The sequence below is a fragment of the Urocitellus parryii genome, chromosome 1 (assembly GCF_045843805.1).
Source record: "Urocitellus parryii isolate mUroPar1 chromosome 1, mUroPar1.hap1, whole genome shotgun sequence".
Classification (NCBI taxonomy): Eukaryota; Metazoa; Chordata; class Mammalia; order Rodentia; family Sciuridae; genus Urocitellus; species Urocitellus parryii.
In genome coordinates, this window is record NC_135531.1 from 215,914,464 (window position 1) to 216,058,642 (window position 144,179).

At 35.2% G+C, this 144,179-nt stretch overlaps 2 protein-coding genes and 1 non-coding gene across 3 annotated transcripts; all 3 read right to left on the reverse strand.

Annotated features, from left to right (window-relative positions):
- Window positions 1-19,499: 19,499 nt before the first annotated feature.
- Window positions 19,500-24,526, reverse strand: Gcg (glucagon). Its single transcript, XM_026393130.2, has 4 exons — window positions 24,435-24,526; window positions 22,761-22,922; window positions 20,946-21,083; window positions 19,500-19,647 (listed from the first exon to the last, which is right to left on the reverse strand). Exons 1-4 carry the CDS (start codon window positions 24,524-24,526, stop codon window positions 19,500-19,502), a joined length of 540 nt encoding a protein of 179 aa, XP_026248915.2.
- Window positions 24,527-35,069: 10,543 nt separating this feature from the next.
- Window positions 35,070-35,176, reverse strand: LOC113185872 (small nucleolar RNA U13). Its single transcript, XR_003301176.1, has one exon. It is a non-coding gene; the product is annotated as a small nucleolar RNA U13 (small nucleolar RNA).
- A 10,936-nt stretch (window positions 35,177-46,112) lies between these two features.
- Window positions 46,113-117,606, reverse strand: Fap (fibroblast activation protein alpha). The gene is made up of 26 exons (XM_026393088.2): window positions 117,520-117,606; window positions 117,112-117,196; window positions 102,011-102,109; window positions 100,986-101,080; window positions 100,001-100,075; window positions 97,561-97,613; window positions 94,160-94,232; window positions 93,363-93,483; window positions 92,197-92,351; window positions 90,059-90,162; window positions 87,850-87,985; window positions 84,324-84,368; window positions 78,131-78,235; window positions 77,962-78,032; window positions 75,442-75,495; window positions 73,664-73,788; window positions 69,686-69,733; window positions 64,277-64,375; window positions 63,740-63,809; window positions 62,808-63,002; window positions 57,896-57,950; window positions 50,109-50,208; window positions 48,976-49,040; window positions 48,397-48,469; window positions 48,051-48,124; window positions 46,113-46,509 (listed from the first exon to the last, which is right to left on the reverse strand). Exons 1-26 carry the CDS (start codon window positions 117,523-117,525, stop codon window positions 46,408-46,410), a joined length of 2,283 nt encoding a protein of 760 aa, XP_026248873.1. The 5' UTR covers window positions 117,526-117,606; the 3' UTR covers window positions 46,113-46,407.
- Between the last annotated feature and the right edge of the window lie 26,573 nt (window positions 117,607-144,179).

The window sequence follows — 144,179 nt, forward strand, 5'->3', positions numbered from 1 at the left end:
ATGTATAAAGGAAGAAAATTCCCTGGAAATAAAATCTAGCATAAATTAAAATTCAGCATATGATGCAAAGAAGTATCACAAGTAAGTAGTGATTCTAATGGATATTCAATAAATGGTGCAAAAATGCCATAGTTTCTTTGGAAAACAACAAACAAAAACAAAAATATAAATCTCATTTCTGAAAAGCTAGTTTAGCTAGATAAAATTAGAAGAAAAGATGTATGGTGCCATCTAGTGGATAAATGGATAACTGCATAATACGGTTCAACCTAGTGTCTATTGGCAGAAATTAAAATCTGCTGAAGACTCGAGGGAGGTAAATTATTATTCATTAATAAAAAGGTCTATACATCATGTCCCAACACTAATTTAAGGAAAAATTTAACACCTATAAGATTATTTTCCTTTTTCACAGAACATTATATATGGTAGCTTATAAAGTGATCCAAAGTTAGAGAAATTTCAGTTCCAGACATTCACATAAACAAGCATGCCAACCTGTCATACTTTTTTTAGTAACACAAAGAAACAAAAGAACCATTTGAATAAGAGCCTGCTGATTGAAAATTCATATATGAGCGTAGAACCTGCCAGCAGTTATAGTTTTGAATAAAGAACACAATTGCAGAAACCTGCTCTCTGGATTGTGGAGCCTGATGGAGGTGCAGAACTTGCCCTGGGCTGTGGCTAGTGAGGCTGTGCAACTCTTGGGCTCAGTGGAGACCCTCCTCATTGACCCAGGTACAAGCTGCACACCCACATCCATCCCCATGCTGGTTCCCTGCCTACAGTCTCCCGCATCAAGCAAACCTATGTTGCTGCAAGGATATGCAGCTAATCTGCAAGACAGTCCTTAGATCTCTGAAAAGGAGCCCCTTTCTCCATCCAGGTGGCTGCAGGTGTAGCTTCTCTGTTGCTGTATACCTCTGCTCTCCGGCTTTTGCTCCTTGGTCCAAAAAGGAGCACCCAAATTGAAGCTGCATCTATTAATTCCTTTCATTGGGAAATGAAATTTTGAATTTTGGAACAAGAGAATCAGGCCAGTCTAATTCCGGGTAGTCAAGACTGAAAGCTTAAAATTCAAGAATTTTGGATGTTCCCATGAATATAAACTGGAAAAACAGGAAGGATGAAGTCCAAAGGAGCAGCAATGGGAGATGGACCAAGAAGGACCCCGACATTCCTCTCCCAGGATGTTGCTTTACTCTGTTCGGGTGTTCAGTTGCTACTTGGATTTCCATTATCTTTCTGATAAGCCCTTCATTTTACAGAAGCAGATGGAAATGTTTTTCTTTTGAGTTCAAAAGAGTCATAATAAGCCTTTTGAAAGGGCGAATTTTATCTGTTATGTTCAAAGGCTGCTTATTACTTTCATATCAAGTCGGAATGCTTTAGCATAGTCTCCGAGGATTCTCATGACCTCTGAAGCTCCCTTCCTGACTTCTCTTTGCTCTCTTTTCTCCCACCTGCCTTTTATGCTCCCTTTCCACTCTCCATGCTCCAGCTATATCCAATGACTACACTTCCCATGCCCTGGCATTCTAGCCTCTGGGCCAGGCTGTACCCTCTCTGTGAAATACTTTTACACTTTTCATTTCTCCTGGAAGTTGCTTCACAGGATCCTTTGGATCTCAACTTGGGCATCAGTTCTTCCAGAAAATCCCCTCAGGTCCACTGAAACTGCGTTGGTGGCTGCTCCTGTGTTATCCTATAGCACCGTGTGCCTAATACCATTACAGCTTTTATCACTGCATCAAAATGGCTTGTCCATTTGGAAGAGACTCTAAGCTCTGTGAGGGAAGGACAGTATTTGCCCCATGGTTGCACTCCCCAGTGCTTTGTACTAAACCTAGAACACAGTCAGTGCTCGAATATCCGTTCGATGAACTAATGAACATATACAGAGAGCTGCATCTGTTATCTAAGTGAGAAGCACTAAGGCACAGTGAGCCGTAAATCTTTTCACAGTAAGTGTCCAATCAGCCTCATTTCTGCTTAGATTAGGGTTTGTAAATCTCTGATAACATTTTTTTTTTGAGAGCTGCCATCTCAGGTTTCAAAACCAGATAAATACTTTCAATGCATGCAACTTTCATTTTACGCTATGTCAAAGCTAAATGCACATAAATCAAAATAAGGATTACCTATATTTTGCAGACATGGGTGGTCCAGACACCCACGAGGAGATAAATAAATGTTTGAGGTGGGTCCTTCAATGATTTTTACAATGGATGCCAATTTGGCAAGCTTGACTGGGCCCTACCAGTGTGAGGAACCATGATTTTGGTATGATGTTGGGGAATTTGTGGCTTCCATCTGCTGGTTATCTCACAAAATGTAGAGCTGAGAAAAATCACATACTGATTAAATCATAGAATCCCACACTTGGAAGGGACTTCATGAGATGATCGGGCCCGCCTCCTGAAGGTCAATGCATAAATCATCTTGTGCAGATGGCTGTTTATACTATTTTTAAAGCTCTTTAAGGATGGAGATTACACAGCTTCCCTTGGTAGTCTGATCTTCATGGTCAAGAACTTCCTTTTTTAAAAGCCCAGCCTCTCACTGCAGTTTGGCTCATTTCCTCTTTTTTTTAGCTCTCTGTGAACATGGAGAGTACATGATCAACCTTCCCTGCTAATTATCTCTGGCCCACACCTCACACCCTTGCAACTAATTATTAAGATCTATGCTATTTCCCCCCTCCGAGGCGACACAGTTGTAATTCTTTTATTTTTCAGACTTATTTTCCCTCTCTATTATTTTTGTAATTTAAATATTTGCTCCACAGAATCCATCCCCTACTTCACTTTGTAAAACTGGTAATTGCATTTCTGCTCCAGTCCTGATCAGTTGTAAATAAACAGCAAAACTTGGTTCTTATCTTATTCCAGTTTCATGCTTGCAGTTTAAATCACGGCATTTCCTTTTTGTTTCTCGTGTAGATGACATTCTACGATATATCTCACGCTGTTTACCGTCAAACTTCTACTTTCTCTGTGTCCTGTCTGTGTACTCTGTTTTGGGTGGGCTGGATCCCAGCCCCTCCCAAACCAGTCCAGATTTTCCTGGATTATCCAGGTGAACTCAATGTCAACATCAAGTTTTTATAAAATGGACGTGGGAGGTTCTGGGGCCAGAAAGAAAAGATGGGAACAGAGACTGCAGTCACAGGCTTTGAGGACAGCTGACATGGGCCAGATAATGCTGCTGCCTCTAGAATCTGGAAAAGGTGTGGACATGGATTCTCCTTCACAACTCCCACAGAGAGCCTGGCCCCGCCAGCACCTTGATTTGGGTCCACAAAAACCCATTTGGATTTCTGACTTGCAGAACTGTAGGTTGATATATTTGTACTGTTGAAAACAACTCAGTTTGTGGTGATTTGTACAGCAACAGTTAAAAAAAAAGTGGAGACCATTTATTAATGAAAATTACTGTGTTCATCTTGAATGTACTGGTTTTATGTAATAGGCTATTTTTTTTTTTTATTTATAAAGGTTTCCTAGCACTAGGTTCCTATTATCCAAAGCCTCAGCAAATCTGCAATGGAAGCGTAACTTCTTATTAGTTGTCTTAACATAATTTATGTCATGGAGGATTTCATTTATCAAAAGGGTTCTCTGTGCCAGGTATTGCACTATGAGGTTGGACGGTGCTTTCTCACTGCTGGTCAGAAGAAACCCAGAAGCAGGGATTACTGTGCCACTTTCCTGAGGCTTGGAGTAGTGCAAGGACACAGCTAGTTGCCGGTAGAGCTGACACTCAAGCCCCAGTTTGCCGGGTTTTAAAGTTCATCTCTATCTTGCCATTCTGACCTGCTGTGGTACCATGCTCAATTTCTCTAGATGGAAGAAACTGAAGTGTCATGCATTTTTCAAGGAAGATGTGTTACTATAAATGTAAGTTTCTTGGAAAAAAAAAAAAGGCTGGTTTCCTAGAAATGCCGTGTATTTGTTCCAGATGTCAGAGGAACATGCTTTCAAACAGCAAGAACAAAAATTATAATTGTTAGAAAAGTGAGAGGGATCACTCAAAAAAACCTTGTGGGAGGGTGGGAAGAGATACAAGCTCTCTCTGTCTTGGCAGTAACCTGTAATTTCCCTGGGGGAAATCATGTGTAAAGAGAAAACTCCTAAATGAGTGTTCAGCATGGTGTGATTGAAACTCCTATTATGCCCTATGAAAGTCTCTGACATTGTATTGTTTTTAAAGTAGATTTTTGTCACCCACGTAATTTGACATATGTGGCCAGGAGGGATGCTATTTGATTATGACTTCCGTGCTTCTCTTCCCTGTTTTGGTACTCTCTGCAAGAAGAGAAAGTACAATTTTGTTTTTAATGTTCATTTTTTTTCCAATTAATTTTTCATGTGGTCTGCCAAGACTGAGAGAACATACGAATTTGTTCTCTTCATCTCATCTTAAATCAACCAACAAATATTCAGTTAACAAACAACTGCCCCTTGCTTCTGTTTATCAGCTTCTCCCTACTACTTATTTTGATCTGAGCAATTCCTAAGCTGTCTCATCTTCTGGTATGGCTTCTCTACCCACCTCTCTACTGCACACCACTGCCCTGTGTTCCTCTTACGCGTAAACCTCACTGTTGCCCTCATTCCCTCTCTTCCTGGCACACTGTGAAGGACCACAGTGGTACTCTTGTTACCTGCACCCTCACTTTCTTGTCTCTTCTTAGTCCACTAAAATCCTATCTGTTCCGCCATTCTTTCATAAGAGACAACAAAACTTCTCACCAAAAAAAAAAAAAAAAATCACTCTCATGGGATGGAAGTGATAGTAGTTGCAACTATATAACTTTTTTTTTTTTTTAATATGTGCCAAACTAAACTTACTGTTTTTCTTCCAGCCTGTAAACACTGCTCCTGATTTGGTATTCATTCTTTGGTACATGACACCATTTAGATGCTGAACCAGGAATCTAAGATGTAGCTGTTGTATTCCCTTCTTGTGTCCATCCATCTTTTTAACGTTTTGCCTGCCTCGTCCTTCCCGATTCTATTTGTTTCTGAATTCAAGTTTTCATCTTTTTACAAAGGAATTATTGGAAAACACCCCAAACCGCTATTTTTTTTTCAATCTTCAAAGTTGTTTTCTGAAATTAACTGTTCCTCCCAGGTAACAGAATAAGGGAGAGATGAGTACAGGAAAAAAGGTGGTAAGAGAAGTTGAAATGAGATTGAAGATGTGAACTAAAACGCAAGGATCACGGTAGCAGCTCTAAAGTACGTGTGGACCCATGTGCTGTTAAACACTCCAACCTGCAGATTATTAAAGTCGAATCAAACATAAATATATGAAATACAGCCTGTGTAGGCATATATCATGCCAGGAGAGTGTTCATGCTGATGAGAGGAACTAAGTTGTTATGAGTGTCCCTGGAATCACCAGTACAACTACAAATCATAGACGATTATTGTTACCATTGTTCTGCCTTCCTGGGTATTTCATGACCAGCTTGGAACTTGGTAGCCCTTGCTTCTCTCTGTTTGTTCCTTATTTCTTGTGTAATTTATTAAGATACATTCAAGACATTAAAGCAGACATGGAGATCATTACATTCTCATTAGTTGTGTATGATGTTCTGTTTTCCAACAAAACCCACCAGCCTCGATGCCATTAGATTTTCCTCTTTTTGCCAATATCTTGCTATAAATGATATCATTGTTAAAATCCACATTTGTCTGATTGTCACTAATATAATAATTGATGTTTCATTTTATTTTTCTACATTTTTTTTAACTTTCTTTGGCAACCTTCTCTTAGATATCTGTCCTTTTGCTATTTGTGTGCAGTTTCATATATTCGGTATCTCAATGTGAATATAAAACCTTGACATTTATTGAACCTAGGAAATTGAAGATTAGCAATCCTGATACATCAGCAATTTCCTGGCTGATGTATAGTCTACAGAAACTTGTGAATGTGTAACTTTTTATTGTTTGTATTTTCACTGTTTGTAATGGCAGAGATGTTGAGAATAAACTGATTTATTTCCATGAATGGAAAGTACATATTTATGAATCATAATGAATAAAGATTTGAGGATTTAAAATCAAAGGAAGTATTAACATATTAAAGATTTTGAAATTGTAGATAAAATAGGACACTGGGGTACAGGTATATGTTGGTGGTAAAACACTTGCCTAGACCCTGGGCATGATTCCAGCAACATAAAATATATAAATCAGTTAAAATTGGATACAATTCATGTAAAATCTTAAAGACACAAAATATTATGGTATGCAGGTTTATATTACATATATGTAACCTAAAGATTAATGGTTCATGGGAACTATCAACACTATTTTGGGGGTAGTTTTAACTCCTGGGAAGGATTGAAAGAGTAGATATGGAGATTGAATATACGTTGTATTTGCTGAAACTCTTAACACTTTGCTTGCTATTTTAAGTTAAAAATTCAGAGAAAATATAACAAAACATTGTATCTTCTCATTAGGTAATAATTTGTGTTATATTTTTATTTTGTACTTTAGCTTATCAACATTTTTATTATTGCTTTAACAATGAAAAAACAAGTAATTTTCCATCATAAATTACATTTAAACTTACTTTGAGTGAACATTAAATGTGATTTAAATTACAAAACAGTTTACATATCAACACAAATTTGAAGATGCTCTTCATTGGATTAATAATTTTAAGCTACCAGATAATGGGTTTCTTTGATCTTGGAAGCAACAAAACTTATTGATTAAGCTTAAAAAGAAGGAAAAAGAGGAAAAGGAGAAGGAGGAAGGGAAGGGGAAAGAGAAGAAGAAGAAGGAGAAGGAGAAAAGATGATAAAGGCATAATTAAACAAACACCCATCTATTGACCACCAACCTTAAAATATAAAGTTAATCAGCATACGACAGTGACACAGCCACATCAGTGTTTATAGCAGCTCAATTCACAATAGTCACACTATGGAACCAACCTAGATGCCCTTCAACAGATTAAAGGATAAAGAAAATGTGGTACATATACACAATGGAATATTACTCAGCCTAAAAGAAGAATGAATTTATGGCATTTGCAGGTAAATGGATGAAGCTGGAGAATTTCATGCTAAGCAAAATAAGCCAATCCCCCCAAACCAAAGGCTGAATGTTCTCTCTGATATGCAGATGCTAATTCACAATAAGAGGATGTGGTGTTAGGGAAAAATAGAGGTACTTTGTATTAGGCAGAGGGGAGTGAAGGGAGTGGGTAGGAAGGATAGTAGAATTAATCAGATATTATTACCCTATGTTCATATATGATTACACTACCGGTGTAATTCTACATGATGTACAACCAGAAGAACGAGAAGTTATACTCCATTTATGTATGTTGTGTGAAAATGCATTCTACTAACATATATAACCGATTACAACAATTTAAAAAAATAAATAAATACCATAAGAATTAAAACCCTATACTTAGTCTCCCTTCCTTCTCCTTTTGACTCCCAACCTGAGGTTAACTGCTATTCTGAAATTTGTGTTTTTGCATTCTCATGAACCTTTACTTTTAATGTTGAAACTGTAAAGACTCTCACTTACCTAATGTAGCACCTCGACTATTCTACCTAACTGTTGAAGACTCATGAGTTGTCCTTGATCCATCACTGTTTCTCATCCTGTTGTGCTCTGGTTCCGGCTCCCACACAGGGGAAAGGCAACCGTACACCTCTCTTCCCAAATCCATGTTCCCAGTGAGATCACTCACCACCCAAACCAACTTCAATAAGTATCAACGTTTTGCCAACTTTGTCTTATCTATTCTGCCTCTATGTTTGTTTCAGAGGGAGTGATTGGTTGGAGTAACTGACAGCAAATCTATATAATTTCTTAATTCCTAATATGCATCTATCTCCATATATCCCACATATATGTATGTTTTTATACCTATATCAGGTCATTTTACACCCTAAACAATTAACAATTATTCTTTAATATCATTTAACACCCAAATTATTTTCAAATGTCTCCAGTTTGATCAAAATGAGTTTATAAAGTTTGAAACAGGTTCCTAATAAGGTCCACAATTTCTTTGATTGATGTCTTTACTGTGTCTCTTATTCTATAACAAATCTGTTCTTTTTTTTTTTTTTTTTTTTTGCTTAAACAATTGTCTGATAGGGAAACTGTTTGTAGAATATAGCACATTTTGCATTTGGTTCCTAGCTCCCCATGTTCATTATTACCTCATATATAGTTTGAGAGGTTTCATAGGTTGAGTTTTGATTGTTTAGACAGGAGTAGTCTGGACGGTACATTCTATCACACAATGTAACCATTAGCAGGTTCCCATGTGGCCAGTCTGAATTCCTCATTCATTTTTCCCCTAATGATTCTAGAAACTTCTAATCACAACTGTCTAGCTCTATTATTATTATTTTTTTTGAGAGAGAGAGAGAGAATTTTTTAAATATTTACTTTTAGTTTTCGGTGGACACAACATCTTTATTTTATTTTATTTTTTTTATGTGGGGCTGAGGATCAAACCCAGTGCCCCGTGCATGCCAGGCGAGCATGTTACCGCTTGAACCACATCCCCAGCCCCAAGCTCTATTATTTTATTAGAGTTTGCAAAATGGTGATTTTTAAAAATTCTATAATTTCATTTTTAGTATTTAGTTGAAATACTATCAAAAAATCTTTCTCCTATCAACGATTTGGTTACTCTGAATAACAATTGGTACCGAAAAAGTTAAAATATGCCTGCTTCTTTTCCCACATCTGTCATATTATAGAGTAATGAGTTGATATTTTAGCAATTACGAGTGGTAATGAGTATTTAAGAATTTTTTAGATAGTGAAAAACTAGAATCAACGAAAAAGTTGAAAGAAGAGTTCTAAGAAGTGTTCATTCTAGGTCCATCAATTAGTAACATTATCCTATTTGTACCTGTCCCCGTCATCTTATTTTCTCTCACCACAAAATGTTTCAAATTAACCTTGTCCTTTATGTAATTGAGGAATTAGATTGAGCATTTATCCAAGAAGTTTCTGATTTTCTTAGTAAAAAATGGTACCTCAAACTAAGGCGTGTGTGTGTGTGTGTGTGTGTGTGTGTGTGATATCACACTGTGGTTTGAACCTGGAATGTCCCCCAAAAGCTCATCTGTTGAAGGCTTGGTCCCTAGCTGGTGGGGCTATTGGGAGGTGGTAAAAACTTTGGGAAGTACAGTCTATTTGAAGGAAATAGGTCAACTGGGGAAGTGTCCTTAAAGGGTATATCTTATCCCTAGGTCCTGTCTCTCTCTTTCTTGACTGCCATAAATTGAGCAATTTTGTTCTACCACATGTTCCCTGCCTCACAACAAACCCATGACAGTGGGGTCAAGTGATTCTGAAACCATGAGCCAAAATAAATCTGTATTTCTTAAAGTTGATTTTCTCAGGTATTGTGTCACAGTGATGGAATAATGCAATATATTAAGTACATAAACACATATATATTCATGTACGTGCATATTTATACTTATATCTACAATTCAAATTTGTGCTGTCTTTCCTCACCTTTCCTATTGCATATTGGTTTTTACCTTCTTGTACAATGAGAACCCTGTTTTCTTACAAACTCAAATGTAATTTACTCATTTGTTCTCTTCCACAACACACACAAAGGAATTTCAAAGTTACCACATCAATAATGCTACTTAAAAACAATTGGAACTGTATGAACAGATACTCATTTTTAAATAATGGTTACCCAATTCTTCATTTTAGTAGATGTAACTTGATTGATTCAACCAGTATTCTATGGCAGGGTATTTAAGATGTTTCTGATTTTTCACAGTGGATGATCAATATCCACAAAGAATAAACTAATTTATATGTAGTTTTTAGTTTCTGGATGTGTTAGAAATTCATAGTTAGGATGAATTTCTAGAACTGGTGCTGTTGAGTAGTTTTGGTAAATACTATCAAATTCCCCTTTGTAAGAGATATAGTAATATTTTGCACATTCATCTGCCATGTTTGAAAAGTTCTGTAGACTCATATCCTTGTCAACACAAGGTATTCTTAAGCTTTTAAGTGAGAAATGATATCCCACTGAAGTTTCATTTTGTTTTACTCAAATATTTTGCATTCTTAAATGCATTTATAAGACATTTATAAGACATCGTTTATATAATGTGAAATGCACAGATCTTAAGTGTTCATTTAGATGATGTTAGATAAATGTATGCAGCATACCCTAATCAAGAAACAGAACATTTCCACCATGTCAGTATGCTCTCTTGTTCCTATTTCTATTCAAATTCTACACCTCCCTCCCCCAGAGGCAACCACTAAGCTATTCTGCAGCCATTGCTTAGTTTGTACTATTCTTAAACTTTATATAAATAGAATCATGTAGTAAGTTCTATTTTGTGTCTGGCTTCTTTCCTGAAACATGTTATTTGTGGGATTTATCCATGTTGTTTCGTTATTGTATTGCTGGGTAATATGCCACTGTGTGAATATATGTTATGGTTTGGATATGTGGTGTCCCACAAAAGCTCATGTGTCAAAAAATGCAAGAATGTTCAGAGGTGAAATGACTAGATTATGAAGGTTGTAATCTAATCAATGGATTCATCCACTAATAAGGATTAACTGAATGGTAACTGTAGGCAGGTTGGTTAGGTAGGGTGTGGCTGGAGGAGGTTGGTCAACAGGGTTAAACCTTGGAGGGTTTATATTTTGTCCTTGGGGAACACAGTGCCTGCCTCTCTCTCTCTCTCTTTCTCTCTCTCTCTCTCCTCTCTGCTGCCATTTTCAGAGCTGCTTTCTTTCTCTATACCAGCTTTCGTCATGATATTCTTCCTCACATTGGACCTAGAGCTTTGGACTCAACCATCTATGGGCTGAGACCTCTGAAACTGTGAACCAAATAAGCATTTTCATCAAGTCTTTTGGTCTCAGCAATGAAAAACCTGACTTAAAGAACATACAAACATTTCTATCCATTCTACTGTTAATGGACATCAGGGTTGTTTTTCCAATTTTTTGGCTAGTATGAAAACAACTAAAGACATCCTTGCTCAAATAATTTAATGAAAATGTAGTCTCCATTTTGTCCATTTAACTTGATTCTTTAACTAATATCCTGTGCATGGTGGCTTAGGTTGCTGTATACATCTGCATTTTATATATATTCCATCAACAGATAATGTCAACCTGTGTCTAGAGATGTAGATGATTGTCAAGTATGGCTGTTTGCCAAAGAGTTCATGCAACCCTGGGCCCTTCCTCGAGGATCTAACACATATCTGTTTATATATTTCTATTTCACACATAGATAAGTGTATATACACATTTAAGTGTAAGAAATTGCCAAATGATTTTCCTAAGCGATTGTCTAATTTTATACTACCACCAAGAGTATATGAGACTTCCAATTGTTCATGTTCTTGTCACCATCTATTCTTCTTCCTTCGCATATTTGATATAAACATATAATGCATTAATTCCATTTTACTGATTTTTTAATGAGGAATAGGTATAGACTTTTATCAAAGACATATACATTGCATGGATTTTATAATTTTTTTTAAGATTTCTTAATACAGTATATTATATTAGTAGTTTTCCTAATATGGAACACACTTGACAATTTTGAAATAAATTGCATTTGGTCATAGTGTGTTATTAATGATTTAAACATGCCATTTAATTCTACTTTCCATTTATTTTTGGAATTTAAAAATTACTACACATAGGTGAAATTAGTCCATATAACTTTACTTTTTTTATATTTTTTCCATCTGTATCAAGTTAGCTATTAATGTTATGCTCACTTTATAAGGACACAGTATTTAGAATATTCTTTTCTTTTCCCCTTTAGCCTCTAGAACAATTCACATGGCATTATAATTACCACTCTTGAAAAGTGTGGTAGACATTATGTATGAAAACATCTGGACATGGTGCTTTTTCAGGGGATAATCCTTAATACTTCCATTTCTTCTATGGAAACTGGTTTATGTAAAAATTTTTTAAAAAATATCTACTGGTATCAATTTTTTAAAAATTATATTTTCTTAAAAATGTTACTTATTTCTTCTAGATTTTCAAATATATTTGTTGAGAATTTTCAATCATCTTGTTTTAGTTTCCTATTTCAGTTTGTTTTCCAACTCCTTTATTTTATAGATTGTTTCTTCTTAGCTACTAATTTTGTGGTTTCTTTTTAATTTTTTTTAATTTTTTTTATTTTTTAATTTTTTTTTATTGATTGTTCCATACATTACAGAGCTCTTGATAGATCATCTTTCATACATTTGACTCCATTGGGTTTTGAACTCCCATTTCTACCCCAAATACAGATAGCAGAATCACATCTGTTACATACTCACATTTTTACCTAATGGCATATTAGTGACTGTTTTTTTTTTTTTTTTTAAGAGAGAGTGAGAGAGGAGAGAGAGAGAGAGAGAGAGAGAGAGAGAGAGAGAGAGAGAATTATTTTTTCGTTCTCGGCGGACACAACATCTTTGTTGTTATGTGGTGCTGAGGATCGAACCCGGGCCGCACGCATGCCAGGCGAGTGCGCTACCGCTTGAGCCACATCCCCAGCCCCGTTAGTGACTGTTTTAATCTGTTACCTTTCCTATCCCCTACTATCCCCCCTCCCCTCCCCTCCCACCTTCCCTCTCTGCCTCCTCTGCTGTTGTTCAATTCTCTCCCTTTTTTCCCCCTCCCCCTTGCCCATCATAACCTCTTATACTTTTGTGTATCATTGAAGGTCTCCTACCATTTGCATATCCTTTCCCTTCTCTCTGCCTTTCTCTCCCCCCATTCATCTTTGTTTACTGTTAGTCTTTTCCTCATGCTCTTCCTTCCTGTTCCGTTCTTAGTTGCTCTCTTTATATCAAAGAAGACATTTGGCATTTGTTTTTTAGGGCTTGGCTAGCTTCACTTAGCATAATCTGCTCTAATGCCATCCATTTCCCTGCAAATTCTATGATTTTGTCATTTCTTAGTGCTGCATAATACTCCATTGTATATAGATGCCACATTTTTTTTATCCATTCATCTATTGAAGGGCATCTAGGTTGGTTCCACAGTCTAGCTATTGTGAATTGTGCCGCTATAATCATTGATGTGGCCGTATCCCTATAGTGCGCTCTTTTAAGGTCCTCAGGGAATAGTCCGAGAAGGGCAATAGCTGGGTCAAATGGTGGATCCATTCCCAGCTTTCCCAGGAATCTCCATACTGCTTTCCAAATTGGCCTCACCATTTTGCAATCCCACCAGCAGTGTACAAGTGTACCCTTTTCCCCACATCCTCGCCAACACTTATTGTTGTTTGACTTCATAATGGCTGCCAATCTTACTGGAGTGAGATGGTATCTTAGGGTGGTTTTGATTTGCATTTCTCTGATTGCTAATGATGGTGAGCATTTTTTCATGTACTTGTTGATTGATTGTATGTCCTCCTCTGAGAAATGTCTGTTCAGGTCCTTGGCCCATTTGTTGATTGGATTATTTGTTATCTTATTATTTAATTTTTTGAGTTCTTTGTACATTCTGGATATTAGGGCTCTATCTGATGTGTGGGGGGTAAAAATTTGTTCCCAGGATGTAGGCTCTCTATTTACCTCTTTTATTGTTTCTCTTGCTGAGAAAAAACTTTTTAGTTTAAGTAAGTCCCATTTGTTTATTCTTGTTGTTAACTCTTGGGCTATGGGCGTCCTATTAAGGAATTTGGAGCCCGACCCCACAATATGTAGATCGTAGCCAACTTTTTCTTCTATCAGACGCAGTGTCTCTGGTTTGATATCTAGCTCCTTGATCCATTTTGAGTTAACTTTTGTGGCTGGCGAGAGAAAGGGATTCAATTTCATTTTGTTGCATATGGATTTCCAATTTTCCCAGCACCATTTGTTGAAGATGCTATCCTTCCTCCATTGCATGTTTTTAGCCCCTTTATCAAATATAAGATAGTTGTAACTTTGTGGATTAGTCTCTGTGTCCTCTATTCTGTACCATTGGTCCACCCGCCTGTTTTGGTACCAGTACCATGCTGTTTTTGTTACTATTGCTTTGTAGTACAGTTTGAACTCTGGTATCGCTATACCTCCAGATTCACACTTCCTGCTTAGAATTGCTTTTGCTATTCTGGGTCTTTTGTTTTTCCATATGAATTTCATGATTGCTTTATCTATTTCTACAAGAAATGCCGTTGGGATTTTGATTGGCATCGCATTAAACCTGTAGAGAACTTTGGGTAATATCGCCATTTTGATGATGTTAGTTCTGCCTATCCATGAACAGGGTACATTTTTCCATCTTCTGAGATCTTTTATCTCTCTCTTTAGGGTTCTGTAGTTTTCATTGTATAAATCTTTCACCTCTTTTGTTAGGTTGATTCCCAAGTATCTTATTTTCTTTGAGGATATTGTGAATGGAGTGGTTTTCCTTATTTCCATTTCAGAGGTTTTGTTGCTGATATACAGGAATGCCTTTTATTTATGCATGTTGATTTTATAACCTGCCACTTTGCTGAATTCATTTATTAACTCTAGCAGCTTCTTAGACAAAGATACTTCAAAGAAAGAAAACTACAGACCAATATCTCTAATGAACTTGGATGCAAAAATTCTCAATAAAATTCTGGCAAATCGAATACAAAAACATATCAGAAAACTTGTGCACCATGACCAAGTAGGATTCATCCCTGGGATGCAAGGCTGGTTCAATATACGGAAATCAATAAATGCTATTCACCACATCAATAGACTTAAAGACAAGAACCATATGATCATCTCGATAGATGCAGAAAAAGCATTTGACAAAGTACAGCATCCCTTTATGTTCAAAACACTAGAAAAACTAGGGATAACAGGAACTTACCTCAACATTGTAAAAGCTGTATATGCTAAACCTCAGGCTAGCATCATCCTAAATGGAGAAAAACTGGAGGCATTCCCTCTAAAATCTGGAACAAGACAGGGGTGCCCTCTATCACCACTGCTATTCAATTTAGTTCTCGAAGTACTAGCCAGAGCAATTAGACAGACAAAAGAAATTAAAGGCATAAAAATAGGAAAAGAAGAAGTTAAGTTATCGCTATTTGCGGATGACATGTGGTTTCTTTTTTAAAGTCGTACTTTTGATTTATTAGTCCTATTGTTTTTTGTTTTGTTTTCTAGTTTAATTCTGTTTTTACCTTCATTACTGCTTCTGAAAGCTTTAAAAAAAAACATAAATAGGTTTTGAATGCCAACTAGTGTGTTGTTAACATTTCTTGAAACAATCCCATGATTTTCTCTTTTTATTTCTGGTAATGTTGTGAATTACATCAAACTGTTTTACAAATGCTAAACTGCCACAGAATTGCTAGAATACAACTTGTTTATCTGCACTGTATTTTTCCTTATATAAGGTGATGTGTTTGATTTGGTGGTGTTTTGTAGAGGATTTTTTTTATCTATATTCATGAGTCAGATTAACCTGATGTTTTTCCTTTCTTGAGAAAACTTTTTCAGATTTTTGTATGAAGGTTATTCTGGTTTTGTAAAATGAACTGGAAAATACTTCTTTTTCCCTTTGTTTTAAAGAGCTTATGTAATATTAGTATTATTTATTTCTTAAATGTTTAGAAGAATTCACCTGTGAAGCCATCTGGGCAAGAAGATCTTTTTTGGAAAGGGTTTTAAAAATAACAAAGCAATTTCCATAATAGACAGGATTATTATTTTTCCCCTGTTTTTTTGTGAGTTTATTTAAATGGATTTTTTGAGGAATTTGTCTATTTAATCTAAGTGTTCAAACTTTAGGGTATATAATTTTACATAGACTTTGCCTTTTTCTTTTGTTGGGAGGTGTTAGAGATAAAACCCAGGACTTTGTGCTTGCTAGACAAGTGCTCTACCACTGAACCATAGCCACCCTGATACTAGTACATTCTTATAAATGCTTTTACTGTCAATGAGAACTTTAGGAATGTCTACTTTAATCAAAGCATTTTGGTAATTTATTTATTTACTGTATAGTCTTGCTAGGGATTTATTAATTGTATTAATCTAGTCAAAGAACCAACTTTCATCATTGTTGATATTTACAATTGCCTGGTTTCTTTTCTCACTTATTTTTAACACTTTCATTTTAATCTTTCTTTATCTTTTGTTTTAGGTGTGTTTTTTTAATACAGCATGCATCTATCTGAATTTAGCATTATTTATTATTCTGGTAATCTTTTTCTTAATATGTGGTTAAAATTCACTTATACTAATTGATATGACTTCTGTTAGCCTCAATTTTGTAATATTGTTTTATATAAGTATGAATATTAACATAGTGTTTTCCATTAACAAAACACAATATGCTCATTCCACCTGGCTCCTTTACTTCTTTATCCTAATTATTTGATCTTAGTTCTGTAGTTAAAGATATAACATATTTGTATCCATCTCATACTGAATACTCTCCAACATGTTTCTTGTTGGATATTTTACCTTTATTCACTGTATTCAGAGCGAGTCTAGGATTTCTCAAACAGTTTGAACTTAAATAGCTCCATACTACAAAGGGTGATAGTAAAAGGAATTTAGGGTCTCTGTCCTGACTGTGGTAATATATATGCCTTTTGATCTTAGTGGCCTACATAATATTCACTTTCCTTTTTCCTTACTGGTAGAGTCTTGGTTTTGTGAGAGATGCAATGTATCCTGCTGAAATACAGCATTTATCAGCCTATCTTGTTGTCAGAATGCATCATGGGTTCTATTTCTGGTCAAAAGGAAAGATGGTGGAATGAATTGGTCATAACTTTCCTATGTGCTTACATGAATATGCCACCGTGAATCTCACCATTGAGTACATCCAATAGAACATGATATATTCCATGCTCTGATTATTATGTCAAATGGATTCTAATATCATGTATAAACTGAAAAGAACCAGTAAAAAACATGATATACTTCATGCTTTGATTATTATGTCAAGTGGATTCTAATATCATGTATAAACTGAAAAGAACCAGTAAAAAAAAAACATAATTCAAAATCTGTTGATTCTTTAAGTTGGTGCATTCCTTTTCTGGTTGTTAGTTCTTTCCTATTCTTCTTTTCTTTTTCCTCTATATTATCTTTCCCTTTCTACTCATTCTTATGACTTTTCCTTTTCATATTCCATAGAAAGTAGACAGGAGCTGGAAGAAGGGGCAGCGATCTTTTAATCTTGAGGTAGCATGGGGGGAAACCATTTGTTAATGACGGCAGACCAGAAAGAAAAAGATCATGAGCTATTCCTGACATGTCTACCTTTGGACTTCTTGCCTCTGGATTTGATCTTACCTGTTGAATGCCTTAACAATCAGCATAGCCATCTTTTACTTTAAAATGATATTACTTTATGTAGCTTGTTAGATTCCCCCTTTGAAATGCTTTGGAGTAAGACATGGTTTGATCTGGAGAGACTGACACATCTTGACACATACAAAGGTACTTTTTGTCCTGAGAAGTTTCATGTTTAGGTCTTTAGTATCCTGTTATTAATGAACCTCATGGTGAAGCAAATGCAGGGTTGTGAATAAAGATGTTTATAAGATATCATGGTGCTGAGATGGTTTTAATTTTGCTTTTTCACATAAGAAACTTAGACTCAAAGAACTTAAACTGCAGGATCCTCAGCTAGCACTAGACTGACTTAGGTAATTCTGGTCTTAAATTTTCCATTCAACCCAGGAAAGGTTGATCATATATAAATGAGTGAAAATGAATATTAAAATATTACTTCAAGTTCACTACTGCTGATAAAAGTATAAAAATAAATTTACTAACTTTGGAATCTTATTGGTAGGTAAGTTTATGGGAGCTATTGAGATAGAGAAAGACAGATGGAAATAACCATGGGCATGTCAATCAGCATAAGGCTGGCCTAAGATATTGGCCCTTGCAGAATAGAGAAACCAGGGTATAGGGAATTTTGGACAAACTTGAGTGTCTACTGGGAGGTGAGGTTTATAAAGTGGGCTGGGGGTAAGTGACTAGGTGTGCATATCCAATCTAGATAGGATGTGTGCTGGTGTATGCATATGTATGTGTATGGGCCACTGTAATGAACAGGGGACAGGCTGAATCTTTAAAAAAGTGTCAGCTGTTACAGAGCACTTGGAGAGATTTGCCTTTTGAGTCTAATACTGCCTGCTGACCTGCTCTTTCAAGATAAACCAGAAATGAATATTTATATATAAAAAGCCTTGGCTTTTCAATGATGGCTCAAAATGTTAAAGCATCCTGCAATCATTCAAAACATAAAGTCATATTTGTGCATTAGTTTTGAATTTTAGGTTACCAGCTTAGGCAGAAACTGTGTTGGAAGTAGGCAGATAGAGAAAAAAAAGACAATGGTAAAGAAGCTTAAAAGTTTTATTTATAACTATGTTTGATACATTAAAAGCTGAACATTTTTATGATGAAGGCTTCAAATGGAAGTTCTCTTTTCAATTTCATCACTGTGGCCAGATTGTCTCTTCTCTTATTATTCTGATGCAGATATGTTGTGATTTCAATAATTTACATTTACAAATTATATCGTAGAAAAATAATTGCACTGCTAAATGTAAATGGGTGGGGGGGTTCTTCATTCAAAATAAGAAGAAAATAAAAGAATCTAGTACTTTTATATTTTAAAGCTGATAATTTAGCAATACTCTGACAATAGTTTATTCCATTTACAATCTTTTGGCTACACAATGCTAAAAGAAAATTCACTTATTGGCATGCAAAGCAATATGGCTTCAGAATACATCTCTTAAATTTACAGAACTTAAAATTTCAAACATCCCAAGTGGCTGGCAAGTGATGGTGTGAAGATGGTCTTGAATAATGACATAGTTATTTCCTACAGATAAAAAATAAAAACAATGATTTAACATATTATCATAACCAGAAGATATAGCTAACTTATGTTGAAAACATTTTAATGATTTTTGATAAAAGTTGTTTATTGATCCCTTCATCTGTGAATCCCCCAATCTTTTGGACACATGACATATTTTCATTTAAAGATGATTTATCTAAAGTCTGCCCATCATAAAATCTAACAATTTATGAAAAATTATAGAAATAATTAAAATCCACCAAGTTAGTGGTTATTTGCATTTAATTGTTATTACTAAGCTTATTAAATGAAGCAAATAACACCACATATACTGACATATTATTTTTGTGCTAAAATTTCAGCATATGTGACAATTTGGACATATAGCAATTGTTACATTAATATGTGACTTCACATCTCCATGTTTCATTCATATCTGTGCTTCTAACTCCCATAGGCAGTAAAGGTTTTTGGAATAAATGAGTTAATGGATAAAAAATTATAATGATGAAAAATAGATAGAATGATGTTTTCTTAAATAATTTAAAAATACAAAATTTTATTACATATCAGGAGAGTCAAATTCTCCTTCACATAGGAAACAACTTGTAGCAGTATGATGATCAATGATTATAAAAGGTTTAATGCTTGTCAGAATTAGCTAATGAGCTGTCACCTGTCAGTGATTTTGGTCTGAATCAGCCAGTTGATGAAGTCCCTGGTGGCAAGGTTATCAAGAACTGTGTTCATTTCATCTGAGAAAGAGCCATCCGCGTGTCTGCGGCGGAGTTCTTCAACGATGGTAACTTCTTCTGGGAAACTAAGAAAACAGGGCTTAAAGTTAGTGTTTGGATAGATATTTTAAATAAATGTGTATGGATTACCTACTACCAGCAACATGTGTGAGGGTTGTTGAGAAGTTCAGGAATCTATGTGTAGAGGGCCTACTATTGAACTGGGATACTGTGTGAGCTGGTGACTGATGGAAAGGTAGAAGGTTTCAGAGTGGGGATTTGAAATCAAGTCAAATAATTCTATGCCCTTTTTAAAATTCCAGGTAGTTTCAAAGATTTTAGCAACACAGAGCTATTGTTGAGACTGTTAACTTGTCTACGATTCAACAAGATATATCACATTTTATAAAAGCAGCAATTGTCAAGATAGCTTTGCAAAAGGCAAGTATTAAAGGTTCCAATTTTTCTCTTTTTCTTATTTGTCATAGTAGAATTTTTAATATCCCTTATAACACTATTTAATATGCTCAAGAACAACTATTTACCATTGGTTTTGCAAGTTTGGTTGCTAATGTTTTAAAAATTAGCCACATAATATTTCCTTTTTATCTTAAGATCTGTATTCCAAATTCAATTTAAAAATCAGTGTTGAACATAAATTTCATGTCTCTTATATTTCAAATGCTAATAAAAAATAGTCACAAAGAGTGTAGGGGTCCTTTGTGGTGTAAGATCTAAGCAAGTAACTAAAGATCCTAGTTCCATTTTCAATTTTGATTTAATGGATATCTATATGATAATCCTATCAAAAACTAAGTATGTGTTTAAATATATGGACATTTCTGTACCCTGAGTGTCATTTCATTAGCATTTTATGTTTGGTTGTTTTTAGTTTTTATCACACACAAATCCAAATATCTGCTCATACGTGAATATATGTTGATCACATATGTATATATGTAACTACTTCAAGTCAAGTTTTAAATATAAAAATTTTATTCAAATAATGAAATATTTTAAGTTTTCAGTACTATGTGTTTCTTTTCCTTATCTTCAGCTTTCCTGGGACAGTACTCATTTAAATTTGTTGTCCTAGTGAGGTTTTCAAAAGCATAATGTTTACTCTAAAATGTTTCTGTCCTCACCTTGAAAGTCAATATCCAATTATACATGATAACAGTGGAGAATAAAAATGTAGCCTACTGTACTCATTATTAATGCCTGTTGCAAAATTTTTATATTAATCCTTATCAATATAGGTTATAGTCTTAGTTGATAAGACTAAACTAATTGCTTCTTTAATCCAGATCCATATATAGGTAACTATACTATTAAATTTTCTGCATCAAGGAAAAAAATGTCAGATAAGAATGTACAGACTTACTCTCGCCTTTCTCGGCCTTTCACCAGCCAAGCAATGAATTCCTTGGCAGCTTGACCTTCCAAGTAAGAACTTACATCACTGGTAAAGGTTCCTTCAGCATGTCTCTCAAATTCATCATGACGTTTGGCAATGTTATTCCTGAAAGAAATGTGAGTGAAGTTGAAGCTTTGTCTCTTTGGCAATATGGTTCTCACTTACAAGCAGTGGCAACCTCAGGTTCAGGATCTGATGAACAAGGGGTTTAGTGAGTTTGGGAGATTCTGGTGGCTGGGGTTTCATTTTGAAGTTATATTCATGATCTGGATTGAAAACTGGTGGGAGAGGGCCAATGGCACTTAGGAAATGACCAAAGCATGACCTTCCTTCCCAGTATACCTGTTCTCACCTCCCCTGCTCACCTGTGCCATTGCAGATGAAAGCTGCATTATTTGTTACTTTATTCTCAATAGATATAGGCTATCCACTGTGCTTTGCTACTCACCAGCAAGTTAGGTATTTGTTATTAGTATGTACAGGGTCATCATTAGTTGATTGGTTCAAAGGAAAGCAAAGGACCATCTCCAAATGTCATGGAAAGAATCACACAGTATGGATTAAAGAAAATGTGTGATCTGCTAGGAGGAAAACAAGGAAGATAATCCCACATCAGGCACAAGTTTGTGCAGAGTCCTCTGGGGAGGAGGCATCTACTGCTCTCATCTGTCCAGCATGCATTTTGCCTCCAGAAGGTTTCATCTTAAACATATAGCAAACACCGGAGAGTGAGGATTGTTATATTTTAATTTACCAAGTTGTGGCATTTTCATACAGAAAAAGAGGACAGTGTTTTTCGTTTGTATAAATCTGTGATTTCTCAGATTTCTTGGTAACTCTACATGTAGTCCTCGACAGAGATGTCTTCCAGTAACTCCCCTGACCTTGATGGCCGACTTTCCTGCAGTTGGACCCTCCCATTTAAGGTTAACTTTGGTTGACAACTCTATGTCTCCTGTTTCTCCTACTTGCTTGTGCTCTTTCTTCTGCTCTCACTCCTTTCTTCCTTCTCCTTCCATCCAGACAAATCTATGTCCTTTTCCTGATTCTTAGATTCCTTCAGCTACTTTGTATGCATAACTCCCTTCCCCTTATGGGCCATCCTCCAAAGAAATTGTGAAATTCTACCATCTCTGTGAAACCCATGTGGATAATTTTCTCCAGTAGCCTAGGAGCAGCAAAACCCCAACACTCATCAAAGAAAATCCAACATTAAAATGTATGCCTTACGATAGGTTTGTGTTCTTATTTGCCGCCTTCTCTCTTTATGCCGTGCAGCTAGCTAGGCTGTAATTTTAAATGCATATCTTGGATTTTCTTTTACAAGAAAAGGAATGCATCTGTTTCCATTCCTTACCATGATTAACTTGGCGGGGGGTGGGATCATTTTAATGTGATCACAGCCATGGGTTTGAACCCCAAAAGGGAGTATGGAATTTGCTCTCTCTTTTGTCAGAAATTAAATTCCTAACCTTGCAGATCCACAGAAATTCATGTTCAACTTTAGGTAAAAGTGAATGAGAGTACATATCACTAAGACCACAGATGGGAAAATAAAGTCTATGTGCCCTTGGGATGTGGGTAAGGCATTTGGAGGGGTGAAGAGTGAGACACTCAGACGCCTAATACAAAGGACAGTCTCTCCAGCTTTGAAAATAATCAAAGTTGAAAGGGCTTCTGGGCATTACTAGAAAAGTACGATGACTTTAAAAGGTCATGAAAAAAATTTGGACATGTTTCATACATTTGTGAATAAAATTTGGACCAGATTTAGACTCTGACCTGTTTCTCTTGGTATTCATCAGCCACTGCACAAAGTCCTGGGCACGCCTGGAGTCTAGGTACTTGCTGTAGTCACTGGTGAATGTGCCCTGCGAATGACGCTTGTCTTCATTCATCTGGTCAGGATCATTTAGGGGGTCTGTCTGTGAAGCCGGGAAGGATCTGTGAAGAACAGAGATAGGTGTATCACAAGACTTTCCACATGAGCCATTCGCAGCTATTTCAATAGGTATTTCAGTGAGACCTTTGCTTCTCATGGGAATCTCATAGTTGAATACATTCTTATTCTGAATTCTAGTAACAGGTTTCTTAACTGACTTCATTAATTTTCTGAAATGGGATCAAATAAATCCCTTTTCAGCTAATGAATCTACTCATGGTAATGCTAATAATGACAGAAAAGAACAGTGACTTGAATATTTTAAAAGAGTAAAGAATCACAAATCATTTGTTTTGGTTAGCACATTTATGTTCCCAAGCTTGTTTTGAATATATTAATACAAAAATATAGCTCAATCACCTATTCATGTGGTAGCTAATGGTGGAAGAAAGAAAATTAAAAGTTCAAAGACAGACATGAAAAAAAATCACTTGCTAATTTGAAACTATATAGTGGATAATTCTTATGCCAGTAATCAACAGTTGGTTGGCATGGTAAATATATGTGGAACTATTCAATGGGATTGGTACCCCAGGAATAGAATACTATTTTTACCTGTCAAATTAGCAATGATTAAATATTAGGGAGAATAAAATATTTCTATATTGCTAATGGCAATGCACATGTATATGGCTTTTCTGGAAGGAAACAGCAAGATACTAAAAAAGGTTTAAACTCATTAAAACCCTTGAACATAATAATTCTTCTACTACAAATCTACCATCAGAAAATAATAAGAAATGCAGGAAAAAGTGTATATGCAGAAATGTTATTTGTAGTACTCTTCACGAGAAAATTTGAAGATCTCTTTAAGTGTCCAATAGAAGAGAAATAACTAAATAAAGGTTGAAAATTTCTTGGGTGAAATAGTATGCAACTGTTAAGTATCATAAGTTTAATAGATATTCTAATGATAGAAGAAAAAGCTAACAACACAATGTTAAATGAAAAAAAATATGTTACAAAACCATATAAGTAGAGAGATATTTAAATACAATATACATAGAACCCAAAGCAATATACCACTTTTCTCTATTTTGAATAGTTTTCTTTGGATAGTGGAATTTTGAGCACTTAAGTTTTTTTTTTTTTTTTTGCATAGTTTTCAAATTTTCCATCATGAACATGTATGATTTTTACAATTAGAAAAGAACAATGTTATTTTTAAAAGGAGTAAAAAGAGAAAAGAGTTAGTGAGAATAATTAAAATAATCTACTGTGCAGTACATGGATAATGAATGGATAGATCAGATTGGATCATCTGAAGAATTCAAAGAGCTGTAATTTTCCCTGAAGATGTTTTTCCGCGTCCCTCACCCCTTTGATTGTGAAACAACACATATTCTGATCCATACTCCAGAAAAGACTGTCTTTATCACCATCATACTATAAAGCATTTGAAAACTATGGAGGATATATGCTCTTAATTCCAGAGATCCCACTCGCCTGTCCTGTTCTCCCAGTCTCTCTTCTAACCACAGTACTATGTTACTTAAAGTGTAAGGATCTAATACCTGGTTTTCTCCTCTGTGTCTTGAAGGGATCGTTGCCAGCTTCCTTGCACCAGCATTATAAACAATCCGGCCACAAAGTAAATGTTCTTCATCTTTGCTGCCTGTCAGGACACAGCAGGGAGTAGGGAAGGAAAGGGCGGGGGGGGGGGGGGGCAGGCAACTCTATATAAACATGTCAGGCCAGGGGAGTTAGATTTCCACTCACCAAATATTATAAGAAGAAAGAAAAGCTAATCTGATCAATTTTATTCTGATTATAATTCTATCTTAATTCCAAATAATTTTAAAATTTCCCTAGATTTTTAGAGGCAAAAAGAATATATATATATATATATATATATATATATATATATATATATATATATAAAATGTGCTCCTTCATTAAGCTTTTTCATTAATGTAGGACACTTCTGTTAATGATTAAAAGGCTCATTTCCAGACTTGAAATAAAAGATGTCCACAATAAACATTTAAAATTCCCACTGTAGATGATATGCCACATATGGTTAGCCTGAATGGCACCTTATCCATAATGCCACCCCCTTCACTATCAGTCTGGCTTTCAATTAATAGTCCTTCACTTCCAAGCATTTACATTATACTGCATTTCAACCATCTTAAAGCAGCCTCAGGCTACAACTTGGCATACCAGCTGTCGGTTCAGATGTATTATTCATTTATATTTTAAATAGTGTAACTTGGTCTAGACTTTGTAATTATAAAGCGGCCAACAGATTTGAGGTATTTTAGGGTGCTTTGACCTGTTCTAAATTAAAGGGAAAAAATCATTTTAAAGACAAGCAATTTGCAACAAGAACTAATGCTTCTGGCAACTTGAACAATCACAACTAAGAAACTAAGAAATTAGTATCATAAAGGAAATTAGTGCTTGCTTCTGAAGTCTCAGAAGTCCCCAGGTTGTTTCATAATTGGATTCAGTCCAGGACATAACTTTTCCTGTGGGTGACACCAAAGCCCTAATTATAGGACACACCGGACTTCTTATCCTTATATCATAAGCAGATGCCTCGTGATCCTTATATCACCAGCCCTAAGATGCCAAGGATGTGGTGATGTGGTGTGAATGGGGACAGGCACCTAGGAATATCGGGCAGAATACCCCTGTGGAGCAAGAGCCTCTACTTTCTGAATGGAAACCTCAAGTCCACTATTTGTCATGAACCTCTCTCTGCTTCTTTCAAATTTAACCATGTTTCTTTCTTTCTTTTTTTTTTTTCTAGAAAAGGGGATTTCAATCCAAGATTCATTATGTTTATCCATAAATAAATTGAATGAGTATTTTTAGCAAATGACATTTGGTTTGGAATAAGGATTTTACAAATATTATCATTTTAAACTATCAATCTTTTCTTTAACATTCTTGCCATATTTACTATTTATCTCTGGCACTAAAACACAGAGAGTATAATACCTGCAGAGATGAATTTAGTCTCTGAAATATTTAGTACTTATATATTAGGCAGCCAATTAGACAAAGCAACATAATGGGAATTATGCATTCACCCTTCTTATTCATTAGCATCAAATTACTAATTTGGCATTTTGCCATATTTCAGTTTAACCAGTTGGCAAACCTCAGAAACCTTGCCACCTATTTAGTTAGTGTTGATTATAACTCTCAATTATAATATCTTCAGGAATATTTAAAACTTAAAGTCACCACCTTTTAATATAGAGGATTATACCTCTTTTGGAAAGTTTCATGTAAAAGACTGAAAACTGTCAATTTTAGTTTTGAGTAAACGATTTCCACCCAAAGTCCCTACAGGTTTTGCCATGTCTCCTATTACTTTCTACTGGGGCAGATTTAGATCATGTGGTACTCTACCAATGTGGGAGCTGATGGAACAAGAAGCAACCCAGAAAGGAGTGTTCAAATCCCTATAATGCAATCCTATAATGAGTTCTACTGATAGAACTGCCTTTTAAAATCTCATTCATTCATTTTAGAAGGTTGACAGAATTGTAAAAAAAAAAATAGAGATATTTCACTATTTGAACATCATTGTTGAGAAATTAAATATTGTTATTTTAATATCAAAATTTTATTTAAAATAAGAAACAAATTTAGGATTACTTTCCCCCTCAGTATATAGCCTAAGTGCAGAGTATGCTGCTTTTTGAGAGCAAAATCCAAACAGGAAATATGGTAATAGTAATATTCCCTTTTAGGAAGACTTTTAGACTTAGGAAAGAAGACATTGTATTACATTCCTAAATATATTGATTTTTTAGGCCACATAAATACTTTTAAAACTGGTTGGTTCATAACAGGACCCCAGTATGTACTGAAAAACACACTACTTAATCATTTACTTCCTTGAGGATCTTTGTAAATTTATTTTCTTTCTTTGAGAGTCTAAATAAGTACCTTGATTTTTTTTCTAAAGAGATGTTCTAAAATTCCATTTTAGAGTATAGCTACTTGAGTGTTTATTATTACTATTGGTCCTCAATACCCAGTACCTAATTATTAATTTATGGCTTTAATCATAGCCATTCAAATAAATCCACAATAATAAATGATACTTGTTCTCCACACCAACTATGTTATGTCTTATTCACAAAGAGCTGATTTCATGGACTTTGATTATTTGACAGACATCAGAAATTCAAATATTGGAAAGATGATACTGAAACTGCTCTTTTGGAAAACAAGAGATTTTAATTGATAAGGAACAATTACTGTTATAGCCTCTGTAATGGACACATTTCTGAGTTTAAAAGGCACCTTCTGTTCACACATCTATCAAATACAAGGACAAGTATTTATTTTCCAGAATATTTCTACTTATTTGAACATGCAGTTCTTAAAACAGTTAAGGCTTGTAACAAGTGCATCCATCTGAGTCTTTGTTTTTATTTTCTATCCTCACATAGGATAATTTCTCTGAATCACTTTGTGGCTTCATTTTGTTAAAGTAGGTACAAATATATTTGATATCATATTTTATCTCAATTCTAGCCTGCATATTATTAATAATAAAATCAAATAAGAATATCAAGGCAATTCACAACATTTTGCTCTCTTAAAAATACTTAACACTTCCCCCAAACAGGTTTAGAATTTGATAATCATCCAACATGAATCTTACCTTCTGATGGAGTGGTGTGGGCAGAGCAGGTGGAGAGAGAGTGGGCCCTCTTTGGAACTTTGGGTGTGCTCTGTGCCCTGAGCTCTGCTGTTTGGCATCCAAGTGCTCTGCTTTTATATACTCTCCAGCTGTTTAGCCTCACAGATATTATGCTGACAATATAAATTTCTCATCTGTAAATAATGAGGTTTTGTTACAAATGATTTCCCTCGCCCACTCGTTTTACTCATCTGCATCCTACTGGGACCTCAGAGAGACCCGGAAACTTTTTATTTACTCTTGTGCCTTTTTGTTGTTGTTGTTGGAAATGGAAAGGGCAGTTTTGAAAACTCATTTTCTCGGTCAAGCATGAACATCACTTAAGATCTCGAAAGTGAGTTTGCTATTGAGGAACATGGCCTCAATTGAGGGTCTTACAAGTCCTTCTTTTGCTCCGTAGCCATGATGAATTTGCCTGAATCATCAATCATTCATTCTTCTCTTCAAATAACACATAATTCACTTAAGACATTTCCCCGCTATATGAAATTAATCTGTTACTTTTGTGGGGAATTTGAAAGAGCTTCATTTACAACCTAATGTGTCTTGTTTGAATAAACTGGGTTTGGGCAGAGAGGATAAAGGAAAAAATAAGGACCAAACATCAAATATAGGTGATGTTAATTATATAGGATCTAGTATTTCTTTTTCTTTTGACTGAATATTTAAGGCCTAACTTTACTGATAGGAAGGTGGATCACTAGGTTACAAAAGAATGAGATGTGAGAAAAACTGTTGTTGAAGTGAGATACTTATTGTCATACTTCCAAACTTTCATGCTTTTGCCATATAGGCCCATAGTGATCTATAGAATGTCCCAAATATGATTCTGGTCATATCAGAGAAAAGAAAAAATGCAGAACAATGTGGTCAGACAGCACAAAAACCCATCGGCATAATTTTACTCCTGCTGCTATCAACAAGCTGTGTGACCTTGGTTGAGTAACATTTTCTCTTTGTGCTTCTGCTACTGATTTGTAAAATGAGAGGTGTGGTTAAATGTCCCTTTGAAAATAAAACATGATATTTCATAGACAAAATCATTGCAACATTTCGTAACTAGATTCCACAATTCTAATACAACCAACTGCATTATATGACAATGACATGTATGGAAGTCAATCATTGAGAAGTCAATTACTAAAGAAATATTCCAAATGAGCTTTTCAAATTGTGCCTCAGACCAACTGCTGGATGTAGAGCTACATAAAGGCAATATATAAAAGCATCATGTCAAATTGGGAACCCACACTGAGGGGCTTCTGTGCTGATTAGTGATGGTATGAAGCATTGCTATTCAAAGTCTGGTCCAAGGACCAGCCATCACTTGGGAACTTGTTGCAGATACAGAATTTCATGCTGCCACCCAGAATTACTGAATTGGAACCTTAAATTAAAGAGATACCCAGGATATCCATAGAGCTGTATAAATGATCTATCTCACTTTCTTCACCTGCTTGCTGGTGTTGTGGGTGGGTTGATCTGAGGACTGCTTCTTGGCACTACCAGCAGAGGGGGCGAAAGAGCAGAGAAAGGTATCAAGCCTTAGATCCCTCTGGAGCAACATGAATGCAGTAATGGCTTCAAAGTATGGATTGGCTTAATGTATAATTAAATTGTCCTTTCTCTGACTACAATCTTTATGAGCATAATGGCTATATTTTAGTGAAATGTTTTGACACATTCCGCTTTATTTTTTCTTGGTGTTTTTTTTTTTTTTTGAGATTTACTCATTTATTTACTCCTTTCTCCCTCTCCTTTTCCTTCTCCTTCTCCCTCTTCCTCTCCCTCACTCTCTCCTTTGTCAGACTACTTGTCTGTGGAGCAACCCTCGCTGGGGAGCTCTGTAGCTGGTATACATAAAGCCCCTCAACCCAGCACCAGCATCTAAGTAAGTACCCTCTGCCAACATTTCACTACCAAACACTTTTCTTCTCTTCCACAATGCTTGGTTTCTACTGCTTCAGAAGTAATTATCACAACTTCATTCAGGTATCTTCCTCTAACTTCATCCCCAGTCCAATTAACACTGATGTTTGAGCCCCAACACAGTGAAGATAAGCATTCTGAGAATGAAGAGACATTAAGAACCCAAAGGGAAAGTACACTGCTCTTCATCCTAAGAGTGACAAGTTGGTTTCTTAATGGCAGGTTGTTGTCAGAAATAAAAACAAACATCAAGTGCAATTGGATGTGCAGGTCTTTCATAACTGTCTTAATGCCAGGCTCTACTTGGCCTTCAATGCTCATAGTTACAGTTGTTTGGTTATTTAGATGAGAAGTAGAGTGGTAGCAGCCCTGAATTTACATTACCAATGATACAAAGCTTGTTCCAGAAGCAGTGAAGTTCTGGGTGGTGTTGTCTAAAGTTCTTGCATCAGGAAGCATGGGAGTACCCAAGTTTCCAATGGATATTGCCCCATAAAATCTGGGCTATGCCAATTTGACTTGATGAAAATAATATAAAAAGAAATTTGTTTTATGGAATACAATGCAAAAATTTACATCAATAATAAGATAAAATAAGCTACTTATTCAAAGATTTTTGTGCTTTTTATGATATTTAGTACCAAGGACCTCCCCGAGTTCAAACCTGCACATTTGCACAGAGGCCCACACTGAGAGGGTCTGTGCTTGCCTTAATGCTGTTCATACCATCTTAAATTCTTAATAATTTTTAGACAAGGCTAAATTTTCTAATTTTTTAGACAATGATGTTGCAACATGGCACCACAAATATGTAGCAGGTTCTGCATAGAACCTCACCTCACAAAACCTTAGTTTTCTGTAGTCATTAAAGATACCAAGAATGAAGTGTTTGAGAATGGCAGGATCCACACTCATAGTTCACTCTGGTGACAAGTTTATGGGCAACCATGCATGGTTGGTGAGAGTACAAAGCATTACAAGCTCTTTGGAAATCAATTTAGTAATACTTAGGAGAATTAAAAATACCTCTTTCTGAGCCCAGTAAGGCTTAAGCACTATTCTGAAAAATTATACAACATATATTCCTACATATTTATGTAATGATACAGGTACAATGATCTTTGCCACAGTACCATATATAATAGTAACAAGTAGGACTAATCCAAGAGGCCATCTGTTGATTACTGTTTAGAAAAAGAATGAGAAAGCTCTCTATTTTTCAATATGGAAAGACTTCAAGATATGTTTTTGTTGGAAAAAGAAGGTGCCGGCTGGTTGTCAGAGGAGGCTATCTTTTGTGCTAGAAAAGGGAGGAGTCCAAACATATGTTTATCTACTCATAATTACATTAAAAATTAGAAGAATATACAAGAAACTGATGAAAGTGCTTACCTGTAGCATGCACTGAGGGACAGTGAGTGGACAGGAACAGGGTGCAAAGAATACTTCTCAATGTATATATTGAGAATATATATATATATATATATATATATATATATATATATTTATTGATATATATATATATATATCTTATATTATTGGACAGTTTTGATCATTTAATTGAAATACCTGTTCAATAAAATTGCAGTTTGAAAAGCAACAAAACAACCACTTTGAAAAAGAGGTTAAACTGAATGTACAACTACCCTTTGATCTAGCAATTTCACTTCTAGTTACTTCACCCAAGAGAAATCAATATATGTGTCTCCCAAACTTGTATAACATGTTCAAAGAAGCTTTATTACAATATTTGAAAACTGGAAGCAACTGAACTCTCCATTAGCAAGAGAAACAATAAGCAAACAGTGCTAAGGAATTTATCCCATGGAACACGACTCAAAGACAACAAAAATGAACTAGCAGCAAATACAGGCAACAAAGTGGACAAATCACACAGACATCATGCTGCATGAAAGAAGCTAGACACACAAAGCAACTACTACATTCTCGGTGCATCATGTACAGAGGTTCAAGAACAGGCAAAATTAAGGTTAAAAAAAAAATCAGAGCTCTGGTTGCTTCTTGGAAGAGGATAGGAGAGGATTGCCTGGGAGGGAACTTTCTGGCAAGATGGAAATATTCTATATTGTGATAAGGATATGTGCTGCCAGATTTATCCAATTGTCAAAATAGCAAAGCTAAGATTTGTGATTTCAATTTGTGTAAATTTTACCTAAAAGAAAAAAAAAGGAGTAGTTTTAAAAGAGGAGTATAAAGTGTGATTATAGAAGGATAGAAAATACAGAACACTGATAATTGTTGAGGTTGACTGATGGGTAAACAGGGTTTATTATCTGGTTCTGCTTTCTTTAGGTATGTTTGAAACTTTCTATACTAAAAAGTTAAAATAAAATGAACTACAATAAAATGATTATGAGGATAGAGGAGTGGCACCAATGAATCAGTTATAATTTTTTAAGCTAAAGAGTCTGACCTTTCAGTTAATAAATAGAACGTAGGCAAAGTCAGTCCAGTTCAGAGACACGTGGTGGCAACAGAGCTGGCAAGTAAACTGGAAGCGCAGCACAGGGCCTAGGTCATGGGGAAAGTGGAAGAGTGAGCCACCATTCAGAGGTAATGAAACTCAGGCTGCAGCTTCCTTCTCTGTATTACACAAAGCTCATCTCTGCTACACCTCTGCTCTATATGAGAAATCCACAGAAGGGATCAAACTTTCCTCAAGAGTCTGCAGTCCAGTTTTTATTCTTGGAGGTAACTGCAATATGCAGTGCTCTTTTTTAGGTTAGAACACTCTTCTGTATAACAAGGGTTTTCTGAAAATAGGTGTAAACCTTCAAAAGATTTTTTAAAAAAAAGATCACAGAAAAAAATTATATACAGCATTTGAGGGAAATGTTTGCCTCAACTGAGGTTTATTTTAATTTTAGCTTTGAAGATAAAAAGCTCTGAGTTCACTTAATAATGTCTTTTGAAAATTCAAAACTGAGTCCATAGAATATAATCATCAGATGCCCTCCTTCACATCTCTGCGATGACTTGATGGGCTCAAGTATTCAGGGGCAATAAAGGAAGAATTTCCAGGGGAAGCCAGAGGATGTGAGAAATACCCTTCCAGTGAGATATTTAAGAGTTGGTCCATGACCCATCCATCTGGAATGATTGGAGGAAGCCTGCTGGGGGAGGGGAGGTTTGTTAGAGGATCAGTGGACAGTCTTCCTGCCCTGAGGCTCTGAGACCCTGTCGACAGCTCAGCTCGATTTCGAATCTGTGCAAGAGATAGTGCAGCATCGTGGCTTTGCATTCGTTGATTTTATCTTTTGCAAGATCTCTGGCATAATGAGATGTTTAAAATTGTTCTAAGTTTCAGTTGTTATTTTTATTCCTAAAGGGAACAAGAAGGAGAAAGAAAACAAAATCACATTTGTACAAAAGAATCTTATGTCATAATTTATAAGCAGAATATATATTTATATGTATAAATACATATATATCATTGAATACATGTGTTATGCTACTATTTTTCGCATATTGTAGCTATAAAAAACAAACCATATGTCATTACATTTATCCAACCTCTTGCTCATCTGGAAAGACTTTTTTCAAGATTCTAAGAGTCTTTAATGTGAACCAATTAAAACATTGCAATTTTCAAAGTCTTGTGTATAAGGAAGTAACTTCAACCATTAGAAAATTTAAAATTTGAAATCTGGATACAAAAAAAACAATACAGAAAGTGCAAAATGGAGTTATGGACACTGTTTTCTATTCACTGGGCCTTGGAATCAGATTTGCCCCCTGCCTGACACTTGTTCAGTGTAGGCAACTCTTATCAGATGTATTGCAAGAGATGACCACTTTTCTGGTGATATTGAAATGATATAATCATAGAAGATAATTCATACAGTATTCTAGGCTATTATTATTTTGTCAGAGGTTTATTTATTATACTTTATTGTTTGGCTATTTTTTCTTCAACCCTACAGCATATTTCCTACATTTTAATTTTGTAATAAATTTGCAGAAAAATTTATTTCTATAGTCAGCATCATTTCTGGAGCCCAGAAGTCTTCCATACTGTGTTCCAATACCTACTCTTTCTTGCTGAAAAGCAAGTTGCTTCCCTGTTTCCATGTTGCCAGAGGACATAAAGCCTAAATTTTCATTCCCATTTTAATAAAATCCTTTGTCTTCATGGAGTGCAATGGATTGATTAACAATAAGATCTTTCCAAGGCTGAGGATGACAGTCTCTCTTTTTTCTTCTTCATGTATCTGGTCCACAATTACCAGCATCTTTTTCCACAGGTCTGATCATCCAAACTGTAAAAGCCAAGGACCATGGCCCATGGCTTCCCCTTCCTCACAACCACTAGGCATAATGAATAGGATAACGAACTTAGTCAAATGAATATCTTAAAATTTGATTTGATTTATTAAGCATCAGTTTTCATCTAATGTTTTTATGGAAACTGGTTCTTAATAAATACATTATTTAGGACAGTTGACATTGATGCAAACAATTAAATGAAAATTATAAATTCAGAGATACATTTGACTAAACACCTTGGTGAAAAGTACAATTGTCATTCATTCCAGCAGTTACATACAACACCATTCTGCAGATTAGATGATATTTTTCATTTCCAACTGAATTCACATAGAGAATTGCAGGCCACAGATTATTAAAATAATAATAATAATAATTTGAATTGAATTAAAATATTTCTATTCTTTTAAAAAATATTTATTTTTTTAGTGATAGATGGACACAATATCTTTATTTTATTTTTATGTGGTGCTGAGGATTGAACTCAGTGTGTCTCATGCATGGTAGGTGAGCACACTACCTCTGAGCCACAACCCCAGCCCCAATATTTCTATGCTTTGAGGACATTTTTTAAATTTTATTTTATTTTTTACAATTTGGGGACAAAGACCAAGCCTCCTAAGAATAGAAATAACTACCATTTACTCCAAGCAAAATCCTCCAAGTCCTCAGAATCTTCTCTGACTGTTGTCTAAAATCCATTCATTGCTGCTAGTTAGCTAAGATGGGGAGACATCTAAATACAAAACAACTGGCAATTGGGCTATTTTTGTAGTTTAGTTTTTTTTAAGTGTATGATTCAGTAGTTTTTAGTGTATTCAAGAATGTTGTGTAACTATCTAAATCTGGAATTTTTTTCATCACCCCCAAAAGAAAGCCCATACCCACTAACTGTCACTCTCCCTTGTCTCGTTTCCAAGCTCTTGACAACCACTAATCTATGTTCTCTCTTTTTATATATATTTGCTTATTCTGCACATCTTATATAAATAGGATCACTCAATATGTGACCTTTGGTTTATTTATTTATTTTTCAATACTAGGGATTGAACCCAGGGCCTTGCACATGCTAACTAGTCATGCTGCCACTGGCTATATGCCATACATTTGTTTATTCATTTATTTTTTTTAAGATAGGGTCTCAGTAAGTTTTCTCACTGGCCTTGAACTTGGGACCCTTCTGCCTCCTTGCTTCCAGAGTAGCTGGGCTTGTAGGAGTGTACCATGGCTCTCAGGCATTTAGTTATGGGGTCTTCTAAGTTAATGTCAGACAGATAAGGTGCCAATATTAAAACACCGTTCTGAGGGAAGCAGTTCTCAACACAGTGGCATGGAACATGTAATCATCATCCTTATGAAGCAAAAATGGATACTCCTTTCATTTTTTTAATAAAAATGTTTTTAGTTGTTGATAGACCTTTATTTTTATTTATCTATATGCGGTGCTGAGAATCGAACCCAGCACCTCACACATGCCAGGCAAGTGTGCTAACGCTAAGCCACAGCCCCAGTCCCCTTCTTTCACTTTTTGATGTCTTTATTTAGTATAATATTTTCAAGTTTCATTCACATTGCAGAGAGAACCAGTAATTCATTCCTTTTTATGGCTCAGTACTATTTCTATAATATAGTAATATGTCTATATCATATTCTTTTATACCCATTAATCAGTTGATGGACATTTAGATTGTTTCTACTTTTTGCTTATGATGAATAATGCTGCTATAAACACTTATGTACAAGTTTTTGTCTTCATTATTTTTTATTTTTTTGTACCAGGGGTTACCACAGGGGTTTAACCAGTGAGCCATATCCCCAGCCCTTTTTTATGTTTCATTTAGAGACAGGGTCTCACTGAGTTGTGTAGGTCCTTGCTAAGTTGATGAGGCTGGCTTTGAACTCGTGATCCTCCTGCCTTGGCCTCCCAAGCCACTGGGATTATAGGTATGCTAGTAAAAATATAGAATCAGAATTGCTAGGTTATGTGATAAATCTCTGAAAAAATTGCCAGCTCCTTTCCAAAGTGACAGTGGAAATTTTGCTTTTTAAAGAATCAGAACCATGAATTTTGGATAAGTCACGTGATTGACTTTTCATTCTTTTTAACACCTGAAGATTTCACAGAGAAAATTAAAAAAAAAAAGACTATAGGATTGAGAGCCCTGTGGCAGGGCAGGTCATGGCAAGGAGGAGCTGATGTGAAGGCAGAATTGGAGCCATAATAAGGAGACTGGATGAGGCTGGGTGCCTGAGAAAGTCTTTTTGGAAGACTCTGTTGAGACAATTGAGCAAGAAGCTGGAAGATTAGAATGCAGGGGTCAGAGAAGGGAGTATGTGGTATTTGAGAGGTTTAAGCATTTTGAGTGTGTGCAAGGATGTAAGATAGGAATTTGAAATAACTGAGGGGGTAAATTCTATGGGTTTCTCCTCTGCCTTTTATAGAGTTATGGCAATGTGAGTAGAAACTGGTTAAAGTAAGCATACTTAAATGTTATGTTTTTTCTTTAATTGAGAATGAACATATTCTTATTGGCAATAAGAATAGATTAAAATAGATATTCATAAAGTGCTAAAAGCCTAGTTTCCTGGAATACACTATATCTTTTATATTAGAACTTAATTGTACTGATTCTAGAACTGATTCAGTACTTATTATGAATTAATTATACTGAATTAATTATTGAAAAATAAATCCTTTAAAAATTATTGAGGTGAAATTCAAATAAAATCTCCCGTTTGAAGTGAGTGTCTCATTGGCATTTACTCCATTCATGATGTTGTGCAGTCAGCACCTCCATTCAGTGCCAAGACTGCCCACATCACTCCAAAATAAAAGCCCATGACCCTTATGCACTTCCTCTCATTTTCCTGTTTCCCATTCTCTGGCAACCACCCATTTGCATTTTGCCTCTATGGATTTACCTCTTCTAGACCTTTCACATGAGTGAAATACACAATAGTCTTTGTGTCTTAACATGAATTCAAGATCCATCCACATTGTAGGATGTACTAGTACTTCCTTCCCTTTCATGGCTGATTATTCCCATGTATATGCACCTCAGTTTGTTTGTCCATTCACCCATCGATGGCTGTTCAGGCTGTTCACACCCTGGGACTATTGTGAATAATAATAATACCATGAGTCTAATAAGTGGCATCTCACTGTTGTTTTGATTTGTATTTCCCTAATGACTGAGAATGTTGAGCATCTTTTCATGCATTTCTTGGATATTTGATTATCTTCTCTGCAGAACTGTCCATTGAAGACCTTTGCCCATTTTTTAAATGTGTTGTCTTTTTATTGTTGAATTTGTAAGAATTCTTTATATATTCTGCATACGGGACCCTACAAATAATGTTATACATGTAAATATGTGTGATACATATGTTTAGAATGTTTATATGAAATGCATATATAATACACATTAACATCTTTTCCAAAAGTGAAAAGAAATTTTAATGATAAAATGACACATTTTAATAAATTATATATCTTAACAACTTACAGTCATTATTTCCATGACTTTATCCATTTTTGGGGAAGTGTGACACAAGGATCATATGAATATTGGGTTGCTATTTATAGATTATTATAATTTTAAGACTGATAAGATCCTACTTTTTGTTAAGAGAAAATAGCATGCAAAATATTCTAAATAAATACATCAGAGAAGGTTTAAAGGGACATTGTTGTTTTTTTTTTTTTAACCATAGAAGATTATATAAACAATATTTTATGGCTCCTGCTACTGTAGCTTGCAAAAGTACATAACAAATGTACTCTGGATATATTAAAGTTGTTTTGTAACCTTGAGGTACACAAATGACTTTTTAAAAATACAGATTGTTAGCCACTCACTAAAATGGGAGAGAGATAAAAGACTTATTTTATGTGGAATCTTCTAAATTTTATTTTTTTTTGTTTTTCTTAAAAATCTAATCTGAAGGAATAAAACTTGAGGTTTACACATTCATTGTTCTTTTTCTCTGGAGTCTCTGCTTTGGCAGTCTGAATGTTTTTGGCATGATACACATGGTGCCAACTTGAGGATGATTCTTGTGCAATATCTTGGAAGCTTTTCTTTACCCTGCCCCCATCTGTAGTTCTATGGCCATGGCGTGGGAGTTGGCAGGAGAACAACTGTGGGAAGACATAATGTAGGGGTAACATCAGAGAGAAGACATGAAAGAAACACTGGGACGGCCTGTGGTGGTGCCCACTTGTAATCCCAGGAGCTCAGGAGGCTGAGGAAGGAGGGTAGCAATTTCAAGGCCAGCCTCAGCAATTTAGTGAGACCCACAGCAATTTAATGAGACCCTGTCTCAAAAAAAATTAAATGTAAAGAAGAAAAAAGAAATACATAAACACTAGTGAGTGGAGGAGAGCTAAGGAGAAGACTGGAAAGCTAGCTTCATTTTGACTTTAGTCACAGACTCAGTTTAACTTGTTGAATGGCTTCCCTTTTTTATACACACAATATTGCTGAGGCCAGAAACAAAATGTAGACCCCTTTAGAAGTCACTAAGTTATAGATGGGCACAAATTCATTTTCAAAATCCACCTGTAAATGTTTACTTATCAGTCACTGAATAGATACTTCATTGACTGTACTTAAATTCTAATAATGATTAGTAACAGCTTACTACGGCTAGGGTCATGGTGTTGATACTCTATAGAATATTTGCCTAATGACCCAAATATATTATAAAGCTGTCTGAAAAGGTATTCCATTTCTTTTTTCTAGAATACTTGACAAGAGGCACAGCCAGTGTTACATGGAACTCTGGTGATAGTAGGAGGGTCATGTCCAGTAGACCTGGACCTATGGGATCTTAGGTGAGGTCATAACATACCTCATTTCCCTACTAAGAAATACTTATATTTTAACATCTAATTAATAGCTTCAAAAATTAAATGAAATAATATAAATGGAGCACCTACATTCAAAAAAAAAAAACTATTATTCCAAATAGAAATTGATACCTACAGGCCAAATCTGTCATACAGAATTTCCTTTACTTGTAAATTAGTTGTCAAATGTTCAAAATTGGGAGAGAGTTTATATTTGAAAACACACTCCTTGGGCTTCTGTTGACAAAAATTCTGGCCACAGTAAGCCCACATTTCTACACTGTAAGTCTGAACTTAGTTGTTATTTCTCTGGATGAACACCCAGCTCTCTGAGTCCCACCCTTGGCTTACCAGGACCTTCCTGGCCCATCCGTGGTTGACTTCCTTGAATCTGATCCCTTCATTCTGGTTGCCTAGCTGGCCTCAGAGGTTGCTGGAATCGTTAACTTTGCACCTGGGCAACCTGTTCCATTCCTCCAATGTAAGATTTTTCAGATATCTATTTAAATCCTATAAAATGAGTTAATCAAAGAAGGTGGTGGGTTCCTTAAGAATGTTTTCATCTGAGCATCACACAAGAGACCAATGCTCACATTCCCTGCCTAAGTCAGGGAAAAAACTTCAATTTCAGCACTTTTAGGGCATCAACAATTGCTATTCAATCAAGCATTTCACCCCATCCTGGTAAATAGAGCCTCAGAAAAACTCATTAGAGTTCCATAATGAGAGGGAACAGTGTAACCACTGTGATCTCAGAAGATACTAAGATTCAAAGATGAGAGGAGTGAATGAAAAATATGTATCAGGGTACAGACATAAATAAAATATCTCAGACAGTAAACTCAGGAGTGCTTTACCACTGAGCAATGTCCACAATCCTTTTTTAAAACTTTATTTTGAGAGAGGTTCTTGCTAAGTTGCTGAGTCTGGCTTTGTACTTGTGATCCTCCTGCCTCAGCCTCCTGAGTCATTCAGATTACAGGTGTGTGCCATGTGCCTGGCTTTGTCCTCAGATTTTTGAAAACAATTTAGGACTTCAGCATTGCTGTGTACTATTCACTAATGGGTAACATAAGATATCTTAGGGCTTGGACTATTCACTAATAGGTTAATAAGATTTCTTAGGGCTTGGATTTCTTGGACTTAGAGCACAGTCCCTGTGGCACATAGAGAAAATAATTGAATCTTAGAAAGAGAGAACTAGTCTAAATCACAAGAACTGAGACTCAGTTTTCTTGATTCTGTCTGGATATTTTGTGGGATCCTAAAAAGCTCAATGTATTTGAGTTAAATCATCAACTACAAAAGTATGATCTAAAATGCACAACTTTTGGAGGATGTATCTTGCTGTTGGACTTTGCATGATTTTAAGTTTGTAATGTGAATTTAGGAAAATTAGGCAATCAAACATCCAGGGTTTGAATTTATGGCCTGATCCGGGACAGTATAAAGCATGGGTATTCTTGTTCCTAAATGTTAAGTAAACCTTTCACATTCAAAATATATACTTATTCATTAAAATATATTCTTGTTTAAAAAGTAGTATTCATAAAGGTGAAAGATTTACATGATCTGAAGAGAAACCAAAGTAACATTATTTTTTAAATAAAAGATGCTAGATACCCAAGAGCAATTTCAGATGTTTATTTGTAGTCTGAACATTTTGTGCCAAACTTCCTCAGTTTGCTTGTCCCTTTAATGATTCATCTAGAGGCAGCAAGTGTTTAAGTTAGGACAATGCAGTAGGCTGTTTCCATTTCCTATTCCAAATTATTTTTGTTTCAAAGGCCAATCTCGTTTACATCTCTGACTGATTGATGTTGTCCTTAACTCCATTTTTCTTACTGCTTACCAGAGATTTTTTTCTTCTTTCTCTTTGCTTTGAGGGGGTCAAAGCAAGACCTGTTTCATACTAAGTTACAGAAAGGGTAAGATGCTTCTATTGGGAGATTGCACATAAAAATCTTAATGGCCACAGCAAGTGGCGATACAATCAGCAAATATTTATTGAGCTTCTCTTATCTTATTCCTCCTGTTTAGGGCCTGGAGGCAGAGAAGTGAAATGACAGATGAGCTCTTTGTTCATAGGGAGCTGATGTTCAAATAGGAGAAATAGAGAACAAATGGGTGCAGACATAAATAAAATTATTTCTGATGCTTCTAAGTGCTACCAATAAAGCAAATTTAGATAATGTGGTTGAAAGTTTCTGAATGGTGGAAGTAACATTAAATCCAGTGACCAGGGAAATTCCCTCTACAGAGTGAAACTTAGTTAAAAAAGACACAGTCAAGAGAAAAGTTGAGAAAAGATGTTCCAGGCTCTAAAGCAGAAAGAAGTTTGCTCTCCAAAAAACCACAGAGAAGACCAGAGAGGCTGGAGTTTGGTGAACAGTGTGAGAGCCTTGGAGATGAGCCCAAGAGGAAGGCCTCTGTGGGTTTTATAGGTTGCAAAGAAACCTGGTACATGTGTTGTCTCTTTCACCTGCATGGTGCCCTGGCAGTTTGTCCTTCCCAATTGTGATTCAATCTCTACTATGAAATATTAGACTTTATGGACAAGTGTTAAGATACCAGGGTGAACTATTCGCTCAAGGTAAGGACCAGGGGGTTACATGAACTTTCTTGGGCACTCACAGCTTCAATATTGGTTATTCCTGAAAGACTGCATTGCATTAGAAGTAGAGATGCCCTTATAAGTGATTGAAGATTCTAAAACATATTAAATTCACTGATACGAGAAATAAATTTAATGGCTTCAGATGCAGACTATTAATTTCTTGAGAAGTTTTTTTTTTTTGAAAATGACAACAAAACACTTGTTCATTTTATGTTGCTAACAAACACCTACAAAATTCTTACTACATGTCTGATATGTTAGCTCTACAAACAGTATTTTTTTTTTTTTTGGTTCTGGGGATTGAAGTCAGGGGCACTCAACCACTGAGCCACATCCCTAGCCCAATTTTGTATTTTATTTAGAGACAGGGTCTCACTGAGTTGCTTAGCACGTCACTGTTGTTGAGGCTGGCTTTCAACTCTAGAGCCTTCAGCCCTACCCTCCCCAAGCCACTGGGATTACAGGCATGCACTACCGTGCCCAGCTACAAAAAATAACTCTTTTAAAAACTCTAATCAACTCCATGGGATACGAATCATTATTATTTTCATTTCACTTAAAAGGAAAGGAAGCAGAGAAAATGAATAGAAGTTGAACAAAGTTACATGCCTAGTATGTTCCTGAGCTGGGATTCAAACCAGGTAGCCTGATACCCATGCCTTACTCTCTGTGGTGTGCTGGACTAAAATGGTGACGATCAACATGCTATGTTCAAAAGACTAACACATGAGATAGCTTGCATTTTATTTGGAAAAAAAAGTGCTTCCAATATTGCAAAGAATTTCTTTAATCTTCTGAAGGAAATGAGAATGCAGCATTGTCATTCCTGTAGTAACCCAAAGTACTTGCATATATTAAAGCATCATCACTTTTTATTCATTATTTAAGTTAGAAATGCAGCTTAGTATCTGTGTGATATAAGCAAATTTTATAATATTAAAAAATTTTCTACCATATCCATTGATACCTGAAAGGATGTTTCAAGAACACTCCTAATCCTATGTGAATGGATAGTAGATGTTTTTTAACAGACTACTCATTTTTATATTCTACTAAATGTTTCAGTAAGATGTGTACTTCCAAAACTCACCTTTTATAGTAGTAAGAAAAATTCGTACTACCAAAAATGCTACTAAAAAAATTCCTACTAGCAAAGATGCTTCTACCCCTGAAGGACAATAGACAGCAATTATAAAAAAAGGAAGATGGATTGTTAAGCCTCCATGGCATGACCTTGGCTTGACTGTGCTTCTATCTCACTCATAGGATATAGACTTTCTATAGCCCTAAAGCAAAAGGTAGCATTCTGTACCAAGGAATAAGTTGGTAAAACATATACTGTCAAAGCATCTTTTAAATTCATAAAACGGAGTATTGGAGTATTAATTAGAAGCTGATAGAATGAAATTTATGTTGCCAACAACATTACCTATGTCCAAAAGAAGTGCTTATAACAAGCATGCTAGTATTGCACGCCAATATTCTAAGCAGGTGATCATTAGAGGCTGTCACTAGAAACAAGGTTATTTCACTTATAAACAACTTGGTAAGGTGTAGGCACTTACTTCTTCCTGAATGAGAATTTATTCTACATCAACTTGCCAAGGTACCTGTCCATAATGCCAAGAAAGCGTTTTAGCAATTCTCCTTTAGCAATTCACAGGCTGGGAATGATTTACTGCATTCAGAATTTTTCAATCTGTTTTATTGGATAAACTCAGAATATCTGGTTTATTGAATAAATTCAAAATCTCTGTTAGGTGCCTTCCTTCTTTTTTATAAACAGTGTAATTGAAAGCATTGTTTTGGTAGAATCTTCTCAGAAGACCATATAATCACCATTTAAATTAGCCCTAATTCATTTTACATTTGCTTATTTTACTGTTAACTTTCCCAGAACTATTTTTTTTACAATTAGAACATCTGAATTTTAATTACATTACCATCAAGAAGCTCATTAAAGTCACTTAATTGGCAACATTTCCAAAAAAACCTTAGCTGGGTTTAATATATTTTAAAGAGTTACTGTCAAAGTATAATTTCACCATTACAAACAGCTTGGCAACAACATTTGCATAAAGATCTGTCAGTTTCTGAAAAATGCTCAAATGTTGGGAAAATCAGATTCGTTAAGTCGCCTTTACTGAAACAGCCTAGAAATGGAGAAATTGTCACATATATTCATCCTTGTAACCCCTGAAGTTCCCAGAATACTGCCATGCCAGCATAGGGATTCAATATATGTTTCTTGAAGGAAATAAATAATGTATCATATGTTGGAATAGATTTTTAAAAATGTAAAACCCCAATGAAAGTTCTCTCATTTTGTCAAATTTAACCAAATACTAATATACTTGATTTGTTTTTCATTTTAAAAAATACTAGACGGTCATTTATAATTTTGGACCTTTATAAATAGCCCTGGGGCCAGCATTGTGGTACTGTAATTTGTGATTACTTTTAGAACTCGTTCTATGATTTCCCCTCTTACATATACTAGAATTTTTTTCTTCTTTCTGTTTTTTTGTCATACACAGTATCTAAAACAATGACTCATAATTGAATTTGTTGAATGAATAAATGAATGAATGAATGCAAATCTCAAGTTTGTGATAAGTAAGGAATGATTATACTTTACAGCATTTATCAGGGTTTTAGAACACCCCGCTCCAAATAGATTCAAAGATTAAAATGTGGTAAAAGGTCATTATTACTATATGCTAACTTTTTAAAAAACAGAAAAACCCAAAGAGGAATCTAGGAAAGCTGTAAAAAATATAAGTTAAAAAAATTTCCACTTGCTGCCTTGCTTTACAAAGTCTTGCACAATGTTTGATATACAGTCAGACTCAACACGTGTCGAATGAATAAGTGAAAGAATATATGCTGAGAGTCCTGAGGAAGACCTGGACTCAGGTAGGATCCATCAACAGTAATGTGTGAAACCTGAATTTTCATGAAATAGAGGCATTCATTCATTCATTCAACAGTTGGTGAGCTTCTGTAATATGCTGTGTTCCAAGACAGAGACTATGAAGATTTCTCTATGACAGTGTTGTCACAATAGCACATTGTGATTATGGACATATTCTACATGTACACTGTCTATTATGGTAGTCTCTAGTGACTACCATGTCACTATCTGGTGACATGTGACTAGTATGACCAAAGAGCTGAATTTTATCTTCACTTTTGCTCATTTAAATTGAAACAGCCGCATATGCAGAGTGGCTATCACAGGCGGGCAAATACCACAAGAATTTCGAAGTGTGTGGAAGAACATGATGTATTTGAGGAGATATTGGGCTTCTAGAGGCTGATGTTAGGAGAGTGTGGGAAATCTGCATGTGGACAGGTCATCAAAGGCTCTGTGTGACCATGGATAATCACTGCAGGTTTCTAAGTAGGCAAATGACATGACAGATTTGTCTCTTAGAAGTGTCTTCTGTGCCTATGGATGTAAAGGTCTAAGACTGGAGAATCGAACTTTTCGAATTTCACAGAGAAAAGAAATTGAAGATCTATCTATATCTATATCTATATTTTTTTTTTCCTTCATCACATAGGTAAGATGCAATTTGAACCTTGTAGTCTCCCTAAACTGAGTATTAGAAAATGACTACTGGTTGGTCTCTCTCCACAGTGGGAGAGTTTGAATGGTGAGGCTGCTCTTTGGAGATAGACAAAGAAGGTGGTACTTTCCTTTTACTCTCAGGGCATCAGCCATTGGATGCAGGTAGAGAAAAGGGGCTATTTTCAATCTTGAGTCAGTAAAGGTGCTCTCTGGGCTCCCTGACCACCACAAAGGACCCCTTCCTGCTGTGTGAGGTGGGGCTATTTGGCCTAAGTGGGAGGCATGGTTTTAGAAGGCAGCAGTGGAAAGAGCACTGGACTGAGAAACGCCTGAAAATTCTAGAAAAGACTATGGTATATGATCCCTGAAGCCCCTTCCTGCTGTAATCTTCCATTCCTGATGGGTTCTTCTGGCTACAGAACATGAAAGAAGGCATGAGAGTACTGGGACTTGAAACTGGAAAGGAAGAATTAAGCTAGAAATGGAGAAAAATAATCCAGGGTGGTTCAGTGCTGAGAGACATACCAGTGAAAAATCTCCTGGTTCTGGTCAGAGTGGCTTGGTGGATACTTCCAACATTCATGAAAGAATATCTTCTGGTGACCTGGTATGGATCTTTAAAATTCTGTGGCAATCATAGAAATGGCAAGTTGCCCATAGTTTCTAATTGATGGTGACAGTTAACTGGCAGAGCATTGCTTTCAGGATTGCAGTTATTACAGCTTTTTTTTTTTTTAATTTCCCAAAATGAACTTTATAATATAGAACTAAAACCCCAGAAAAATTTCATAGATATCAAAATTTCCCCTCTAGCTATTGGTATCTATTTTATTTATTTGTTTTCTTAGTTAAGTTATAGCCTAGTAATCTGAAGGCACTTACTATCATTAATTTGAAAAAGGGATATGACATGGGCACATTTCCAAATTTGAAGCATTTCTTAAAAGAAGTATGAATTCAAAAGTCTGACTTTATCCTTACCCAATGCTTTTGGCAATGCTAAAGAAATCTGGGAGAAATTTAATAAACATTTCTTGGAGGGAGAGCATATAATGCAAACATCTCAAACTTGATTCACTGCATTTTCTGAACTATGTTTTTGCCTACTCTGAGCTATTTGCTCCAGAATTTGAAGATCCCAAACTGCTTCTAGATTCTTTGCTTCCATGACCATCAAGATATTATTCACACACTTGCTGTGTACAACACTTCATTCTGTGATAGAACCCAGAACCTGAAATTAATGAACACAAACAACATGAAATAGCACTTGAACTTCTGACTTTATTTATTTATTTTTATCAAATAAACAGGTTGAAAAAAATACTCGATGTGTCCAAAGGAAAATGCATGGTTCCTTTTCTCTCCTTCCACAGAGTATCAGAAAATGTAAACAATATTGAACTTCTGAGACTTCCTAAATTTTTGCCATCCTTTAGAAAAACATTCATTTGTTTGTTTATACCAGCATTTTACAACATAAAAGTACACGAGCAAACGGTCTGAGACATTCATATAAAGTTTTCAGATTGTGATACAGGCTTGTATCTGTATCAGTTTTAGTCTGATGAAGAAAAACATTGTTTCAGGAAGTGGGTCATATGGGTGTATAAGTGGTTTGTGGACAGGCCGGATAAGCCGTGGTTCTGGTCAGAGTACCACTGAAATAGAAAAGGAAAGAAGCCTGTTTTACTCCTGTAGTCACAAAATGCATACAACTTTGATGTTTCTGTATACTCCCAGGACCTGCTGTTTTTTTTTTTTTTTTTTTTTTAAATATTATCGGGAAATTCTACCTAAGAACATTTGAATGAATAAAAGAATGTTACACATGAACATTTAGAGCAGGAAGAACTACAGAGCTTTTATTAACATCCCCACTGTTTTATATCCTTTAAACTTATATTTTATAGACCTTAGAGGCTGAATTTTCACAGTGTCCAGCATCTTGAGGCATCAAGATCAGGAAGCATGGGTTCCATGTTGGTGTGTTGGATCTGGTCTTTGCATCTATGGAACTTAATTTTTTCATTTGAAAAACAAAGGCATTGGATTTAATTTTATCTGAGAAGGCTTATAGCTCAGAAATTTTATGAGGAACAGACTTCCTCTCTGTTACAGAAAACTCCCAATATTGTGCATCACATATGACCATAAATACCCCTTATGGGAGTAAAAAACAACATTGTGAAAAACTGGGGGGGGTGTATCACAGATAATATAACAATATAATTTTAAAATTCATTGTTGGGAGAGATGCCAATAAGATTATTATTTTCGTTAATAAAAGTGGCAGTGGTTATATAATTCTATATATTTACTAGATTGAATTTTCTTTGGGGAACACAATAAAAAAGGTCAGAAAAATGATCAAATTATGTCATGTGCATGTATGATTATGGCAAAGTGAATGCATCTGTTATGTTTTATAAATGCACCATTAAAAATAAGAAAAAGTCTCACCTCACTCTTCATAAAGTGTTAAAATACACAAACAAATTTACAAAAGATAAAAGAGCTCCCTTTCTGGCTTCTCATTCCATATAAGCAAGCAATTGAGGGAGAATCTATGCTCACTGAAGAGGTAACAATGTGGCTACCAAGGACTGCTCTCCTTCTCTTGGCTTCTGTCTTATTTTGTCCTGTTTCCATTTCCCATTCCTCATGCACACTGGATTTTACATTGAGCTCATTTATCCATTTGCTCAGTAAAAATCTGAGCTGTGTTGGGTGGGGCATGTGCCAGGTGCTGAGCTGATACAGGTGAAAAGATTCTTTAACCCTGAATGGGGACTGTGTGACTTCAGGGAGCCTTGGCGGTTCTGATAACATTCTGCAATTGCTTTTTACTGAATATCCAGGATTTTCTGGCTGCTTTGAGAATCCTAGGTTTTCTAGGGACTCTAAGTACTTATATGAACTTATGTACATAGGATTGCAGAACTATTTGATGTTTGGGATAAAATATCATTTGATCTTGTGAACTCCCTTATTTTATATAACTCAAGTGGGAACTCCAGAGGTAATTTTGCTTCTCTAGGGTGTTTCAGGGAGTTCATGAAAGACCTACAATTTATTTGCTAATGTTCTGCTTACTCTACAGTCTCTTTGTCAGGTTGACTAAAAGATAGATAAATAAGACCCTCTTCTTTTAGCTTGAGGGGTCTAAGGCCATGAACATGAGTGAAACAAAATTATGTACCATTGCCTGGAAATCCACTTGTGCATTAACCAGAGCTTTAGCAATCTGTGCTGAGTTTTGAAAGTGCACATTATCTGCAACAAAGAGGGAGAGAGAGAGAGAGTTAAAGTGCTGCTAAATACCAGAAAGCATAGAGTGACAATGTACTGCCTGGAAATGAACACCAACAATTATCTAGTCATGCATTTGACATTGTCAGCAGTGAGTAATCACACTCAGATATGGAAATGTCCCTGACTCTTAGGTACTGACCCCGAGCATAGGCATAGGAGGATGCTTAATGTTTCTTAAACAAAGTGATGCTGGCTCAGTATTTTTATGTGTAAGAGTCTTGCTTAAACCTCACCATCTGCTGTTCCGTGGATGAGAAGATAGTCTACATTTCTGAAATATTCTGCTCTTGCCATCACAGTTGAATTCTGGAAAAGAGGAAAAATTAACATTTTAGTTGCTGCAAGTTCTAATAGAAAACTAGCTAAATCATTGTGCAATGGACTTAGCACCAATACTGAAATTATGTATTGCTTTGGTTGATAAATATTTAAGAGTCGGAGCAACACATTTTCATCATCATTTGCATTACTTCCATCTGATTCTTAGTTTGAAAAACTGAAAGTTTATGTGTCATATGTTACATATGAGTGAGACCTTAGGCATAAATGATGCCCGCTCAAGCTGTGTAAGGGTTGGGGGGTGGGGTGGAGGATTGGGAAAAGGGAGGTTAGGGAAAGGAGAATGAGGAAAGAAAGAATAAAATCCCAAAGGGGTAAAAATCCTTTCTAGTGATGTGTTTTGCAGTTAACAAAAGATGATCATTTTTGCTTGGAGACCCAGAATTAAATCTATAAAACCTAGTTTTCTACTTTAAAATTATTTAGCATGTTAGAAATAAGTTAATGGACTAAGTAAATTAGAAAACACTTACTTTATAATGCTCAAGATTATCATCCTTTGTTGGGAAACCCATGAATCGTTCTGTGTAGATAGATGCTACAAAATATGTAAGAACATGTTATTTGCATATGATACATGTTATTTCATTAACAAAAAATAACTCTTTAATAACTGTTCCTCAACTCTCCTATGAGAAAATCTTGGGTAAATTTTGCTTTAGTTTACATAACGATTGGCCTCAATGAAGGTCTGTTATCTGTGCAGTTCAACTCAGTAGGGCAAGAGAGAGAATGGAGGAAGAAATTACAGGAGCAAGAACATCCTAACATTTTCTTTCTAGAACTGCTCTATCTTAGGGGGACTGCTGAGGTGGGCATGAAGCTGTTGAATGACTTTATGCTTTAAAAGAAATCAGGAATGAAGCCATTTGAGCACTTGGCCAATGTCTTTTCTCATCTGAGATGAAATATGTCCCTAAATCCATTCTCCTCAACATCACGCACGTGCATACACACACACACACACACACACACACACACATGCACACACACATACACACACATATTTTCCTGGATCCTCTCTAAAAATCACAATGATCTCATTTCTATCCCAATACAGGGAAGAAGCTCTGATGAAATCCAATTTTTGTACAACTTTTTGAATCACTTTCAAATAATTACTCTACACTGATGTTAATCATAAAAATAGGCAAGTGCAGGAAGGGTTCTTCCCAAACGTAGTTTTCATTTCTATGATTTCTGGAGTAAAGGAGATGCAGTTGCAAACTGCAGCATGGAGGTGAATTGCTTGGTTCCCAGGTGGACTTTGCACTTAACTGGCTTAAAAGCCAGTTAAGCTGCAAATGTGCGCTTTCAAAAACATGAGTTAGCTCTGATTTAAAAGATTTGGTTCAGAGCCTCCAAGCTTCTGGGAGAAAATAAGACATAATGAATTTTAGAAGAATCCTTCCTCACTCTTGAGATTTCTTTGATTGTTGCAGGGTGATTATAATGAATCATATGAACCACCTCATGTATTGATTACATTTTTCCTGGTGATGCTGGGGTGAATTTTACCACAAAATTTATTTTCCTAGCAATCTCAAATATAGAGTAATTATGTGTCAAATGTTTTCATGGCAATATTTATAAAAGGTTTCCATACCATAATATTCCCAGCTGGAGACAGGAGCCACTGCTATTCCACATTTGAAAAGACCAGTTCCAGACGCAAGGGCCAGTGATGAAACGTAACCTCCGTAGGACTGTGGAGACATTGTCATGTGTCAGGCCCAGATTTACTTTCAGAATCTCCTCCTTATTTTTAGAGAAACCCTAACCAAAATCAGGTTTGAAGGGAGCTGGGAGATATGCATAAGACTACATTAAATGTCTGTCTTGCACCCTCAGCAGTAAGCTCCATCCATAATTTTACCCTTAATAAATTAGAAATAATTGGTGTGCTAATCAGAATAGACTGTTCAAAATCAGGGTTGAAACAGCTTAAGAGATAAACATAATTGCAATCTTTCTGCAAGAAAATTCTCCTTTCATCGTCTATCTTTCTATTTAGGACCTTGCTAGAACAAAAACAGGATTCTATATGAAAGAATGAACAGAAAAGTATAAATGTAATATACTTTATATTGTTTGCAAAAAGTCCTGTGAAGAAGAACCTGTGTCTATGTATCTATTCATTTTCATAACAGAAAAATATAAAGAAGCCCATAAGAATCTTTTGGAGAGCTTAAGACCTGGCCAGAGTTCATGTATTATATAGCTACAAATTTTAAGGAATCTGACACAGTAGCACAAAGAAGGGAAAGTCATTGGTGTCTTTAAAAACCTTATATTTCATCACACAAATTTAATAAAAAAGCAAAGAAATATAAAAAGGAGATATAAAGCACAGAGGGAAGAGTAGGTTTAGCTGGTCTTTCATACAGGAATAAATGGGTGATTCAGAAATGGGACCCTCATAATAGCATTTCCATGTCACTTGGATAACTGAATATATTCCTAAATATGAAAAATTAAACAGGGAATAACAAGTAGATTCAAGTCCTCCTGGAAGCCAACTTGGTCTGTTTGGATATACTAGGATGGAGGTCCTTCTTGGACTAAGCAGGCTTCTGGAACATAAACCAAAACAGTGTGTGAAGCAGGTTAAGAAATGATTCTCTGTTCATCCTTGACCCGATGCAGGGACATCTCTAGCCATCCTAGGGCAGCAGTGTGACTCCCACTACAGTTTTGCCTTGTTTCTAAGACATTATTACCACAAATTTGGGAATTGCTTCCTTTGGATCATGACAGATTATGTTACATTTCACTATAGAAAAGTCAGTCCTTAGGGCAAAGAGAGAGAGAGAGAGAGAGAGAGAGAGAGAGAGAGAGAAGGAGAGATAGAGGGAGGGTGGAAGAGAGAGACAGAGAGAGACAGACAGAGACGGACAGACAGAAAGACAGACAGGGTGATGGCAGCAAGTCAGTGGCAGGGGTCTATTCTATAGCCATGAAATACAGGGAGTGGGAAAATAAGCTAAATTATCTTGTTGAATCCAACAGTTAAATGAAGATCCTCTAACTAGTTTACAGTTTTATGTCTCCAACTCTGAGAAATTTTATTGAGGGCCGTTGGCTGCAAAACACAGAATAAAAGAGGCGGCTCCAATTATACCATGGCCTCTTTTTATTATACTTGGAGTAGAACTGAACCATGTTTTAATAGGGGAAAATATATTTTAAAAACAGAAGGAACATTTGGGTTTGAAAATCATTGTGTTAAGCTAAAATTCTCTGATTCAAACTTTCACTTATAAAAATAATTTGTTGTGATTAGTAGGTTAGCAAGAACTATTTCTAAAATTAAAGGGGTTTCCTTTCTTTTTAACTTTAAATTCAAATGAGAGCAGGGGAAGGCTAAGATCTTTAACAATTATTATTATTTATGGTTTTATTGGAAAAGAGTGTTTACCAAAAATGAAAATACTGGGTCTGGTTCTGCTTCTCCCATGCCCTAGAGCAGGAAATAGCATGAAGTGAGATTTGGCATGGAAAGACTTTGCACGTAGTAAAATTGTTCTTGAACATTTCTGTTTAAACTCTTAGGAATTATTTAAATGTGTCAACTCAGAGATTAGGTGATAGTGCTGTATTTAAATATAATTCTCCTGTTTTCAGAATGAATATAAATTTTTTTCTAAGAATTTGTAAGAGCAAAAAGCCACTGTATCTGCAGTACAACAAAAGAAGGCTATACTTTAAATTCCCAGGCAGCTTGGAAAAGCTATTCCTATTGTAGAAATGAAGAGGGGGAGAAAATCCTGTGTTGACTTTTTTCTGCTCCCCCATGAGTGGGGCTCCCAGGCAGAGTGGGTGGCTGCCGTAAGAAAAGAACCCACAGAGCAGATTGGCCATGAGAATTCTAGAATTGTGTCCTTTGCACTTAGATGCCTTGCCATTTTGTTTAAATGAAGGATGTCTTTAAAAACATTCTTAGAAGGGCACAGAATTTTAAAAGAGGGCTTGTGGAACACTCTTATTTGAGCTATAATGCACATTGGGACATTTTACCTAAAAGCAATAATCATAACTAGCTAACATTTGTCTGGTCAAGCTTATTGCAATGGTCTCTGGGGTCCCACACAATCCCCCCGCCACACATGCACACCTCCTCCTCTTTTCTCTTCCCCTGCTCACTGGTTCTCTTGATGTTCTTTGAACTCTCCAAGCATGATATGGCCTCAGGACGGTTGCAAATGCTGTCACCTCTAGCTGGGCGCTCTTTCCCCAGAATCAGCCTGCTTTACTTCCTCACCTCTTCCAAGTCTTCACTTAAATAAAAAGAGCCATCTCCAATCTTCTAATTAAAACACACTCACCCTGAAGCACACCCTTTCTTGTTTGTTTCACATTTCTCCATCCTGCTAACCATCACTCAACATTCTCTATTTCATTTATCTTGCTTTTGTCTTTCTCTCCAACTATTTGCAACTCCTTAAGCTTGGAGAGTTCTGTTTTATAAAAGAATGTTTCCTCGGCATATGTCAGGATATGGCCTGACATACAATAGGAATAAAATAAATACTTGTTGAATATAACTTTGTTATTAACTCACATAATTTTCAAAGTGACTTGGTGGGGAAACTGAAATTGAGAGGGAACTTACAGTGGCTATAGTCAGTAAGCACCAGAGCTAGGACCCAAACCCAAGACACCTGGTTCAGAAACTCGGGCCATTTCCTCTCCATTCCTACACCAGCACAACTTCTTTTGAGGTAGGGAATAATATAGTCTAATACAGTCTCATTAGAAGTGCATTTGTCCTACTTTAACATCGTTGATCACACATAGCAATTCAAATTACTTATAATTAGTCACTGGAAGAGAAAGAACTAAGATTAAATAATTAACTAATGCTTATTCAACACCACCTGTCTAGGTCTATATTAACAATGCAAAGCCCACAAGTGAGATTGTTTTTCTAATAATTTAGACAAAACCCTCACTGCTCTTCAATTGTCAGAATAATTGATCTATTTTTTTATTGCATATAGGTTTTTAACACTATTGATATTTTTTGGCTGGATAATTCTTTGTTTTAGGACTGTGCTGAGCATTGTGGGATGTTTAACATTATCTCTGGTTCCTATCTTCTCCATTGCCAACAGCTGTCCTTCAGTATGACAGCCAAAAATGTCTCCAGATATTGCCAAATGTCTTGAGGGTAAAATCATCTTGGTTAGGAACTACTATAATAAACCCATAATTTCGGGGCACCATGAATAGATATTTAATAATTATCTAAAACCAGGGTTATTGAGCTGTGTTTTGTGTGAGCCAGAAAAATGAAAGGAGAAGGTAAAAATGCTTCCTACTACAAATATAGTGTTTGTAGCTTATTGAACAACTATTTTTTTAAAAAAATTTAGTTTCATTAAGCATGATGTATTGTGCAGATCACAAAAATGTCTAGTACTTCATAGAAACATACCTTTTTCCCTGATACAGAGCACATTAATAGCTAAATAACTTTCTTGGTCTTTCTCAATCCTTTTTCCCACCTATAATTTTTTCATTGGTCTTTGCCTGTATAAGAACACTTAAAGCTACGGTCTCTTCCCCCACCCCTACTTCACTAGCTAACTTCATATGTTTGGTATTTATTCCTAGTATTCATGTTCTTCTGGCCTTTTGGTCTACCCCTCCCCTTTTGCCACTCTCCACTCTGCTGCCAAGATTATCTTTCTAACATACTAATAATAGCTTCAACAGTATTCTCATATGATGTTCATGGAAAATATTGTTAATGTGTGCTTTGTGATGGAAAAGGAATAAAGCATTGTGTAATCACATGCTTTTCGGTAATATAGTGCTAAATAAAATTTAACAGGTTTTTTTTTTTTGACTCACCCTTCATAGAATCTGTACACTCTTTTATAAACATTTAATGATTTATCAAATTATTAGATCGTAGAACCTTTTCTTGTAAAAATCTCCTAGGACTAGTGGGACACATTTTGGGAGAACTTGTGGGAACTTGTAGGATTAACTTCTAGTTTAAACAACATTGTGGATGCTTGACAAGGCCATGCATCATGCTAAGTATTTGAGAAACAAAGCTTAGAAAAGACAGTCTATTTTCTTGAGCCTACATTCTTGTGGGAGAAACCAATAGACAGATGAAGCCTGCTGATTCCCACAAGAGAAGGATAAAGAGTTATTGGAACACAAGGAAAGTCATACCTCAGTTGTGTTTTCAGGAGTAAGTAGAAGTGTTCCATTTGGGAGTGAGAAAGAAGCAGGGAATGGAAGAAGTGAATTGTAGTGGGTGAACATTGCAAAGCACAGGGAACTGCACATACAAAATCATAGGAACAAGGAAGAATAGACATGATTTAAGTTACTTATGAGATGTAGGGAAAAGTGGAGAGATAAGACTGGAAAAATAACCTGGAGCCAGACTGCCAAAGGCATTTCATGCAAGGGAATGTATTTGGGCCTTATGAGGTAGGAATCTTGGAATCCTAATAAGTAGGAACAGAAAAGCAACATGATAAAAATTGTGCTTTGGAATGACAACTTTTTAAACAACATTGCAACTTGTGGAGTCAAAGCAGGGAGGATGGTTTAAAAGCATATTGATTGGTTTAAACAGGTGTTATCCAAGTGATGGCCCATGGATTAAAAGCCTCAGCATTCCTGTGTTCTTGTTAGTAAATCAAACTCTGGAGCCTCACCCTAGAATACCACACCAGAATCTCTGGTGCTCAGGCCCTGGAAGCTATGTCTCAAGCTCTTCAGGTTAGCTTGTGCATCTAAAGTTTGAGAAGTCCTCATCTAAATGGCATATGAAGAAACTCAAAGCAATGTCAGTGGGGATGGAGAGAACTTACCTAGATGCCTGAATGTAGAGTTGAAAGAATTTACCAACCAACAGAATGGAAGATTCACAGAGAGGGGGAGGTTGCAAGTAACTCTGAGCTTTATAATTTGGATGACTAGGTGGGCAGTGAAGCCTTCGTATGAAGAAGAAGACTTATCTTAAAGTAGACAGTAATAAGTTTAGTTTTGGGGTAAATAAAGCCTCAGGTTCAGGTAGGACATTTAAAAGAGATAACCAGTAAGCAGTGAAATAAGCAGCTCAAAATAAACAAACAAACAAACAAACAAATAAATAAATGTAATTGCTAGTGGCAGGGATCTGGCATTCATCATCAATTTTTAGATCACAAGGTTTTCTCAAGAAAATGAAGAGTATTGTTGGGTCAAGGCTAGACCCTGAAACACACTTACATTTAAAGAATTAGTGCTGTGTAATGATCATAGAGACATAGACAAATGAAAAGAGAAAGGTGTCACAAAGTCATGTACAAAGTCTACTCTCCTTTAGGAAGTTCAGAAGACCCTTGTTATCTGGTTACCTTTCTGTGCAGACTCATGTCCTACCTCTTCTTTATGATTTTTTAGACTTGAAATTTCATGTATTCCTGACCAACTCACACATGCCCTGCTCTTTGTCACCTCAGGATCTAGGCAGTGTGGTCTTTACTCTGCCTGGAATGCCCTGTTATGAAGTTATCTTTGCCAATCTCAAGTGCTGACTCACTTCTGAATCCTTCCTTAGCTCTCACAGCCATAAATAACTACTCTTCTTCCTGTTGTTCTTCACAGCAAGTTCATCTCTCTTAACACTTGGAACATTGCTGAGCCATTGCTTTTCCCCACAAGAGGGTCAGGGCTGTAGCTTATCATCCTTTCATCCCCAAAGACCCCAGGACAAGACCTAGCTGAGATTCAGTGAAAATTTACGTGAATGAAAGAATAAATGCATGCAGTGATGAGAGAGATGGATTAATATATGTGAATTTCATCTAAAATCTGAAGAACAGATTAAAAACAGCATAGTATTAAGCTCTTTCTTCACCTTCCCTTTCTTCTGCTGATCTGGTATGTGCTCAGATATTGCATCCATCAGCTGTCCACTTTCTTATCTCAGTCGTTCTCTCAAAGTCTGCTTCACAATCACTATCATGTTGTAAATAAGCAATAAAAGGAGTCTAATATACTATTTCTTTAAGTGGCATTTGCACAGTTAGATGTGATGAGAATCTCTTATTGAAAAATTTTAGGCTGATATGGATGTACTTTCTGGTGATGAGTGATTTCTTTAAATCATCCCACATAGATGGTTCTCTACCAAACTAATACCAAAGATGTTCTATAAATGAATGTAAAGTTCTACTTTATGGTTATTCCAAAGCCTGCAGATAAAGCAAAGCATAACGCTAAGTGTTAAATACTGTATACAAGCATTCAACTTGAAGTAAAAATTTTCAAAGATTTACTTTAGGAAATTTCATAAAAATGAATAGGAGGACAGGTCTTATCTGAAATATTCCACTACAAAAATATTTTATTTATTTCCACCCATTTGAATTCCATTCTGTTATTTAACATTTGATAGTTTTAAGAAGGACCAAATGGTTTGAAATAACAACTTTCTCCAAATTCATAACAGCCCTTCATCTGGTCACTGAGCTGAAAGTTGAGCCGAATCCTGCAGATTCCCTTCAATACTGGGTTTCATTCCCTCCATCTTGTGCAGGCCTCTCAGAGAAAACAGCCAAGAAAAACAACCCAAGCACAACCGGCTGCAAATTGACTTGCAAATGTACAAATTCAGACCAAAAAGTGAAGCAGGAAATCTTTGAAGGGTAATTATCATAATTTATAATGGGCAAACCTAAACTCTTTCCAATACTTCTCCAAACTTTCCAGTGACTTCATTGCCCAGGGCTGATATATTTTGCCACTTCCTTTTATGCGTACTTTCAATATACATACCAGTCCTCAATTATGAGAAATTATCTCCATGACCAGTAGCTAAGAAACCAAATAAAATTTGTCTTCAGTTAGCATAAATCAGTATTATATCTACTAAAAGAATTTAATGTCAAAAATAAATAAATAAATAAATAAATAAATAGGAAAGAAAGAAATCTAACATCCTGGATAGGATCGGAGTAAACTAGGTACTAAGTTTATATTGTAAACTTCCTATAATTTCAAACTTTAGCTCAATGTTTCACAAATATGAAATATAAAATAGAAGCATATTTAAGTCCAAAATAACAAAAGAAATTAAACGTCTGATGAGTATAGTGCAGTTCAATATGGTATAATTTAGTACCAAAAACCCAGTAAAAAAATGTGTCAATTATGTGTTAATTTGCTGTATGCGAATGAAATAAAATGATTGAAGAAAAAAAAGGAACAAACACTTATAATCACCACTTTGAAGCCCAGATTATCAAACTGACTGTTTCCATTGACAGATTAAATTATGTTGCAACATTAACATTTCATGAGAAACCTTATAAGCGAATACTTTAGAAAATGATGATTGCTAAACCGAATAACAGGCATAAAACATATAAAACAACTCACCCAGCCCCATATGGCTATTCTTTTTTCATCAATGAAACCCATTTCTATGAATTTTCTAAAGTAAAAGAAACAAATTTTTAGAATTTTAAGTGTGTACACATGACATTTACTTCATTACACAAGCATATTTAATCTGAAGATTTAATAGAAACGCTACATTTTCTTTGTTTAAACACATGCATAATAAGGCTGCATTTACAAATAATTAAAATAATATTATCATGCTTTCTGCAAAGGATTAAAAGATCCTCCATTGAACATTTACTGAGTCATGATCTCTGAGCTGTCAGGCCTAGTATCCTAATAATGTGGGTGAGGTAGTGAGACTCAGAGAGGTCAAGAAACCAGTTCACAGTAATACAAGAAGGGGCAGCCCCACTAAGTAGGACCAAATTTCTAAATCCCCACCTTTTGGAAACAAGATTTTGTTTTGTTGTTGTTTTATATTTTATTAATTTCTTATCACCTTGTGTGCTTAGTTGTTGCCAATAACCACCAATTTCATTTTTACCTATGTTGAGAAAAATATCCATCCTTCTCCCATTTCATACTTAGCTGCCCTCAATTCATTATGGTATGAACAAGTACCTTTTAAAAAGAGAAATGATTCATTTTAGCTCTATCATAGAGGAGCCTCCATTCAAAAACCACTTTTTAAATACAATTTTCCTTAGGAACAAGAGGCCAGGAGGAAAAACAGCCTTTTAAAAGTCATGAGAAGCCTTCAAAGTCAATGTAGAACAAGTGTTTTTATGCCGTGTCCCCCCAATGGCAGGTGTTCTAGAGCAAATGTGACTTATTTGGGGAATGATTTGATAAAAACTCAAAATCTCAGAGAAACAGAAGGGGTGAGAGAAAGAAGTGGTTGAAAAAACTGGAGGAGCCTCTGCAGAAGCCACTGTATGCAATAGTAACTGGATGAGGAGGAGACTCAAGTGTCACCCAGCCCCAGAATGATACCTTTGTTTTGATCTCTTGAGTTTCTCTTAGTGCCCTTTCTCATCAGTTCTTTGGAAGCAGAAGGGAGTGATTTTCATTAGTTGAATAATGGAGTTTCTTAAAGGGATTTTACAGCAAACATTTCACTCATTGCATTGATTCATCATGCACGCTTCCGATGCATAGAGGAGTTGGGCAAATGCCCGGGACAAACATATGGGAAGAGGCCCCGTTAGTCACAGCTTACCCGACACTGATTCTGAAGGACACTGAGGAGTGTTCAGGGAAGAAATGCAATAGCAAATGGAAAGTTGCTACCTGGGTGGATGCTGCTCATGGTAAAGCAGAAATGTGCAGCAAGTTGTGGCCCCTCAGCCCTTCTTCCATAAAACTTCAAAACCCAAAAGAAGAGGAGGTTCACTCTCCTGTTAAAACATAGTCTTGCTACTAGTGTTTGAAGACAGTTCTGAGCCATAAAATTGGATGTGATTTTATGATCTCCCAGAAGCTAGCAATCATATTGCCTTGCATCTGGGGTAAAAAGCAAATAACAGGTGATACAAGAGAACAGGAAATTCTTTACAGCTCCCTTCCTAGGTTTATTCCGAAAGGATGACATTTACAGGAAATGATAGCGCAATAGTTAACATGGAAATGAAACATTAACACTTAATGTGGCAGGACTAGGTTAAAAGTTAGCTAGATAATCTGAGCACGCTGAGATCAACAAGGCCCTATAAAATTCACCTCCAAGCTTTCAGGAAGGTAATCAGAAATGCTATTGATAATGTGGTTAAATCAACACAGTGTTAGTAATAAATGAATAGGATGCTTTCCTAATCTTAGAGGCTAGATTGAACTTTGCAATTTTTCCTCCCAATAAAAATGGCTCCAGGCCAAGGTCAACTGGAAATCTTAGTGATCAATTATTATGCTATTTTAGAAATGTTCTTAGAAATGTTCTTATTGGTACCATCTATAAGAGTATGATAGGATATTTTTTCACATGTGATTCTTTACTGTTAACTCTCAAATTGTATAAAAATTAAAAGCTGTGGAAATGTTAAAAATGCAAAATACTCTCCAAATGAGCAGATTCGATCCTATAGCCACTGGAAATTTATGGTTCTCTTATATGTGCAATTTTCAGAGAAGCCTGAGAAAAACGAGCCCAGTTTCACTTCTATGTGTGACTTCAGGAACATCTCCTTAGAACTCTCCCTTATAACCAGAATACTCTCTCTTGTATACAGAAGTTATGAGGTTGTAAGACTTCTGCTTTTTCTATCCTGCTTTATTTTGTTTAAATCTATTTGCTGGACTTGACTAGTATTTACTATTGCTTCCAAATATATACATGATTTTCTTGCAATATGTAGAAAATTTAGCCAGATTGTATTTATAAGAGATTTAAGAAGACAATTTTTATTCTTAGGCCTGGGAGGAATTTGAGGGTTACAATGGAGGGATTATAAGCCCAATTTCTCAGGTCAAGTATTTTTTTTTTTGTCTGATTCCTAAAACACTTCTTTGGGAGATAAGTGGTAGAATCATTCCCAGGATTATCATTATAACTTTACCCTTTTTAGCTTTTGATTTCTCAAAGCATTAGGTTCACAGGCCTCCTTTTCACTTTTGCATAACAGTGATTTCAAGGAAGTCCAAGGCCAGCCCTGGAGACATATGCCATGAATTGGTCCAGGCAGCCATCTCTGGTTCACTGAGATGTTTACTAAAATTACATCAAACAGCAATTCTGTCCCCTCAGAGTACAGATAGTTTATTCACTTTTACCAGATTGTAAGTGCATTGAAAGCAGACATTGTAAGTTGGACAATATCAGAGTGAAATACATGTATTAATATTCAATATGTTGTTGATAAATGGCTGAATGAATAAGTGAATACATGCTTGTCCTACCATAGAAAAACTCTCTTCGGATTTCATCCTAAATAACCATTTACTACTTCTGATTCATCTTCAATTTCAATACCAAAGACAAACTGGTTACTGCAATAATTGGTATAAGCAGAATTTGTGGCTTTGTGTCCTCTATATTGAATATCAGAAATAGCAAGTTTTATTAAGGTCTATACATAGGATTCAGTCTTAAAATTTCATTTTATCCAAGGGAGACATTAAGAAGCTATTTGTTCTTAAGCTCAAATGCTACATTTCTGGTGGTAAATCAATATACAAAAGTATAACGTCATATTTTGTTATCATTGGTGGATTGTGATGATGATGATGATGGTGGTGGTGGTGATTTTTTTGACCAATGTGAAAATGACTTTTTAGCTCTATCCACTTTGGAAAATATCTAATTAAATTACAAATGAAACAACATTGTCATCTTTGTGTTTTCATGTAGTCCTTGGATTACATGTTCTTAGTGTTTCTTGCATGGTTTAAGTAAAAATAGGTTGACCCAAGATGACCAAAAATAAATAAATAACAATTAAAAAAAATAAAACCTAAGGAGTTAAGGCTACAATGCTGACAATAGCTAATATTCTTGTTAAGGCATGCCACAGTCCTTAGATAAGAAACTGATGTCTTGGTGGGACAAAATTCCTCCAAAGAAATTAATAGTAAAAACACAAAAAATCTGGATCAGTGAAAATCATAGAGCTTTCTAGAAGTAAGGGGTTAATGAAGGCCATAGATTTTCATGTTATTTAACAACCTGCTTATTAATTTGCCTAATTTTATTCAAATAGACTTTTTAATTGAACATATTATGTGTATATAACTTCACAGAGTGGAAGAAATATGAAATATGTAAGTTATTATTATCTTTTTATTTTTAAAGTAATTACTTGTGAATCTAAACTCTCCTGCTTTGATTAGAGATAAAACCACAGAAAAATATTATCTGGGCTTGGCTCCTAGCTGTTATACAATTGGTGTTATGTGTGCTATCTTGAAATCAATAACTATTAATGGCAATAGGTGATAAAAATAATAAAATTTCTAGATTGTTCTGCTGTGAATCAGTGTTTGACCTTCAACTATCATGCATGCAAAATCGTCCATGGCTGAGAGTACCATTAGCATTTAGCTTTTAGATTTATAAACGACCATTCTATAACTTCACTAATTTACATTCTAATAACAGAAAACCAACAGCTAGAGAAATAACCAGAAGAATCCTGCACAGTGTTTCCAAAGAAGCAGCAATTTTGGTGGCAATGTTCTTTTTGTTTCAGAAAAAGATGATTGAACTGTAAGGTGTGGTTGAAAATACATTTGATAATAAGAAATCAGATTATGAATCTGTCTTCCCACTAAATATTATTTTAATTTTATTATTCTAATATTCTTTCTAATATATAAAATATGTTTTTGCCAAATGAAATAGGCAAAAACTTTTATGCTAGCATAGCTGAACTTGATATCTAGTTTAACCACAAACGAATGCCCAACACCTAAAAATATGTAGTGCTCATGAAATCCTGAGTTATTTCTTAAGAGTATTCATAATGCTTGAGCAAATTTAGATATTTGGTTTTCTGAAGATTATTGCTAACGTTACACAACATTTACATTGTAAATATAATATTGTGAGCTGTAAATGAAAAAATATTGCAACAGCTGACACATTGAAAAAGGATATGTGTCACTTAACACAGTAAATCTTTTTTCTATATATTTATTAGATCCCTTCCATGAATAATTTTCCCTATATTTGGAAAAATATTTCTTTAATATTAATAATAGTTTAGATCAAGGTAGGACAAGAGAGAAACAGAATTATATCCTTAAAAATGAAGAAACGAACTGAGGATGTGGCTCAAGTGATAGAGCACCTAGCTAGTATGCATGAGGCCCAGGGTTCAATCCCCAGCACTGCAAACAAACAGATAAACAACCAGCCAACCACCACTACCAACAACAAAAGAATGGAGAAACACAGTAGTGAGTAATGATATTTGTTGCATGTCGATGTCAGTTTTAATGAGAAGGGGCTCACCTGACTGCTGTAATCTGGTCCTCAACTTCATAAACACCCAGCTTTCGATATACTGCATACAAGAGTTTGTCACCTTGGAAAGCTGTGCCTCGACCATCCACCAAAGCAATGACCATGCCTTCCTTACTTGAAAGATAGGATATCCAATTAACAGCAAACACAGATCTCACACTTTGACTGCAGGGACCACCATACCTAATGGGAGGGGGAAAAAGAATCTCAGAATCCTTTATAATACTTAATTTTCCATACTGGTCTAGCATTGCCTCTAGTAATTCCCAGAAAAATTATGTGATAAAATTTTAATAACAATGGCATTAGAACTGGCTCAAAATCAAGAGACCAGGCTTTTCCCAGAGGTTTGCTACAAGGAAGTTGTTTTGGGACACAGCCTCCCTTATTCCCCAAAACGGATACATCTAGGGTTGGCATTTCAAGGAATATGTGTGGGTTTTTCGTCATTTCTGCCACCTGCCACTTGCTAAAAGCAGACATAAGATATACTAAAAAAAATGCATGGTGTTTTAAGCAAATTGTGTGTAGGTCAGCACTGATTTTGGGTGTGATTCCACTAAATGTATTCCATTCCTTTATTTCATTTCTAACTCAATTACATAAGATGTTAAGATGATTTACAATATTTTTTTGGCTGCAATTTCTCTATCTCAAAGGTATTCTGACACATTCGGCAATTTGCCATGCAAAGGAAATTCAACACAGAAATTGCAGGCAAGTCCATCTAAAATCTCAAAACTTCCTCAATCTATTTTAAATAGCCATATTTTATTTACTCTGATTAGTTGAGGAATATATAAAAACAGCATCAATAGGAACTGTTACCAAGGAGAATGGTTCATTCTATTTCATAAATGTGTATTTCATCCAACATATTTTCAGTAAATAGATTTTACACCAAAGAAAATATTACATACACTTGAATTAGCAAGGGATACTTCTTTGATCTGTCAAATTGAGGAGGAAGAATCATCTTGTACCATAATGCTTTTGGGAAAAAAAAGGAAAAAATGTTTATTCCACAACATGCATGATAATATCATTTATTTTCTTTAATAACAATATACACCATAAAAGCAATTCATAACTAGTAAATCAATAGGAATCAAGAATATATTTAAATTAATTTTTGTTACATAAATTACATCTAATTTACAAATGACTAGAAATCTTGAATTAACTGTTTGTTCTAGAAGCAGACATTCTAAAATTAAAATTAGATAAGATCTTTTTAAAAAATGTCAGTTGAGTTATGGAAAAGTATAAGATCAACTTTATTCATAACCACATTAAAAATGTTTAGCAAAACTACATATCATTACAATAAGACTGTTTTATACAAGAGACTCTAATATGTCAGAGAGTTTGGACTATAACATTTACCAGAAATATTTTTAAAGCAGGAAAGTATTCAACTTCATATTGATAAGAGAGAAGTTTTTAAAAGATCTTACTAATTTCATCCACTTCGAGCTTCTTAATTTCCTCTTTAGGTAGCTGGATATTTTTCAAAGCGTTTTCCAATTCCTTGTTTTCTTCTAAAATTTTGATTTCTTAAAAAATAAAATATTTAATTAATAATATTTCCATAAATATTTTTTCTTAAAATTTCTTTGGCTTTAATATGGATAAAACAGAACAGGTTAAGGCTTCTTTAGGAGATTTCATATTGGTTAGCAGTTTTAATCCAGCCTTCAGAACGGATACAAATTTATGAAGGACATCACATTTCAATTACTGCCTCCTATGCTGATCCTTATGGCATCATAATTTCTGACATTTTCGGCAGTATCATAGAGCAACAATGTTAATTCAAGCATGTTTTCCCATCTCCGATTATTGTTTTTTTTTTTTCCAACTTAAAGCCAAGACCTAAGTAGGTGACATTTCTTAGATCATCCATTAAAAAAAATAAGTAGTAAATATAAAATCAAGATTGTTGAGCCCTCAAATTTAAAATAATTAATTGTGAAGTTACACAATTTAAAAATTTTCAGGTGTAAAGACAAATATTATCTCTGTGATTTTTATATCTATTTTGATCTTTTTCTGATACACTTAATTAAAAAGTTCTCTTTTTTGTAATTGAAGAACCATGTGTATAATTCCTTCAAGTCCTTTAATAATATATCATATACACATATACATACATACATACATATATATATATATATATATCAGTAAAACAACAACATACAAATGCACTATGCTCTCTTTGTCTTACATATTAAAAGATCTGAAAACTGTTGTTTAGATTTGAGCCCAGTTTTGTTTCACACTTTAATTTTAACAACTGAATAAATCCATCGATCTCTTGAATATTATCAATCAATGATACATGCAAATTGTTTTCCAAAAATAGAGGATTTTTCTATAAGTTTACTTTGAAATAGGACTGACACCAGCATGTTTGTCTTTTGTATAATATGTGGAGATTGTACCCTTGTTTTTTACAAGAGGGACTAGGTGACTTACGAAATACACCAATTACTACATAAGATATCTTGAGGACTTATTATTCGTTTGTCTTCTTGAAAAAAAAAAATGGTTCCTGAAAATAGCAAGTGGAGACTTGTGACTACAATAAGTTGCCAAACCACTTCTCTTGTAACTATCAGTTTTCATATACTCAGGGCATCTTGCTCCAACATGTTATATTTAATCTTAGCACAAGTATGGGTGTTTTGGGTAGGAATTGTATAAGATGAATATTAAATTTCACATTAACTTTGGGTAATCCATCAGAAAACAGGTACTTGTTATGCCTTAAAAATTGAAACAAAAAATAAACAAATAAATAAATAAACAAATTAAATACACAATTCTGAGTTAGAGCCAACTTCATTCTCCTTTTATGGATTCTGTATGTGGTGAAAGTGAATTCTATATGGGGCCAGCATATAGAATGGTTGGTTGATTGATTTAATTGATCATTATTTTACAAAGTACTGGAAATAGGAGGTGTTACCAGGTTGGTATCACTTTGACTCCTCTCTAGTCTGTTTCTATCCATTGAATTGTTCTGATTCATGACAATGAAATACTAAATTTAACTAAAAAGCTAATCAATGTCTCTAGAATCAGAGTTATACTTTTAGGGATATTAATTGGGAAATTTTTGTACTTTTTGAAGCACAAATGGAATTTCATAGGGCTATAAGTAGAGTGAAAGATGGTAGCTGGATTTCTCTATCAGGCATTGAATTGAAAGCCTGTTACCTGCAAGGTGTGGTACAATACAGATGGCACACTTTATTTTGTTTCATTTGTCATTGTGTATTCAGAACCCAGTGCACTGACATGTAGTATGTGCTCCATCTGTATTTGTATGTATGTATGTATGTATGTATTTATTATTTATTTATTTATTATTTGATACCAAGGATTGAACCCAGAGGTGCTTAAACATTGAGCCTCAATCCCAGGTCTTTATTTTTTATTTTAAGATAGGGTCTCACTAAGTTGCTTATGACCTTGCTAGGTTACTGAGGCTGACTTTGAACTTGTGACCCTCCTGTCTCAGCCTCCTAAGCTGCTGGGATTACAGGTGTTCACCACCATATTGGGCTTGTAGTGGCTTTATTATGATGAAATTAAGTGTTAGAATGATGGCTTTTATATTTGATTTTTGTTTAAATCATATGAAAATGCAACATTGCTCATTAGCTAAATTATGTGAGAATTTGTGAAAAAATTGATATAGGAGGCCATTCAGTCAGCTGCTTAATTTTAATGAGAACCTGCCTTGCCCCAACAACTAAGCCTCAACTGGGCACTCAGTGTCAAGCCATCTCTTCTAGGTTTCCATAGCATCTGGTTCAAATACTATCTGCTATTTTCAAATGGCATCCACCTTTGCAAAGAAAATGAAGTCATTGTGCTCTCTTCCATAATGCTTACAAATTTCACTTAATTATGCCAGTACCACTTTCTTCATTCTCTACCATCACAACACACAGGATTGATTTCTTTACCTGTCTCTGGACTCCATCCCCTTCCAAATTCTCACTGGACTCCTTTCTCTGTTGCTTCAACCTCCTTTTTGTTTCCTAATTTCTTCCAACATCATTTAATGAAACTCAATTTTTAAAAAATATTGGTTTAGTTGTCAATGGACTTTATTTGGTTTTTATTTATATGCAGTGCTGAGAATTGAATCCAGTGCCTCACTCATGCTAGGCAAGCACTCTACCACTGAGCCATAATCCCACCCCAAACTCAAATATTTATCATCTTTCAAAAACAAAATTAAAACTCCGTCAATCACTTCCAACCATCATCCAATCTCTCCCCTCTTCTCATTACAATCTAGTCCACTGAAAATACTGTTTCTTCTTTATGTCTTATACAGCCCCAATCTTATTTCAATCTGGCTTCCAACTCCACTGCTCCAGGGCTCTGACTAAGATAACATCAATCTCCTGTGGCTAAATCCATTAATTTAGATGTGATCTTACTTCGCATTCTGCAGCATTTGACACAGCTATGTACCTCCACTTTCTTGAGCTCTACTCCTCCCCTGCCTCCTATAACACCATGCTCTCAAGATCCGTACCCCACACCTCCATTGTTCCCTTACAGGCTCATTTTTCTTTTTCCATTTCTCCTGTGTTGATGTTCCACACAGTTTTGTTCTAGGCCCACTTTCCACTAATCCTATCCAACCCCCATTTTTACGACTCTGCTGATCTCAATTATTTTCAAAGCCTTTATAACCAGGTTTTCCATAAACAAATGACTTCTTGATGGTCATCCTCAGTACAACTTGATGCTTTGACATGCAGTTCTAAAACTATGTCACTAAGGACAGTCCCGTTTAGATATCCCATCAGTATCCTAAACTCAACATTCAAAACAAAATTCATCATCTCTCCAAAGACTTATTTCCACAGTGAGTCCTCTCTTCCAGTGAAAAACACAAATTTCAATCAACTTGACCAAGCCAACCACTTAAACAGTATCAGCCCTTCTTTCATATTCATGAGTCCCAGATTTGATATAGCTACCACTAGGAAATATTTCCTACCCACCCCCTCAAAAAAGCCAGATGAGGTGCTCTCTCTGATTCATATTTTCTGTATTTCCTCTCTTTTACAATATTATCTTACTTTTTTGTAACTTCCCATTCACACAATTGCATCCTCCACTGGTTTATTATAACCTTCTTGAGAACAGGGACACATCTAACCCAGTTATCTATCATTTTATAGATCTAGTCACCTAACACAGTGTCTGGTTTAATTTGGTAAAGCGCCCAATAAATATCTGTTGAATGAAAATTGCTGGCACCAAATGCAATGAAAGTGGGTGGAATAACTGTATATAAATAGAAGATACAGCATCAACTGTAAAACAGTAGCTGGACATTTATTCAAGGTACAGATTCCCAAGCATAAGATCTACTAGATTGGAATCTCTGGGGAAGACCTGATAATCTGCATTAATGGTAAACATAGTGGAAGAATTTCAACATAAGGCAAGTTCACAGAACTAGGATCTAAAAGAATTTGAGTTCTTCTTTATGAATTAGAAAATATAAAAATACAGATGATGTTATGTTTAGAGTGACATGAACACTGTACCTATGTGGTAAGAATTCAGTGACATAATAAAGCCTCAAAAGCAGTACAGAGATTAGCATCTGCAAGAAATATGACCAGTACATTAAGGAAAAAAATGTTATGATGTAGAAATTCATGCTATGAGAAAAGAAAAGCTGTTTTATTTTATAGTCAGGATAAATTGGGAAATTTATATCTATAGTGTTTTGCATTAAAAGAAAATTTAGGACTTGGAAGTAGTATTACTTTAAAATTTCTCTCACTGAAGGTTGATATGAGCCAAACTATAAATCTGTTATTCTTAAAAGCATTTCATTATTAGATACAAAGTTAAAACAACCACAAAATAAAACTAGATTCACAGTACTTCCATATTACAATGTGGGTCCTATCTAGAGATCCTGAATCAACTCTGATTTTCTTTATGATTTTATTTTTACTATACTTAAGCCATTGAGCTGACAGTCAGACTAATCCTAAAGTAGCTTGTCACCAAAGCTGACCAGAGGCAACTATAGGTGTGAGTGCTGAAGGAAGTGGCATATCTGGGTGTCCCTCACTGTCCCAGATCTCCAACAACTCCAACCATATAATGCCATTTAATAGCAAATTAAAAGATAATGGAGAATCAGCTGGATGAATTTCAGAGCAATTAGGCACTTGGGAACTCTGTTGAGAGCAAAAGCAGTCATCTCTGAGCTGGGAACTATCTTGAACTAATATCACAAATTTAGGACACAGGAGGGCTGTCTTGATAGCACTTGAAAATGGAAAGAGCCTCCAAATTTCAGGGCTTTCATATGTGGCAACTATAGTGATGTAGCTGTTAAAAAAAAATAAGCTAGCATGATAGTCACCCTCTGTTCTGAACTGAACTGAAGAAGTTATATCTAGAATTTGTCTTGTTTGGGATGTTACAAAACAATAACAACAAAACCCCAAAAGCAAAAGCTTCCCTGTGAAACAGGAATTCTTTTTTTGGGAAGGAGAGTGTACTGAATATTCTGTTTCTTTCCAATTCTCATCTGTGCTTTTTATAAGGCCAGTTGGGGAAGCTAGAATTAATCCCTATGATATAATTTATCTGCATTATGCCAGATTCTCATAGCAAATAGTCATCAAATTCCATATGACCAGGTTTGACTAAAATAATATCTTAATCTGTGTAATAAGCTGTGTGCTAACAGGATTCCATCACAGTTCCTCTTTTCCTTGTGGGGCCACTGTAATGCTCTCTCTAGTGGAGTATCACAGAGAATTCAGGATGCTTTTAGACAAGACAGCAGTATGTAAGAGAGTTACCTTGATCTGTTCGACCATCATGAAGGGTAGAAATGGGGAGGCCTGGGCCTATAAGCAAGATAGAAGCAAAAACATTTTATTGTTAAAATAACATGGAGTTTTCAACAAGGACTGTTGACAGTATTTAAGATGAGTGTCAAGGTCAAGTACCTCTTTTAATTTTGCAGTAATTTTTTTCCCATGAAGAAATAAACATCACTTTTGTTATATTTAAATAACACAGGAGATCAGAGCTCAAAGAACAGATGTAAGAGGAGCATTACTTGTACCTATATTTTCTAAGAGTGATCCTAAATAACTAAAATCAAATTACACAAAGGGGCCTCCGAAGATGCAGTGGCAAATATCCTTCTGGAAAGATGACACACTGTGTTGGGCCTGTTTTAGCTGTGTCTTTATTATCAAATAAACTTCATCAGTACCCAGATCATATTTTGAATCTGGCTTTCTGGTTCCCTGTTCAGTTTGTTGTTGGGCAAATTCAGCATTGTTTTCTTTACGTAATTACTCCATGCAGAAATAAATTGATTTAGAATATATACATTTTTTCAAATATTCTGTTTCTGGTCATGTTCCCTGGGATACAGAAGGGTTGTAGGTCAGAATTTCATGGGGGGAAGGTGGCTCTGAGATGCACATTTGTGGGACTAGTGTGAAAGGATGTGATAGGAATGGAAGGAGGGCTTCAGTGTTGTCACACAGAGACCCCAGCCAAACCCCTGTACAACTCTGGAACTAGCTAGTCAGCAGATTTGTCTTTTGGGGCAGTAGGGTATGCTTTTATTCCCTAGCATGAAATGTAATCATTGCATGTGGCCTGGGACTAGAATAGTCTGTAGAGGGGGACTCAGGTATAAGCTGACAGCCACCTGCACCCTCATTAGCTGGAGAAATTTTAGTGAATCAGTTATAAAGATGGTGGGAGTGGGTCCTGCTGGTACATCAATGTCCACTACACATTCCAAAGTAGACTTCAGCTTTTGCATGCAGAAAATGGCCATTTTAACAAAATCTAGAAATAATCATCAACTATCTATCATTCATTTGACTTATAGAATCACATCATACCTAGAAATACACTTTTAAAGAAAATACTTGTTCAGGCAGTCAAGGGGTTAAACAGGCAACACAGGTGGAGTGTGGGGTAGATGTTCATGCCACCCCAATACTTCCTTCTGTGTAGAGGGAACACCATCAGAGAAGTACCCTTGACTCCAAGCAAAGCAGAAGAAGAGTGATTTTCTAGATGAGTCTGAGAAGATCTGGCTATGAATAGTTTCTCCTGTCTTGCTCCTGGCATCTTTACGTCTTCTGAGACATGCTTTTGCTCTATTCCTCAGAGCTATAAGTGTGACAGTGCCAAACCCCATGGGGGAAACCTATAGATGTTCAGTTTTAACCGTATCTCTGGGTGCAATTGTAATCCTGCAGTAGAATATTAGAAAGCCACACACCTCAACCACATTTCCCAACTAGCCTTTTACAAATAACAAAGCTAATATTTTGATTTCCAACCTGACACCTCAGTCTAACTTAGGGATGGAGAACACAAATATTATTGGGCTTTCTCAAAAACCAAAGTTCGTTTATGGACTTTCAGAGTTTTATAGAATATAATTGCAGAGATTTTCATTTAGGTCAGTTTTTCTTCAAAGTTATCAGAAGAGACAAGTATACCTATGACCTTTTGGGCCAGAATGGAAGGAAATGAGTCAGGAGTATAAATTTCTAGATTTTAACCAATCGGCACCTATACTGCACAATTTTCATGGATGTGCAGTTCCAGTAATGAAAACTTTGCATTTCTTTTTTGGTCTAAACTATGAGTCAAACTAATGACTGACTGTTCTTGACACTGAAGCACAGGATAAGGTCCCAAAGACCCTAGTACCAGTTGTCTAAAATCCCTACATCACATCCTTTTTGTTCCATCAGCATCATTGGTGTGATTTTATCTGCTTTAATCCTGTCATCTGGGACTTAGCACCCCTTTGGAGAGTTTGAAGTTACATAATGAGGCTTTACTCTTAGTCCTAAAGGGAAAGATTTCAAGGTTTTTCCTATGATGGTGCAGTGACTCATTTTACTGGAGCTTCAAAAACACCAGACGATGTGATGCTTCCCACACAGTATATTTTTTGCTAAATGGGAAATTACCATACTGCCGAGGAAGAGTGAGTGGTGGAAAAGTCAGGCGATTCAAGTTCTAGAAAGGACTCTTCCACCAACTTTTGAGGAGAGCTTAGTCTTTGATTTCTTATTTCCTTGGCAGGCATTTAAGCTCAAGTAGATATTAGGGAGACAAAGTGATACAGCATGTGGTAGAGTGCTCTCTAAAACGTTATTCAAATACAGAGTGCCTGCCAATATAAATGCAGGTACATTAATGTAGTGTCACTGATGCCTTTATCAGCAAATGCTTCAGCACAATACAAGTTTCTTGGTAGACTCTGCAAAAGGCAGCAATGCCTATGATACTCCCTAGCACCTATGTTTCGTCTCCAAGTTCTGAATGGCTAGGATGCATTAGGCATTCTTCTTGGCCTTATGTATATAAAGATTAAAAGAAAGCAGCTCCTGCTTTCCAGGAGAGAAAGACAGATACTAACAATTGACTCAGTATGGTTAGCTCAATGATGCTATGTGCCTGGCATGTAAGCTTTGAATATATGTTACATAAATACAGAGCTTTGGATGAAAAATGTTTTTATATAACTTGAGAGGGATATTTAATGTATACCTTTGAATGCCATAGCCACAATCAGCACATATGGTCATGAACAACAATCTCTTGACATTTCAAAGATACCATTGACCAAAACACTTTATGACAGTGTTATTTAAAACTGACATCATGTGTCATTTTGAAGGAGGCATTTGGGTTAAAATGTTTGTTCATGTCCACATAGTCAAATGAACTGTGGTTCAGGTTCTAGGTCCAGTTAGCTGGATTGAGGGAAATGGCATGTCAGGTGGCCTTCATGCTGGTTCTCTTTTCAGAGGACTCTGCATCTGAGCAGGGATCCCAAATAGGGATTCCACGTGTTCTCCAAGCCATGTACTTCAACACAGGGAGTTAATACCAGAAATGCAAGGACAGCAGGCATTTCCTATAATCTTATGCCAAATGCTCTAATCCCCATCCCTAAATTGGGGATTAACTAGAGGGTGGAGACGCAAATGGGCAAATCAGAAATTTTCCAACCCAGTTTTCCAGGTCTCTCTGATGACTACTAAGATCTCAACAAATTTCATGGGTCTATGTTGTTATCTTAGCCTGTTTTACTATTTGTCACCTCTTCAAGATAAAATGTTGTGCATAGAATAAAATTATTAGGATAGAAATTATTCATGAAATATACAAATGGCCTGAACAAGCAGGAAATGATTATTTTGTACTTGAATCAATTACTTAAGATGTCATTCAAGTTTTGAAAGGGTATACAGAATGACAAAGGTTCATTTTCTATACCCATTGAAACTGAAGCTGGAAGAAGGTTGGCCTCCAAGGAGAGATTTTGGGATTCTAGGCCACTGTTCTTTCTACTGGATGCAGGAATTTGAAATTTCTCCAACAAATGAAGCCAAAGTCCCACAACCATTTTACCAGAGAGTGCTTCTTTTTATAATATTTCCCCTGCTATGGATGGGATAGATTGTGTTTGGATACAACGTCATAAAGCTGTGGTCCATGGTGGTTAAGAGCCTGGGATTTAAAAGCAACAGACTCTTGCTTCAATCTGGCTGGTGTTATCCACAGTGCACACCTTTGGCAAGTTATTCTGTTTCTTTAAGTATAAAATAGTGGATATAATAGTACCTTCCATTCTTGCTTTCGTTGCTTTCCTTGGGCATTAGACAGGAGCCTTATATGTAAGAAGTGCTCAGTACCTGAAGCTGGGAACACACCAGTTGGTGGTGACGAGGGTGAGGACAGTGGAATGGGATGGTAATGCTCGTGGTGAGGCCATCACCTACCGTAGCAGATGAGTGCATAGTACTTGGCATAGTCGCTGAAACTTGCTGTGTAATATTGGCACCTTTCTTTCCTTAGATGGCAAGTAACACACTTCTTGCTCGGAGGATAGCTTCCAATGCTAATTCTAGAGGGAAATGAAAATAAAACTAAGCTAAAATTTTGAGATTGTATTTATCAAAATGTACTACTCCATGTAAAGTGACTAATTTACATATTGACATCAAACCCACTCTATTTTTCGGTTGCCAATATCATTTAAAGTAAAGGGGAATCACAGTATTTTGATGTAGCTTGATTTTTGATCCATTTGTGCCTGAAGAGGCATAAACTTTGAGGGAGAAGCCCTGTGTGCTTTTCCCAAAGTAGGATAAATGTCTAACACTTGCCATGGAAGTAAGGTAGTTACTTCCCATAACCACTTTATGGAGTGGTTGGGAATCCATACCTCTTGATTTCCCCATCTCTTTTTCTAACACACAGCAAAACATACCAAGAAAACCTGGCAGTGTCAATAAGAAAAGGGTCCCTGTTCTAATCATAAATCTGGGAAGGGAAAACAGTAACAAGAAGATTAGAAATAAGAAGCCATGGTTCCTTATACCTTTCAATCCTTTCAGCAGAAATTTGGGCTTGACAAATCTCAGACTGAGAATGCTCCTTTGTCATAGCCCTAGCCAAGTCAACCTGCACCTTCCACAGTGGCCCAATACTCACCTCAGCAGAGCCTCTGTGTGTTTCCTGAATGCAGTGATTGATTTTAATAAGACTCCTGGATCTTTCTGCAAACTATCAGAATTAGAATCCCACTTGGGGAAATAATAGATGGTGTTATGCCAGGGTGTAGGCATGGCCACAACCCCATAGTGCTGTCAGGGTTACCTGTGCCACCTCAGAGTCCCTTCTGCTGTCCCCTGACCTTGCTTTGGGCATGGTAGAGAGTAAACAGAAACATGGCTTGTTTCAAATAAGGATGCTATCCAACAGCTAAGGGAAGGGCATGATTCAGGAGGGAACAGAAGAATATGACACAGGAAAAACTTCTTATTTCTTCTTCACAGTTAGTTTTCATGTTCATATTTTAGTGTATCATTGGAAATGAAAGGGAGGGAATTAACAAGGGTTCAGAGGTCAATATGTGCAGGTATAGACTGTGGCTCCAACAACCCTACATATCTCAGAGTTGTGGGGATTAAATAAAATTGTAGATGCAAATCAGATAAAAAAAAAAGTTGCCTGGCAAATAGTCAACTAACAGCACATGGTAACTATTGTTTCTATTTCTACATCCAGAAGGAGTGTTGAGGGCACCATTCTAGTCACCAAGGGACAACCAGATGGCACTTAAGCATTAAAGCAGGAAGAGAGATGGCTTATGCCAAAGTGAGCCATAGTAAAATAAACCACACATTATGGGAACAAAAACAATGCCTGACACATAGTGGGTACACAATAAAGGTGTGTTTAAATGAATAATGTCCTTAATTACCTTTAAATGTTGAAATATTTAATATCATATAAATAACATTTAGTATTTATATTGACATTACAATTTACTGTTTTCTCCTTTTGAAAATAAACATTTTGAAATGACTAAAAATGTATGTTTTGTTTTTATTCTTATGTAGTACAAAACAACATTCCCTGAATGTTTTATATTATAAATAATTTTTATCAATTTTCACACTTCAAAAAGTTTCCTACTTCTCCTGGGGATTATGATATATTTTTATTCAACTATTAATATATATAAATAAAAGAATGGACTGGCATAATTTACCTGTAGATATTTCTTCTTCCAGGGTAACCTTCAAACTCATTGCTAGAGTAAAACCTGAAAATGTATTCAGAAATTGTTACATATTGATGATTAACGATCATAGTATTGTTACTAATATTAGTAGAATATAAAATACAGGTAAGCATTCACCTAATAAAATTATTAATTGGTAGTTATGTGCACATATCACTGCTATTTATAACTGAATTCTGGGTATTTACCCTGCATTCCAAATCATCAGAGAAAGGTTAAATTATGCTAGCACTCATTTTATTATAGATATATATTTTGATTCATTATGAGCTATGTGATATAAACTATGATTTTAAATTAATATTATGGCTTTCCTTTTCCAAGATTAATAACAATTTATTGGTTTCTATATGCTATATTATTTAATTTTGTCTATGATTATGAAAACAGTTTAAATTTATTTTATAGTAACCCTGATAGGAGCTCAGTTGGCCATAAACCAGGGAAACTCATCCAAATGGGAAACCGCACACCTTAGGACATGTTAACTTACAACAGAAGCAAAACAAACGACAAGAGAGCATCCTTACCACCTAAGAATCCAGGGATTACCATTCTAACCAGTCTTAATACAGCTCTGAAGTGGGAAATTCAATTTAGGGATATAATATTCTTTCCTATGTGAATTTATCTTAATATCACAAGTAACTGTCTATTTTTTTTTTTTTCAGAAAGAGCATAATAGAAAGTGGAATGTTTGGAATAACGGAAGTCGGGTTTAATTCTCAGGATGGTTTAGCAATTCAGGTAGTTTATGTCCTCAAAGTCTTAACCCTTGTTAATTCCCAGAAAACAGAAAAAGGTAATAGAATGTAAAATTCATAGTATAAAATTTATATTCTAAATCTGCATATGTCCAGCTTATATCTTTCCTAATGTCACATGACTCCAATCACCACTTACACTTGTCTTTCTCCCATCATTCCAAACCACCGGTGAATAAACTGCTTAGACTGTTTCCCAGAGGGCTCCCTGTAGCTCTCCTGAGATGTCAAAGTTTCCCCATTGTCTTCACCTCTAACAACACAGTCCCCTTTTCCTCTTTCTTCTCTTTTCCTTCACAGCTAGTAATTGACCAGCACTCTTCAAGCCTCCATCTGCCTTAACCATTACCCCTTCTTCTCCTCCACTTAACAAATATATACTGAACTGGTTCTCTGTGTCAGGTATAGTGCTAAGTGTCACACAAAAAAGAAGGGAGAGTAGATTTGTCCTCTGTGTAAATCCTTTATTGTCATTATTCAAGTTCAGGACTCAGCTCAACATTTTGTCCACAGCTGTGTCATTTTTTTTTTCCTTCTGGTACTGGGAAGTGAACCCAGGGGTGCTCTACCACCGAGCTGCCTCCCTAGTTCTTATTTTTAATTTTTTTTTATTTTGAAATAGGGTCTCGCTAAGTTGCCCAGGATGGAAGTTGTGATTTTCCTGGCTCAGCCTCAGTAGCTGGTATCATAGCCATTTACCATATTTGTGGGTCTTCTTGTCTTCAATTTTCTCGACTTCCTAAATCCATCATAAATGAAATTAATCTCCCATCTGTTTTTATCTTTTTACCTCCCTTACTGTAGAGATTTTAATGGCTGTTCTATATAAGGTCCAAACTCCTTTGCCCACTATTCAAATAATTCCACATATTGGCAATAGGTTTTTGACAGGTGTCTTTCCAGTGACCTTGGCTAATGATGCTGACCTTTTGCTCCATGAATTTGAGATAATGACAGGTAGTTTATGAGTACTAAGGGGAACCTCTGTGACAGTCAGGAAGTGCACATTTGTGATTAGAGAAGTTTTATCATAAATGATTATTTTAAAATGATAGGCAGTATTCAGGATGGACTGTGAAGGAAATAACCAAAAGAAAAAAATCCCCACTGGAGGATAACAACAAAAGCCTTAGCTTTAATATGGGTTTAGGTCTGAATCTTCATCTGTCGCTCACTAACTGAGTGGCTTTTGGCCAAGTTAATTAAATTTTCTGAGTATCAGTTTTCTTATCTGTAAACTTGAGAAAAATTATTTCTACTTTACAATATCTGGTACATAGTAATTCCTCAATAATGAGTAGCTGTTATAGATGATAATATTAAACTTAGATAACAATAAATATTTACAAAATATTCTTCATATCAATGGGCTGCACCCCCTGCCCCCATTGAATTTTGAAGCTTGTTCATTGCTTTAAGTGCTGAAGAGTAACACTTGGCTTGAGAATTAGTTGTTGTTTTAAAATTTTTAGACTTTTATATAATTATCTATCAAATATCAGAATAAAAGTGTCTACTGAATATTCTCCCCCAAAGGAAACAGTATTGGCTAATTATTAAAGAATGCGATCCTAAATGAAATCATAGCCATCTGAACTAAACTGCAGAGTAACAGAAATGCTCTTTTAGTTAACTGGAAGAGATGGTGCAGTATCATTTTTACGTCCATCGGTCGGTGCCAATTAAAACCTGAATGGTGCATCGTGCTTCATGCAGTACTTACAGTGAATCCTGTGTTACTCTGAATATATTTATGGCCTCCCACTTGCCACTTGTAATTTGAATAGCATTTTCCTATAAAAAGACAAACATTATGTTGTGTGAATCTGAGCGTTATTTGAGCAACCTCAAGTGAATGATCTTTGAGGAGATAAATCTTGGAAGGAACGTACCACAGAGTCTTTGATATAGTGAATATGTTTGTAGCCATCCTTGTCGCTAAATATTTTGTAGTATGAAATGGCATCATAGCTGAAAACTGGTGTTGAAACAAAGAACTGAAAGAAATTAACAGAGGTTATGTTCAAAAGACAAATTGAACTAAAACCATAGATTATTTTCAAAGCAATATATGGTCATATTTGTAGGAATCAGAGTGCCTGACCTCCTGCTCCCGTCTTCTGTCACTCACATCTGAAATTTCAATTTTCCAGATGACAGCTTTTCCAGAGTTTCAAATAGGCACTCACACATGCCAGCTACTGCTGGATGCTACTATATAGCCCTGCCTTTATAATATTTAATTTGATTAAATTTCTATGTTCTGGGATGAAGAATCACAAATGAATGTTGATATTTAACCAAACCAAACTTTAAAATGAGATATTTGACCAAAGTGTGACTCTCATGAAAGATGATTTGTCTAATGTCAAGCAACTAATGGCAATGCTTGAATAGAGACATTTTAGAGATTAAAATATCACCTGCTAGCCACAGATTTTAATGGTGAAGAGAAAATTCTGTACTTCAGAGAAAAATGTTATCCACGATGAAGGAGGTTTACTTCTGAATCTCAGGAAACCAGACCTTATTGTCTTAGTTTGACCTTTTCCAGGGAACCTTCCTGAGTGCCTGCTGGGAACCACATTATTACATCGGGAATGCTAGACACTCAAATGTGCCTTGGAACAGAACTAGCCACACCGCAACATCCTAAATGGTATAGAAAACTGAGATCCTGCAAATGTCCTCATAGTAAATTTCAACCAGTAGTATCATGTTTCTCCCATTAAAAAAATGATATGCTCCTCCATCTCCTGTTATTTGTAGAATGATCACAAATTTGTTAAAAAAAATTACACAAGAATTATTCTATTGATACAGAGTAGCTGTTTTCCTAAATAATTTAAAACCAAATCTCTCTAGTTGATGTTCCTCCATGTAACAGGGGACCAAGATATTCAGTACTTTTAGAGCTAAGCCAAGCAACAAAACCAAACAAATAAATTACTAATAAAATAGAATAAAATTCAAAAACACCAACATCTTTTAGCTATGAACATTTATTCTGCTAAGACCTAGTCTGACATCCATTTTTGAGAAAGAGAGCAGAAGAAATTACTGTCGATTTCCTTAATCATAGTTGCATCACTTTTGATTAAATTAATCATTATTTTTCTTAAAATGATTGTGATCACATGACATTAATATGAAGCATATTTGATGCATCTGTAGTAGGATGAATAGAGTTAGTGGAATAAAGTACCACTAAAGTTAATTCCTGGATAAGAGTCTAAGATGTGATGATACTTGAATGGGTGTATCCTAAGTCCAATTCTGGAGTTCTCAAGAGAGAGAACACAGAGAGACACAGAATTACAGGAAACAGACCTAAGTGAGAACAGTAGCAGGATTAAGGTGATGCAGTTGGAAACCAAAGAATTCCAGGGATTGCCTAGAGCCATTAGAAGCTGGAAGAAGCAAGGAAGGATTCTCTCCTGGAGCCATCAGAGAGGGCACAGCCCTGTTAGTACCTGATTTCAGATTCTATCCCTCAGAAATATGAAAGAAAAAAATTCCGTTGTTTTAACGCACCAAGTTTGTGTAATTTATTATAGCAATTAGGAAACTAATATAGTGTCCTAAGTATTATCACACTGACTATATAATTAAATTAGGAGGAGGCTATTAGCTTGAGGCTGTTTCCACACTTTGAGTTGTATGTGATGAACCACAACCTAACCCCAACCAGCCAATCACAGGCAGGAAACTCATCACACAGGGCAATAAGGCAAACTCCTAGCTGCAGCCAGCTGGGGTTTCTCAACTTTGCTTCTGTCTCAGTTCACTGCTCACATTCTTGGGTGGAGCTTTCAGAACCTCTTCTGTTCTGAGTGCTGCCTGATTCATGAATTATTCTTTGCTCAAAGAATCTCTGCTAAATTTAATTTGTCTAAAATTTTTCTTTTAATAAACGTTGAACAAAATGGAATAATGAAAAACTGCTGTCTCCTTATATGATTCCTTCATTAGGCTTGCTTATTAAAAATAAACACCAATCCTGGTAGGGTTTTGCAATTAAGTGAAATTATGAGTCATGAGACCCAGGTAAAGAAAACTGATATGCAATTTTGTGAATGGAATTTTATTATTATCTGTGTCTTTACCAAAATTGTTTCTTAGAATGAAGTTTTGTCTTCTTAGCCTAAAGATGATATAATTGCCTACTAGTAACCTCTTTATGTCCTCCTCCAATTTGGTTTTACAATGTCTTAATCACTAACATGAAACCTGAGTCACAAAATACTTTAACCCATTTTGTACCACTGTCATAAATGAGGAACACCTACAAAACTTCTAGGATATGATGCTAATACAATTATATATAATTATACAACAATATATAATTATACTATAATACAATATTAATTAATACAATAATATGTATAAGCTGTAGATTATGATCTCCAGACTATTTTAATGTTTCTGTATCAATTTTGCTGAAATAGTCACAGAATTGAAAAATTAGGATATAATGGGTTAAGGTAACAGTTAAAAAAAAAAGTTCTCCACACACTTGTAGTCAATTAAGAGACTTTGAAAAGGCTTTGTTCTGTATTAAAACCTAAAATTTTGCTTTTATGGAAAATAAAAAAAAATAACTGGGTAGAGTGTTATATTTTAAGATACCAGAATCAGGCAAACAGGAAGAATCTTTCGGTTAAGCAAAGACTGTTATCTTCTCTCTCCTCTTTGGTTGCAGAACAGCTGGTTTAGATGATTGGGGTAACTTGGGTGAGGTAAAGAGAGTGTGAAATATTTCCGCTCTCATTGGGCCAGAGCTGGGCCCCTAATGCATTCTGAGTTAAGTGCTTCTTTCAGCAAGTCACACCTGGACCTAGATAAGCAACACAGCTAGGCTGTTGTCAGTTTTAACAAGGCCCCTACACTGGCCTTTTTATCATGCTTAGAATTTCTGATGAATTGCTCATCTCAATGTGAAGTGCAAAGCCATTTAAATGTTTTGCTTGGAAAGTGAGATTATTTACCACCATGTCATATCTTGTCTTAGTGGTTAAATGACATAAGGCTGATGCCTAAACTGAGTTCATATTCAACCAAAGCAAAGGCTTTCCAACATCAAGTATAGAACTTATTTGTTTTTAACCAAGAGGTTTCTCCAACAGCCTAAAGAAGTTGAAATGTACTCCTAAATTATTTTAAAATAATTTCATAGTGATTTTGCAGTCTAAGCAATATGCTTTCAGTGCTTGTTCTCCAGATATAAAGGATTAAATTCTAGATTCTTCTGTTAAATTTTCCCTTTTTTGGTCTGCTCTTTAAAGGGAAAAAGTCAATTTATTTAGAGTGAATTTTTTTATTTCTTTGACAAAATACCAAAGAGTACAGTTATTTACCTTAAGTTAAGACATGAAATGTTTCAGTGCTGAAAAAAGAAAGTGGTAAATAAAATTCTTAGAACTTAGGAAACCCATTCGTTAATTTCCTATGCCTGCAACTAACAAGTTAGTTACTCTTACCAAACTTTCTTTTCTTTTCTTTTCTTTTCTTTTCTTTTCTTTTCTTTTCTTTTCTTTTCTTTTCTTTTCTTTTCTTTTCTTTTTTGTAGTGTTGGGGATTGAACCTAGGGTTCATGTGTGCTAGACAAGTGCTGTACTCCTGAGTTGTACCTCTAGCCCTAATTTATTTTTTAATTTATAGATGATCTTCAAAAGTCTTTTTCAAATTAAATTTCTTTGATAAATTCTAAAGGAACCCCTTCTCTAAAACTGCTTTTAAAATTTACATTAATACAACTACCCTATATACTTTTAAGACCCAATAAATATTATTTAAGCAAGCCTGGCAATGTAATTTAGTGATAAAGCATTTTCCTAGCATATGTGAGGCCTTGGATTCAATTCCCAGAAACCACACTCCCTCAAAAAAAAAAAAAAAAATCAAATATTATTTGAACAAATGTGTAACGTACATATACATTTCTAGATCTTCTCTGGTTAATTTCATTAAGTCACTAGTTTGAGCAGAGATCAAAGGAAGCTATGCAACATATTATGACTCTATAAAAATTGTGGCCTGACTTTTTCAAGAGCATATCAAAATTTATAAGGCAGACGCATTGAGAGGGTGTGAATTTACTCTTAAAAGCTACCAGTGAAAAGAATTTCTGAGAATTCTTCTTCTAGAATTTAGAAGGTTTACCGACTATTCAATAAATTTTAAGAGATTGACGTTAACACATAAGAAAAACAAATTGTTCCCAATAGAATTCTAAAACATTAAATATCCCAGCACAAAATCACATGTTCCAGGTAAAGAATTCACTTATTTTTTAAATTAAGTTGGGCATGATTTCTGATTCAATGAAGGGACCTCATCTTCTCTCACAGGACAACATATGTACCCCATTAGGGGTATTTCAAAAACATTCCATAATTTTACAAGGCAATTCCTTCATTCATTCACTCACTCATCCAGCCCTTATTGGATAATGCAAGTTTGTTGTAATATGAACTTTAAAAATTAAGATGCAATTGATCTCAAGATCTTTCAAAAGGTGTATTATAAAAATTTTCAGAGTGTTTTGGGCACTTCAGCCTTTCTGAAACAAGGTCTGGATACCCAAGGTAATATCTTTGAGAAGTTTGCATAATCGCTGATCTTTTTGTAAGCATATCATTCATATTACCATATTATAAATCTAATAACATTATCATCATGAAGAACACAAGGATATTTTTAAGCACTCTATCTTCCAATTCTTTATTAGAAATCTTTGCAATGGGATTGAATTAGGATCTTGATTTTCCTCATTCTTCACATTTTCAAATGCTAATCTAGAAATAGGAATGACCTTTCTGGAGGTTGAGCTTCTGATGATCAAGAAAGCAGACAATTTACAGAATCATCACCCCCCCACACTGGTTATTGCTAATTTATCCTGTAATAACATAATAGTGTGGCAAAAAGTGTATTAAAATAGAACTTTTCGACTTTTTAAAATCAATTCTTATTACCTCAGAGTGTAGTTACATTACTGTATGTTATTAATAAAGTACTACTGGTCCCTAGTTAATAAATAAAACTGAAATATCTTTCATTAAAGGCTGAGCATAAATATAGTAGCCTGTAAGACAAAAATTACTGGATACAGAAAAGTGTACAACTAAGAATTTTTAATACCTGAATATATATTTTTTAAATTTTTCTTTCCTTCTCTCTGGCCATTTTAAGTTAGAATTTATTAAAGATGTATGATCTTAGAATTGACTTCTGAATTCTTTACTGTCTTTATGTCATGAGTCAATGTATTAAATCTTGTCCTAAAAATTTTCTTTTTTGCATAATGTGTCCAAATTTCAAAAAAAGTGGCATCCCCAAACTGAAATGCTAGTTGAATTAAATCATGTATGTGATGAGTGTGTGACAGCATTCAAACCACATTCACTATTCTCCATCCTATTTTGTATTCTTTTTATAGGATATTATATATAATTGGTATATTTCACTAAAACATGATTTTTACACTAGAATTCCTCATATATCACCAAACAACAATAACAACAATCTATCCAAAATTTCCAGATATAAGTAATCACAAATCATAATAAAACACATTTGCCTATTTGATACCAAGTCAATGCTTATATGAATATGCATATATGAAATTCAGTTTAGTTTATATGAAATATATTAAGAGATAGTTTGCATTTAACTCACAAGGATTCCTAATGTCTCTATTTTTCCTTGATTAAAATGGCATAAATATTAAGATGATTTTAGCCCATCTGACTAAGATTGTGTTTTCTTTTGCAAACTGAATAAATGTTGTTGTATTTAAGAAATACTATCAGTTAGTAGCGGGGTCTGATGGTGCATGCCTGTAATCCCAGTGACTCAGGAGGCTGAGGCAGGAGAAGCATGGCAAGTTGAAGGCCAGCCTCAGCAACTTAGCAAGACCCTCAGCAACTTAGACCCATTTTCAAAAGTGTGTGTGTGTGTGTGTGTGTGTATCTCAATTGAAAAACAAAAAGTGCCTGTTTGGGAACATTGGAGAGAGTCCTTTGATAGTTGAGAATCTGTCAAGTGGCATTAAAATATAAGGAAAACATAGCAAAATCATACTCCACCAGCCCATCCAGTTCTGCTTTCTTCTATATGTTCCTGGGTCTGAAAGACAAAAGATCACATCAAACATGGTATTAGCAGAATATTTTTTCCTAAATATAATCTGGACATTAGGGACCAGTTAAACTGCTTGGCCAGAGAGTCCTATGGCTAGTCAACTATCTTCAATTTTGAATTTAAGAAGATTCTATTAAAAATCTTATATAACAGTGCTGCTGTATACACATGGGTACTTTGCCTGCTGGATCTAGTTTCAGATCTTTATTCTGGTTAAATCTTTTATAAAGTGATGCCTTAGAATTATCAAACATGTATGGAGGTCCAGCATAGTGCAAGCACTTGAATTAGTGTAGGGAAAAAGGAAATTCATAATGGAGATTAAATTATTTTCTTGGTCTTATGAATTACTTGTGAAATTTTAAAATCTGCATTAAATCTTATTTTGGTTTATGTTTTAGCATAATAGTATTGATCATTTATTAAACAAATATTTAGTAATTCTAAAAGGGTGAATAGGCTTTTCTAGACAAATAATTAGAAAAGGAACAACAAATAACACCAGACTGGGTTAGTTACCCCAGGTGGTTCAATATGGCTCAGTGGAAAGTTACAAGGGAAGAGTTACAAGATGAGGGAAGAGGCATAAGTATGAGCAAGATCTTGAGCAACGTTTATGCCATCCTAAGAAGTTTGAATTTCTCCTGTAAATAAATTTTTGAAAGACTTCAAATCCACTATTAAGAAAATATAATTTTGAACATGATAAAAAGAATGGGTTAGAAATAGGTAAGATGGAAGGAGGCGGGGGACCAACTGAAATGTTGTAGTAATGTTTGGGAAAAGAATAATAAAGAACCAAATGAAGGTCTTGGTAGGTGAGGATGAAGTAGAGAAAATGTAGTCACAGCTATTTAAAAGTTGAAATCTTTATAAATCTTTATAAGTAGTAACAGAAACCTCTGATGTGGATAAAATTACCCAAAGAGAGTTGAGATAGAGGAAGCAGGATAATCAGGAGCTATTTCTTTCTTTGGGTGGGCTATGAGTATGCTACATTTCCCAGCCTCCTTTGCAGTTGGATGTGGTCAAGTGATATGTTTTAGCCAATGGTGTATAAGCTGAAATTAGTAAGGCTCTTTCTAGACCTAGCCAAAAAAGAAAAATTCTTATTCATGTTCCTCCATTCTTTTCTCAATCCTATGTCTGGATCTTGATGCTCAATTTTAATAACTTTAGAATAGTATTGAAAACCACAAATGAAGCTAGCAGAAATGCCATCATCTGGGTTCCTGAATGATTATATGGAACAGAGCATCCCCTCTCCCAGTCCTTACCACACTCCTCTTACTTGTACTCACTATTTGATGGGTATATGAATATGAATATGAAATAAACTTCTACTGTATAACCTACTGAGTCATTGGAGGTTGTCGTTTTGTTATAACAGCCTATCTTGCAAATACATTAAATAGGAGGATAAGATGTCTAGAGAAGTCAGCAGAACTAGAAAGGAAAAGAGTAGTTAACAATGTAGGAGAACCATGAGAAGATGTACTGTCAAAAAAGGCATGGGAATAATAAATTTTAAGGACAGTTTGTATTATTTCCTATAGAGAATAAAAAAAAGACAAGACTCGAAAAACTAGTGAAAGTTTTTTGATTTTTCATTTTTAATCATAAAGATAAACTTCATTTTAATCCTCTTTTGAGAGGACAATAATAACAATATTAGTGTCTCAAACTATAAATTTCTTAATATATCTCACAATTGTAATTACAAGTATCTATTGTCAGTTTCTTTTGATTCTTTGTTTTATGTATGGCTCTGAACATCAATAAATTATTAATAAGTCCTCTGACCTTAAATATTATTGGTTTTCAAACCCCAAACACCGTATAAGTCATGAGTATGTTTGCTGGAAAATGCAACACCATTGTTCTCAAATCTGAAAATGTGTTGTATGTATTTTTCATAGTATTCTGAAATAGAGGTTGTTTAGAAATCCTGTGGTTATTCAGTTCTGGTATTCTAAATGTAATAACATTTCTGGCAAGAATGTTTCTATTCCGGGACTTCCATACTTCATTGGATGAACATCTTTGATATTCTGTAAATTTAGGTTAATGTTATCTCACATTTTTATAAATTAGAATTTTGGATACCAAAGCAATTCCAGTTTTTAACTAAAGATATTAATTAGTTAAAAATTGTGTCTAAATAATAAATCTCCTAGTTTTCAAGCTAACAAAATTAAGGCAGTAGTTTATAATCACCTGATCTAGTGAGTGTTGAAGATATTTTTAACCAAAGCTGACTATACAGACCAATGGTATCAAATCAACTAGTATAATTAAGGTCAGTTTGTTTGTTTGTTTGTTTATACTTTTGTCTATGAGCAATCAATAAAGCCAAATATTTCTACTTTGTATATCAAAATATAAATAAAATAAAAATAAGCTAGCATAGTTCATCAAAATCAGCCAAGTCTCTTTCAGACACAGTAGTGATTTTAAAAATATTTCAGCTTGAGTAATGTTGACTATTGCAGCCCTAATACATTTTCAAACAGAGTCATATGACTTTTTCAATGTAAAACATATTGTCCTAATTTCTAGATAGAATTTAATGATTTTCTATGATTGCTCTGTGCTTTTCTTCTTACTTTTAAGTAGCTTTATTCTATATTTGGTTTAATGAAACATTTCTTCAAAATTAGAAATCTCATGAAATGAACCCATCAAATTTCTTATTTAAAGAAATTTTGAATTTCATAGTCTTTAATATGAGTACTTAAGAGCCACAATATTTTAAAACTTTTAGATTGGTTAAAGAAGCTTCTGACTCATTCATGTCAACAGATTATGTTTAGATTTGAGCAATGGAAACAATAAATCTCAGTAGTAAATTTGTCTCTAATTTTCAAATTCCTCCCCTTGGGTGTGGGGCACTTCCTTAAGATAATGGATAATAAGATAATTTGATCTAATATTTCATGTCATGTTTTCAGACATCCACCTTTGATTTAAAATGAGGATGTTTGGCTTTCTTTTGATATTCATTTCTTTTGGAATTTTTACTTTTTAATTTTGACATTGAATTGAACATGCCCCATTTGCATTTCTTCTCCTTCTCTTGTCTAAAACACATTGATTTCCATAGTAGAACCACTTTATGTTTTTATCTTCATTATTTTGCTTTTGTTGACTGCTAATCTTATAATTGCAAAAGGATAGATGACCATCCTAACTGAGAACCAAATACCTGATTTTTCTAGTGTTAAGCTGCCTCATTTAGTCTTTTTCTCTACCCAATTTCAAGGTTAAAGTCATTTGAGAAAGCAACAAATATCTTATCCATTTAAAGCAATGGTGGACTTGTGAATACAGAGTATATTTTTGCCAAGCATTTTCCAGTTCGATGCAGTAATTCTACCTTTATATATTACGTGTTAGCTATAAATGTGTTTCTACTGTTGTGCTTTCATCTTCAGAAATATGTATCTCTAGCATTAATATACCTTACCTTTGGGCAATCCCATATCTGCCAGTCTTCCCTGAAATCACATATAGACAAGACAGATACATTCTGGACTCTTTTTAGCCACTGCAAACATATTCGTTCATCATTAACCCATGTCAGCCAACTGAAATAGTAATCACTGAAAATAAATCAAAATAGACAGTCACCACCAGAAACACATCACATTTAAATAATTTCTTATTTTATGTTTTCTAAAGAATTTATCTTATTATTATGGAATATTTGCTGAACATAAAAGGAAGATAAAACTTTCCTTTCTCTGAAAAGAATTTTAAATGTATCTGCTGACTCCTAATAAAATAATTTCACTTGCGTTTTCTCTCCATTCTGGGATAGTCACATCTTAGTTAATAATTGAAGACATAAGGCCAAAGCTACTGGTCCATCTAGAATGGAGAAAAGCATTAAACTTTGTATTTTGTGCAAGGGATCACATTTTTTTTTTTTTTTTTTTTTTTGCTGTCTACTTGGTGTAAAAAGAGGTTTTACATTGACAAAACCACTTTTGTCTAGAGGCATGTTTGTGTTGGAAGCAGAGTGTTAGCTGTGATAAGAGTCAGATATTGAAATTTGGGTTAATATAATAACTGGATGATGGATATGAAATAACTATATTAGTGTGTGGTACATACTAGATGTCAATGAATGGCAGCAAAGATTATGTGAAGATGATTTGTAAATAGGGGAATGTCAATGTAAAATGAATCAGAGCTGGTGCAGTGGTGCAGGCCTATAATCCCAGCCATTCTGGAGATTGAGGCAGAATGATTGCAATTTTGAGGCCAGCCTGGGCAACTGAGTGAGGCCCTGTCTTAAAATAAAAAAAAAATAAAAATAAAAAGGGCTGGGGATATAGCTCAGTGGTAGAATGCCCCTAGATTTAATTCCTGGTACTGAAATAAATAAATAAATAAATAAATACATGGATGGATAAATAAATAAGTAAAAGAATGAAATGAAATGAAACACAGAATTTTGCAGTCTTCCACAGAACTGAAAGGAGTTTGGGGGCTCAAATTCTGTCTTTATGTCCTCTTAGTTGTGTAACTTCAAGCCAATTATTTAACCATTCTTTGTTTCTGTTTCTATATAAAATGAAAATAAAAGTATTAATTTTAAATCTGTAAAGATTAGCTAAGAGTAACTAAGGTGCTTTGAGACTATGCTTGCTAAATAATATATGTTCAAAATGGATGAGTTATTACTATTATTATATTGTTTTTTAAAAATGTTCAGACGAGCCTCTTAACTCTATATGGTGCTGCTTCTACTATTCCATTTGCCATCTAAGGAGAATGACTTTTAAAAAAAATGATATATTCAGTCACATTTCCATCAACTCAATTGGGGTGAGGAAGAACAGATAGTTTGAAAAGTTAAAGTTGTTTTTAGTACTGAAGAGTGGATTTACTTAGGCAAGTGCCAGTAGTGGCCTCCAATGTGGTTCTTTTCTGGTTAGGGATTAATCACTGGGCCCTAGCTGATTCTCCTTCATGAGACTGGAAAAGCCAAAGATTGGGTCTGCTAGGCAGGAGGCTAGGTAAGAAACCTCAGCAGCCAGGATGTGGGGACACCTTTCCCTTATCATTTCAACCAAAAGAGACCACAGAGGATTGGGGGACTGGAAGTTTGCTGTAATCAGGAGGAAACAGGGAAAGTCTACATGAGGTCTAATGCTGGGGAGGTGAGAATACTTCACTTTCCTGTCTGTCTATAAATAATCCCCAAGTAGATAATTGAAAAGAGACTACTTTCTAGCAAAATAAATAAATAAAAATTTAAAAATCCTTATATTTGGGGAGGGTTAACCTATCTTTTCTTGTTTATCATGCACATATGACACATGATAAATCAATAAATCACACTTGAAAGAAGCCTGAGACTGAGGACATACATGAATTTTACTATCTTCTTTTTGATCCTGAGCTGACAATTGAAAGTCTGAGGAAAGCTTCATAAAGGTGGATCATTGTAGCCCCTTTTATATGTGTAAAAGGGCTACTTTAAAAAAAAAGCAATTTAAGAAATATTTATGATTTTTAAGTTTGTTTGTATTGTGTGTGCAATTTTTACTTTTTGAGCTTATAGCATGCACATCCATAAACTCCCTAGAAAAGAAGTGTAAAATTCTGATTAAAAAGTTTCTACATGATAAAATTCAGTTAAAATTCAGAAATCTGAAATTAATCACCTTGAGGCTATCATTGCTGGAACTGGCACTTCCCTGGGACCCACATGCTGAGGGTAAGTGGTGTCAATAATAAATATCCGAACAATAGGATTCTTAGCCCCAGCCTGACAAAAAAAAAAAAAGGGGGGGGGGGAAATATATAAATTCACAAAATTCCGTTTATCACCAATATATTAAAGACACTTCAGGAATTTAGACACATTTTTATAACTTAATATAGTTAAGTATATTATGTTGGATTTAGTCTCTTTATTGCCTAACCAGGAACTTCATTTCATTTTATTTTTCAGGGCAGTTACAAATGTTGTCAACTGGAGTAAGAACATACATTTTAAGTGCTTAATGAAAGAGCTTCAATTTAGAGTGTAAAATGTTTGGGATATGAAAAAGTAGTTTTTCAATCTGTGTTCTCTTTTTTGATTTTCATGATAGTTCTTTCACTAATATAACATTCATATATCTGTGTGCTAAGGGGAGTAGGGAAGAAGATTGGTTTGTTAGGATAGTGAAAAGAAATAAATGAAACATACTTTTGGCTTTTGCCATGTAATTTGGATTAGGACAGTCACCAAATGCTCAGTCTCCTAGCTGCTTGTATTACTACTGCTAGCATCCCAAAAGATTAGGAAAATTCCGCTTCCAAATAAAATGTCCATGGGATTTACACTTTTCTTGTTTTGTACTTCCTGTGCTATGGCATGCCTAAAATTTACATGACAGTATAGCTTATGCCTAGACAGCTTCTTAGAATTCCTGTTATTTTACTGCAAAGAGAGAGAGAATCTTACAGTTATAATAAAATTTAAATCCACAAAGTTTAGGTACTCAGTGTTCCATAACTCAGTACTGATTGCATTCATCTAGAGAACTGTTTAGTCTCTCCTAGGACCTCCCAGGTGCGGCTGGGAAATCCTTGATTCTTTGGGATATTCCTGTCTCTCTGTCCAATGCCAGATGTTTCAGCAACTCCAGTTTTCAAAGAACATAAGAATGCAGGTCCAAAATTCCTAGTTAGTGTCAGTGGCTCCTCAGTTCTGAGTTTCCTGATCTTTCCCAACTCCCATAAACTCTTTCAAAGATTTAAATTATTTTATGTCTTGGATCCTAAGTATTAGGCTTCTCACATCCAAACACTTCCAACTTTCTACAATAGCCCTTGAGGGGTCTCCTATCTAAATATCCATTTCCTATCTACTGATCTCTTAAAAGTTACTTTGAATATAAACATGATACTATCTGCAATTCTATTTTTTTCTGTTGCATGTTTGTCTTGCTTCTAAGTCCACTTGTGCAGATCCACACTGTCATCCTGCACACAGAGGGACCCACTGGGTCCATGCATGACAGTGTTTTGCCTGGCAAAAAAAAAAAAATATATATATATACAGGAAACAGAAGACAAAAGCCATATCCTAAAATCATACCCAATTCCTCATGCAAGAGGTGAATTTATGCTTTGATTTCTTTTAAATTTCTCCTTTAAATTGAAATTAGGGTGCAATACCTCTTCACTGTGAGTTGGCTATTCTTCTATTATATACTCAGGTCCTTTTTCTGTACTAGTAGGCCTGAACAGAAGGAATGTTCGATAATAATGCTAGAATGTTTGTTATGCAAAAAACTCTGCACTTACCCCAGTCCACTTCTTTCATTTTCTTGAGGAAGAAACTAAGGTTCACAAATGTCACTATATGTCCACAAAATACCATAACCCATGCCTGCTTCTACCTGACAGAAACATCAAATTCAACATTTGCATTTCCCATTCTAGTTTGCATTTACATGAGAATTCAAGAGGGAAATGCAAAACAGAACTTTACCCTGAATTTGGAGCATGAAATATAAAAAAAAAAAAAAAAAATTAAAATTAAGTTAAGCTTGTTTTTCCTCCATGATCTAGACCATATGTTTCTCAAAGATTCTGCAATGGATTTTGCAAAGTCTATTTCATCCAGCACAACCAGATGTCCAAAGCAACAGATGTCCACATCAACAATAGAGCTCAGCACAATGTTTGCCTTACAATGCACAAGGACAAGAAGCTCTCTGAACATGTTGATCCCACCTCCATTCATGGTAATGACTGCTCATTTTGACACCAAGGAAATGAAGGCATCTGCTGAAAGTAGTCAACATACCTTTGGGTATGGAATATTTATTGTTCTAGGATACTGCTCATCACCATAATAAGAATAGGCAATAACTGGTATATCTGTATCATTAAATTCTGCGTATGCCAAAAATTTTCCGTTAGGAGACCACCAGAGAGCATATTTTGTAGCAAGCATTTCCTCTGAAAAAAAAAGTACTATTATATTAATTACAATTACGTCTTACTCTTAAAATCATTGCAATCAGTTCTAAATAGCTATTTTTGGACTGAATATAACACATGACATACTTTGGTTATTACAAAAATAAATAGTCTGAATTAAGAGGAACAGTTTAAACTTACATGCCATATTAAATATGAATTAGTCTTGTTAGCAATTGACATTAATGAGAAATGTAACTTTTAAAATAAAATATAAACATATTATCTATAATTAGTTTTTCCTTTTAGGGCAGCTTTTGGCTTTTATACTAACCTAAAGCTGCCCAAACAGGGAGAACTCTAGTTTAACTAGGGAGGAGATAGCTATTGAAAGTTGACTTCCTATTTTTTATTTTATTTATTTATATATGGTGCTGAGGATTGAACCCAGGGCCTCACACATGCCAGGCAAGTGCTCTACCACTGAGCCACAACTCCAGCCCCCTGAATGTTGACTTTCTATCCTGGAAATTTTTAAAAATAGGGTTGGTGATGTTATATTTTTTATATATACATATATTTCATAAAGGCAGGTATTAGAGACCTTTTAAATTTCAGTTACGTGCTAAATCCTACATGACCTAGAATGGAGACAAAATTCAAGAGAATATAAAAAAAAAAAAAAACTAAGAACATTTTCTTACAAAATAACATAGACAGTATTTAGTTTGGGGGTGGGGGGAGATTTCTTTCTTAAGAAAATGCAAACATAAAAGATTAACACAGTACCTAAGGACTAAATACTTCTTGGGATATAAATTATTACTATTACTTTGTAGTAATGTTTGTGAAAATAAATTTTACCAGTCTTTTGATAACAAGATTTAGTTCTTTTCAAATATGCATATATTGTTCATAACCTAATAATAGCTTTTAGAAATGCAACCACTTAACAAAATAAGATGCCACTCATCTTAATCTTGCTGAATGCATGAAATAGTTTTCAATTAAAGCCTAAAACAGCACCAGTAGAAAGAGAATACAGCTTACCTTCATAAACCCAGTCTGGGATTCCATTAAATATTTTATTTTCTTTTCCATTATATGTAATTTGAAAAGGTGGGTCCCCTGGTCTTTGTTTCAAATAGATATTGTTTTGGTAGACGTATACCTAGAAGTGGTGGTAAGTTAGTCAGTAGGAAAATTTCCTAACAAATATAGTAAAGGCTATATATTTGATTTAATTATTCACAAATTCCTTTATAAAGGGTGGTGATTCAAATGCAAATAAGACTCCCAATAAAATATTTCAATAGGTTTAAAACCTCAACAATTAGCCCACATTAACATTGATTATGATTTTAAAAATCTACATCAAATAAAAAATGAATTCTACTATTATACTTGTTTTTACTACCCAAATAAGTAGTTATGCATATTGACAGAAAGTCAGATAAACTCTGAATATTAATAGCTAGCCAGATCTAATCTTTATTTAGAGTCCTTAAATAAGAGCTTGGACAAAATTTCATGTTGTCTGAAGCTAGTCTGGGAAACTTGTGAAAACCATATTTTTCCTGAGTTTTCTGGCACAACGCATTCTGGCTGAGTATAAGGATAAAGTTTTTGACTGCGATATTTAAAGAAGTCTATCCATGAGCTTGAGATTTTGCGGAATTCTCAGATGGGTTTCAATTTATCCAAACTCTTCCCGTTTTTAACCACTAAAATAGTCATGAATGTATTTTTTTTTTTTCCGTTTAGGCAGGGAAATTTAACAAAGGCCAAAATCAAATGGCTCCTCTTTTATTTAAATGATTAAACACTTCTATAATTTAAACACTTACTAATTTACTCCCAACAGGCGACCAGCATAAATACTGAATTGGACGAGGAAGCTCATATCCTTTTACAAATTCTCTAGAAAGAAATGAAGAAAAAAAAAGAAAGAAAGAAACACAAGGAACTTTGCTGTTCAATGCAAAAACAACAACAACAAAAAATCTGCATAAATAGAAAAAAACAACAAGCCATAAAAATGAAGGACAATTCTAAGAAATGTCTCTGTTCCTGGAGATATGGGTGCCGTATACCTCCTTCCACTAGTTATAAGTAACTTAACTTTCCTGAGTTTCAGTTTTCAGACCTTACAGTGAGGTAAGTGGATTTATAAACCGTAGGGATATCTCTAGAGATTATCTGATAGAATCCCTTTGTTTTATAGAAGACAATTGAGAGGTTTAGATGCATGATATGACTTTTTAAGATCACATTGCTAGTTTTTGGCAGAGCCCAAATTAAACTCAAGTCTTTTAACCCCTGAGACTGTAAAATTTGCACACACCAGATTAAGATGGTGGCTGAAGTGCCTTCCAACTCTGAAATTCTATAATTGTGCTGAAGTTTAATATGTGCTCTTCCACATTCTCATTCACAACCCCCATCTCTGTGAATGCATATGCATTTCAAATTTTTGAAAATAAGATGCCATTTGACAATCTCCCCAGGGATCTGACTTAAAATCAGAAAAGGAAAGGAACATCTGATCTCAAGCTAAACTGAAAAACAGATCTTATACTGGGCAGTATGCCTTAAGCTTGCAAAGTTCTCCACCCGTAGAGAAATTTCAAATATTCTATTGGCCAAAAATCTCACTTCGATGTTTAGAGTCGTTCTGTAAGTACTCCATTGAGTTGCTTGTATTGTGGAGCTTTTGCAGTTCTTTAGCAAGAACACATTCAGATTTTTATGTTACAGAATCATAGGAAGCTATGTTTAAGTTAAACTTCTTGGAGATTGTATTAATACTTTCATCAAGATAGTTTTTGTGGAACCACACAGCAAGACCTACCTCCAAAGTCTAATTTGAGGAGCCTCAAGAAGGATTCCCTGTTCCTTCTTCCAAAATCTCTCTCTAACCCTGGACCTGATACATGTTTGATATTTCTTCCTTTCCTATTATCTGAATTCTTAGACACCTGTGAAGTCCTGTAACATGTATTAACTTGATTTAACTCATTAGTTCATGCAACATGATACCTAGAAAGCAATGAAGGGAGAAGGCATGGGTTTGATAAGAAAAATCTCTGCCTTGGAGAAAGGTAACCATGGATGCGGCAGTGGGAATGCTGGCCACTAGAGGACAGGATTTGAGTGCCACACCTTGGGGAGGTTTGGGGAAAAATGAAAACTATGGGAGGACACAATAGGGGAATGACTCTCAGAGAGGACATTCTCCTGGTTTGCAACTCTCTTTCAAGTCAGTGTTCATGTTACCTTTGACATTGTAACACTAACTTAGTTTTTGTACCAGGTGGAATTAGTCTATGGGATTACATAGTCAGCACCAAACTGAAAATCTCAGTGAATACTTCTTCATGATGGGAAAGCCACAACAGTTGTTGAGTCACTTAGAGTATAAGAGAGGGAGGATGATGGTACTTTACAAAGGCTGTCATCTTCTAGGGGTTCCTTAATTAGCTTGAAACTAGAACCATATTAATTTTCTCTGTGCTAGAGAATGTCTATAGAGGCATGAAAGATGCTCGGAATTAGTGGCATTCAGTCATATCTTGAATCTCAAATAATTTTTCATCCATCACTCATCTTATAATGTATTCACCCAATCAGAAAAAAAAAAAGTCTGAGATTTTAGACAGTTGTGCAGAAAACAGAAAATAAACAGTGGTTTGATTACATTCACTGCAGGCAGGCTAAATATTTAATATGGTTTTAGGTTTTAAAGTTTATACAAAACATAATTAAAATATTAATACTGTCATTTTTTGGAATCTTTTCAAATTTGGTAAATCTAAACATAGAGAATTTAAAAAACGATTAAAAGAAAAGCACAGGCATGAATAAAGACGTAAGAAATTGCACCAAAAGACTAAGATTGTCAGTTCACTGTCCTAAAGGTTTCTTGAGAGCAAATTTGGATTTCTTATATTGAATCTCTTGTATATGTTTATAATATAATAAGTATTCAGTAAATGTTTCTTGAATTATGTGATGATGTGGATAAAGAGAAGAGAAAGACTTAGAATCCATTAGATGATTTTGAAGTCTATTTAAGAAGGGGCTCCTATTTCTTAAGTGACATTTTAAGAAGATCAATTATTCTTTTCTGAAAACTTAAAAGAAGTATATAGTTATTTTTTTAAAAAAAATGTGTTCTTGACAGACAAAAGGGGAAACAGACCAGAAGATTTTTTCAATGTCTCTTCAAGCCATATAATTATTATTACCTTTTATGTAACAGGGAAGAGGGTATCACATTAAGATGAGTAATGAACCAATTCATTGTCCACACCCAGTCAGAGTGATTTTTCTAAAGTGCAAATCTGATCATGTCATGTCCCATTTAAAATCCTTCAGTGATTTCCTATTGTCATCAGAAAGAGATCTAAACGCTTTTCAGTGGTTTCCTCATTATAATTTGGCCTGTACCTCTGAGACTCAACTCTTTCTCAATCTTACACAATCCTCTCTGTAAGTGGGTCCCTCCTCCAATTTCAGCTAACTCAACACACCCTGGGTTTCCTGCAATTCCATGTCCAATCTCCCTTTTGGACCTTTATATATTCTTCTTTTGCTTGGAATTTTCTCTCTCAGTTCTCACCTACCTTTACATTCATTTAACTTTTTTTCTTTTAAACAATAACTATTTTAAATAGTTAAAGCATACATAAAAATAAAGAAAATGATGTAATACATGGCAATTTACATACCGTCTAAGTTTAGGAAAATATTTGGTGTTTTAAATGTTAAGTTAAACATTTTGTAATTTTAAAAATAATTCTTTTTGTCATTTTAAGTCATTAATTTAAAATCAATTCATGGAATATGTGTTGGACACAATTAATGCTGACTTTCCCTCTCTCCCACCTCCCTCCAATGAAGTAGCCACTCTCCTGAAAATAGTATCTCATTTCCATGCATGTTTTTGTCCTTTGACTACATATGTTTATTTCCATAAATAGTACATCCATAATTTGCTCTTTGAAAGCAGGAAAACCAAAATTATATTGTGCATAGAAGTATAAAATAGTAGTTAAATTTTTTTTAAAAAGGTGAATATCTCATAGAAATAGTTCCCTGAATTTTCAGTTTTGTGGGTTCACATATACTGTAGAAAAATAACACATTGAAATTAGTAACAAGATAATACTGTGTCAATCTCAAATTAGAGATAGAATGGAAAGTTCTGGGTATTAGATGGTATTAGTAAATAGTGGTGACGTTTTACCCATTTATAAGGTCGTAGATGTGATATGTTGCTGTGTAAGAGTATCTCCAAAGCTGTCAGAAAGAAGAGAGATAAAGACAGATTATAATTTTTAAAAGGCTCATGTCAATAATGTATAATCACAAAGAATCCCATTCAAAGTTCAGAATTATAAAATTATTGTTTTCACAAGGAACTGGGAAGGTTAGGTTTCACTTCCAAACCAAGCCTTCATTTAAGGAATCTTACTGTGAACTTTGTAAGCTTGTCCAAGTTCCAGAACAAATCTCAGCAGTGATCTAACTTTCACTCCACAAAAAGCATATCCAAATCATTTCTTAATATAAAAAGCTGATCTTTCCTATAATCTCAGCAGCTCAGTAGACTGAGGCAGGAGGATAGAGAGTTCGAAGCCAATCTCAGCAATTTAGCAAGGCCCTAAGCAACTCAGCAAGACCCTGTCTCTAAATAAAATATTTTAAAAAGGACTGGGGATGTGACTCATGGTTAAAAAATAAAAATGCTTATCTTTGACACACTTTATTCTAGGAATTTTTCCTTCTTGTTTACCTGTATTGAAGTAAAAACACTATGATTTTCATAGCCCATAGGGATTGTCCTGTGCCTTGGTAAAAATAATGATACCTTTTATCAGAATTTCATTCAAAATATTCTTCTGTTGAAAATTACTTGACTTTAATTGAGCACAGTTTTCTACACAATAGAAATTGAAAAAAAAATAAATGGAAGATATTTATCTTTTTTGTCAGGGACCAAAATATTAATATTTATTCTCTATGGCATTGACTTTTAAGTATGACCGCATTTGGATAATCCAATGATTAATCCCAAGGTTGTTTGGAGAGCACATATCCAAAAAGAAATAGAATTTATTAATTTGAAAGAGTATAGACATGTTTTGAACCATGTCTGCTCCTAAATTGTCTACAGACCAAATCTACTCAAGCTTGTAATATACAGGATCTCTCCCTTGAACATAGATCTCAGCTTCTTACACTCAAAAATCTTTTGTTAAAAGAAACCACAAACACAATTACATCAAGCAGGTTAAGTTGCAGAACAACTAAATTATAATTTTCATTTATATTGCCATTTTGTCTCCTTGAGGACATAATCTGTTCAATTTTATTGGACTTATGCATTGTCAGAGTCTATAACAGATGCACATTTGAAAATTAACTCTTCAAATGGATAATGACCACCAGTTCAGTTAATTCTTTGAAAAAATTATATATATATATGTATATATATACATATATATATATGATTAAACTTTATTTTTATTTATTTATTTTTATGTGGTTCTGAGAATGGAACCCAGTGCCTCACATGTGTTAGGCAAGTGCTCTACCACTGAGCCACAGCCCCTCAGTTACTTCTTATATTCCCACTGAATGAGGCTGCTCTTTTTTTAAAGTATGCTTTTACTCAGGTTAGTGATTGTTGATGATACAAATGCCATTTTGGATTCTGTTTTTTAAAGAGATTTCAAACTCTTGAAAAGAAGCCACATTTGTTTGAAGCACATCTTCCTTTAAAAAATGTTTTATTTATGCATTTTAAATTTTGATACAGGATCTCACTAAGTTACCCAGGCTGTCTCGAATTTACAATCCTTCTACTTCAGTCTTCCAAGTAGTTGGTATTACAGGTTTGTGCTTCCAAACCCAACTGAAGCATGTCTTTTTGAAGACTGTTGATGCCCAGGGGCAGGATCCTTGGAAAATAATCAATGATCAAAAAAAAAAAAAGAGCAATCTGGTTGAGATAAGAATGCCTTTCCCCCCCCCCCCTAAATATTAAGGAAATTTTACATCTCAAATAGGATCTGAAAAAAAGTGGTTTTCAAAACAAAAAATTCTTGATGTGAAAGTAACTATTAGAAATCTAGTTTGATAATAAACTACTTTTCTTTTTTGTCGGTGTATGGAGGAAAAAATATAAGAGGATCAACTTTCTTCTCTTCATTCAGAAAGAAGAAAGTAAGTAATAGTTAATCATCTGACTTGGTGGGAAAATTTCTAAACCAGAAACAGATTTAACCCTGACTTACTACTGAGTATATATTATAATGTTTGAGCACTTCACCAAAATTGTACACTTGTACAATTGTGATAAATTTTCATGGTGTTTAACTGTGTGAAAATTAACTAATGGCTTATGATATCAAACATCTTTACAAGGATAATTCTCCCCTTTCTAATGGATATTGGTGTTCCCAAACAAAGTGATTTTCCCCAGAAGAAAGTGGCTTGCCCTCCATAATGATAACCCAACCAGAATGCCAAATTCTAAATTATTTGCTTGTTTTGTTATGTTTTGGGGGGTTCATTTACTTCTGAATCAATGAAGATGGATTCTTGTTTTCTTTTACTTTTGTAAACTAACCTTTAGATTAATAGGGGATATAATAGATATACACAAAGTAAATAGTTGATACCTTTGAGTAATCACTTTCAAGATATGCAAATTGCCGATCAGGTGATAAACCATAATTTGAAGCATTCACACTTTTCTGAAATTATGAAGAAGTTGATTAGAATACAGAAAAAAATAAAAGTCATATAAGTTTATAATTCTAAAAGAATATTGTGTCACTCATACACTCCTACATCTATACACTTCAGGTGCAACTGGAGAATGTTTATGTGTACCTAGTGTATGAATAGAAATTCACTATACACTATTGGGGAGGATGAAATAAATAAAATAAACTTTGTGACTTCAAAAATCATATAATGTAAGACTTGTGAATGAGTGGCATTACACATTAGAAAGTTCTATAGAAGAGATTCAATATAGCATTAGAAATGCATTAAATAAGAAGTGATTAAATCCAGATGAGAAAGTCATTGGTTACAGAGATGAGTTTTAGCTGAGCTTGGTTTGAACAGATTAGGTTTTTAAGGGCAGAGGAAGTAGAAGGTGGAAACCCAGGAGCACAGAACAGTATGTATGCATGGATCATGGCTACCATATATTGAGCACTAAATCTGTGGAAGGCACTATCCCAAGCACTTCTAAATGTTATTTCATTTAATTCTTACATGAACCCAAAGAAGTACTATTTTTCCCACTTTATAGAGGAAGAAACTGAGTCATAGTTAAATTGGTGCAGTATAGAACTTTATCCAAGATTCTGTAACTGGTGAATGACAGAACTTATATTTGTACCTCAATCTGCCTTCCTGTAAGGAATGAGTTCCCATTCTTAACTTAGGTCACACTACCTCCACAGAGGAGGACAGATACTAGGTGATTGAGAGGAAAGCAGGCCAGTAGTGCAGAGAACCGGAGGACTGCAGCAGGGATGAAGCTGGGAAGGCAAGCTAAATCCAGATCAGGTGCTAAGAATTTGAACTTGCTCCTTGGTCCATGAAGAGCTAGCAAAGATTTTGAGGAGGAAGATGAGGTTGGATACATACCATGGTGCTATTACTCAAAATGATATATGATTCTCCTGTTTCAATATTATACAAGATGATATTATTTTCTGTAGACTGATGAAGATATTCTTGTCCTTTAAATAAGAAAACAAAGTTTAAAATGATATCTTAACAAGATATTCACTTATAACAAAAGAATCCTCTCTTATTTCACACACTTGCTTTGCTTTGCTTCTCGGTCCAGTACATGATGCTTTGTCAGATTTAAAATAATGAGTTGGTAATGGAAATGAGGAAAGAATGCTTTTTTCCTACTTCATACGAAGATGCTATATATGCCAACAGCAGTTCTATTTGAACTGATTCTGGATGCTTGGGAATCCAATTTTGTTTTCTCTAAGTTGCAAAAAGGATAGACTAGTTTAAAATGGTAAATTACTTTTCCAATAATAAAAATAAATTATATTTGGTTTTTGTCTGATTTAGTTTAAAACCTACTTCATATGAATCATATTTTCTAAAAAGAAAAATGAAAATATTCAGTTTTATTTAGTGGAACTTTATATATACAACTATAACATTATAAACTATTTAGTTCATCTCACCATTTATTAGACTTATTTGATAACCTTATTTAAAGAACTAAATGTGAATGCCAATTTTATAACCCTTAAAGAATTTGCTGTTAGAATGAGGTATTTGTCTGTCTTCCAGATTATCTAGATTAATGATGGAATTTTTCTTTGAGTAAAAGTCTTATGATCTCTCCAAAGTAGATTCTTCTCTCCCATGCTTGAAAGATATACCACGTGCTAAAATTATTTCAACAATGCATTCTCAACTTTCACCTTTCTGTTAAAACTCTTCTTGGCCTTATTTTGAACAATCCCAGTCTTAATGGTTTTGTCAAAAGTGCCTGTGTGGATACTTGAGTTTTCCAAATAATATCTTTTTTATGGATTTCAACTGATGTGTCTTCAAGGACCATACAGATTCACTGCTACTAAAAACAAAACAAAATACGTTTAAGACATGTCCAGAAGATAAAGATATAATTCACTGACCTGAAATCCAGTTTGGAAAAAATGTTTTATAAGAAAATGTTCCATTTAAAATATCCTTCAGTGTGAGGGCCCTCTTTGTACTTCCTTCAGGGTTATGGACTTTGTGGAGAAGAAGAAAAACACTATTACTAAAATACAAAGTTAATAATTCAAATAAATTCTATGTCTGGCCTTCATCTGTTCTTTCTCATATAATGATATGCTCTGCCATTTGCTAAGTGCCACTTAGCTCCTGTCTTAATATTATGATTTTGTAAACTGGGCAACCAAGACATAGAGAGGTAGTTCAATTGTCAGTTGGTGGAATGTGTTGAGGAAGATGAAGGTTACAGAGGAGAACAACCCAGAGCAGCAGGGACGTCATTCTTCAGGCAGGAAAAGCCATTAGAGGCTTCAAGGGAGGAAGATTAGAGGAGGTTTCAACATCTTTTAAGCCTTGCAGAGCTGAGATTACAGACCACGTGGGTTTGCCTGAATCCTTAGCCTCTGGATTGGTTCGCTGTACTTCCTCATATAGCATAGGCTAGAATTTCTACCGGCTTATCAATAATGTATTTTAGCATCCCATTTGGTTGAATGAGATCAGCCAGAATTGTTACCTTCAAGAAAGGCATTAGTGAATACACAGGTAATTTTCTCATCCTGACCATATCATTTTTAAAGAGAAATTGGACTAGAAAAAAAGAAAATCACTTGAACTCTTCAAGGGATCTTAGAAACTCTAAGATGAGAAGTTTTTCCATAGAAAAGCTAGTATTTTTGAATCTGGCATTTTCCCAGGTGAAACTTCAAACATAAGACCTATCCTTTTGTCTTTCTGTGTAAACTCTTTCATAGTTTTCCATGGATTTTTCAAATAAAAACCAAAAATGATAACCTGAACCAAAGGTACTGGCTGGTCTGGGATACCCTACCCCACTAGACTTTCCTGCTGCTTCTCTTTCCTTTCTAAACAAATGCTGGACTTTCTGTTCCTTAAGTACTTTCTCTCTGCAAGATTTCTGCACTTATACGCTTTGACTCAAATTTTCATTCAGGTTTTAGTGCTCAATCCCAGATCTGCTTCTTCTGAAAAGCCCTTCTTTACCCCCTGGTTTAGTTTAGGTTCCTTTGTTACACAATTCCCATAGAATATGCCCCTTTCTTTCAGAACACTTGCCTTGGTTTGTAATTGTGGGTATATTCCAGTGAATATATATATATATATATATATATATATATATATATATATATATAGATATATCTTAATTTTCCTCACCAGTACATCTCCAGTGTTCAGCATATACAAGCATTGAATAAATATTTATTGAATGAATGAATGCATGACAAGAAGGATGAATGAATGGATGGATGTGTGGATGGATGGTGGATGTATTCTCTTCTTTTAATTTCCTTTGGTCATTCTGTCATCCAAGCTTGTTCACCTATAACTAAGTGATTGGCCTAGAAGATGCCTACAGTCCTTTCCAGCTATGCTGTACTAGATTATGAAATGCAAAAATTTGACCTGCCCTTTTAACCTTGAAGGTACATAAATGTACTGCTTTGTAACCAGAGCAAAATGATCGACTAGGAGATGGCATATTCTGCTGTTTTAACTGATTCCCACTGATGTAGGTTTGCTTTGCCCATTTGATTAAGACCCTGGGTTTCCATTTTTTTTCTATTTCTTACATACATGACAGTAGTGGAATGCATTACAATCATAATTATCCATTCACAGCACAATTTTTCATAACTCTGTACATAAAGTTTGTTCATGCCAAATTATGCCATTATACATGAGCTCTCTTATTTTTTTACATTACAATTCTTAATACACATTTATACCACAATTTATCATAACTCTGTTTGTATATAAGGTATGTTGACACCAAATTCACATATTCATACATGTGTTTTGTATAATGATGAGGGTCTCCTTCCACCATCCATGCTATTCCCCTTCTCCCTCCTTTTCCCTCCTACCCCTATTCCCTATCTAGAGGTAATCGTCCTTCCATGCTCTCCCTCCCTACCCCCCCCTTTTTTTGTTTTCATTATTTAATTCTAGTGGTTATGCTTGCTGTAAGAACATAGGAGGTCAATGAGCTCTCTTGCAACTTGACACTGAATACTTCATAGCATTAAGTTATTCTTTAAAATAATCTTCCTGCATTCTCTTTGCATTCTAGTAATTTTGTGTACATTATACAATCTTTTATAATGAAACTTCTATTTAATTGAATAGTCTTGTACAGAATTCATACCACTGATTTTATAATTTCCATTCAGTGACTAAAGGACCATTTACTATAACAGCATTTAATTAAATTGTATTTAGCTTTCCTAAGAGCAAATTGCAATCTGTTTCTAATGCATTCAAGGGAAAATTATAATACTACTTGTAGTGAAAATTGTTTTCTATTTGAGATAAATTTGTGTCAGAACAATCAGAATATTCAGATGGAAAATTGAAAGATGTAGTGAATCCATTAGCTGTGAATTCCAAAATAACTAGATTATTGTTTATTTAATTTTTTTATGTCAATTCAAAAAATGAGTATAATCTTGGTGATGTCTTATTTTTATATCCAACATAAATAATACTTTGGTGATAACTAATGACTTATCTCATGGTTTTTCCTATTTAAGTATCTTTGTATACAGTTTTTCCTGTTCATAGTTATACTTTAGATATTCATATGTCATTAATCTTCATTTTTACAGAAGATTAAATGAGATAGTTCAACTAAAATATTTACCTCTATGCTTAGTATGTAGTAAGCAATCTGTAAGTATTATCTTTTACTGTTATAGCTTATCAGTATTTTTCAAGTAAATATTTTAGGTAAATGTTTTCCAAACAAGTTTGACCACTGGAGTTTTTTGGTTTTGTTTTTGCAGTACTGAAGATTTAAACCAGGGCCTTGGATATGTTAGGAAACACTGAGCGACATTCCCAGTCTTTTTTATTTTGTTTTGAGACAGGATCTTGCTGTATTTCCCAGGCTGGCCTCAAACTTGCCATTCTTCTGCCTCAGCCTCCTGAATAGTTGGGATTACATGCAACTACCACCATGCCTGGCATTGTTATTGTTGTTTTCTAATATCTACTAAAACCACTTTTGGGGAATTCGGTTCCAGCTTAGGCCATATATATCATATATACATGTATATATGATACACACACATATGTATGTACACATATATATGTATATATATGCTGTTTTTATTCTAGTTTAATGAAATTTATGGCTAAATAAAATTTATATAAAGACAAGAGTTTCAAATTATTTCTGAAAACCTACTCATTTTTTGTTCTATGTCATTAATAAACATCCTAAGCCTTATCAGATTTCTCAAAATGATTCCAAAGATTGGGTATTTACATTTTAAGCCTATAATTTATATTATTTGAGAAGGTTATAATTGATAGTATATTTCATATTACTTCCTAGTTAGTCACTTGTTTATATGGTGAATAGCTATTAATGCCAGCAATCTATATAGAGAACTTAGCATATGTCTTATTATGACTCAAAATACCTGTAAAGCAATCTTAAATATGTATTAATTGAACTACTAATTGCCATAATGTGAGAAGTACTGAGTGGTTGTATAAAGCACACACCCAGAGAAGCCAGCTACTTTGATATAAGAAAAAGGTTCCTGGCACAGATTGGTGTAGGATGATTACTTCTAACCAACTGTTACCTTTGTAAGCCGCTTCTCATGTGACATAGCCAGGGCTTGAAAGTGTAATTATGTTGGTGTTAGGCTGGGCACAGGTAAATTCATTCCCAGTATAATGGAAGGAATTTAAATTAGACATTCTCTTCCTGCTGAAAATTGACACATGTTCATAATGCAGTGCACTACATATGGAAAGATGATACATACAATCATGTGTCACCTCACTATCAATGTTATCACCATACTAACCACAAGTAGAAATGATCTTCAACTGGGTGCCATGGAAATGCCAATGGATTTTCACTATCTCCATTTTTAATTTATTGAACATAATTTTTACCTCAGTATTTATATAGCAAAAAATTTGACAAGACGTAGATCTCTAACTATGAAGGCAGAGCCTTTGTTTGATTTTTCTATTGTATGCTCAGAAGCTAGGATAGTACTTACATAATATGGAATCACAATAAATATTGGCTGAATAAAAAATAAACTAACTTGATGGATATTGTGTTAGTTGGTTTATTATTATTTTCTCTCGAAGATTTATCTATCCTTATTTTCTACTCTCTAGTCCCCAATGTCAATTTCATATACGTAGTCTGCTGGAGATATTTGCATGCCTTCCTGTAAATATTTATCCAAACATGGTCCTTGGAGCCATGTGAAGTGCATATTTAAAAAATTGATTTCTAGTTTTTGTCTCAAAAACATACTAAATAAGAAATCCTGGGCAGGGGGTGGTGGGATATCCTGGCAGTTTTAACTTTTACCAAGTCTCCTAGATGATTCTTCTCCAAAAGTTCAGAGTTCCAATTAAACGATTTTACTAACTACACTCTGATCAATGTACTCCTGTGCCTATCGATGGAATTGCTCCCTGACTAAAACTCCTGATAGGTGTTTGAAGCTAGTCTGCTAACAGTGCACATTACATGAAGAATAGGTCCCACACAATCAAATATTGCTAGCTCTCAAGGAATGTTATGGTCTCTTTTAATATTTATGCTCCTATCCAGTGAACTTGCTCATAGTGTACAGTGGGCTCTTCTTTAGGTAAATTTTCTTTGCTGACCTTGGAGAAGTGGAGAAAAGGCAAAAGGACTTATTAGTGTTCCAAATTAGGTAAGATTAGGGGAAAAGTATAGGGGTCATTATTTTCTACTGTGTGTGTGTGTATGTGTGTGTAAATCAGTAATGCAGGAATGCATTACTGTTAATGCAGGAATATTCAGAGGCAAAATAATTGGATTATGAGAGCTGTAATTGTCCATCCTAATTTGAATGGACTGATGGGGTTAAGTGTCCAGGAAGGTGTGGTGTGATAGAGTAGGTGGATCACTGGGGTGTCTCCGAGAAGGGTGCATCTTCTCTGAGGCCCCTTCTCCCTCCCCTGCTTTATGACTCCACCATGAGCTGAACAGCCTTTCTAGGCTGGGTCCTACCCCCATGATGTGCTGCCTCACCTGAGGCCCTGAGCAATGGAATTGGCAATGGACTGACACCTCTGAAACCATAATCCCCAAGTAAACTTTTCCTCCTCTAAGTTGTTCCTCTCAGGTGTTTCGGTCATAGTGACACAAAAGCTAACTAAAACGAGTATAAGAAGCATCTTCAAAGAATGAAACTCACTGAACAAGTTCCAGTTACCTGAGAAATATTTCATTATACTGGATGAATAAATGGATTTTCATGTGCCTTCCCATATAATATTTTGATGTTAAAATACAATCATTTGATTATTTTGAAAGGATAGTTTTGGCATCTATAAACTTTAATAGTTTCAAGAAATTAGAAAGGAAATCTGAAAGAATCTCTCTCTTCTGATACTTACTTGATTAACACTTAATTCCTGACAGTGCCCTGAAATTTGATTTTGCCCATGTTTAACATAGTTACGCATACACTGCTTAAATACTCTAATTAACCATGCTTTAATTATTTGCATTTTCAACTTATTAAAGCAAAGCTGAAAATTATTTCAGTTATGTATCCAAGAGATCACCATTCATGAAATGATTCACAAGCAAGTAATGATTCACTATTCTCCCAGTTTTTTCTTAAAACTTGGTGCTTCTTTATTGGAACTGTTTCTGCGATTTAATTGCCTAGTTCTGAAAAAATAGAAATGTCAGAGAAGAAATTTTGTAATAGCTCTAATATTTATCATAAACCAAATGAAAAAAATAGGCTTTATTAAGTGGGCACTCAAGTGGCTGGCAGATCTATTGTTCCTGCTTTCACACTTGATTTGGAATTGATGCTTAGATACCACTCCAAGGAATGTGAGGTGGGTCCCAGGAACACCATACCAGTCCCTTTGCTGGCTCTGCAGAAGAGCCATCATCTCCAACAGTCAGTTTGGGACATTTTTATTTCTGGAGTAACTTGCCACAAGAGCAAGTGTAGAAAAATGAGGGTGGGATATGTACAATTTACAAGCTATTGTGACAAAATTTGGCCAAGATTGATAATTTTGAAAAAAAAAGAGTGGATCCAATATAATTTCATGCCAGTAATAGAAAGTGTTATAATTTACCAAGTACTTGTCAGTAGCAAGCACTCTACACACATGGTACCATAAAATCTGAAGAACAACATTCTTAGATACAGATCATTATTAACACCATTTTACAAATTGGGAAATGGACTGACACCTCTGAAACCATAATCCCCAAGTGAAATTTTTCTCCTCTAAGTTGTTCTTCTCAGGTGTTTTGGCCATAGTGACACAAAAGCTAACTAAAACTAGTATAGGAAGCATCTTCAAAGAATGAAACTTTCCTGATACACAGCAAAGGTCTGGTTTAAATCCGGCTCCATCTAACTTTATAGCTTGTGCACTTTATCACTGTACTGTCATTTGAAGTAAGAGCACACATAATAAAATAATAACAACTTATAAAAAATACAAAAATAAAGTCAAGAACTAAGCAACACACAAATGGGGTAGAATAACTATGCCCCCCAACCTAGGTTAAGCTCTCAATTCTGAAAGTGATTTTCCATGGTATGTACAAACAATACAGAGCAACAAGTTATTCAAAGAGAATTGTCAGGCTTTTTAAAAAAATAGCTTGCTTGTATATTATGTTATTTTAATTTAGTTTTTTTTCATAATACTTAACAGCTTTCAACATTCCTGGGATATGGTCAATATCATGCATAAGAACATGAATGGCAAATGCCATTTTGGTGACTCTAAAGATGAAAGTAAACCTCACCTAGTTTTCAAGACCCACTTAGTCTCCTTTGGCAGCTTATCTTCCTATAATCTCTACTTTAAATTGTGGTATGGTCTCATGGCTATTGCTAGAGGCCTAAGGAAGAGCTACCTTGCTGGGTCATTTTATTCTCCTGAGGTTTCTATTGTATATATTTGGGTTAATCTATCCCTTACTGTCACTGCCCCACCCCATTTCTTCTCTGCATTGGTGATGTGTATTTGGATATTAAACTTCCTTTTTAATATCTTCACTTGCATATATTATGGGTACTTTCAGTGCTAAGAAATAAATTCCACACTCCTCCAGATTTCTGTACACAAATGGCACTATCTATCATCACTCCTCAACACTTGGGAGAGACTTTTGTGTCCCCTCTTCTCTTACTGCCTTTGTCCAACAGCCAACCTGGACAATTCTATCTAAACCTCTCCCTGTTCTGCTTTTCTCCATTTCTACTGGACCCTCAAGCTCAGGCTATGTCACACCTAGGTGGTTGCCTAATTACTCCCCAGCAATTCATTCCTGGTATTTCACTGTGACTTTGATTTGCATTTTCTTAATGACTATAAGTTTGGATCATCATTCATATGTTTACTAGCCATTTGTATATCTTCTTTGGGGAAATGCATATCTTTATTGATTTTTGATTGGGCTATTTGCCTTTTTATACTATTGAGTTGTTAGAGTTCTTTATATATTCTGGATGCAAGTCCTTTATCAGATATATGACTTGCAAATATTTTTTTTTCTCATTTCGTGGGTAGTCTTTTCACTTTTTTGATGTTGTCCTTGGCAACCCAGAAGTGTTAAATTTTGAGGAAGACGAACTTATGTATTTTGCCTTTTGTTGCTTATGCTTTTGATCATAGTTAAGAAATCATTGCCTACTCAAGGACTTGAAGAATTATTCCTAGGTTCTATAAGTTTAAAGTATTAGCTCCTATACTTGGGTCTTTGGTCCATTTTGAGTTAATTTTTGTTTATGGCGAAAGGAAGGTCCAATGTTCTTTCCCACACAGATATTCAGTTGAATTATGATTTCTGCTTGCTTGTTTTTAAGATTACTTGAGTGATTCTGGGTTCCTTACATTTTTGTATGAATTTGAAGATCAGCTTGACAATTTCTATAAAAAACTAAAAAGAATTAGGATAGAGACTGCATTTAATTGATAGATAAGTTTATGAAGCATTGTCATTAACTTAAAAATGTTGTTTTCTGATTCATAAACATGGGCCATCTTTCTCCTTACTTAGATTTTCTGGTTGTTAATTTCAAAAGTATAGAATTACACTTGATTTTTATGTATTGATCTTGTATTCTGAAACTATGCTGAATATGTTTTTTAGTTCTCTTAAGTATATAGTGTATTCCTTAGAATTTTCTATATAAAAAAGATTGTGGTCATCTTCAAATAGAGTTTATTTTACTTTTTCCTTTCCAACCTGAATACCTTGTATTTCACCTTATTGTCTAAATCATCCTGCCTAGAACCACCGATAAAATCTTGAATACAAGTAGTGAGAGCAGACAAACTAGTCTTCTGTTTTTGATTATAGGGAAAAAGCCTTGAAAATTTTATTTGTGATATTTTCATAGACACTTTTATCAGGTTGGGGAAGTTTGTATTGTTTCTATTCTGTTGAATGTTTTTATCATGAAAGCATGCTGAATTTATACAACTCCTTTTTCTGTATTATAATAATTATATGGTTCTTGTTTTTTTTTTTTTCCTGCTAAGAAGACTTACTACATTAATTTTCTAATGTTAAAACAACCATATGTTCTTGGGAGAAATCCCACTTAGTCCTGGTGTATAATCCTTTTTATATATTGATGGTTTGGTCTACTATTATTTTTCAGGACTTTTACGTATATATTTATTAAAGATGTTGTTCTACAGCTTTCTCTAGTCATGATGTATTTGTCTGGTTTTAGTATCTGGGTAGCACTGGATTTAAAGAACAAGCTGAGAATTGCTCTGGTTTTTAGGATAATTTTTTATTGATTGGTAATAATTCTTTTTCAAATGTTTGGTAAAGTTTACCACTCTTAACTATCTGGGCTTAGTAAGTTTTCAAATGACGACATAACTCCTAACTACATATTATAGTTCTACTCAGGTTTTCAATTTCTTGTGTATAAGTTTTGATAATGAACATTTTCCTAGAAATTTATTTCATCTAAGTCATCTGATTTTTATTTTTTTGTTTAAGTTCCAGGGATTGAACCCAACAGTGCTTACCAATGAACAACATCCCCATCCCTTTTTTATATTTGATTTAGAGACAGGGACTCACTAAGTTGCTTAGGGCCTCCCTAAGTTTCTGACACTGGCTTTGAACTTGTGATCTTTCTGCCTCAGTTCCCAAGTCACTGGGATTATAGGCCTACACCACTGTGCCCAACAGTTATGTGATCTTTTAACATATAGTTGTTATAACATATAACATATAGTTGTTATAGTTGTTATAACTGCCCAACAGTTATGTGATTTTTTTAACATATAGTTGTTTAACATATAGTTATTTAATATATAGTTTAGAAGTCCTTTAAAGACTCCTAAACACAGTGATTTTTCTGCCAAGTATAAAATTATGATCTGTATGAAAAATTTAATTTTGATACTAAACAATATTATTCTTTTTATTATTAATTAGAATTAAACTTAACAAATATTATGTTATCCTGTTTTTGATACTTATTTTTTGTATTCATAAGGATATCAGAAATTAAAACCAAATTCTTTGCTCTAAATATAATGATAAAAAGTAAAAGGAAACTGGTTGGTGTTTGATTAACTGTTATATGAAAAATCACTTCACTTTGTATCTGGTTAATTGTTGATACATCTTAAGGTTCTGTTGAAAAGTCTCTGATTTTCAGAAACATTTAGACATGATTCCAAATTCCTGATTTGATCTTTGAACATGTTTTTCTTATTATATTTATGATAAGATGCTTCTATAATAGTTGTGGCACAACTTGCTTTGGAAATCGGAGACAGGTAAATTCGTCTGCATGATAGGAATCATCCAAAGATTTGGAGGGTTTTTTTTTTAATATTTAAAATTTGGCAAAACTCAAAAAGAGTTTGCCAAGATTCATGTTCTGTGATTTTAAAATCCAAATGCCAATTAGAGAAATATAATCTATGAACTTTATTTATTTACACTCAACTCAAAAGATCTTTTATATACATGAATGTTCTAAGCCTTTTCCTCAACCTTGCAGACCCCTCATGTTTCCTCCAAAAGAACACTGAATAAATAGCTTAAAACTCTTCCAAAGTTTGAGGGAGTCTGTTCTACAGCTCTAAATGTTAATACTGGGAAATCTCAAACCTTAAAAACATATTCACATCTCTTTTGAAAACGATCACATTTTGCAATGTCTTACTGTACCAAAAGTGACTTTTGGGGTTATAGCAGTAATAATCATAATGACAACAACAGTATATTTCTGCCTAAAATGTAGTAGGTATTCTAAATATTTCTTCTGAGAAAATAATAATCTTTGTTCTATCAAAATTACCTATAACTTCAGATATCTTCTGAAATACTTTATATCAAGTATTACTTGGCTAATTCTAGATATACAGTATATATGTATATAGTCATAAATATGAATCTATTGCTATATCTTTTATTTATAAGATAAATAAATACATATCTCTTTCACTTGCTAATTTGTTTAAATAATTTTGGCTTCGCAGCTCCATCAGTCTCCTTTGGGTTCCTTGAATTCCGCCTTTCCTGTAGCAGGACCTTGGCACCTGTCTTTTCCTCTACATTGGGGGCCTGTCCCCAGCTTTCACCCTTCTTGTTCTCCAGGCCCCAGCTGAAACACCATCTCAGAGAGGCTTTCCCTGACCATCAATGTTATGAACTGAGTCGTGTTCCCCCAGATTTTACAGGTTAAAACCCTGACCCCAAATGTGACTATGGTGGAAAATAGAAACTTTCAGAAGTTGATTAAAGCTAAACAAGGTCATCAGGTTCGGGTTCTAATTCAATAGGACTGGTGTCTTTATAAGAAGAGGAAGTGACAGCAGGACGTACATGCACAGAGAAGCTGCCTACAAGCCAAGGAGAGGCCTGAAGAGAAATCAAAGCTGTGGACACCTTGATCCAGGACATCCAGTCTTCAGAACAATGAGAAAAATCAATTTCTATTATTTAAGTCACCTAGTTAGTCTGTAGTACTAGTAACCCAGGTAGACAAATACAAAATTCGCTACTGACAATTAGGATGATGCTGTAATAAACAACTACATGTTTTTTAAAAGCCCAAAATGTAACCTTTTATGAGAAACCTCAATTTTAGAAATTGGCAATAAATCTAAATTTGTATAAAATACTTCAGACTTAAATACATAAATAAATAAATAATAAAATGAAGACAACAGTAGAAGCAAAAGAATGTAAAGATGGATGATAGGACTCTAGGGTGGTTTAAGGCTAGACCAGCAGTGGCTCTCCCTTCACTGAGAACCCCAAGGCAGACCCAGTGAATTTGCACTTAACTCATATTGCATAACCCTCCTAGCTCTCTCAGTTTTATTTTTCATCCTCCCTTTAACTTTTTTCTTCTTTTCTACTAAGATCACCTCATACACAGGGACAGCGAAGATATTCAGGATTAAAGACTTCCTACTTTCAGAATTAAGGGGGACATTTTGAAAACTGAAATCCATCAAGTAGCAGTGCCTACTCCCCATCTTGGCCTGTGTCTGTGTATATGTGAATCAGGATAGTGAACACAGAGCCACTCCACTACCATTCACCAAGTATCTGCTACATGTTAGAAATTTTAGAAAAATAGCGAACATTTCTTGAATGTTTGCTCATCACCATGTGAAGAAATCTACACTCAGTAGAATCCAAGGAAAGGGCATATAGCTCCTACAATTCCTTTGACAAAAGTCCAGGAATTCAGAAACTAGAAATCACAAATCCAGAAAAGCTATATAGAATTTATGTGAGAAATTCTGAGGCCCCTGTAACTTTCCAATTCTAGTTTCTCTGTTTCATTATCTCGGTAAATCTCTAGAAAGAGGATGATCTACATGTTTGTCTTCAGGATCAATAAAAACAAGGGGGAGCCCAGTATTGTGATGCATTCCTGTAGTCTCAGGGACTTGGGAGGCTGAGATAGGAGGATAGTGAGTTTAAAGCCAGCCTCAGCAATTTACTGAGGCCCTAAACAAATTAGCAGGACCCTGTCTCAAAATTAAAAAAAAAAAAAAAAAAAAAAAAAAAAGGGCTGGGGATGTGGCTCAGTGGTTAAGTGCCCCTAAGTTCAATCCCTGGTACCAAAAATAATAAATAAATAAATAATAAGGGGGAGCTGGGGGGCTTAGTTTTGGTTGTATCTTCACACTGGAGGAGGGTGCCCAGGAAGAAGAATCTCAAGATAAGAAATGAATGGAAGTGGAAAGGAGAATGAAAATCAATAGAAGTGGTGTACAGTGAGGCCAAGGAGAATAACTTGGCACCAAAGGGTAGAAATCTGTGTGTGTTTTCCATTTTGACAAAAAAATGGAGTATTTTAGACTTTTTGATGAAAGGTGCTCCTTAGATGTTTTTATTACGTGAGCCAAGTGGATCTTTTTCATTTCACCATTGCACATTCCTATCTGTTCCTAAGATCCTGTGTAATTCCTTCCAAACACTTTTAATCCTGAGACTGGCTCTCTGTGGATCCTACCGCTTCACAGAAAAGACCCTCTCATTTTTTTTTTTTTTTTTCACTTAGACCTGTGGGGAATGATATAAATCCTTTTCTGGTGATGGTGGTGTGGACCAGATGTCTTTATCTTTGGGTTCACAAAGTCTTCCTTTACCTTTCAAGGGTAAAGGAGGGAAATCAAGACTGCTGCCTCTCTGGAACCCTTGCAACTGGCCAATGGTGGCCAGGTAAATTAGTGGGACTTCATGCATCAGTATACACATGGATGAGTGAATGAATGTTCCGTAAGTTTCTCTTCAAGTTTCTCAAGACTGTTCTTACGTTGCATACAAATTCTGGGCTAAGAATACAAGGGCACCCGAGGTAAATGTGAGGTAATGGATATTTGATGAAGTGTGAGAAGCAGCCCAAGTAGACGCTGACTTGGCTTCAAGTTCTAGGATCCTTTCCTTGCCTGCTTCCCTTTTATTCTGCCTTGCTACTTTAAATCCTCACTAGGCATGGGACAAATGGGAGAGCAAAGACTGGGCCTGGCAACCTGGCCCTGGATGCTTGAGGCATGGGATGATAAGAAAGGAGGAAAATCAGAAGAGAAGGCCAGTGCATCTGACACCAGGGCTGCCTGTGACACCAACACCAGGAAAGCTGGGCTTCTGCCCCCAACCTGCTCACGAAAGCAGGGGAATGATTGGTCCCATTTACAGTATATTTATGTGACTTCAAAAGAAGTTCTTCATCAAATTTAAAATTTAAAAAATGATATTATAAACGAAAAAAGGAATAAAAGCAGAGTTCTCAGTTTATTCATGATTTTTCTATTTCTGAATGAGTACTAAAATTAATTTTATTACTTCACCCTATCATGAAAATACTCTGAGTGTAATCTTGCCAGTTGAAAACAGAAAACTATGCTATAAAATACATCAGGCTTTTAGATTATATATGATTTATAACATAAATTTATGTGTATGCTCTACAAATCTAAACTTGGAAAGAGGGTATAAATGGGATTATATGGAATGACACAAATGTCTCTTTGTGTGTATGCTTATATAATATTGGTAATGTGTAAATGTAGTGAATCTCTTATTAGAAATGATAACTCAAATTCTGAAGTGCAATCCTTCCTTCCCTGTGAACAGAGAGGCATGCTCCAAATAAAATCCACATACTTTCACTCTAAGAACATCTATTTCTGAGGGAGAAAGGTGTCCATTTCATGTACTTCTGAATTTCTTTAAAAATTATGAGTTGATTTGTAATGATTTAATATTCAAAGGGTCATTAGATCTAACACAACACCTGACAATTGTTGGTAGGCGGGAAATGTGCCTCTACAAGGATGGAGAAGAGACACCTGTTTAAAAACAATTTTAACTTGAAAATTTGTAAAATATATGGACACACACTGCATACATCTCAACAGTCTTGTGCTAGCAGAAAGCAGGAATTCAGACTAAAAATCTAATTGAAGATCTGAGAACACTGCCTGCATGTTGCTAATCTGCATTCATTTTCCAAATCTATGAAAAAAAATCCCTTCAGCATTTTGGGTGTTTCAAATTATTTTCTATATTTTGTTTTTAAGATCTTTGGCTGGAGGTGTCATCTAACTTCCTGTATGATCAGCTATTTTTCACCAAAAATATTTTCCACATTGGCTGTCATAAACTTTTGATATTTGTTGGTACAAACATTTCCCCTTTCCTAGAATCTAAAGCACAAAATCTGTTATTGTTCTATCTTTCTTCTGTTTCAGAAGTTCAAGTTTCTATAAATATTTTCATACAAAGAAACTATTCCCTTAGTATGACTGTATTATCTGTAGACAGAGTCATAATTTAAAATTAGCTTCAATTTCAGCCCACAGAATCTCCCAGTTTTCAACTGAGATCAATGTCAAACTAAGCTTTTTTTGTAAAAAGGAATCAATTTATCACTAATCATAATGCTGGCTCAACTATATTTAAACTTCTAATTTAATTGTTCGATTCTACTGCACATAGATCAATTTTACTTGTTGTATACAGCTATTTCTGAGAGTTCTATTTTCAACTTCTTCCTTTGGAAAGACTATTTAGTTATTTTAAAACTCCATAAATTTTATTTTAACTCTTCTTACTCCTTCTTACTCATTTTTACTTTCCTCAAGATAAACCTAATAATGAAAAAAAAACAATGCTAGTTAAAAATACTGCCTCTAAAGGCCTATCAAAGCTTATATTTAAAATATGCATATATTTTTGGGGGTTGTGGGGGTGATGCAGAATAGTTCTTAGGTTTTTCTATTGCTGAAATAACACTGTAAATCTCTTCCTACCCATGCCTTAAATTCCTCAGTATTTCTGGTTTTACACAACACATATCTGTGAGCTTATATGTCTTCTTAGAAATAACAGCCTCACTTTGGAAAATAAGCACTTAGGAAATGTTCAACCACTTGTGATCACGCATTAGTGCACTTTCCAAGCTATTCTAGGCAGACTGAGCAAATCAGAGAAATTCCTTACCTCTCGAAGGGCGTAAGACAATGCACATGACCAGTAAAGCAAGCACAGCAGAGGTAGCAACTCCAAATACAATTTTTAACCATGTCTACATAAAATAAAGAAAATTAGGCATATATGTAGTTTCTGCTAAACAGAAGTGGCAAGATTTTGATTACATGTAAATCCTATTTCTCCTTCCCCATAAAGCTTTCGATTGTCCTTCACTGATCTGGCAATAATTGCTGGAATTCTTCCAGCTCTGCAAGGACAAATGTTTCTATAGTATATTTAGAACATTTTCCCAATCCTAACCCACTCCAGGAAGTGAATACTCGTACACAAATCCTCACCTTCTGAACAATAGAAAACTCTGATCACACTCAACCCAGCCAACCTTCTTTAGCAATAACTGAGGGTGTACATACTAACCTTCATTTTTCCAGATGTTTTTGAAAGTTAGCTAATTTTGACTGTAGAGCGTGGGTCTGTAGATCTGTGAAAACCGTTGAAAAGAAGCAAGTCTGTCTTCCTACTTGGAAGCCGAAGTCAGGACAAGAGTTTTTTTTCTTTCCACGGACTTTTGAATACTGTGCCAAATTTCAAAAGATTTCTGTAAAATTAGAAACAGATTTTGGGGGCGTTCTTGGCCTTGAAATGAACTACGAGTGGCTCAAGGGAGATTTTATAGCCTTCTCATCCTTGTAAATTCTACACCAACATCTGCTTACATTGACATACAGAGGTTTTTTTTGTTGTTGTTGTTGTTTTTTTTTTTGTTTTGTTTTTTTTTTTTTTTACAAGTTCAAGTTTCTTTTTCGAAATCACTCATGGATTGCTTTGGTAAGTCACTGAGTTTTATATAACTTTTTAATTTGTAACTGAAAGATGAATATAGAATAATAAATCTACATGATATAGTCATTATACATATATCTAATTTTTAGCAGAAGAAGAACACTGAAGCAACATAAGATTTTGAGAGAAGTACACCATATAACTGTACTTTTTTCTCCCCTGGGAGATTATGAGGTACTGCAGACAGAAATGTTTTTCTTTCAGCACAATTTCTTTGTCCATATAGCACCATATGCACTTTCAGTAAATACAGAAGTTTAAAAATTCAACTGTCTAAACCCACGGCTGCTTTACTTTAAAGAAATAAAATGCCATCTGGTGAAATTTAGTATGGGTTAGGTGTGTTTGCAAGGCTAGAAAGATGGAAAGATCAGTAAGAATAATTTACCAGCAGACCTTTGGAAGAATGGAAATGGCTTTGCAAGAGTGGTATTTTTGCTTTCCTCTCAGAATATCTTCTGAGAAAGAAGAGTTAGTGATTATAAAAATTTTTACAATAAATAAAGAAGCATCTGAATAGAATAGTTTTATGTAAAATTTCACTTTGGCTAAGTCCACAAAATTCCAAAGTGATCGGTCAACTTGACAGATCAGTAAAATGACTAAATTAAAACACCCACATGCACAACAGTTTCTTGGAATATTCTGACAGGTTCAATGCAATTCACTTGGACAACTTCTCTGATTCCCCATGAACACAGTTGTTAACCTACTGTGTCTTTAATTTTTCCACTAATGAATTTTCTTTTTGGAATTTTAAATTATTTTCACCCTGATTAAAACAAGTTTCATGGTGACCTTTCATGGATTATTCATATTACTGAAATCAGTTGTTTGCTTTAGTCAACTAGGTCTGGCTGACACGGGTGCTTTCTTCAGCAAAAACCAGGACAGTGGCTTGTGAACTTCTTTTCAGACATTCTCCAGACATCCTTCCCTGAATTCCAGCCTTATGAAAATTCTGTTGAGGAAAATGAGTCATTAAGCACTTACTGGCAGAGGAAAGTATCCACAGCAGCTCCTGGATGAGACCCCTTGTCTGCAGTTGGTGGCCCCTACTTTTACAAACTGAATAATCATTAGGAGTAATGTGTGAGGTAGGCTTTATCTTCATGTGATCGTTAAATACTCAAATCCAAGATACAAGTCACCAGCCTGGTCCAAGATAAACTGCTCCCATGTGGGTCCTCTCAGATCGACTGCCTTCTCTGGAACATTCACACAGTATGTTCTCAGAAATTCTGTCCCAGCCTGCCAAAGCCCGAAAGTCCACAAGTGATTTTTAGAGAGTGATTTGCAAGATTTCACATTGTGGAGAGAAACTGACACCAATAAATGATTAGGGTGTAATTAAAATGAATATTATTAGCTTTACCAATTAAAAACGCACTGACGTGACTCATCTGAGAAACTATTATGATTCTACAGGTGAGTGTGTGTGTCCAAAAAAGTGTGTGTCCCTCATCAGGCAAACTTTAAGGGAAAGTGGGGGTGCTGTAAGAGGGTCACATTTAAGTTGAAAACGTTGGTAAGTGAGGAAATTTTGAGGATGAAACATGTTTAATTTTGTTTGTTTTTCTTTTCCCTTGGAAATTTGTGTGAGTCAAAGTGTAAATTCTGGAAATTTTCTACTAGTTTGAATTGTTTTAGGAAAATGAAACTGATTATGGAAATAAAGATGTCAAGAGCTCTTCCATCTGATTTCATGGGTTAGGAATATATGGTTTATAACAGAGCTACATGTCCCTATGCCTTTGAGATAACGTGGATGCATTCTAATTTGAATCCAAAGACTTCCATGAAAATTTGGATGTTTTAAAATATTTTACAATTTTTACTGTTTTTTTTTCTTTTAGAGTCCAAATGAAAATGCTCTAAGTTTCTCCCTCCTCCCACCCCCACTAAGGAAACTGACTCCTATTTTTTCTTTTTATTTTTTTTGGTACCAGAGATTGAACCCAGGGGCACTTAACCATTGAGCCACATCGGCAGTCCTTTTTTGTATTCTATTTAGAAACAAGGTCTCACTGAGTTGTTTTAGGATCTTGCTAAGTTGCTGAAGCTGGCTTTGAACTCATAATCCTCTTGCCTCAGTCCCCCAAGCCACTGGGACTGACTTGTATTCTTACTTTACAGTTAACATACATGTTGGGAAGACAAAAGTGAATCAGACATAGTCTGTATCATTAAGGAGCACACATTCTTGTTCAAGTATGGCAGTTAAATTCTTAATATTTGCTTCTTTTTGTTTTGGGGAGCTTTTGCTGGGTTTGAGCTTAGTAGAAAGATTCCCCTGATTGGTTGGTAATTTCTGCATATACCTGGAAGGAAGGGCAGAAAAAGCACATAACACATGCTTATAATCTTAATTCAAATCTAGCCATTGTCAGAATTAAAATTTTTCTCAGAAAGCAATTCTAGATCTATAAACTCTATAAAAACAACAGAGATGATGGAGCAAGAGAAGGACCCTACAAGGCTTATTTTGGAATATAATGGCATTCTGGTAGGCACCTTGGATAAATAAGCTACAAAATAAATCCTTAGGTTATGAAGGGGGCTTCATAGAGCTATGTACTCATAACCATTATATATCTGCCATATTCCCAGGAAATGCATCCCATTTACATTCCTAGAATACAAAGGTAAGACAAAGCTGACAGCATAAATAAAGATGGTCTCTCTTCCTTTTGAGGTGGGAAATAAAGAAAGAATAATTTACTTATTAATCAAAAACTATAACAAGTTTTAAGATTAAGTAAGAGTATGAGCAAATAAAATGTTTGGTTTTATACTCTTTAAAGTGAGAAGTCGCTCCTAAAAAGCCTCAGATCTCTTAAAAATTTGCTCACTTGATTCATCAGGTTCGATAAACATTTCTTATTTACTCTTGTATACAAAGTCCTCTAAAACATTATTTCATTCAACCTATAACCAACTTATTTTGTTGAACAGGAAACAGAGACCAGATAGCTTTGGTAACTTGCCCAAGACTCTAAGAGGACCCAAAGTCACTATATTACATTGCTTCTTTGTTACACATCCTAAGGTTGATTTTAAAGTATTAGAGTTTTTTTTAATTTAAAATGATACCTCATTGATTTTATCCTGAAAACACCTAAAAATGTGATGGTAGAATCATTAAAGCCAATATACACACAATCCTCACATCCTCAGTGCACATTATTAACCAGTCTCGTTCTACAATGACTGTGTCTAAAGTTGGTTAAGTTCTTTAGAACTTTGTTAGAATTGAAGTTTCCAGCTTAAACATAACTGTAAAAATATTTATACACTGCCTGGGAATAAGGAATCTTCCTTCAGATTCTTATTTAAGGAATTCATCAGAATATCTATCATCAAACAGACTTCTGAGACCCAAGCTAGGAAGAGTCCTAAGGTCTTTAAAATTCAAACTCATAATAACTATAACATAGTATAGATGTGGAAGAATTGTTACAACATAGTATCAATGAGAAAGGATCTAGCTGAAATAACTTTTTGAATCTGATCTAATTTCTAAAACTACAATTATAACATAAAAAACTATGAAGAAGCATGCCTCCCAGTTTGTAATTGGTACCTACTGCCTTCATAAATGAATAATTATATGTCAGTGGTTCATTATCCTATCATAAATAGAACAAGTTCTCTGAGGCATGGAGAGTTAGCTATCAGAATTGGGTCAGAAAAGAAGGAGAAATAATTCATTTCACTGAGTGCTGAGAAAACAGACTCAAGACAAATCTGTGCCTCTGTGTAGTTTAAAAATGCAAACATTACATCTCCTTAGAAATGTTTAATCATTAGGAAGATGAGTTAAATAACAAACTGAATGTATAAGTACCTTAAATATTTTAATACAACTTAATGAGTTAAATAATAAATTGAATGTATAAATACCTTAAATACTTTAATACAACTTAATGAAACACACTGCTATTTCACTAGCATTTTAAAGTATATTACCACTAGCAGTAAATGCTTATTGAACACTTTTATTGAGCCTGACATTTTTCCAAGCACTTCACATGTATCACTTCAACTCTAGTCACCCTCCCAGGAAATTTAAGGAATTTTCCTAAAGCCATACAGCTTATTGGTGATAGAGATGGGACATAAACTAAACCCAGGTAGTATTTATAACACTATTTGATTGATTCATGTTTAGACTTCTGACAGAAGGAGTTTATGGATACTGTGATTGTGATATATAATCCAAGAAAGAACTAGAATATAAAAAAGGGAAAAAAATTAGATGAGCTAATACACTGGATATATTAATTAATACAAAAGTATGTTTCCTAGTGTAATTAAATAATAAGATGGGAAGTAAAGGGATTTTTTTCTTTACAAGATGACAGCAAGTTTCATTTAATGTTTCTATTCAAGGTGCTGATAAGGCCCAAGTATTGTTGTAGAAATTAGTGACCCAGACAGAGCAAAGAAATAAAGATCCCTACAGATGGAGTTGGCAAAGTAGTGAGAAGCTAAAGTATTAATTGAGATGTTCTTTTTTTTTTCTCCCTAGTCAAAAGTTGTTCTTATTGTGTAACCATCATGCAGTAATTGAGTTGTTCTTGTGGGAACTTAATTCACCCAAAATTTTGGCATAATTGGGGTCAGGTGAGAAATGTCCCAAGTCATATTTGAAATTCTTTATAAAGGAGTCAGAAAGGCATCCAGGTCAAGATGGCCAATTGAGTGTACACACAGATTTCCTTGCCTTTCAAAACTCCATTAAGTAGACCATAGGAAGGAAAAGGACACATCGATAATCAACAACAGACAGAAAGGAGAGAGTATCTTCAATGGATAAAGCAGAACAGAAATAGCAGCTGCCTCCAACATGTGTAGAAAGGACCACCTTGCTGCCAGAATGGGACTTTTCCAGACCTAACATGGAGGTTACCACTGAGGGTAGGAGAAAGAGCTGAAGCTGGAAAGAGGACCAACAGGACACACACATGGAAATTTTTACCTCTTGGTGTAGAACAATCTGTAGCTGGCATTTATTTCAGGCAAAAATAGGAGATTTAATTTTAAGAGAGATCAAGCTGTGACTAGAGAACACAGCAGTACACCCAGGCTGACCATGCCTCCAGCTCAATGGCTTCCTCATCTTCAATCCTGAAGCTTTCCAGCTCATGCCAGGGTTTTCCATTCTCACCTTATTTTTTAATATCTGCTCCTAAACACGAGTTATAGGCAAAAATAACGACTTCTTTAAAAAAAGAATTAAAATTCTAAAACACAAAAGAAGAATTTTTTAGGAAAAAAAACTAAGATGAATGAGTGGAGAAAAAAAATGCAAGGAACACAAAAAGAAAATGATCATTCTGGGAATAGAAGTACACTTTTTTTCAAAGCTTGAATTTTTCAAAAACTTGTTGAATCTTATCTGTGAGATTCAGCCAGATATTTCCATCATCTAGTCCCCAGGCTATGAAAACAGAACATTAAGAAACAAATAAACTCCTCATGATAGATAATTTTATGTTTCAACTCAACTGGGTAAGAGATATCCAGATAGCTGTTAAAACTTTAACAACTGGGAATGTGTTTCTGGAAGAGATTAGCATCTAGATCAGCATATGAACAAAGATCAGCTTTCAAAAATATGGTCATGCATGATCTGGTCTGTTGAGGGTCTGAGTAGAATAAAAAGGCAAAAGGAGCGCAAATGATCTCTTTCTTCTTGAGCTGGGACATCTATCTTTTGCCCTAGGATTCCAGTCCTTTGATCTCTGAACACTGGGACTTATCAGTGCCATTCCCTGGCTTTCAGCCTCCACAGTGCTTGAACTAGTTCATTTGTCTCCTTCCTCCTTCCCTCCCTCCCTCCCTTCTTTCCTCTTTTTTCCTTCCTTCATTCCCTCCCTCCTTTCCTTCCTTCCTTCCCTTCCTCCTTCCCTTCCTTTCTTCCTATCATATGTCTATGTAATTTATATACCCATCTATCCAGCCATTGTTCCTATTGATTCTCTTACTTTGGAGAAAACTGACTAATTCAGATTTTCTGTTTTTGGTGAATTTTCTTCCCATCTTAGTTCTTTAAATTCACCTTAGTTTTGAAAATTTCCTCTTTTACATTTTAAATTTTAATTATTCTCCTTTCAAAAAGTTGTTATTCTTGCCTATATAAAGTCAGTAGATTGTGTGACTGAAAATATGATTCCTGAAAACTTTTTAAAGTCAGTATAGATTCTGTGAAATACAATTAGGCAAATCTTTCAGAACAGAAAGACAAAGATGGACAATATGATGAAAAATATAAGAAGCATAGAATATATAAACGGGAGAAATTTAAGGAATAAAAGTCAAGAAAAGAGGGGGAGAAAGTTTACTATGGAATGAATGCAAGAGAATTTCCTAAAACTGAAGAAGAAAATATGTTTCGGGTCCACAAAATGCCCAACACAAAATATGAGAAAAGAATCACACTTAGCCACATAATTGTGAAATTCCAGAATTAATTATAAAGAGAAAATCCAGAGAGAAGCAAAATTCAGACTGACAACAAACTCGCCATTGCCAATTAGATGCTGCAAAATAAGGGAAAAAATGTTTTCAACATTTTGAAAGAAAATGCTAATCAAATCTACTTAGCCAAGATACTGTCAAATATGAGGACAGAATAAAGGTATTTTCAGATGTGTGATATTTCAAAAAGTGAATTCTCCAATTATCCATTTGTAAGAAGGAATTTAATAATGTATTTCATCAAAATGAGGGGGAAAAAATGCTGGATTTATCATTCAGGGGAGAGCAAATGAGGAAGCCAGAAGCAAATAACATTGTGAGAGCTCCTGTCTCCAGCCACTTCTGAAGTCAGATCTAGTCTGTTTGTGTAGTAATTTCTTTTTAAATTTGGGTTGTATTTTATACCGTTTGTAACAAAAAGAGTTTATTGGTCATGATATATTTGGAGGTTCTTGATTTAATGCAAAAGTAGCATCTTAACACTCTCCATTGAGCAGCATGACAACTGGAACACAGAAAAAGAAATGCAGTCCCGTCAAACTACTTAGCTCAAAAGCAATGCCTGAGTAGCCATAATAAATTAAACTGCCCACTGGTTTTAAATTTTTAAAATTCACTAAGGACAAATCACAAGACATCTGTATAGTCAGAGAAATTAATGATCTTAACAAGTATTAAAATAAATGTACATCTAGTATAAGTTGGAAAGTAAAAAGGAGTAAGTTAAGCCGAGGACAGGAAAACTCATCTCTTAATGCAGACAGTCAAGAATAAGAAATATGGAATGAATTTAACAAAATCATGTTATATACATATAAATGCACCAAAGTAAATTTCATCTTTATGTATACGTAGAAAGTGCCAATCAAAAATAAAAGAGTGAAAGGAAGATCAGTAGTGTAGAGGAAGAAGAAAAATGGGAGGTAGGAAGAGAAGAAAACAGGGCAGGAGAATAGAGATTGAAATCAAATTTTATATATATATATATATATATATATATATATATATATATATATATATAATTTTGTCAAAATGAACCAAGATACTATGTGTGATTATAATGCTCTCATAAAAAAATGACTTTAAAATATGGGGGGAAGGAATAGGAATTAAAAATTAAAAATTCCTATTCTCTGAAAATTCCTTTTCTGAACAGAATAGGAATTGTGCTGAACAGAATAGGAATTGGAGGCACTGCCATGTTATCATTGATAAACCCAAACTGATTTTTCTCTAAAATTGGGAGCCATCTTGCCACAAAGCCATGAAAAGATAATTTCAGCTTTACTATAAATTACTGCAAATTCTGAACTAGCTTGGAATGCCTGCCCGTGCCTTGAACTCACCACCCATGCCTGGCTCTCTGACCAGATAGCAGCCCTCTCTGAAACAAATCCCTGGCCAGATAAGGACCCTCTCTGAGGCTCTAATGATCTTCATAACTTCTGATGTCGGGGCCAGCAAAAATGTAAACTAGCATTAGAGTTTTGTTATCTGTAACCCCCCTTTGTGTAGCTTTCTGGGCTATAAAGCTGGGCTGCAAGAAAGCTACAGCGTTGTCTTGTTCCCAAGGTTTTTGTGGGGAAAGGCAGCCCCGCCAGTCGAAATAATAAGTCAGTGGTCTTTTCTTGCATCCTGGTCTAACAATCATCATCAGGTATTGAGGACATACTGTAGGATGGGAATATATGCCTGGGCAAAATTACAAAAGCCATATGATTTTTTAATGCAATTTCAGAAGTTCAAAAAACAAGTCTACAAGTTCAAGTTCATGTCCACTGCTAAGTAGTTTCGTACCATAGGTGAAATTTGGGGTTGGCTTCTTTTCTGATTCTTTTTAAAAAAGTTTTCTTTAATTTAGTTGTTGTTGTTGTTGTTATTAGAGTTTTCTAGTTTTACAGAGTAGTTGGGTTCATCCCAACAAACTCATACATGCATAGAAATCTACTTTAGTTCCTGACTCTCGCTTTCCCTGCTCCTTTTTCCTCCCATACTCTCTCCTCTCTCCCATTCTTCTTCCTCTACTCTACTAGAGTTCCTCCCATTCATCTATTAATTTCTGTTTGATTCGTTCTTTATGTTATCTTATCCTTCCCTCCCCCTTTCCTTTATTTTATTCTAGCTTCCACATATAAAAGAAAACATTCAACCTCTGAGTTTGGCTAATTTCACTCATCATGATATTTTTCGTTTCCATCCATTTGCCAGCAAATGCCATTAATTTCATGAATGGATTAAAATTGTGGTATTCATCTAACGATAGGCATCTAGGTTGATTCCATAATTTAGCAATTTTTAATTGTGCTGCTATAAACATTGATGTGGCTGTATTGCTTACTCTAGTATGCCAATTTTAGATATTATGAGAAAATACCAAGGAGTGGGGTATGAGGGTCACATGGTTTCATCCCTATTTTTTTTTTTTTTGAGGAATCCCTGTCTGCTTTCCAGAGAGGTTGTACTAGTTTGCAGCCTTAGCAACAATGAATGTACAAGTTTACCTTTCTCCCCACAACCTTTATGTATCTTCTTTTGAGCAGTTTCTGTTTAGTTCTTTAGTCCATTTATTTGTTGAATTTTTTTTTTTTGGAGGTGTTGTTTTTGAGTTCTTTGTTCTGGATATTAATCCCATATTGGAAGAAGAGTAGCTGGCCAAGATTTTGTTGCATTCTGTAGGCTGTCTCTTTACACTATCATTCCCTTTGCTGTGTAGAAGCTTTTTAGTTTAATAGCTTCCCACTTTTTGATTCTTATTTTTTTTTTCTTAAGCTTTGGGGTCTTGTTAAGAAAGTTGGTGCCAGTACCTAAATGATAGAATGTTGATCCTGTGTTTTCTTCTAGCAGTTGTAAAATTTCTGTTCTAATTCCTAAGTCTTTGATCCCTTTTTATATGTCTTTTGTGAAGGTGAGTGATAGGGGTCTAATTTCATTTTTTTAAAACAGCTATCTAAGTTTTTCAATACCATTTGTTAAAAAGGCTGTCTTTTCTCCAAGATTATTATTTTTGGGCTCCTTTGTTAGATATGAAACAGCTATAGGTATGTGGATTTGTCTCTGTGTCTTCCATTCTGTTCCATTAAGTCTTCATGTTGTTTGTGATGCCAAGATTATCCCTTTTTTTCACTATAGCTCTGTAGTATAATTTCAGATCAGGGATTGTGATGCTTCCTGTTTCGCTTGTCTTGTTTAGTATTGCTTTGGCTATTCTGGGTCTGTTATTCTTCCAAACGAATTTAAAAATTGTTTTTTTCTAATTCTGTGAAGATTGTCACTGGTATTTTGAATCTATACATTGCTTTTGATATTATGAGCATTTTGACGATATTAATTGTGCCTATCCAAGAACATGTGATGTCTTTCCATTTCTGTCTTCAGTGTTCTACAATTTTCATTGTAGAGCTCTTTTTTTTAACCTCCTTGGCTTGATTAATACCCATATATTTCATTTCTTTTTTTGAGGTTATTGTGAAATGGGTTGGTTTTCCTGATTGACTGAATCACTATTGGAGTATAGAAAAGCTATTGATTTATGGGTGTTGATCATGTATCCTGCTACTTTGCTAAATTCATTTATAACCTTTAAAAGTCTTCTGGTAGAGTTTTTGGATCTTCTAGCTAAGGATCATATCATTAGCAAACAGAGATAATTTGACTTCTTTTTCTAATTACATTGACTTCCTTTTCTTTCTCAATCACTCTCAATCATTGTTTCCAGGACTGTATTGAATAAGAGTAGATAGAGTGGACAGCCTTGTTTTTTATCTGAATTTAGAGGCAATGCTTTTAGATTTTCTCCATTAAGTATTAAGTTGACTTTGTGTTTGTCATAAATGGCCTTTTATGATGCTGAGGTAGGTTTCTTCAATTCCTAACTTTTCCAGTGTTTTTCATGTGAATTGGTTTTGAATTTTATCAAAGGCCTTTTCTGCTTCTATTGAGATTATCATGTAATTTTGTCCTTTATTATGTTTAAGTGATGTATTACATTATTCATTTGTATATGTTGAACCAACTTGCATTCCTGGAATGGATCCCAATTGATCATCTTTTTGATGTGATTTTTAAGTGTAGTTTGCTAATGTTTTATTAAGGACTTTTGCATCTATGTTCACCAGGGATTGTGGTCTATAGTTTTCTTTCCTTGATTCATTTGTTGTCTAATTTTGGTAATAGCTTCACAAAAAGTATTTGGAAGCCAGACATGGTGGCACATGCCTGTTATCCTAGCAGCTTGGGAGGCTGAAGCAGGAGGATTGCAATTTCAAAGCCAGACTCAGAAAAAGTGAGGCACTAAGCAACTCAGTGAGACTCTGTTTCTAAATAAAATACAAAATAGGGCTGGGGATGTGGCTCAGTGATCAAGTGTCCCTGAGTTCAATCCCCAGTAACACCCCCCCCCCCAAAAAAAGTATTTGGGATTGTTCCCTCCCTTTCAATTTTGTGGAGTAATTTGAGAAAGATGGGTGTTAGTTCTTTTCTAATGGTCTGGTAGAATTCAGCTGAATATCCATCAGGTCCTGGATTTTCTTTTCAGGAAGGCTTTTAATTCTGTTTCAATTTTGTTACTTGTTATTGGTTTGTTTAGTTTATCTATATCTTCCCAATTCAATGTGGGCACATCATATGTGTCAAGAAATTTGTCAATGTGTTTCAGATTTTTCAGTTTATTGCAGTATAAGTTTTCAAAATATGTTCTGATAATCTTCTGAATTTCAGAATACTCTGTGGTGATATCTCCTTTTTCATCTCTGATCTTATTGATTTTTCTTCTCAATCTTCCTTTTGGTGAGTTTGGATAAGCATTTGTCAATTTTATGTATCTTTTCAAAGAACTAAATTTTGTTACATTGATCCTCTGTATTGACTTTTTAAAGTCTCAATTCCGTTGATTTTTGGCTCTGATATTGTTTCCTGTATTCTACTAGCTTGAGAGTTTGTTCCTCTTTTTCTATGGCTTTGAGGTGGAGCACAAGCTTATTTTATTTGGGATCTAACTTTTAAATGTAGACACTTAATGCTATAAACTTTCCTCTTAGAAATGCTTTCATACTGTCTCAGAGATTTCAGTATGATGTGTTTTGTTCTCATTCATTTCTAAGAATTTCATGATTTCTATTTTCATTTCTTCTTTGATCCATTCTTTAATTAAGAGAATATTGTTCAAATTTACATGTGTTTATGTAGTTTCTATTATTTTTCTTGCTGTTGATTTCAAGCTTCATTCCATTCCATAATTATCTGATATAATAAATACATGAAGATTTTATGTGTGCGCGCACGTGTGTGTGTGTGTGTGTGTGTGTGTGTATGGGGTGTGTGTAGTATTTGCTAAGATTTGCTTTGTGGCCTAGGAAATATGGTCTATTTTGGGAAAATTTCCATATTCTTCTGAGACAAAGGTAAATTCAACTGTTTGGGGTTGGAATATTCTATAGATGGCTATTAGGTCCATTTGATTTATAGTGTTGTTTAGGTTGAAAATATCTTTTTTGATTTTAAGTTTTGATGACCTGCTTATTGGTGATAAGATTGTATTGAAATCCCCCAGTATTATTGTGTTGGGGATCTATGTGGGATTTAATGTTATGAAGTATTTTTTCCATGTAATTGGGTGAGTTAATATTTGGGGCATAAATGTTTACTACTGTTCTATCTTCTTGTCGGATTGTTCCCATTAGTATGTAGTGACCTTCTTTGTTTCTTTTGATTAATTTTTGCTTGAAATCTCTTTTGTCAGATAAGAGACTACCTACTCCTGCTTGTTTTCTTGGACTCCATGCCTGGAATATTTTTTGCTATCCTTTACCTTCTGTCTGTGGGTATTTTTGCCTATAAGATGAGTCTCTTGTAAATAGCATATAGTTGGGTCTTGTTTTTTGATCCATTCTGTTAATCTGTGCTTTTAATTAAGAGGTTGAGACCATTTACATTCCATGTTAGTATGCATATGAGTTTGTGTTTTCTGCCATTTGGGGTTTTATTTTATATTTTTTATCTTGTCTTGATTATCATTTAGTGGATTATCTTCTATTAAACTTCTTTGTGGGACTTGGGGATTGTTCTTTAGTTCCTCTATGTGCAGTTTATCTTTCAGTATTCTTTGTAGTGCTGACTTGGTACTCATTAATTCTTTTAGTTTTTTCTTGTGGAAAGTTTTTATTTCCCCCTCAAGTTTGAAACTGAGTTTTGCTGTGCATAGTGACCTTGGCTGACAGTTGTGTTCTTTTAGGGCTTGTAATATATCATTTTAGGCCCTCCTTATTTTAGGGTCTGAGCCGAAAAATCAGAAGTGAGCCTTATTGGTTTGACTGTAATGTGACGTAATGTTTCTCTCTTGAGGCTTTTAATAGTCTTTCCTTATTTTTATGTTAGGCACTTTGATTATAATATGTCTTGGCAAGCTTCTTAAATGACTGGGTCTATCTGGAGTCTTATGTAAGCCTCCTGTAGGTGGATGTCTATCTTGTTTCTGATATGGAGAAATTTTCTGTAACTATCTAATTAAAAATGTTCTTTTTTTTCCTTTTGTTTGTATCTACATGTTCTCTTCTATCTCAATGATTCTTAGGTTTGTTCTTCTAAAGTTGTCCCAGAGTTCTTTTATATTCTAGTCATGTTCTATAATCTTTTTCCTTTGCTGCCTTCTCTGTACTAAAGATCATGTAGCCTGTCTTCAATGCCTGAAGTTCTGTCTTCAAAGGCTGAGGTTCTATTTTCTATACAACTTAATCTATAGTGATGCCTTCAAGTGAATTTTTAATTTGATTGATTGTGTCTTCCATTTCTAGGAGTTTTGTTTCATGTCTTTTCAATATTTCTACTTCTTTTTTTATTTACGTGTGTATGATTTATTAGTAGTTATTAAGAAGCCAAAGTAATTTGTGGTGATATAAATCAGAACAATGGTTATCTATGGGGAGAAGGTTTATTAGTTATCTTTCAATTACTAGAACAAAATACATAAGATGATCAACCTACGAAAAGGAAAGGTTTATGTTGGCCCACAGATCGAAGGTTTAAGTCCACGGTTCATTGGCTGTGGATTTGTGCCTGTGGCGAAGCAGTATATCATGGTGATAGTGGGTGGCAAAGAAAGCTGTTAACCACATGGATGGGAAGTGAACAAAGAAAGAGGGGAGGGACCAGAGCTTCAGTATCCCCTTTAAGTGCCTATTCCCAGTGACCAAACTTCTTCCAATCAGACCCCATTTCTTGAAAGTTTCATTGTCTCCTAATAGTACCATAGGCTGGGAACCATGCCTTTAACACATGGCCCTGTGGGGAGCATTTCAGATCCAAACTTTAGCAGGAAGCAGGAGGAACCTCTCAGATGATGAAAATGTTTTATAACATAGTAGATTGTTGAACACACAAGCACAGACATTTGTCAAAAGTTATTGCATTTTACACTTATGATCTGTACATTTTATTATACATAAATTATACTTAACCTTAAAAAATAATCACAATACCATGTGGACCATAGGAGAAGCAGTAGACAAGAAATTCTAAGACATGTATGAGTTACAAACTTAACTCTGTCACTTACTATTATTTTGATCTACTTCTTTATTAAAGGAAATTATCATCTCCTGTAACTGGTCTCTTAATTACTTCCTTAGATCTTCTTTTAGTTCACTTAACATTTTAATAATATTTTTTATTATTGTTCTCTAGATTTTCACCCATCTCACTGTCAGTGGGATCCTTTGTTGGGGTATTGTAGTTTTTTAGGGGGAGGGATATTTCTTCACCTGTTTCCTCTTGTTTTCAGAGATTTTGGTCTTGTGCATTAAATGAGGTAGATTCCTCTACCTCTTTTTTTGCATGTGTCCTTTTGTGCAAAATTATCTTATTTGTTCTGGGACTTCCTGCTCTGGTTGTTCCATCTTGGGCCCTTGTTGATGATTTGAGGCCTTTGTCTCCTCATTTCTTTGAGTTAGAGTAATGTCAGAGAATGTTTAGTTCAGCAGCAGAGTATCTAAACTGTGATCTTTAGTGTCCCTCAAGGATCCCAGAATTTCAAAGAATGGGGGCAAAAAAAAAAATAATAGGAAAAACTATTGCAGATAACAAACTGTGTTAAAGTAAATACCCAGATCCTACTATGACACCTTCAACATTAATTTGCCACCAATAAAGAAGAATGGTGGATTCAGCAATTGTCAACAGTGTCAACAATAACCATGAACTAGCTCTAGCTTTAAAGCAAACAGCAGGTGTCAACTATATCATCCACAGCAGTAATGATTGTATCAGTATTAATGGTGGGGGCAAGAGTTATTTAAACTAATTAGTTTTGAACAGTGGTAAAAATACAGTTAATTAGGGGGAAAGGAAATGTCTTAAGAAGTTAGAAAAGACTATACAACTTCATAAAATGAACAGAGAGAATGCAAAAGAGAAGTAGCAGGTGATGTTTATTCAGATGGAGGTGAAAAAATAGAAGAAGTAAGGTATTGGGAGGGAGAATAATAGAATTTGGCCATTAGCAGAAAAGAGAAAGAGAACAAGAGAAATAAACAAATGAAAACAATATAAAATCAAACCAAGGTATACAACCCAAGAATTCCAAACCCTCACAAAACAATGCTAGGGAAAAAAATTGCATTTTAAAAATATTAAATATGATAAAAAAGAAAAAGAGACAAATAAGTGTATGTATATTTGTTCTTGAACCAATCAGCACAGCCAGAATTTACATTCTCTCTCTCTCTCTCTCTCTCTCTCTCTCTCTCTCTCTCTCTCTCTCTCTCTCTCTCTCTTTCATACACACACACACACACACATACACATGGAATAAAAATAATAATACATAAATAAAATGGCTGAATTTTTTTAAAATTAAATTTTAAAAGCCCAGTATCTTAGTGAAGACTGATGAAAACTTCCACACTGAGGTGGTCAAAATATTTGTCCAGAATGGGTAGTCATCGTCTATGTCTAATAGTCTTTCTTTCCAATTCTTTCATGAGATATGAACTGATAGAGCAAGGGGTGGGAATTTTAACCCCATTCTGCTTTTGTGTTGCTCTCTGAGATACCAGTTGGAGCATCCTAAGATTGCAGCTGTTTGATATAAGACTCAGCTTCCCTTCTCACCAGTATGAGGTGGGATGGATTAAGACATACTATCAGTTGACATTTGTCCATTTGGACCAGTTCACTGCATTCCCAAGGAGTGAAGAATTTTGTGAGAGAGTTCTATCAGGTTTGCTCAGAAGTCTAATCAGGCCTTAGGGGCTTTATTGGGTGGGTTCTTCTTTGGAGAGACTACATTGACTTGCAACTAGGGCTGGACAGTAGCTGATCTCTTCTGCAGGTCTGATTTTCAGAAGTCCCCCCAAGAAATCCAGTCATGGGGCAGTGAGGGCTGATCCTCAATTCACTGCTTCCTAGGAACACAGCCTTCCAAAATTCGTCCCTGAATGTATTCACCCAGTTGAGCTGGTCTGGTGAGCCTCCTGACACAAAGAAACAAGTTAGGCTTCCATTTTCCCTTACAACTTGAATTTCCTAAGGTACAGTCTACTCCACTCCAGTTTCTCTCACATTCAGTCTAGTACAGCCTAGGTCCCTGAACAGGTACCTGCTGGGATATTGTGGCTGTGTGTGTGTGTGTGTGTGTGTGTGTGTGTGTCTTTCTAATCTCCTGGGTCCCTCAGACACAGACTTTCCTCTTCCTTCTCTCTACTCCTTTTGAAACATTTGCTGCCTGGCACAATAGAAAAAAATGAGTAAAGGAAAAAAGCTGGGTTTTTATTCAGGAAAATGCACACATTCAACCAAATTAAAAATAAAATGATAAATGTTACCAAATCAAAGAAATGAAAATAAAATACTCAAATGGATACTTTTCATTTGTTGCAGAGATTAAACAGATGAGACAATCCTGTGTTGGCAAGGCTACAGGATAAGTGGCACTCTCATAATCAACTGGTGGTAGAAGAAAGGTGAAGAACACCCTGGAGCACAATTTCAGAGTAAATATCAAATCATTTAGAATCTTTGGTATTACAGTTCTGCCTCCAGGAATGCATTCTAAAGATAACACTAGATAAGTGTACAAAGATGAAAATACAAGAATACTTGTTGAAACTTGATTTATAATATTTAGAAATGAAAATATTTGAAAGTCCCTCTTGGTGAAATTTGAAAAATAAATTATGTAACATGAAAATGAATGATGCAGGTCTAAAGGTGCTGGCATAATAAAACATCTAAAACCTATTGCTTAATGAACATGATATCATTCCATTTTTGTGGAAGGGGATAAAGACATGTTTATGTAGGTGTATTTAACATAGAAACTGTGGAAATATGTACCTCAGAGCCATAGGTACCAAGTGGGGTTTGGTGTGTATTGATTACCCAGGAAACAGATAAGAAGGGAAGAGCATTGTCTATAGCAAATTTATGAGCAACAATAATAAATCCCGCTAATGCAGATATTTCCTTTTTATTTTCTTCATGCCAAACAATTTTAGTTATTCAATACTCCTTTCAGATGAAGCAGAACACTCCATCCCACCATACCTCATCCTTGATATGTTATTTCATCAGAAGTCAAAAAGTGATCTCCCAGTGAGCTAATCAAATTAGATCTGAGGGCCATTTGATTAAGAAAACTGTATGGGAACATAGTTTATTGTGGAAGTAAAAAACATTCCTGAGTGTTCATTGTGCAAAGTATATCAGGCCAAGTATCGGATCTTCCGATCCTTGTCCTGTTTCACTCTGCACACCTCACTTCTGTCCTCCATTGTGGTCCCTGGTCCACTAGTGTAACCTGAGACCCTCTATCCACCTACCTGCCAGCCCATGCCTCAGCCACAGCCTTTATCCTTCATGAACTTGCAAATTTTTTCTTAACTCTTATTCCCATAACTAGTCTGAATTTTAAAAGAATTGCACTAAAATACCATGATTTAATTAAAAGCTATGATGGTCTTGATTGTGTTGGATTCAGATATCAAGGCTGGCCAATAGGAAGGTTGTGTAACTATTTCTGGAAGTAGATTTAAAGTAGTAAAGAGACCAGAAGTGGAGATAGGACATTCTATAGCACATCCTATGTCACATCATACAGATTTCTACTTCTTGTTACCCTGAGTAAGTCCAGTCTTTTAGGTCTTCAAGAGGAAAGTCTTTACTATCATGAGAAAAGGAAATCATCTGGCCTGACTTGAGGTCTATGCAGTTTTAACCTTCATATAAATAACTTTCTATGTGTCTGGTAGAAGACATCAGAAAACATGGAGAGAGAAATAGGAAAAAAGAAGTTTATGGATAAGAAAGTAACAAGGACATAACTAAAATAGGTTCAAGTCCTTGCTCAAATGCCATCTCCTCCTTAAGGCCCAATTACCTATTGAAAGCTAAACGTCTTACTACCTTTTCTTACTCTTTTTTTCCCCACAGAACTTACCACTTTCCATAATCCTTTAACATTGTGTGTGTGTTACTATATATTGAACTCAGGGGCTCTTGCATATTAAGAGAACATATTAAGACAGCATACCACTGAGCTATATCCCCAGCCCTCTAAGACATTTAAAAATGTATTAACATTATTTCTTGCTTATTGCCTCTTTGTCCTCATATGACTCCATAAGGTCAAGTATTTCTGTTTTGATCATATATTCCAAGGGCTTTTGAACAATGCTTGTATGGGGGCCTCTGAGTTCCAGAAAGCCTATGTGGCCATCTGGACCCTTGGGCTGCTGAGGAATTGGGCTTTTCCTCCAATTGGCACAAACTCTAATGCATAAAATAGGTATTCAATAAAAATTTTTAGTTGTACTTGGATACAATACCTTTATTTTATTTATTTATATGTGGTGCTGAGGATTGAACCCAGGGCCTTGCACATGCTAGGTGAGCACTCTACAGCTGAGCCACAACCCCAGCCCTTCAATAAATATTGTTGCATGAATAAATGAAGAAAGGAAAAAAGATGGAGAGGACATGGAGCTCTCCTTCCGCCCTGTGAGGGCCCATGCTGGGTAACACTGAAGGGCAATACTTCCAGGTATGGCCAGTAAAGGGTCAAGCTCGTGTTTGTGAAGCAACCAGATATTAACCATTGTTATCTAACAATGGTCATCTAATCCCTGTGCTACTGCATCAGGGTGCCTTTCAAGATGCATTGCAGGGTTTTTATTATAATGTGGAGAATTAGTAATAGGAGACGTCACTGCAACTATTCAGTTATTTTCCCCTGAGAACTGAGGAAAGATTACCAGCTATTTATGAGAAGTATCTCTTTTATAGATTAGTAAAGTGAGAATTAGTTGAACTCCATGTCTCCTTCATATGACATTTTAATTAGTGAAATTTCAATGAATATATAATCTAATCATTACTGTGTTCCACTGTGATGTTTTTTCTAGCAACTTTTACTTTTTTAAAAAAAAATTAGAGTAGTATGAGTATTATAATTAATTATAAGGGCAATCATTTGATTAAATTCTATAGATGGTAGAAGTCTAGAAAAATCTTTCTGGTGTTTTTGTGCCAAAATTGTGGAACTCTTTTGACTAGCAATTTACCATGCTCCTGATGGACGACTTTAGTAAAATTTTAATTTCTGTAGGGGCAGTGCTCTGCTCACCTGAAGAAGACAAAGTGTTTTAGCCTATGTGGACATCTGGACTCTCTGCCTGCTGAAAGATTGGGCTATTCCTCCCATTGGCACAAACTCTAATGCAGCAAGTTCTTCCTTTAATGCTTCCTTCTCCTCTAGACTTAAACTGATGGAAGCATCACAGAGGAGGGCGTTGTGAGGGATGGAGAAAGAAAGTCAAGAGAAAGAAAAAGCAGGAGATGGTGGACTCTGTGGACCACACAGTTCTCTTGGACATTATTTTGTTATCCTATGCAGTGACTGCTACCAGTCCTGGCCGATTTATTTGTGTCAGAGAAGCTTGTTTTAAGACAAAATAGATCTTGATCTTCCCTTTTCCTTAATGTTTAAAAGGCTGGATAAGGCTACCAACTTAAGGTCTTTAGAGGCCTTGTAGTGAATGTAGTGTTTCGGGGAGGCAGAGACCCACCTAGCATGGGAATATAAATATAAAGGCTAGAAAGATGGAGCTTCCCTGGAGAAGAAAAAAGAAGTATAAGGGAAGACTGCATTGGATGATGCAGATGCTAATGTTAACTGCTAGATACACTGTCAACTGCAGATTTGCTCAGCATCATCACCACCCATGCAAATATGCACCCAGGAGCCAGGAAGAGGAAAGGAAAGGCAGCACTCTGATAGCAGCAATAAATGCAAGGGCTTCCATACCACTAGTTAATATCTTTTTCTGTTTCAGAATAATTTACTTACATATCAACCCAATGTTGTTGCTGAATCTCAGTTTTGACCATATCCTTTGTTCAGTTGTCACTTTGGCCTTTGGGAAAGAGGTGGTGCTAGAAAAGAATGATAATGAAAATAAATAGAAAAGAAGAGAGGGCAGGTCAGAGAGAGCTCTGGCCTTGCCCACATGTGAAAAAGTGTCATTGTAAGACATAAAAATGAATTAAAAACCAGCTCCTACTATTCAACGTTTACCCCAAACACTGCTAATAGTTCTGCTTTGATAAAAGAGAGATTACTTTTCCTCTTAAGTGAGGATCTCTGCAAACAGTCTCTAAGATAGAGAGATGCAACAGGGTTTGTTTGTTTTGAAGGAGGAAGATTGCTTTCAGGAGGTAAACCTGTAAGGAAGTGAGGAGGGTAGGTAGTCAGAGGGAAATGCTGGACTTCAGTACAATATGAAAAGTCTCATCCATCCCTACATGGACCCAGGAACAGGGATGTCCTTTCAGAGTAGCCTCTAACGGAGTGAAAGGTGTAGACCTGTGTCCCCTCCAGTCATCACTTTGACTTTAGACCCTCCCCAAAAAGACATATCTTAGAGGAGGCATTCCTCCAAACCTAGGACAGCACCCACGAAGAGGCAGCTGTTAGCTGTCAGCAAGCATATTCACAGACTTGGGGCATTGGTACCTTGGCCCAGAAGAGGGAATCTGGTAAGAGACCCTGTCTGAGTCTGTCCTGCTATAACAAGATATCTAAGACTGGGTAAACTATTCACAATAGAAATTTTCTCACAGTTATGGAAGCTGTATAGTCCAAGATCAAAGCACCAGTATTTGGTGTATAGTGAGGATCTTATTTTTGAACCCCCACATGTAGAAGACAGAGGGCAAAAGGCACTGAATTCACTCCCTCATGCCCTTCTTAGAGTGCAAACCTCTCATGACTTCATTGCTTCCTGAAGGCCCTGCCTCTTTCTGGGGGGCTGGGGACATGGGGATACCAGGGAGTGAACTCAGGGGGACTCCACCACTGAGCCACATCCCCAGCCCAATTTTGTATTTTATTAGATATAGGGTCTCAGTGCACCTCACTTTTGCTGAGACTGGCTTTGAACTCACAATACTTCTGCCTTGGCCTGCTAAGCTGCTGGAATTATAGGCATGTGCCACTGTGCCTGACCCTGCCTCTCAATACTGTTATTTTGGGTTTTAGGTTCCAACATATGAATCTTGGAACATTCAAATTCTAACAGAACTACAGTGTCATAACATAGTGTCATCAACTATAACAATGTGCACAACCCAAAAGATGAGACTTTGAAGAATTAAGAGAAAAAGAATGTGATTGGAACTTCGTGTTTAAATTGAACTGTACCTATATCTTTATTTAAAAAAAATGTCTAAAACTATCATGGTCATTAGCCACATGAATCTATTGAACACTTAAAACCTGGCATGTCCAATTTGAGATGTGCTGTATGTATAAAATACACACCAATTTTTGAAGACCTGGAAAAAATTAAAATTTAAAATATTTTCTTAATTCTTAAATTGGTAACATGCCTACATGGTCACATTTTTACTATACTGAGTTAAAAACACTTTGTTCATTTGATTTTCCTATTTATGTCAACTTTTAAAAATATAGCTATTAGGAAAGTTTAAATTAGTTATTTGTAAACTACTATATATTTGATCCCTGGTCTAGAAAAATCCTTCCACCCTCATGGTACTAGGGATTAAACTATACCTATATCTTTATTAAAAAAAAATAAAAGATCCTTACAAATGCTAGACAACTGTTCTAACACTGAGCTCCCCCACCCTTCAGTCCCCATCCCCACTCCAGAAGACCCTTAAAATTTTATAATGTGTTATCTCAGGACACAACCTGAGGCAGATTGGAAGTGGCCACAGAATGAGAAGTGCAGAAATGATCTACCTTCTCAGATACATTTCCTGACCTTTCTAGAATGGTAACCCCCAAACTCCTCACTTGGCTCTTGAAAGTCTATTAGTCAACTGAGGTTGCCATAACAAAAACACTATAGATGATGCTGAATGTTGGAAGTCTCAGATCAGGGTACCAGCATAGTTGGATTCTGAGAGCAAGGGCTTTTTTTTCTGGGATTATAGATAGCCACCTTCCTGGTTTATTCTCACATGACAGGTGACTTGGAGAAGCACTCTTACAACCTCTTAGACCTCATCTAAACCCAATTACCCCTCTAAGGCTCCATCTCTAGTACCATCATAGTGGGATTTAGGACTTCAATAGGGACAAAATTCAATCCACAGTAGAGACCAAGATAGCACCTGGTCATACAACTAGTTTGTCTCCATTGTTAGAGTGAAAAGGAACATAGGAAGTACCCAAGATTCAATGAGACACTCCTTTAGGGAACCAGAGTTTCTGGGAAGCCAAAGGGTTTATTTTATTCACAACTAAAAGAGATTCTGATTCAATTTAAACTTTTTCCTCAGGACAGGAGAATTGTATACACCATTAGCTCAGTGATGAGTATGGGTAGACTGGAAACAGCTGAAGCCTATGAGCAAGTCCGTGGGTGCAATGCAGTAGTGATTCCATGTGCCAGGAATATGATTACACGTGGCACCAGATGACGACCAAGCAGAACTATGAGTCATATTTAGGGCAAAAATAAGGTAATGCAAAGAAATTACTTGTATTTGTTTCTATCACCCACTGTGCTGTACTTTTGTATTTATTTTATATGTTGCCATCAATTTCATGCCAGCCATATTTTCCCCAGCTCGTGATTTTATTTTAACATCATCCAGAACCACTCATTCCTTCCATTTCCACTGCCAATGACCAAGTCCAGATTTTCGTTACCTCAGCCAGAATGACTGCATCCAGCTCCTTAATCTTTTCCCTTCCAATTTTTTTTTTCTCTTCAATCTATGATTTAGCCTGTTAACTCCTTGTAGGTCATCTTTTCCAAAACATGTCATTTCCCTGCTCAAGAAACTAGAAGAACAAGAAACATGTCATTTTCTTTTCCTACAACATGTCATTTCCTTGCTCAAGAAACTAGAATGACATCATATTGTCCAGACAGTATGGCAAACCCAGACACAGTATGGCATTCCATCAAATCCAGACACAGTATGGCATTCCAATAGACGTGTAAAATATGTTAGTCTTTCTTCTTCTGTCTTCCTCATTTAGAACACACTTCTCTACCCTTCTCCATCTTTAAATTATTTCAAATAAATGTGGATTGAACATCTAATATATATGATGCTATTTAAATTCCTTATCCATTCTAATTCAGAAGTTTTCTCAAATAATCCTGAGCTTTTCTCAATTAATCCCTTACTTCTCTGAACTCTACAACTGCAATTTTTATACCATGCTACTGTATGCTCATCTTTTTTTTTTTTCAATAGTTTCATGCCCATAATTACTGAACTCGCAACCAATTTGTGTATGCCTAAGGTCAGAGATTACATCTCACACCTCAAATCTGAAAAGGAAATTAATATTTATTGAATATTTCCTCTGTGCCAGTCACAGTAAAATGTGTTCAACATTTGTTATTCAGAATTCTCTGTATCACTTTTCCTTGCGTGTTTGTGCTCTCTCTTCATCATTTCCAGATTGCCCTGCCAGACAGCCCTGACTACTAATGCCAAATAACAACAACTCAAGTAAGCAAGTAGCAGATTTGCTGGTGTTTGGGGACAATGCCGGTGGGATTTCCACTAGTCATCTCTTCTACTTGGGCTGCAGCCTCCTGCCTGGCTTCTGGGATGCCCCCTTTCTTCATCACTATTTTCTCCCCTCTTTTCTAGCAGATCCTGCTTTATGCAAAACAGTTTAGTTCCTTGATTCATTCCCACAGAGCCATAAGAAGGTCTCATCTTAATAGAGAAATGCATTCATGAGAGCTTTTCTAAAACCAAGACAGTTCTCTCTTTTTTTGAGAGAGAGTTTTTCTGCAAATCATAGGCATTCTTTCTTTTTCTGTCATATACGAGTTGTATCATTTAATCTTCTTAACAGTCATATCACAGCACCTAGCAATAAACACGTGAGTGTTTACTTTGTATCAAGCCACTATTCTAAGTGTATAATCTAAATTATCTCATTAAACCTGCCCTCTCAACACAGAGGAAGGGAGGTATTATTATTCTTTACATTTTGTAGATCAGTTGTCAAAGTAAGTATTTTTTTTTTCTAGGAGAACTCAGAGAATAAGTAAAAGAACAACAATTTTTTTTTTTTTTTGGGCATTGGGGACTGAACCCAGGTGCACTTAACCACAGAGCCACATCCCAGCCCATTTTATATATATATATATATATATATATATATATATATATATATATATATATATTCCTCCTGTCTCAGCCTCCCGAGCTGCTGGGATTATAGGTATGCTCCACTGCACCTGGCAAAGAACAATTTAAAACCTCTTGATATTGCTGTCTTGCTTCACAGAGAATTAAACTGTGAGGTGAAGTGACCTGCTATAGTCATGGTAACTGATGTGGCTGGGATCCTTGTCCTAGGCACCAGAGCAAGATGTTCAGTCCCTGCTTTGGGAAAGCATTGCTCTTGTCTCCTCCATGTCTACGTGTGGCTTCCCTGACAAGTGAAGCAATTAACTGCATGCTAAGTTCACTAAAATACATAGGAAAGTCATTCTTTTAGAAAATTCATCTTTGACTCCTCTTTTTCTTCGATTCCCTCAAGTCCTGTATACCAAGGAATCTCTCACAGTATGCCCCTTTCCAGTCTATTCCATTTCTATCATCCTAATTCCCATCAATAGACTTACCTAGTGTCATCTAACTGCTTTAACTTTGTCCCTTCCAACCAATTCATCAAAGTCTCTTGGTGAATAAATCAGTTCAAACCCCAGTGAAAATCTCTAGAGGTTTCAGATTATCCTTGGACTGAAGTGCATCTCCAGACAGTGGCCAACGGGGCCTGGCATGACCTGGCCCAGCATGACCTGGCCCAGCCTGCCTTTCCAACCTTACTGCAGGTCATTCTTCCTACTCATCCCACTTCAACCACACTGGCTTTTTCTCAGTTCCTCGGAGAGAGCAAATTTTCCTCATTTGGGATTCAGCCTATGTTGTTGTTTTTGTCTAGTACAGCTCATCCTTCCACTCTTCAAGATGGTTTTCTAGGTCACTGCCTAAAATGCCACCTACATTCAGATTCCCTTCTTCATCTATGACTTCTCTGTCAGACCATGTCTATTTCTTGTGTAATGCATAAATGATGAATCAACCCACTGGAGAACGAATATGTGAAATAGATTAATATTGAAATGCTAAATAGATGAAATGAACTGACATATATAGCAAAAATACAGAAAATGATGAAGAGAACAACTCTAAGGTTATTTTTCTCTCTGTTTGCCACTATGTACAGATTAAATACATGATGTGTGAGGGAAGCCCAAATAAATAAGGGAAGATTAATGTAGAGGTTAATCAGAACTGGATTCTTGGAATAATAAGACTTTACTGTGAACACTGCAAGGATTTGATTGGCAAAACTTGTTTCTGCATAGGGGTAAACTGTAAACTGACTTGATAAGAACAGAGAGGTTATATTGGAGAGTAATAAGAACATTATGGTTTCAGTTTATGATAGATAAAAGAAGTGACATATTATATAGCAATTTTCAATTTATGCTAGTGATTGACTTTTAAAGAAGCATTATCCTTTCTTTAACACTGCTGTTGGTCATTACTCAAAATATTGTCAATGTTTCCTGTGAAATGGTATAGAAAGTACAATATACACTTTCCCCCTCAATACTCTTGGAAATAGTTACTTTTCTGGATTAATGTCATTTTTGAAAATCGACAAGTCATTTCATAAAGCTAAGCCCAGTGGATGAAATGGTGATCAACTGTTATTAATGTCTAGGATCAAAGTTAGAATCTAACTCATCTAATCTCTAATGATCAATGTCCACATCTATATCTAGCTCTCCATCTATCTCTGTATCCTATCTATCTATCTAGCTGTCTATGCATCTCTCTCTCTCTATCTGCCTCTATATATTCATCTATTAATCATAGCTTGCTCTGAAGGTCTTACAATTGAAGAAACCCCAGGACCTTTTCAGGAAGTTCAGTATAACCTCCCAAGGTAGGGGCAAGTAATCTCACTTACAAACATAGGTTCTGTGATTTCTTTAAAAAAGAAAATTCTTCCTGTTTTTTATTTGTTTTGTTTTCTTAGTTACATTTGTGACTAGGTCATAAGATTTGAAGTACTTCCATTATACATCAATTGTCAGTCTTGTCCAAGTCAGCACTCCCTAAGAGATTTCTGTGCTAAACCAGAATACTATATTGTGATTCTTTATAAAAAGAAGAGATCCTTGCTTGCTTTGGGATCCTAAGGGGAACACTGATATACATTGATAAAAAAAAAAAGAATC

Bases quoted from the DNA above. Each gene is read 5' to 3' on its own strand.
- Fap (XM_026393088.2), bottom strand. The intron at 94,233-97,560 runs GTAAAACGTCAC...ATTTCTTTCTAG, and splicing joins ATCTACGACCTTATAAATGG to AGAATTTGTAAAAGGATATG. The intron at 78,033-78,130 runs GTACGTTCCTTC...GTCTTTTTATAG, and splicing joins ACTATATCAAAGACTCTGTG to GAAAATGCTATTCAAATTAC.
- Gcg (XM_026393130.2), bottom strand. From the start codon at position 24,526: ATGAAGAACATTTACTTTGTGGCCGGATTGTTTATAATGCTGGTGCAA. The intron at 22,923-24,434 runs GTATTAGATCCT...TGTTCTTCACAG, and splicing joins GACACAGAGGAGAAAACCAG to ATCCTTCCCGGCTTCACAGA. The intron at 19,648-20,945 runs GTAAGTCTGTAC...CTGTTTTCTTAG, and splicing joins AAAGGCCGAGAAAGGCGAGA to TTTCCCAGAAGAAGTTACCA.